The 144179-nt window shown below is 43.4% G+C and overlaps 1 protein-coding gene across 3 annotated transcripts; it reads left to right on the forward strand.

Moving 5' to 3' along the window:
- Positions 1-36647: 36647 nt before the first annotated feature.
- Malt1 (MALT1 paracaspase) lies at positions 36648-90024 on the forward strand. 3 transcript variants are annotated; one of them, XM_013019005.1, is made up of 17 exons: positions 36648-37023; positions 43063-43229; positions 50218-50339; positions 54465-54624; positions 55428-55606; positions 56395-56491; positions 57303-57335; positions 61379-61405; positions 63939-63971; positions 74391-74594; positions 78001-78178; positions 78975-79049; positions 80092-80219; positions 83343-83492; positions 85992-86149; positions 87782-87907; positions 89532-90024. In XM_013019005.1, the coding sequence occupies exons 1-17, from the start codon at positions 36797-36799 to the stop codon at positions 89952-89954; spliced, it is 2487 nt and encodes an 828-aa protein (XP_012874459.1). In that variant the 5' UTR covers positions 36648-36796; the 3' UTR covers positions 89955-90024. The 3 variants fall into 3 exon arrangements, with proteins under 3 accessions (XP_012874459.1, XP_012874460.1, XP_012874461.1); XM_013019006.1 differs by lacking the exon at positions 57303-57335; XM_013019007.1 differs by lacking the exons at positions 57303-57335; positions 61379-61405.
- Positions 90025-144179: the final 54155 nt, after the last annotated feature.

The following is a 144179-nucleotide window of genomic DNA, read 5'->3' on the forward strand; positions in this document are numbered from 1 at the left end:
AGGCGGGTAGAAACTATAACATGAATGTGGGGATGCTGGGGGGCCCCCAAAAGAAGCTTGAACTAAGCTAATTGCAGGAGAAGCTGATCTAAAGGACACAAGTGTGCTGCAGGAGGGGAAGGCCCATTCCATGTGGCTTTGGCAACACCTGCTTAACATTTACACCCATCCCTACCTCTTTCCGCTTACTTCTCCAGGTTGTCTGATACTCAGAGAGACTGTAGCCAAGGGCAGTTAGGTTTCACCAACACCGAAACGTCTTCTGATGAGGATGCTGGTGGCTCATGCGTTCAATCCCAGCTACTCAGGGGGTGGAGAGTGGGAGGCCTGAAGTCCAAAGCCTGCTGAGGAAGAAAAGTGTGTAAATTCCATCTCAATCAACAGCCGGCACAGTGGCACTTTCCTGTCATCCCATTTACAATGGAAAGCACAGATAGGAAGATAATGGTCCCACCTGGCCCAGACAGAACACAAGACCCCATCTCAAACACAACCAGAGCAATCATTTCAACCGTAGAGTACCTGCCCAGCAAAACAGTAGAGTTTTAACAGTAGAGTACCTGTCTAGCAAAAATATAAAGTGCTGACTTCAACTCCTGGTTCTAAACACAAACAAACAACTATGATGATCATGAATGCGTAGTGGTAGAGGGGTGGACGATGTTTAAGGCCCTTCACCTTAGCAGCTGGCTTCAGCCACCTGATTTACTGGGCCTACTTCAAGAGGAAAAGGAATTATTCCTTGTTCAAGTAGGGTGAGGAATTTTATGATGGTGACAACAAAAGTACAGGGTCAGGTCCTTCTAGACTGGGTGCAAAGACCCTGACCTGGAGTCCTAGGCCAGCTCTTACTAGTGGACACTACACTTGGAACATTCTGCTCACAAATACTAGAACATTCTGCCAATAATGAACGCCGGACAGTGCCCCTTGAAGGCCTCCTATATTGCTGCTAAAGTTCAAAATGATTCCTTCCTCTTACCATCAGGTTTAGCACAAGGTAAGGTCTTGGAAACAAAATGCATTCCCAAATCACCTCCCTCAGCATGGCATCCCCACCCTCTCTGATAAGGTCGTACTAGATTTAAGAGAACTCACTACCTTCCCTCCTCAGGGCATGCGCAAAAAGAACCCTGTGCTTAGACCCGGGGCTTAACTGACTCACCTGATGGGTAACCAAGACTGCAAAGTTCAAGAATTTACAGGTTAGCATGAAAAAGCAACAAAAGTGCTGGGGTATGCATGGACTCTTGGGCTGGAAGAGAAATTAGATGAGAGAAGTTTGAAGACAAGATTGACAAGCCCAAGGGGGGGGGGAGAGGGAGGGAGGGAAGGAGAGAGAGAGACAGAGACAGAGAGAAGGTTTCACAGAATTTTGTTTTATAGTTGTGAACTGGGGCCTTTTGATATTCATTAAGAAAGGCTTGAATTGGATTTCCAATTATTTATTGTTCCCGAATTTCTATAGAGCCTGGATCACATGGGGCCTCTGATTAAAGCATACCCATTCTATTTAAGAGTTGGCTGAGCCGGGCGCAGTGGCTCATGACTATAATCCTAGCTACTCTGGAGGCTGAGATTCTGAGGATCATTGTTCAAAGCCAGCCCCAGGCAGGGAAGTCCGTGAGACTCTTATCTCCAATAAAACCACCAGAAAACCAAAAGTGGTCCTGTGGCTCAAGTGGTAGAGCGCTTGCCTTGAGCTGAAGAGCTGAAGGACAGTACCCAGGCCCAGAGTTCAAGTCCCACAACAGCAACAACAAAAGGAGTTGGCTGAGCTCTTTGTAATGTGGATGGCAAATTAGTTACACAGAATTGGAAGCAAATTCTTCTATGACATCAAGGATAGGTGCCTCCATTCCCGATTATCTTACAAACATGTTTGGTAGCTGAGGAATTTGTTTCAATTGATATAAAAGCCTGGATTTAGTAACTATTACAAGTGTTCCTCTGTATCAAAAGGGTATGCTGCTCCAGTCATTCACACGAAATAACATCATACCTATGCACATCCTCTGTCATGCTTTAAATCATTTCTAGATTACTTTTTTAATAACATTTGGCAGAATGCAAAGTAACGTAAACAGTTGTTAGACAATTTTCTGAGTGAAGTGCATGAGGCTCATTGCGATACTTGTGGGAAATGTCAACTCCTATAGTTTGTTGACTCCGCTGGTATCTTTCTCATGTCTCTTTTTAAAAAAAACAGCTCTTGGGGCTGGGAAGGTGGCTCAGTGATAGAGCGCTTGCCTTGCATGCCTGAGGCCCTGGGTTCGATTCCTCAGCACCACATAAGCAAAAAGAAAAAAGCCGGAAGTGGTGCTGTGGCTCAAGTGGTAGAATGCTAGCCTTGAGCTGAAGAGCTGAGAGACAGCGCCCAGGCCCAGAGTTCAGGCCCCACAACCAGACCCCCCCAAAAAAATAATAAATAAATAAAAATAAAAAACACCTCTACAGAGACAATTCATATACCATACAATTCGTCTGCTTAGGAAAGTCTACAGCACAATGGCTTCCATTGTAATTGGGGTCTGCAACCATCACTGTAGTAAATTTTAGAATTTCTCACTATTTTTGTGTGCTAACCCTGGGGTTTGAACTCAGGGCCTGGGTGCTGACCTTGAGCTTTTTTGCTCAAAGCTACTGCTCTACCACTAGAGCCACAACTCCACTTCTGACTTGTTGCTTAATTAGAGATAAGAGTCTCAGGGACTTTCCTGCCCATGCTGGCTTCAAACAATGATTCTCAGGTCTCTGTCTTCTGAGTAGTAGGATTACAGATGTGAGCCACTGAGGTCTGGCTTCTCATTACTTTTTTTAAAAAGCAGCCCTGTATCTCCCTAGTTCCCCATTTCCATACCCTATCCCAACACATACACAACCCTAGGTTACCACTAGTCTGTTTTCTGTGTCTGTAGATTTGTCTCTTCTGGACATTTCATATGAATAGTCTCTTTTACTTGGCATAATGCTGTTAAGGGTCATCCATGAACCGTATAACTGCCCCTAGTGCCACCCTGGGTAGCGTATGGAGGAGGGGAAGGTACAGACTTCCTTCCAGTGATTAGCAGGGAGAAGGGGTGAGAGAGGGAACAGACAACTCCTATTTGGAACCTAGGACAGTAGCAGTGCCCTTCACCAAAAATGCAGAGTCAGTGGGGAAAAAGGTCAATTGTCTTCAAAATGCACTGGTGGTTTATGCCTTTAATCCTATTAACTCAGGAGGTCAAGGTCTGAATTAAAGTTCAAAGCCAGCCCAGGCAGGAAATTCATCTCCAGAAAAGTCAGAATTAGAGCTGTAGCTTACATGGTAGAGTGTTAATCTTAAACCAAAAAAAAAGCTCAGGAGCTGGATGACAGTGACTCATTTACGTAATCCTAGCTACTCAGGAGGCTGAGATCTGAGGATTGCAGTTGGAAGCCAGCCCAGGCAGAAAAGTCCATGAAACTCTTATCTCAAAAAACTACTCAGAAAAAGCCAGAAGTGGCACTGTGGCTCAAGTAGTAGAGCAATAGCCTTGAGCAAAAAGAGGCTGGGGGGGAGGGGGGCTAGGAAGGTGGCTCAGTGGTAGAGTGCTTGCCTTGCATGCATGAGGCCCTGGGTTCCATTCCTTAGCACCACATAAGCAAAAAGAAAAAAGCTGGAAGTGGCGCTGTGACTCAAGTGGTAGAACACTAGCCTTGAGCTGAAGAACTGAGGGACAGCGCCCAGGCCCAGAGTTCAGGCCCTACGACCTGACCCCCCCCCAAAAAAAAAGAGGCTCAGGGACAGTGCCCAGGCCCTGAGTTCAAACCCCAGGATGGGTGCATGCGTACACACACACACACATACACACACACACTCCAAAGTATATTCCCCATACTGCCCTGGAAAAAAAGAAGCATGTTTCCCTGTGAGGGAAACGGGTGTGTGTGTAGAGAAAATAAATGTGATTTTTTTTTCCTTTGAGATCAAGTGTACTGATGTATTTCAATCTCCTTTTTGACCAGCCCACAGTTCTTCCTGGGAGCAACTTCTGGGCAGAAGGAGAACTCTCCACATTTCTAGAGACTTACCCAACAATTGTTGGGGGGGGGGAGGGGGGAGTACCAGCATGGAAGGAAAACACTCTCCTGAGCTGAGGCAGTGCATAACTGTGGACCAAGAGTAGGGACAACTCTAAATCTGGCTCTGCCACTAACCTGGGCAACTTGTTGAGCCTACTTCCTCATCTGTAAGAATACTCCAAACATTAGAAGAATGTATGTCAATTGCCTTTTAAGAATCTGTTACATAATCAGTTTGCATACTAGTGATCAGGAGACTTGAAGGAAAGATTTTGCTTGTTGTATGAGTTTCCTTCCTGCTGTGGGTTACCGCAGTGATTTCTTTATCAAAAATGAGGTACAATTAAGAGGTAAACATGTCTCCTGGAGTCATGCTCCTTCTTGAGAGCCTTCTTTTCCAGGGAGTGCCTCCTGGGACCACTGCTCCGGATGGACAGGAAAGAGAAGGCACACCGAGCTGTCATGGGGCTGGTAGGTGGTGAGGACCCTGGGTGTCTGCTCTCGTGCGATGCCTGCCCGGGTGAGCACTTCCTCATGGGTGTCCCACGTGTGAAACACTGACACACACACACACACACCGTTTGACTCACAGTCTGTTTAGTCACCACGTGTCCCCACTTCAGGGCACTGTCTGTTCTCTGGAAAGGAAAGAACAGTTAAGACAGGCTGTGGTTCATATTTCATGGCTTCTCTGAAGGTGAGACTGCTTGATGGCAAATTTATCATTCTGGGCTAGAGATGACAAATCAATACTGAATTATTGGTATTAGCCGAGGGGCCCAGGGAGAGCTCCACAGACAACTTCAGGAATGATGTGTGAACTGGAAAGCACACAAGACCTGTCTTTTTTTGTTTTTTTTTTGGGGGGGGGGCTATTTTTAGGGTAAGTTGCTTTCTTTTAAAAAAATGTATATACCTTTAATTGTACAGATCATTTACATTTGTGTTCTTAAATTTTTGCCAGCTGCCAGTAGTTCTTGCCTGTATCCTAGGTGTTCAGGCAGCTGATAGCTGAGGATCACAGTTCAGAGTCAGCCTGGGCAGAAACCTTCAGCGAACCAGCAAAATACCAGACTGGATGTATGGCTCACATGGTAGAATATGAGCAAAAGTCATGGTAGAATATGAGCAAAAGTCATGGTAGAATATGAGCAAAAGTAAAAAGTAAAAGCACAAGACGACCATAAGTTCAAGTGCTTAGTCCCAGCACAAAAACAAAGCAAAAGACAAAGTAATAATAAGTAAATAAATAGAATGTTTCTCCTCCCCCAGAGTACCATCCTTATATCTTAGTGAACTCTTTTTTTTTTTTTTTTTTTAGTCAGTGGTGGGGACTGAACTCTGGGCACTCTGGGCGCTGTCCCTCAGCTCTTCAGCTCAAGGCTAGCACCCTACCACTTGAGCCACAATGCCACTTCTGGCTTTTTTCTGCTTATGTGGTGCTGAGGAATCAAACCCAGGGCCTCCTGCATGCGGGGCAAGCACTCTACCGCTGAGCCACATTCCCAGCCCTATCTCAGTGAACTCTTAACAGGAAAGGATTTGATACTCTTTCAGGCATTTTTCTATTCATTACATAGGTAGTCATATATGCATATATACATAAATTTTATCTAATAAATTCATATTTTATAATTTTAATAGTTTATAATAAGTTGTATATGCTCACCTTAGCTTGTTTTACTTTATAATAAAGTATGGGAGTTTTTGGGTATCAATACAATCCCTAAAGGGTATTTTTTAACTTTTTTTTTATGTTTTTGTCAGTCATGGGGCTTGAACTTTGAGCCCGGGCTCTGTCCCTGAGCTCTTCAGCTCAAGGCTAGTGCTCTCCCACTTGAGCCACAGTGCCACTTGCCCGTTTCCTAGTGATTAATTGAAGAGTCTCAAAGAAGCCAGGCGCTGGTGGCTCATGCCTGTAATCCTAGCTACTCAGGAGGCTGAGATCTGAGGATCATGGTTCAAAGCCAGCCCGGGCAGGAAAATCTGTGAGACTCTTATCTCCAATAAATACTAGAAAACCAAAAGTGGTGCTATGGCCCAACTGGTAGAACGCTCACCCTGAGCTGAAGAGTGCAGGGACAGAGCCCAAGCCCAGAGTTCAAGTCCCACTGCCGACCAAAAAAAAAAAAAGTCTCTAAGACTTTCCTGCCCTGGCTGGCTTTGAACTGCAATTCTCAGATCTCAGCCTCCTGAATAGCTAGGATTACAGGCGTGAGACACCGGCACCTGGCCACTTATTTATTTTTTTTATTCTAGTAGTTTTGAATCTACTTTTTAAAAAATTAGTCTTATTTATTTTTTGTTTATATGGGACCAAGGAATCAAATGTAGGGCTTCATGCATGCTAGCCAAGCACTCTACCAGTAAGACACATTCCTAGCCCAGGCTCCATCCTTTTAAAAGCAGCCAAGTGATATACACATCTCCAATATGGCAACCTTATGTTCATCATCCATCTATTCTTGTTAATAATGATGTCGGGTTTGGCTGTAGTTTTTCAGATATATGCGTGTAGATGTATATCAATGAGCATCCTAATTTCCTTGTACCATGTATATGGTTCTCTTTAGTACATACCTAGAAACAGCACTGTTAGAAGGAAGCGTTTTCCTATGCTACCTTTAGAGGCAACTTTAGTGAACTAGAGTGATGTCGTGACAGAGGGCACAGATGCTTGCGCCATGTGCTTGGCTTCAAATCTTAGCTCTGCCATTCCTGCCTATTTTCCACTGCCTCGGTTTCATCTATGAAAAGAAGATAACACTAGTATCTACTGATTTGGCTGCTGTGAAAATTAAGTGGGTCTGTCTGTGTCATGGTCTTCTGGATAATCATAGTGAGCATTACGTCAGTGTGGGCTGTTATCAGTGGCTTTAGGTTTCGTATCAGCAAAGTTACAAAAACAATGCCTTTCAGATTGGTGGGGAGCAAGTAAGAGGAGATTGGTAATTTTTTGGAACACTTCAAACACTCAAGTATGCCAAGTTTTGATTTTGGCTACTCTGTCCCCATACGGATAGTAGCATATAGTATGGCTGTTGTCAGGAGGGGATATGGGAAGAGGGCTCACCTGCAGGCAGAGCATGTAGAACCAGCCTTCGCACAGCTGGCCTGAGAGCCAGCCATCACAGCGCCTTCTCTTGCGGGACAGGCAGGTTTAATTCTGATTATCCAGTCTGATCTGATAGCAACTGTGTTCCTGAGTTCACCTTCTGAGTTGCTGTACATTTTGACACCATACCCACTGTCACTTAATACTCAGTTCCATGTTAAGTTAGGGTAAGTACCCTCCCCAAAGTGGGTGGAGAGGGTAGAGAGAGGCCACACAGGGAATGAGCACTTCACAAACATGACCACATTTAATACTCACAGACCTTTCAAGTTGTTTTATCCTACATCACAGGTAAGGACTTGCGAGTTTATATAACTATCATTTTTCTAATTGTTTTTAAGAACAGGGTCTCCTGATGTGGTCCAGACTCTCTTCAAACTCTCAATCTTTCTGTCTCAGCCACCCAAGTGCTAGAATTACAGATGTGTGCCACTATAGCTGGCGTAAATAACTTCAAAGGCTTGCTGTAACAAGTCTAATTTCTCATGGTCCACAAGTGGCAGAGGTATGAACTTAGGCTTGTTGGAACTCAAATAGGCCTTTTCTTTCCTTTTTTGGGTGAGGAAGTGGTAGTAGGGTTTGAACTTGGGGCCTCATGCTTGAAAGGTTTGCTTATCCTGCTAGTGCTCTACCACTGGAGCCATACCTCCAACTCTGCTTTTTGCTAGTTTATTTTGGAGATGGAGTCTAATAGGACTTTCTGCCCCAGCAGGCTTCAAACTAAAAGCCTGGACATCTCAGCCTGCTGGATAGCTATGATTACAGGCATGAGATACTGGCCCCCAGCTCAAGTGTCCTTTTCCTTGGATATGAGGTTAAGGTTGTATATGAGAAACAGGCACAAGACAATAAGTTCACAAAAAGATGCTCAACATCATGAGTCATTATGGAAATGCAAACTCAAACCACAGTGGATCCTACTACATACCCACTACAATGGCTACAAAAAGTAGACAAACAAGTGAGGATGTGGAAAAGAACAGCAACCCCATATATCCCTGGTGGAGATATACAAATAGTATAGACATTTTGCAAAACAGTTTAGAAGTTTCCTAAAAAAGTTCAATGTAACTTTACCAACTGACCTGGCACTCCCACTCCTAGATGGAAAAAACCATGAAAACATTTACTTTACCAAAGACTTCACATATTCTTTGCAGGATTATTCAGAACAGTCACCATTTAGAAACAATCTGAGTATCCACTGGAAATAACCAAAATTTTCAACTAGGGAATGGACAGACTAAATTTTCAACTAGCGAACAGACAAACTGAGGCCTAGTCATACAACTGAGCAATAATATGCAAAGGATATATATGTCGTATGACCCGGATAAATTCTCAGTATACTCACTCTCAGTATACTCAGTGAAAGAAGCCAGATACAAGTGATTGACATCCTCTAAGAGTCCATTCATATGAACTGTCCAAAAGAAATACTGGAGACACAGTAACAATAAATGTGCTGGAGGAGTCTTTTGCTAGGGACAAAAATGTTTTTCAATCTGATCGATGATGATGGCTGTACACTGGTAAGTTTACTTTAAAAAAAAATCACTGCACTGAATACTTGAATGTATTGTGTGAGATGCAAAATGTGTTCAAATGAAGTTAAAATTTTTCTAAATGACAAGGAGACAAACACTTAATGAGCACTACTATATTCATTACAGCCCTGCTTGCTGTAGTAAAAGATTATAAGCAACTGGATGCCTACTAGTGAGAAAGTGGCTACAGCATATCTAAATATCTAAATAATGGAGTGCTTTTAAGAGCAATGGGCATTAAGAAATAAGGTGGTACTGTATGCACAGATACAGAACAATCCCAGAGGTATGTTATTAACTGGAATAAAAATACAGAAGTACAGACAATGCTATCACCTGTGTAGAAAAAAAGTATGAGAATATGCTTATTTATAAATATAATGATTAGAATTGCACAAGAAAGTGGTAGGCTGGTTGCCCTTAGGAGGGGGCCTGAGTGTCTGCAGGGAAATGAGAATATCACTTAAGGACAGATTATTTGCATCTTACCTAGTCAACAAAATTTAATTTTTAAATATTAATAGTGAGCTCCTCCAGGTACCCAGCTGTCTGGGGGCACATGTGTCACATAGGCAGGGTAAACACAGAGCTGTAATTACTGCTTGCTCTGGATTTGTTTGGAAGTTTCTTTAAATTAAAAAAAAAAATCAGCCGGGCGCTGGTGGCTCACGCCTGTAAATCCTAGTTACTCAGGAGGCTGAGATCTGAGGATCGCGGTTCAAAGCCAGCCCGGGCAAGAGAGACTGTGAGACTCCTATCTCCAATAAACCACCAGAAAACCGGAAGTGGCGCTGTAGCTCAAGTGGTAGAGCACTCGCCTTGAGCTGAAGAGCTGAGGGACAGCGCCCAGGCCCAGAGTTCAAGCCCCACGACCGACCAAAAAAAAAAAAAAAATCAAGAGCCAGGTGCTGAGGTTCACAGTTCAAAGTCAACTGGGCCAAGGAAGTCTATGACAATTTTATCTCTAATTAACCACTGAAACGGCCAGAAGTAGACCTGTGGCTCAAGTGATAGAGCACTAGCCTTGAGCAAAAAACCTACAAACCTCAGGGAACACCTGAGTTCAAGCCCCAGGACTGGCACATGAGTATGTGCACACGTGCACATATGCACATGCACACACACACACACACACACACACACACACACACACACACATGATCTATCTATCTATCTATCTCATGGAATAGAGTTTTCCTTTATTCTCCTGTCCTCTGTTATTTAAAACTGGTACCAACCAACTTCCAATTCTTAAGGAAAAAGCAAAAGAAAGAAAGAAAGAAAGAAAGAAAGAAAGAAAGAAGAAAGAAAGAAAGAAAGAAGAAAGAAGAAAGAAAGAAAGAAAGAAAGGAAGGAGGATGAAGGATGAGACGGATGGACGGAAAGAAAGAAAGAAAGAAGAAAAAAAAAGCTCAAGGTTAAGTGAAACCTGTGTGGGAGCTTAGTACTGTCCCTAATTTTAAAATTGAAAAATGCACCTGAAACACAGACAAGTTTGGTGACTTTTCCATGCTCATACAGCTTGTTAGTGGGAGTTCAGGTTTCTTGATTCAGATTTTTGGTGCACTGTATTCAAACAATATACATAGCTACATATTTCCTCCTCAGAGTGAAAACATGGAAGTGTGGACAGTGAAAGATGCTATAGAGGTGTTGCACAGCAATACTGCAATGAAACCAACTTTCCTGGTTAGTGTTGTTTGACTTGGAAGCTGAAAGCCATGGGCTGCCAGTTGTGAACATCTGGGAACATGCCATAGAAAGAACTGTACAGTAGAGAAACGCTGCCCCCGGTCCTCCACACTCAGCCAGCTTCCCTGTGTCCTTTAGCCAATCCTGCTACAACAGACACCCAAGGCAACTCAGAGTTTCTCTTCTTTGGAGAAAGTTTATTTTAATGGGACCAAGAAGTGAAATACTGTGGAATCTCAGCCATCAGACAATTTAGGAGAGAAATTTAGGAGGGAAATCTTATGTCTTTTCTCACTCTCTGTCCCGTGCACAAGAATCATCTAGACTCCAGGGGTGATGCACTCAGCCCAGATCTATTATGCAGAACTAACCATCTCTCAGTAGCTGGATTCAAAGCACATCATCTGGGGCTGGGAATGTAGCTTAGTGGTAGAGCACTTGCCTAGCATGCATGAAGCCCTGGGTTCAGTTCCTCACTATCACATAAACATAAACTAAATAAAAGAAAAAAATACATTAAAATTAGTTTTTACAAAAAGAACAAAGTACATCATCTGCTATGAATGAAGGGAAGAAGGAACGGGAAACAATAGAGTAACACATTGGTATACCTCTTCTAATACACTCCTTCAGCCCCCCTGTTAGAGTGTTAGGGAGAAAACTATTCCACTTGCCTTGTTTTTTGAATGTTTTTAATAACCATTTTTTATTGTTTTCATAAATTAAATGTGCCCTAGGGATTAGGAGATGACACTCAATTTTAAAAAAGAAGAGCCAAGTACCCATGGCTCAAGTCTTTAATCCTAGCTACTCAGGAGGCTGAGATCTGAGAATCACAGTTCAAAGCCAAGCCAGGCAGGAAAGTCTGGGAGATTCTTATCTTCAATAAACTACTAAGGCTGGAAATGGTGCTGTGGCTCTAGTGGTAGAGCACTAGCCTTAAGCAAAAGAAGGTCAGAGACTGTACCCAGAGTTAAAGCCCCAGGACTGGCAAAAAATAAAAAGTAAAAGAGGTAGAGTTATTCACTGGAAAAACACTATTTTCTGGGCTGAAATTTAAGCCATTCTAAAGCTTTAAAAAAATGAATGCTGTCCATGATTTACCTCATTATGACTTTAGAGACCTTTCTCCAAAATATTTAAAAATTCCTAAAGTAACTGTTCACGCGTCCTCCTAAGTCTTCCATGTCTTCTGTCACTCAGCTGCCTTCTGTCACTTGAGTTATCAGGGTATTCAATAACCAAAGTCTAAGCCAATGTCTATGGCATTGTCCATAAAGCAGTTCAGGAGATGAGCCAATCAGTGCAAAGCTCAGGTCTTTCACTTAATCTCAACAGGAATAATAAAGTGCACAGGACACGAGAGAGAGAGAGAGACCTGTCATGAAACTGTGTGAAAACTGACTTGAGGTTGAAACCAAAAACACAGAGAAGCTGAGTCTCCAGAAATGCAGAGAAACAGAGCCAGGTCCTAACTAACCTCTTGGACTTTTCCACTGTGTGAGCAATAAATTCCCATGTTACTTAATTTAGTTTGAGTTGAATTTTCAGTTACTTCTAGATGACACCCTTCTGTGCATGGTTCCTGACATTTCTGTTTGCTCTCTTTTTTTGTCAGGTGTGAGACCAGGACGCAACTTTACTACCTGATGCTTTGGCTTATTGGCTAGCGCTCTACCGACTGAGCCACGCCTCCGACCCCATGAAATTTCTACCATTGGCTCTGCACTACAGGTCTCTATGTTGAACACCATGTTAGGGCCATGTGACTGACAGGAGTAATGGATTTTAAATTACATGGCTTAATTACAGACTGCTTCCCCAGGACAGTTCTGAGGAGAACTGCGGAAAGCCTAGCTCAACCAAACTATTCTGATTTCCATGTTATTCCATCTCTTTCTGCACCTGTTTAGATTTTCTTGCTTCCTATATACAGAGAACATTCAAATCCCACCAGTTTTCCAATGCCTAAGCTCAAATACTTGCTTCCTTTGAAGGCTCACCTGATATTCACAGCTATATCACACACACACACACACACACACACACACACACACACAGAGCTACCCCAAATGATGGACCGCTTTACTCACTATGCGCTCCCCAAGCGCAGGATCCCCCAGATTGAACTGCCTGCCTGCATGTGGGCACGGCTGAGCAGTTTATCTTCTGTGTCCTCCTCAATACTCAGTACTCTCTCTCTGTGGCCCTGGCCTGGCTATCCTCAGTACTCTCCCACTGTGGCCCTGGCCTGGCTATCTCTGAGAAGGTAAGATCAGTGACTGAAAACAAATGCAAATGAGTTTTCTTCAGTGATGATAGCTCCCTACCTCATACCATCAGCATGGCTGAAGCACAGAAGAAATGCAAATGACCAGAACCCTCAGAATCAGCGTCCCTAGGGATGGAGCTCAGTAACTGGTGTTTTTACAAGTTCTCTAGATTCTGGTACACTTGTAAGTTTGAGAACAACTTGTAACACTTCCATGCCAATGGGTTCCCAAATGCTCATATTTATGTGCTATTCATGGGTACTTAAAGTATTCTGAGTAACTCACACCTATAATCCTAGCTACTCAGGAGGCTGAGATCTGAGGATCACAGTACAAACCCAGCCCAGGTAGGAAAGTACATGAGACTCTTATCTCCAATTAACCACCGAAAAAGCCAAAAGTGGAGCTGTGGCGCAGCTGTAGAGTACTACTTGAGTACAAAAGCTCAGGGACAGCATCCAGGCCCTGAGTTTAAGCCCCAGCACGGGTACACACACACACACACACACAAACTCACATAGTCTCACATAGTCTCACACACACACACATACAGTATTTTAAATGATGCTGATAAATCTTTACTTCTTTTTTTTTTTTTGGTCGGTCATGGGGCTTGAACTCTGGGCTTGGGTGCTGTCTCTGCACTCTTCAGCTTAAGGCGAGCACTCTACCGCTTGAGTCACAGCACCACTTCCAGTTTTCAAGTAGTTTATTGGAGATAAGAGTCTCATAGACTTTCCTGCCTAGGCTGGCTTTGAACTGTGATCCTCAGATCTCAGCCTCCTGAGTAGCTAGGACTAAAGGTGTGAGCTACCGATGCCTAGCTTACCTCCTTTTTTAAAAGAAACTAAACATACTAACAACTATTATCAGTTTTAAAAATTCATTTTTGATAAATTCCAAAATACAATTCTATTTTTAAGCTTTCCTTTCAAATCTATTGTTTCTAAGAACAGAATTTTCCTCAATCTAATTTTCTGGGGTTTTTTTTTAGTCATTACATTAATGTCAGTAAGGTATAGTTTTAGTTTCTGCTACTTTATATGGTTAATTTCATGATCATATCCTGAAGCCTGAGTGGGGGTGGGAGGAAAGAAAAAGAGAGAAGCTTTAAAATGAATGAAAGTGAATAACTTGGAAAAACTACAATGCAATAGATACTTTTAATATATATAACACAATCTATATAATATATAATTATACATAATGTGTTACATTTATATAATATATTATATACATAAAATATTATAGCTATACTCATCTGATCCTGCTTAAAGAGGACATTTATCAATGATAGAGGATGTTGTTATCTCTGTTTTACAGAAAAGAAAATTGGGATTCAGACCCTTCAAACAACTGGGCTGGAGTCTAGAGCAATTCCAAATCCCGCTTCACAGCCTGGGCTTTCTTCTTCAAGACCCCCTCCTTTCCCCAGTGCTATCTAGATCAGGAGGCTCACAAGTGAATTCTTGCTTAGGCTGATAGCTACAGAAATGTTCATGGGAGTGAAGAAACTTTCGCAGGTGATGTAAACAGGAATTCCACCTCCCCTAAAAACATCTCCAAATTATGGTACAATGTTTTGTAAAAACTTCAAAAGAGTAGGGTCCTTTGATTATTGGCCATCAGTACCTTTTAATTCAGCCTGTGTCGAGTTGTTGGTTCAGAAGGTAAGCTCATAACATCCTTGGTTTCAATTCAGAATGCTTACAACAAACAAGTTTGCTGCGTTTCCCCTTAGCTGGCATGCTGTTCCGGTCAGACCACAGATAACTTCAGAGCAATTGTCTCACCAATACTTGGTTAATTGATCTTAACCAGTCTTGTTTAAATGAAGGTTACTTTTCCACAAAGAAAAGTTGTGTAAATTATTCCAGCAGAAGTAGCTCTAAATGCTGTTCTTGCTTTTATCTATTTTTAAATGCTTGTCAGATGTCTGTAACTGACACCTTTAACCGTAGTTCTGAAGTTTAGATGTGCTCACTAAAATATAAGAATGTAAGAATCCTTAGTGTCTTAGTTTTGGCTGACTTTTTTATTTTTTTTCCCTTCTATTTATGGATTCAGTGAATGTTTTGTATGAGCAATTACTATATGCCTGATAACTTTTCAGTAACTCGCACTACCTGTATCAGACAAGATCTGTTGTGTCTGCAAGACAGGGGAGACTTTCAGTCAGAAGACAATGCAAGAGAAAGGACTTAACTTCTAATGAAAACACCCAAGTATTTCAGCAGAAATGTCTAAGGCTGAAGTTACCTGAATTCCCTGTCTTGAATTTTCATGTTTGCAATTGCTTTACAAAGCACTGCTTTCAGTCTTCCTCTATGTTTGTTTCTAGTTGTTAAAGCAGACATGATGTAAAAGACACTGTTTTCATTAGTGTCAAGATAACATAAACATTTAAAAATCATCGTCGTTTTCAAGAAAAGGTCAAAGTGAACTTAAACTATTTAAGACCATGAGCATTTGGCCATGTTAAACCCTGATTCTCCCCCAATATTCCAGGCAGCCTCCACTTGATCCTGTTGTTCTTCATTCTGCTTTGTTCTTTACTCTAGAAAACTGTAAATGGTACATATCTATAGCATAGCTATTCCTATATAAAAGTCACAAATCTCCAATACTTACTTTTCAGTACTGTCTGTCCAAGCGTCATTAGTGGAGGGTTGGTTTGATGGTGGGTTCAACAGGCTGTGTGTGAGGCATTGTTTGGGTGTCTCTGTCCCCAGGACAGGGATTCAAACACAGGTCGTTTCTACCAACAGGTCAAAGCGGAGTTGGGTCTGTTCCCAGCAAATTTCATGTCTTCCTAAGAGGGAAAAGTCCAGGCCCAGGCAAGTTCTAGAAGAGCATTTTTTCCCCTCTGCCCTTGGGTGTACTAGGTCATCTGCTGAAGCTGGAGAATATTTTTTAGCATCACTGTGATGAAATTTGAGGGCCGTTTCTGCAGGAGGTGCAACACTTGTTGATGTCGCCAGAGAGGCCCTGGCAAAGGGCAGCCCCAGCGAGCTGATGAAACCCAGACGAGCTGTCACTGACTGCAGCTGGGGAGACTGGACAGCTCTTTGCAAAGTCCATGAAACCCAGACGAGCTGTCACTGACTGCAGCTGGGGAGACTGGACAGCTCTTTGCAAAGTCCATGCAGAATCTCAGGCTTAATTGCTACCCTCTTAAGAAAGTAAAAGGGCTGGAGTAACATGACCGGTTTTTAGAGAGGCTGGAGGGATCAGGTATTTGAAGTTCACATTAGAAACTTTCAGGGAAGGTGAAGTGGAGGTGAAAAGAAGAGTCATGTGTTGTTCATTTAGACATGGCACTACAATTACCCTCTAAAGTTCACTGAGCAGAAGCCGTAGAAGCAAGGCAAAACACCAGCGCTCTAACCTCCTCTCTCTCTCTGTCTCTTTCTCCTGTCTCTCTCTTACACACACACACACACACACACACTCACACACACACACACACACACACACATACATACACACACACACACACCTTATTTTGACTGCAGTCAGAAGAAATAAGAGAATGAGCAAAGATAAAAGAAGTCCAGAGAATCCTCCAAATTGTCAAGAATTGTTCCTGTTGGCAAGGTAAATGTATAATGTGGGCATTTTTTTAATTGAATCTTTCCCAGATCCAAGAAAGAATATGGGTTATCCAGAGGCATCCTTACGTGGCTGCTTTGCCTCACTACAAAACTATTTTAATGCAAGATACCTGGAAACTGACAGCTTAGAAGGAAACCCCTAGCGGGACACAGAGATACTAAAATTAGCAGCTCCAAGTAGGCGACTTTGAGAAGGACATAAGGTAGGTTTTCACTCTGCGACATGCACTGCAATCCTCAAAAGCAAAATACTTTACAGAGCTCAGTGTGTCTGTATCACTATGCCTCGACAGAATGACATTTTCACAAGTCAAAAAAGAAAAAAAAAATCTAAAATGATTCAATCAAAAGTTGATTGGGTATTGTTTTCCAGTTTTATCTTCAAATGAGAAGAAAGCTATTGAATGCTGAGTGGCTTTAAAATAATAATGGCCTCTTTGGCAACACACCTAAGAAATGCACAAGAACTCAGAAATGATCATGACTTTGTGACTGTGGGGATTGGTTGGTTTTGCATAAAGTTGAAATCTTCTCAGATCATGGTGAAATAGCTTGAAGGTGGAAAAGGAGTGATGATAAACAAATATTGTCACACATAGCAGAAGTTAAAGCCAAGAGTACGCAAATGCCACAAAAGCAGTAGATGAATTGCCTGAGGTTTTTGTTGTTTTGTTGTTGTTCTTCAGTGCTGGTTGTAGGGATTGAACTCAAGGCCTGGGTGCTGTCTCTAAGTTTTTGTGCTCAGGCTAGTGCTCTACCACTTGAGCCACAGCTCCAACTACTGGCTTTTTGCAGGTTAACTGGACTTTCCTGCCTAAGCTAGCTTTGAACCACAATCCTCCAATCTCATCCTCCTGTGTGTACCTAGGACTACAAGTGTGAGCCACTGGCACCCAACAGCCTGGACATTCTTAAAGGGAAAAGTTAAAACTCACTCTAGGAAGCTCAATTTTGTTTTAGGACCGATTTCTTCAATCTCTAGCATTCATCTCCTAATAGATAGGCAGACAGATAGATATACAGATGGGATAGATACATATACATACAGATATAGATAGAGATATGTATAGCAGATATATAGACATATATGTTTGTACATGTATAATAGATTCGACTGTTTTATTATTCATCTCCTTAGCTTGCAGTTAATTTTATTTTAATTGTAGGTTGAGGGAGCAAGAATAGAAGAAAATCAGAAGCAGAATTAAATCCAAGCCAGGACACTTGCTCTGAATTTTTTGTGATTACTCAAAGGAGGGATGGAAGGGGTAATATGCTGAAGAGAAAAAGGAAGGAATATGCTGATGCACTTTTGTTGTGTTTAACTAAAACACATGAGTTTGTGATTAAAAACAAAGAGATGAAAATAGTTATCATTCCAAAGAAAAGTAGTATGGAGTGTGAGAATATATGTTTAGGGCTGGGGATGTGGCTCAAGTGGTGGAGTGCCTGCCTGGCAAGTGCCAAAGTCCTGAGTTCAAACTCCAGTATTGCAACAACAGTAAAAATTTAAATTATCTATTTTTCTAAAGCTACAGAAGGAGGGAAAACCCTCTATTTGGGGAGAAGATTTTCCTTCCAAGGATTAGAGGTAAAAGTGTATTTTTATAGCAGACTTTTAAAAAATTCTCTCTCTAAAAGCCCTTTGGGGCTTTCCAAAATCCCATGGGTTGTTTTCTTGGTTTCATGAATGAATGGATATCCCTCTGGTCATGGACCCCAGGGCTTGTTGAGGCAGGACAGAGATCTAGTCAATCCACCACGAGTCCAAATACTTAAAGTCAATTCATTAGATTTTTGGGCTGTTCTTTGCTGTCCTAACTTGGGTTAGGATGGGTACGTGAGGGGTTTATCTGCTCATTTTAGTCTTCCTGGCACTGAAAGACCGCGAATACTGGTGTAGAATGGCACAAGTGATGTCATTCCCTTCCCAGCTGGGCACATGCTTGGCTGAAGCTTAGTACCAATCACATGTCAGATCAGTTTCTGCCAGGGTTCCTCTGGCTAAGCTGGAAATGTGCAGGTCATTCCTGCAGCAGTGCTGACAATGTTTGTCTAGAAGGGCTCTCCTGGGGCTCTGCTCCCTCTCTTAACAATTCACCCAGACCGGGTCCACAGTGGACATGACCTGATACATGGGTTTACAACCTTCATCCAGCTTGCAAAAGAAAAACTTCTGGAGATCTGTTTCACAACAATGTGAATACACTTCACACCACAATGGTAAATTCTATGTTGTGTGTGTTCTTAATATAATAACTTTTAAAAACTGGAGCTCTTTTTGTAGTTTCTTTGTTTATAAAGTCCTTGTCCCTTTATGAACTTCTCCACTATTTCATCTTGCTATGAGGTACAGACAGTAAAGCTGGGCTCAAATCAAAACTTTCTCCCATTTACTAGTTTATGAACTCAGGTCCTTGAATGTGTTTTGTCATGCCTCCAGCCCTTTTTGCTTTAGGTTTTTCTTCATATAGGAGTTTTTTATTATGTCAGCCTGGACCCCAACCATCCTATTTATACTTGCCACATAGCTGGGATGACAAATCTACACATTACACTCAGCTTTCTTGATTGAGACGAGGGTCTCAAGAACTTTTTGCTTGGGCTGGCTTGGTCCTCCCAATTTCAACCCAGGAATAGCTGGGGTTAAAGGTGTGAGGTACCACATTAAGCCCATATCCCACTTTTTCATGGTACTTTGTCTGTTCTAAAATACTCAATTGAGAAGTGTGGCTTAGTGATAAGAGTACTTGCCTAGCATGCATGAAACCCTAGGTTTGACTCCTTAGTACCACATACATAGAAAAGGCCAGAAATGGCATTGTGGCTCAATTGGTAGAGTGCTGGCCTTGAGCAAAAGAAGCTCAAGGACAGTGCTCAGGCCCTGAGTTCAAGCCCCACAACTAGCAAAAAATAAAAAATAAAATAAAATACTCCATCTACTTTTGCCTTTCTCCTTAAACTAGATATGTAAGGCTCTCAAATATCCCTGCTATTATACAGACATATTCCTTGTTATCATACAGACCTTTTTTTGTCACTAAGAGCTTAACATGGGCATAATAGGACTTGTGATAACCTTGCATTTTCCCCCATTACAAGTAGAATTAAGCTGTACACTAATGACTTATGCCTATAATCTTAGCTACTTAGGAAGCTAAGAATGAAAAATCATGGTTCCAGGCCAGCCTAGGCAAAACTGTTAGACTCCATCTCAGTGGAAAAAAGCTGGATATGCTGATATGTGCTTGTCATCTCAGCCACTAAGGGAAGCCTAAAACAGTTGGATCATGATCCAGGCACATGCTTCCTAGTCAGAACATAAGAACCTATCTTAAAAATGACTAGAGCAGGGCTGGGAATGTGGCTTCATGGTAGAGTGCTTGCCTAGCATGCAGGAAGTCCTGTGTTTGATTCTCTGTACACATAAACAGAGAAAGCCAGACATAGTGCTATGGCTCAAGTAGAAGAGTGCTAACCTTGAGCAAAAGAGGCTCAGTGACAGTGCCCAGGCCCAGAGTTCAAGCCCCAGGACTAGAGTAAAACAAGTCTAGAGGTCTGGCTCAGTGGTATAGTGCCTGCCTAACAAGCACAAGGCCCTGAGTTCAAACTCCAGTTATTGTTTAAAAAAAATAAAGAACAAAATTGAATGGGAGTTAAGACTCAGTTATAACATAATGAGACTGCCTAAAACACACCAGTAGCTACATACTAATGGTTCATACCTTCAATCTTAGTTTCTCAGAAGCTGAGATCTAGAGTATCACAGTTTAAGAACAGCCTAGATAGTAAACTCTATGCAACTCTATCTCTGAAATAATCATCAAAGTATAGCTCAAGTGGTACAGGGCTAGCCAAGCAAGCAAGCTAAGCCAGCAAAAAGCTCTGAGTTTAAACCTCAATACACACACACACACACACACACACACACACACACACACACACACACACACACACATGAGAAAAGCAGCTAATAAAAGAACAAGATAGCACCCGGCATGATGCACGAGGGCACATGCCTGTAATACCACCACTCCAAAGGCTAAGGCAAGAGGATCCTGAATTTGAGGCCAGGTTAGGCTATGTAATGAGTTCCAGACCTCCCTGGACTACATACCATGATTCAGTCTCAAAGAAGAAAAGACAGACAAATAGTGCTGTGGAAATCAACGAAAGGTATCCAACAATTTGAGAAGAATTTATTGTTTAAAAGAAACAACAAAAAACAGTCTCAAGGGTGGGTTAAAACAATGAATCTCTGTGGAACTCTTGCCATTTACCACCTCACTCTGTACCACAGAGGTTCTTCTGTTGTAAGGAAACTCAATCACGAGAAAGAGAAGCCACCACTTAAAAGGCCAAATTATGTGTCTTAATTGGAGAGCTGGAGGACTGCTGGTAGACTCTTATCTCAAAGACTAGCAGCCCCAAATGTAGCTATCACAAAGCTTATATAGGCCAAAACCATAAAAGCTGTATGGAATCAAACCCAACAAAAGTGTTATATGTGAGCAAAGCAAACCAGATGAGGAATAGAAAAGCAAACCATCCAGGGAAACAATCAGGGGAAATAAAGGGTCAATTATCTAAGGGAAGCATAGATCTGGAATTCTTACTTGAATTCCAGGAAAGATGTTGCACATGGGAATGCTCACTGCTAATGTTGAAGAGCTCACTGGTTTGGAACAGCAGACAAGGCCTGTGGTCACCAGTGCTATTGATGGATATGATGTTGACAGTAGGTAAGTAGAAAAGGCCACCAGCTATACCTGCTAAAGCATGGGAATGGGATTGCAGCAAACATCAGAGTGGCTACAGCTATATACATGCACCATACAGACCACAGAGGACCCAACTGTGTACGTATCCTCAGTTTTCACAAAGGAGTCAAGGCAGAGGCCAGCAGAAATAAAACTTCAGGGTAAATTTGAAAATGGTAGGAACCTGGATGTACTCCCCTCTCTATATACTAATCCAAGGGCAGAAGAAGAAAGCTGTCATAGCTTAAAGTAGTAAGCCAGTCTTTGTCCCATCATTATTTGTCCATTAAACTATTTAGGCACAGGGGCAGGCAGTCATTCTTAAAAAAAAAAAAAAACAGAAAGAATTGAATCAGGTACAGTGGTACATGCCTATAGTCACAGCATTCAGGAAGCTGAGTCAAGAGTATCATTTGATTCAAGTAGTTCAAGACAATAAAGAAGTTGCATCTCACAGAACAAAACAAAACAAACAAAAAGAGTCATTTTAAATAAAAAACAAAAGCAAAATCTGAGCAGAAATATTCTTGTCTAAGTACTTTGAATAAGAAACATTTCATCGCTTTATCCCAATAAAGTTAATAAACAAACAAACTCAACAGCAACAACATTTGGGAAGAACAGAATAATCTGGAGTTACCACAATATATTATCTAAAAAGCCAAGTTTTTGACAACAAAATAGAAAGTATACTCATAGTAAGAAAAAAATACAGTTAGTAAAAACTGTTTCTCAATATTACTTGCTCTTCAAACCAAAGGTAATTGTAAGAAAATAATATTAAAGATTAATATGTTTCAGAAATATAAATGTAAAAATCCTTAACAAAACATTAACAAATTGAATCTAGTAACATATGAGAAAGATTATACCCCCGGTTTACTGGATTGATTCTAGGAATGCAAGGATGGTTTAATACCTGAAAGTTTATTGACATAATACATTATTACTAAAATAAAACGCAAAACTGCATGCTTAGCTCTGTAGAGGCAAAAAAAAAAAAGCATTGTAAAATCCAATGGCCATTCAGGATTAAACACTTCTTAACAATCTGGCAAAGTGCTAAATGCCTATCATCCAAGCTACTCAGGAAGTTGAAGTAGGAGGACCACAAGTTTGAGGTCAGCTTGGGAAACATAACAAGAATCTACCACAAAACAACAACAAGAAAACCACAGATAATATTCTACTCAATAGTGAAAGACCAAATTATTATTTCTCTAGTTTCTGGAACAAAGTAACCATGCCCCCTCTTGCTACATTCATTCACTATTGTACAGGAGATTTTTGTCATGAAAAGGGTGGGAAAAATTAAAGCTTCCAGATTGGAAAAAGAAAAATGTCTTCATTCACATATAACATCACCCTTTACGTAGTAAATCCCCACGAATGGAAAGACAAGCCATTAGAACTAATAAATAAAGACAGAAAGTCAGATTCTTATGTAAATCAATATACATGTATAAATCAATTATATTTTTAAATACTAGCATCTGTCACAATAATAATTAAGAAAACAATTTTATTTGCAATAGCATCAAAAAATAAATAGAAATAAATTTAACAATGAAGACTTGTGTACTAAAAACTATAAATATTGGGGGCTTTATTTTGGGTTTTTTTGTGCGAGTCCTGAGGCTGGCACTCAGGGCCTGGGTATTGTCCTTGAGCTTCCTTTGCTCAAGGTTAGCACTCTAGCACTTGAGCTACAGCTCCACTTCAGCTTTTTGGTGGTTCATTGGAAATAAGAGTCTCATAGGCTAGTTTCAAACCACAATCCTCAGATCTAACTTCCTGAGTAGCTAGGATTACAGGTATGAGCCACCAGTGACTGACTTAAAAGCTATCAATATTGAAAAGATTAAATAAATGTTTATATATTAGAGTATCTTCATGGTGGTAAGTTTTCCTCAAATTGATCTAGTATTCAATACAATCTCTATCAAAATCCATCATGATTTTTGGTAGTATTGATGAAATGCAGTGGAATTAGCCAAATAATTATGAAAAAGAACAAAGTTCTAATACTACACTTATAGTTATACTACCTTATTTTAAAAGGTATTACAAAGTAATAGTAACTAAGATAGTCTACTACTGTTGCTCTATCATATAGAGCTATCATCTATATAGGTACCAAGGTAATTTACAAGAAAAAGGATTGTCTTTTCAATAATTGGACATCCATATACAAAAGAAACCAAACAGAAACAAAAGACTCTACCTGGATCCTGGCCTCAAAATCCACTCAAAATAGATCATGAATCTAAATATGTTTGAATGATAAAACTGCAAGAATTAAATACAGGAGATGGAAATATATGGATTACGTGTGTGTGTGTGTGTGTGTGTGTGTGTGTGTGTGTGTGTGTGCGCGCGTGCCATCCTAACCTATATGTATACATATATATGTATACATACATATTTCTGTTGCAGATATGGTGAGATCTGAATGTCAGAAAGATCACTTTGGCTAGGTGCCAGTGACTTACGTCTGTAAACTTAACAGTCAAAAGGCTAGGACCTGAAGATTAAGGCTCAAAGCCTGACTAATTAGATAAGTCTTTGAGACTCCATCTCCAATTAGTGAGAAAAAAGTCAAACTGGAGGTGTGGTTCAAGTGGTGCAGCACCAGCTGTGAGAAGCCAGCCAAGCAAGAGAGCAGGGTTGCAAGTTCAAGGTTCTGGCACAATACATGCATACATACATGCATACATATATACAGTGTGGTGTATGTATGCATACCTGTATATAATGGGATATTATTCAGCCTTAAAAAGGAGGCTGCAACAAGGATGAACCTTTAATGCATTGTGCTAAGTGAAAAATATAGGCACAAAAGGTTAAATGTTCTACAACTTCATGTATGTGAGATACCTACTGTTATAAAATTCATAGAAAGAAGAAAGAGAATGATGGATGCCAAGAACTGGGCAAAGGAGTGATGAAGAGCTACTGATTAATGGTAGTACACAGTTGCTGAGAAAAAAAAGGTATTAGGAATGTGATGGTCATAGAACACTGTCAACTTAATGCCAGTGAATTATACAATTAAAATGGTAGATTTTATGTTATTTATACTTTACCACAATGTAAAACTGATTTTTAAAGTTGGGCATTTGACAATGACCATGTGGCTATGTTTATAGAGCATATCGGCTCTCTGAGATCTAGGTACCACAGGGTAGGCAATACCATTTCTTACCCTAAACAATGCAAAATATTTTGGGAAACAAACTGAAGAGTGAGCATCTCCGGAAATCCCCTCCCAGGTGGCTAACCACAAAGGGAGGAAACACAACAGGGTGAAACCAAAAGTTTTCAGCCAAAGATCAAAGTATACATTATTGTATTTTGTATAGATTAGCACAGTGCAAATCTGCTCATCTATACCTAATCACAGGATTAAGGCACTTAAGCTTTCTGTGGTTTGGTCTTTGCTCCTTATTCTAAGGACAGTTTTGTTTTCAACTAAATGTCTTTTTGAAGCAAACAGTTTTGGAGCATTTGATTTAGGAGAAGCCACTTAAAACTTAATATTAAGTCACCAGCATTAGGACATACCCATTATAGAGCTCACAGACAGATAACAATTAAACTGATTTACTGTTGTCAAACTGATGTTACAGATGACCGTGCAGCTGGGTATGGGTGGCTCATGCCTGTAATCCTAGCTACTCAGAAAGCTGAGATTGGAGCATTGCGGTTCAAAGCCATCCCAGGCAGGAAAGTCTGTGAGACTCTAATCTCCAGTTAATCATCAAAAAAAAAAAAAAGTTGGAAATGAAGCTATGACTCAAGTTTAGAGTTCTAGCTAACCTTGAGAACAAAAGTTTAGGGACAACACTCAAGCCCTGAGTTCAAGCCCTAGGACCAACACACACACACACACACACACACAATGACCATGCATTAGAGATTTGTATAGCATACAATACTATTTTCATTAAGAGAGAGAAAAAAAGAACAGAGCCAGATGCCAGTAGCTCAAGCCTGTAATCCTAGCTACTTGGAGGCTGAGATCTGAGGATGGTGGTTGGAAGCCAGCCTGGGAAGAAACATCTGTGATACTTTTATCTCCAATTAAGCACCCCAAAACTGTAATAGAGCTAATGGCTCAAGTGGTAGAGCACTAGCTCAGGGACAGTGCCCAGATCCTCAGTTCAAGCCCAAGGACTGGCACAAAAATAAATAAATAATCAGTTAGCTAATTAAATAGGTAAATAAATGTATTAGATATGGTTAATGAGGAACTTGAGTAAATGCTAAGTTATAAATAAAAGTAATAAGGCATTGTGTTGTCCATGATGGTGAGGCCTGTAATCTTTGCTACTCAGAGGGAAGGTTTGGGAGGATCATACTTAGAGGTCAGTAAAGCCAAATTCAGTGAGACTCCATTTCAATTGATAAGCTGAGCAAAGTGATATGTGCCTGTCATCCCCAGCTACTCAACAGGGATAAACAGGAACAAAATTAAAGACCCTATCTGAAAAATAGCTAAAGAAATAATGGGCTGGAAATGTGACTCAAGTGGCACAGGACTGCCTAGCAAGCATAAGGCCTTGAGAAACCCCAGGAATGAAAAAAAAATGAGTACAGAGAGGAAGGGAAGTAACAAGAGAATAGCATGAACTTGGCTAAATCCCTGAAATAAACATTGCATTCTATGTCACAATTGTCTGGGCCTATGTTTTTTCCTTGTCCACACATGTTCCTGGAGGCTTGTACCCTGCTCTGTATTTTTTCTGTTTTAGTCATACTACTTCTGGAATAATGCTGGCTATTCTATAAGACTTTCATTATGTCCACTCTATAGCCCCAAGCGTTTCCCTACCCCATAATCCTATGAGTCTGGTTATTAATCATAACAACCCAAGCCAAGTACCAGGCTCTATTGTACTGCTATTTGCAGTGGATCTTGGATCATCTGGACATCACATGATAGTTAAGGGAGAAAGGCAAAGATGGGCCTAGGCTTTCCCCAGCCCAGTACCAGCTCTGTCTATACCTTTCTCTTGCTGCTCTTTCCCCTGAGACACCCCCCTCCCCAGGGTTGCTTAAGCAGTGTCTATACTTCTGAAGACTGTGTGCTCCGCCCCTCTAAGCCTTGGGGGGATAAATATAGACATAAAGCAGGAAGTCATCTCTATGTGGCTGAGCACCATCTAAGAGAAGTTAGTGACCCAAGATGTTTTGAAACTGAAGCATGGAGGAGCCGCTCTCAATAGCATGGACTGAATCCACTGTGGGTCTGGCAAAACTACCTAGGATCAGACCCTTGCTCAGGTGTTCCTATTCAGTCTAAGTTCAGGCCTGAAAATATCTTTCTAACAAACTCTACCCATGATGCTGACATGTGGTCTAGGGCCATTCTTTGAAAACCATTGTGGTAGAGATTAAAGAAGAGGAAGAAAAACTCCTCTACAGATGCTGAGCTAGATGGACTAAGGTGTTCTTTTAGGGCTGACATTCTATGACTAGAGTTAAACACAAAAGTGACTAAACATGCAGTCATCCATTGTCATCTGGTGAGATTGTGTGCAGGTCCCCATTGTGGATATCAAATCCACCGATCGTCAAGTTCTTGTCACAAATCCAAAAACCTGTTGTGCGAATTAATGTGATGGTTACTCTGCTGAAAATCCCAACAGTGTCTCATTTCCATTAGAAAGAACACCTCAATTGTAACTCCTGCCTGCAGCTGAAATGTGTCTCCCAAAGTAATTTATGTGTGAGTTTCTGCACGATTTCCTTTCAAAGTAATAAATTACATGTGACTCAAGACATTTCTTATCATAATGCCACTTGTATCGTAAAGCCTGGTATTAGTCTTGTCATAATACTCACACTCAAATAAATTTCCTTAAATAGACAGGATAAGTTGGTGCTATCTCTAGGCATGTGTTCTGTGTGTCAATGTCTTCTCTTGAAAGCATTACTCAACTCTCCTTTTCTACTGCTTGAAAACTTTCACTAGAAAATTAACAGCAAGTGGCTGAGAATGCGGCTTAATGGTAAAGTGCTTGACTAGCATGCATGAAGCCCTGGGTTCGATTCCTCAGTACCACATAAACTGAAAAAGCCGGAAGTGACAGTGTGGCTCAAGTGGTAGAGTGCTAGCCTTGAGCAAAAGAAACTCAGGGACAGTGCCCAGGCCCTGAGTTCCAACCCCAAGACTAGCAAAAAAAAAAAAAAAATAATAAGAAAATTAGCAGCAAGGATTCTCTACTACATGGTAACAAACCTCCTCCCCAAGGGGTATCTACTCTGAGACAACTTTTGGAATGAACAACTTTCAGAATACTGTCACCCAGATTGGGCAACTTTTCCACACTTACCAGTTTCTACACAGGAACCAACTGGGCCTGTGAATGAGACGGGGACAGTGAGTGATGGGAAGGCTTGTCCCTTCACAAGCCCTTCAATCTGTGCTTCAAAGTATTCAAGTCTGTAAAAATGTACACATGTGGGCTGGGAAGGTGGCTCAGTGGTAGAGCGCTTGCCTTGCATGCATGAGGCCCTGGGTTCGATTCCTCAGCACCACATAAGCAAAAAGAAAAAAAGCCGGAAGTGGCGCTGTGGCTCAAGTGGTAGAGCGCTAGCCTTGAGCTGAAGAGCTGAGGGACAGCGCCCAGGCCCAGAGTTCAGGCCCCACGACCGGACCCAAAAAAAAAAAAATGTACACATGTACATCATAGATAAAATACAGAAATTCTAGAGCAAAGATTGAAAAAGAAAATGTTAGTAGGCCAGGCATTGTGGCTTATGCCCATAATTGCAGCTACTTGGAAAACAAGAGCTTGGCAGGATTGTGGGTCAAGGCCAGCCCAGGTGAAAAGTAAGGAAGACTCCATCTCAACCAACAAAGCCTGACATGGTAACACATGGTTGTGATCCTAACTACATAAGAGGGTATAAATAGGAGGATCTTGCTGGGCGCCAGTGGCTCATGCCCATTATCCTAGCTACTAAGGAGGCTGAGATCTAAAGATCACAGTTCAAATCCAACCTGGGCAGAAAAGTCCCCTTGAGACTTATCTCTAATTAACCACTCAAAAACCAGAAGTGGTATGGTGGCTCAAGTGGTAGAGCACTAGCCTTGAACATAAAGAGGTTCAGGAACAGTGCCAAGGTCCTGAGCTCAAGCCCCACAAATGACAAAAGGAAAAAAAAAAAGGATCTTGGCCTAAGACCAAATCAAAGCAAAAATGCAAGGCCCTGTTCAAAAAAAAAATCACTAAAGTATAAAAGGGTTGGGAGTTGGGGATATGGGTCAAGTTGAGTATCTCTCTAGCAAACAGGAGGCCCTGAGTTCAAATCCTAGTATCACACACACACACAAAAGACAAACTGACAACAGGTCCAAGCAATAGGAAGTAAAGGCCCCAAGATTTGCCATTCTCTGTTATCTCAAAAGGAAGAATCCTTTTGTCTGTGACTTTGTCACTTTAAAAAATGTGTCTGCAGCTAGGAATCGGTGACTCATGCCTGTAATCCTAGATACTCAGGAGGCTGAGATCTGAGAATTCAGGTTTGAAGCCAGCCCAGGCAAGAAAGTCCTTGAGACTCTTGTCTCCAATTAACTATCAAAATACCCAGAAGTCAGGGCTAGGAGTTTAGCTCAGGGGAAGGGCGCCCACCTGGCAAGCGCAAGGCCCCTGGGTTCCATCCTCAGCCCTGGAAAAAAAAAAAAATACCCAGAAGTGGAGCTGTGGCTCAAGTGATAGAGTGCTACCCTTTACTCTTTAGCAAAACATCTCAGGAAAAGCACCCAAAGTCCTGAGTTCAAGCCTCAGGAGCGGCACAAAAAAGAAAACAAAAAACAAAAGTGTCTGTAGTAGACGCTATGTGGAATACAAACTATGTAACTTGTGGGTGAGGACAGGAGGGAAACTTAGGGAAAGCGAAGGAAGGGGTGACATTGTCCAAAAAGAAATACACTCATAATCCAGCACTGGTGGCTCACATTGGTAATCCTAGCTATTCAGGAGGCTGAGATCTGAGGAGTATGGTTCAGTAACAGCCCAGGCAGGGTCCATGAGACTTTTATCTCCAATTAACCACCAGAAAACAAGAAGTGGAACTATGGCTCAAAATGGTAGAGCACCGGTCTTGAGCACAAAAGCTCAGGAACAGCACACCCAGGCCCTGAGTTCAAGCCCCACAACCCGCCACCAACAACAGAAGAAACCAAAAGAAATGTACTCAGTACTTGACTTATGAAATAGTAACCCCTCTATATAACACCTCAATAATAACAATAAAATTATGTTTTTTAAACAAATGTGTAGTTTGACAATCATTCCTGGAATGAGGGGAAGGCTGGTATTTGGAGCATGCACAGTTGTGGGCAAAGACAGGTGGAGCTGTGGCAAGTTACTATCCAGCTGCCAAGACAGTAGATGGTTTCAGAGGAGGGGTGGCAACAGCTGCTAGTCTTGAGATGGAGATAAATCCTAAGGTACCATTTTCTCTGGATAGCCCACAGAACACTAGTTCTGGGAGTACACTTAGCAAAACAAGGCCCAGTAAGCACTTAAATCTGGAGAAACGTAAATCAGTCTTCCTTATCCACCAGTTCTTTACTCACAGATTCAACCAATGGGAAATTTTAAAAGAAGTAGCTTCTGGGGCTGGAGAAGGATGGTGTAGCTCAGGGGCAGAGGGCATGTCTAGCAAGTACCAGGCCCTGGGCTCAATCCTCAGCACCAAACATATACCAGTACTAAACACCTTCAGACTTTTTTGAGGGGGGTTGTGGGGGGAAGTTATGATTCCCTAAACTATATAGTATAATGAATGTATAAATAGCATTCACAGTGTAATAGCCATTAGAGGTGCCCTAGAGAGGATTTAGAGCATCCAGGTGGGTGTGCATATGCAAATATGACAGCATTTTATGTAAATGACTTCGCCTCCAAGGACTATGCTGCTGGAGGTGGGGGTGGAGCTGACCCTCTAAGGAAACCCAGGGATGAGTGCACTTATGAAGTCTTAGCATACTTCCAAGTAGTAAAGGCTCTTAACGGATCCTATATAACTTTAATATCGAGCTTACCAAATGGTGTACCTAGTACACCCTTATTTCAAGGCACTAATGCTTCCATGGCACCCCTTGGGGGTTTTTGTACTAGAGCCAGAGAGGTGTATGGTGCTGCCAGATTGCTCTATTGCACACCTGGCTGACAAATCCTACCCATCCTTCCCAGTGTGCAGTCACTCACAGCTCTGTGCAGCTCATTTCCCTCCATTCAGTACATTCATTCCCTTGCTGCCACAGCCCACCCCCTGCACATTTGGTCTTTCTTTGCCCTCATAAAGCCATCTCTTGCTTCAGGATCCAGCTCTAAACTGGCCTAGGAAGCCTTTGCTGAAGGGTTCATTCCTCCAAATGATCAGCTATTTAAGCCCTGCTTTGCTGAATCCTGTTATTATCATGAAGAACACACAGATCTATTTACACAATTCTTCTCTTGGGAATAATTTGTCATCCCTACCTTTCCAGCTTCCTCATTTAACTAGAGGATCAGGCTGGGGATGTAGCTTAGTGGTAAAATGCTTTGGGTTGCATCTGCAGCAACACACACACACACACACAAATGCTTGTTTCACTTCCTCCTAAGTAAACAAGTTATGAATTAGGCATGCAAAAGCTTAAACAACATTCTTTAATGCCTAGTTATTTGTGTGACCTGACATTACCAGGACTGATAAAAGCACTCCAAATATTTCTTTCAACTGTCCCTCCTTTCTATGTCCAAAATCTTGGCCCTTGGCCAAGATCTATACTATACTATAATTCTTTTTTATTGTTATTTTGGTTTTGTAGAGTGTCTCACTATGTACTCCAGGTTGTCCTTGGTGCTTGATCCTCCTGTCTCAGCCTCCCAAGTGCTGGGATTATACTTTGTGCCATCCCCTCTGGCTGAGATATATCTTTCAGTTTGCCCCTCCTTACACTGCTTCCCAAGTGAGTTTTCAAAAACCCAGACATGAAGTAACTGTTCTCTTTAAGGTTTTTCCATTGTTCTCCCTCCCTCACTTAAGGCATGAGTTCTCAAACTCACACATTCACCAGCTTTAGCAGTTTTGACCTTGTCACTGTACTCTTGGATGTTTAATGGATCCCTTTAGCAAATTAATTTACCTTGTAAATTAAGACATAGCAATGAAGATAAAACTATCCATGACATCTTTCCTTCCTGCTTGCTTGCTTGTTTGCTTCCTCTCTCTCTCTCGTCTTTCTTTCCTTTTTCTTAAATCAGTCACAGGGCTTGAACTCAGGGCCTGAGCACTGTCCTAGAGTTTTTTTGTTTTTTTTTTTGCTTAAGGCTAGTACTCTACCACTTTGAGCCCTTACTTCTGGCTTTCTGGTGGTTAATTGGAAATAAGCATCTCATAGACTTTCCTGCCTGGCCTGGTGATCCTCAAATTCTCAAATCTCAGCCTCCTGAGTAGCTAGGATTTCAGGCATAAGCCACCAGTGCCCAGCATCCATATATATAAACCAACGAGGCATAGACAATCTCATGGTAGACACAGAATTAACAAGGTAACAACTCAGTCTTTGGTGTGACATAATCTGGTCTTTACCATCAGATCATAATCTGATCTTTTTTTTCAGTCTCTGTCCTGTTGTCGTCTGTAGCCTCAGCTCTACTGATCTAAGCATGAGTCGTCCACAGTATTGAGTTTTGTGCTTTTACCTTAGTCTTCTTTCTTCCCCAAGTCTCCAGGCATTGTTCCATCTCTCCAAGTGGCAGAGGCCTTCTCCTGGGGTCTTTACACTTCCTTTTTTCCATGAAGCCAGTACTCACCACTCACTTTCCTTGCCTTAAACAGGCATTGGATTCTGTCAACACAGCACTCAAAGAAGCCCAAGGAAAAACTAATAAAGACAATTGGTTCCAAGGAAAAACCAATAAAGACTGATGATATCCTGGGCTAGCTCTCTGGTTGTCTTCTTCTCCCATTGTCTGAGCTAGCCTATTTCACAGATCTGAGAAATAGAAGCCAACTTGAAGAAAAGCAATGCAAATAATACTTATTACTGAATTCTGTTGAGGGAGGAGAAGGTAGTTCAATGGTAGTTCAGCTGCTTTAGAAAAGGCTAACTTTGCATCTGTGAAGCAAAATTCATTTCAGCACTTCTGATGCAGGTCTGTGGAATCTCCTCTGAAGTAGCTGTGAACCTTTCTGGTTCCTTCGTTAATCAGTAAGTTGAATAAAGTCATTGACAAGTGTTCATTGGGTATTTGTTGAGTCATGATTTGACTGTCCTTAAAAAATTACTCTTTAGAAGTACAAGTTGTCATGTCGAAAACGAACTTTACAACTTTGGTGGGGAGGGGGAGGATTGGGGGGGTGGGAGGAGGCTGGGAAGGGATGGGAAGGGGAAACAAAGGAGGAGGCTACAATGCTTGATAAGAAATGTACTCATTGCCGGGCGCTGGTGGCTCACACCTGTAATCCTAGCTACTCAGGAAGCTGAGATCTGAGGATCGCGGTTCAAAGCCAGCCCGGGTTCAAAGCCAGCCCGGGCAGGAGAGACCGTGAGACTCCTATCTCCAATAAACCACCAGAAAACCGGAAGTGGCGCTGTAGCTCAAGTGGTAGAGCACTCGCTTTGAGCTGAAGAGCTGAGGGACAGCACCCAGGCCCAGAGTTCAAGCCCCACGACTGACAAAAAAAAAAAAGAAATGTACTCATTATCTTGCCCATGTAATTGTAACCCCTCTGTACAGTGTTTTCACAATAAAAAAAAAATTACTCTTTAGGGCCAGACATGGTGGTTCATGCCTATAATCTCAACAACTCAGGAGGCAGAGATTAGTAGGATACTAGTTTGAGACCAGCCATAAGGAAAAAAAAGCTATCCAGAATCCAGTCTCAACAAACAAGCTAGGCACGGGAACACACACCTGTAATACTGATAGCACAGGAGACATACATAGAAAGATCATAGTCCAGGCTGGTCTGGGAAAAAAAAAAACGTTGAGATCCTATCTGAAAAATAACTATAACAGAAAAGTTGGGGTTAGGGGTGGGGGAGTAATGGTTCAAGAAGGAGAGTATTTACTTAGCATGAGTTCAAATCCCAGTACCATCAAAACAAAAACATTCTCTAGTAGTAACCTGGCACTGGAGTCTAGCACAAGGTAGGCAAGGTACCCAATGAAAATGTTATTAATTAGGTAGATGAATTTAAACAAGTAGTCTTTGCCATGATTAGTATCAAGTACTGAGGTCTGGACTAGTGTGATAATTAGTGACCACTCCAGAGTTGAAATTCAAATGAAAAAAAAAGTCCCCCAATCATTTAGGAAATGTCAGCAAGAATAGCTGCAGGGATGTGAGTAGTCCTGTATTTGCAGGGTGGCCTAACTGGCCACACCCCAGGGCTGTCTGTATGGAATCCAGGAAAATGAAAGCCATGTGACACATAACATCATGTAAACATTAATGTTTACAGATCCAAGGACTGTTTGCAGGTAAACTCCTGGATCAGGTCTTTTCAAACCTGTTCATGAATTGTATCAGCATTTTTATTGGGTATCTACAATTAAGTTGTGTGAAAGATAAAAACAAACCTATGAGTCAGTTTCCACATCTGTGAGTGTTTTGAGGATGACATCAGCAGGGTTTTGAAGAATGAAACCACCAATTTCCTGCAGATTGTCTGGATTCAAAAAGATCCTTGATCATTTTCAACTAAACAGAAAAAAACCTCCCAAGGATATTACCCACATAATGTGCATGAAATTGAAGGGACATTTAAAGACAGGTCTCCACTCTCAATTTTTCTCCTATCTCTATGTAAAAAAAAAAAAAAAAAAGATTGTTGAGATAGAAAGAAAGCTTTGTTATCTATTTTATTGTTCTCAAAAATGAATATAGCACTTTTGAGAATGCTGTTACTCACACATCACATATTATGTTGATCAATGGCAGACTGTCTATACAATTGTGTGGCCATAAGATTTTATCACCTAGTAATTTCACAGCCATCTCACTTTGTATAAGTACACTTTTGCATTCATATAAAGAACAAAATGATCTAATAATTGTATTTCTCTGAGTGTATCTTTAAGCAATGAATGACTGTATGTTCACCTGCTTCCAGACATTATATCATTAGCTACTATTTGCTGATAACTTTTTTTTCTTTTGGTGGTACTGAGTTTTGAACTCAGGGGGTCTTAGGCTTGCTAGGCTGGTGCTCTACTGCATTCCAGCTGTTTTTCACTGGTTGTTTTTAAGGCAGGGTCTCACTTCAGGTCCAGGCATGCACCTAAGCCTTTCATCACCATCATGGGATCACAATTATGCACTACTACATCTACCTCCCAGGCTTTTCTGTCCAAGCTAGCCTCAAATCACAATCCACTCATTCTCAGCCTCCAGGTAGCTAGGATCATCAATATGAGGCACCAGTACCCAGATTTATCTTCTATTTTTCTACAGGCACAGAAATAGAAGCTCAGAGAAATTAAATAACTTACTTAAGGTGATACCACTAATATATGGCAACATCAAGATCCATATTCAGGGCCAACTTTAAAGGTCATGCTTTTTCTACTATGCCAGTATGTCCCAGAACAGAACTGAAAATCATAGAAATATTAACATTGGTTGGCAGAAGAAGTAGAGGGTGGTGGGGAGAACGAATGAGTAGGTTATAAAATAGCTAGGTAGAAAATAGGGCTGGGAGTAGGTTGAAAGGAGGTAGGCACTCACCCTTGGAAGTAAGAGTAACAAGAGGGAAGTCAATCCATTAATTCAGTGCCCAGCTAAGCTACATCAAGAAAGCATCAGATGAAACCAGTAAGGATATTCTCAAGGTAAATAACACAGACCTCCATTTTAACCCATTCTCAAATAAGTGGTAAGCAACACATAGAATCACATAGGCTTAGGGGATTAAAAAAAAAAGTCTTTTGAATATATATGAAAAGGTAAGATTCCAGTAATGACTAGGAGACTTAATTTCCATAATTAGCACACATAGGTAACAGACACTGCTCAAGGACAAAATAACAGGGTCACTAAATCTGATTGGGAAAGGCTGGCCAAGTTCAGCCAAGTGTGAAACCAGCATTTGTACTGGTAGTGTTTATTAACTACCCTGTGCCAGTCACTAAGTGTTCTTATGTACATCAAAGCTTTTCGTTCTGGCTACAACTCTATATAAACTACATTTTGGTAATTAAGTAACATACTCAAGATCATAAAAACTGAACCCAGAAGCACTTTCTGGATTCAAAGTTTGTGCTATCAGCCAGTAGACTGCATTCTGAACTCTGAACTTACACCAGAGAGAACAAGTTTTGACTGATTGTGCTATACCGTGCACCTACTTCACCAACCACCGTGAGAACCGGGGTGTCAAAATTATGGTAGCAGAAAATCCTGTTCTGGGGGGGTGTGAAAAATAAAAGGTACCTAATGGTGTCAGAAATTGGACCTGGAAGGCTTGCATCTTCAGGACTAGCAGCTGGCTTCTGTCCCAAAAGTATATGGTTTTCCTCGGAATGAATGGCCTTAGATATAGGTAGGGCTGGATGAAACTGTTGAAGTGTATCTTGATTGCTTTGCTTCTTCTGACGCAAAGGCTCATTCTGGAATGGGGAACCCGCATCCTCTCTACAATTACTGCGCTAATTACGGAGATTGTGGGTAGAAGTCTGATCTAGAGGAAACCAGATGATTCCTGTTAAAAACAATCATTTGCAAGATTAATTAGACACAATACACGAAAGCTATTTGGTTTATCTGATGGCTTGGGGGGGGGGGAGAGTTTGCCAGGGAGGAACCCAGGGCCTTGGGCATGCTAAACCTCCACTCGATCCCAGAGTTTTGCCGCTATACCCTCAGCCCAACAGCTTAGTTTTCAAAATAGGTTTGTGTGTGTGTGCGCACGCGCGCGCCAGAACTGGGACTTGAACTCGGGGCCTGGGCCTGGGTGATGGATGTCCTTAGCTTTTTCCACTCAAGGCTCTACCACTGCGCCACGACTCCACTTCCTGACTTGCGTCCCGGTTAACCGGATCTTGGCGTCTTACAGACTTTGCTGCTTGGGATGGCTTCACCCCGGGAGGCCTGGGCACGGGCTGCCGGCTCTAACCGAGGATCTTCGTTTTTAAATCCAGGCAGAGCTCTCGCGGCTCCTAGGTGAGGATCTGACCCTGCGGCTCTCCTACTTCCCTTTGGCACCGCCGAACACACCCAGGCCTACCACGAGGAAGCGCCCGGGAGCCAGTGCGCGGGAGGCGGGGGGGGGGGCGGCCCGGGAGCCCAGAGTGAGGCCAGCCTCCTCCCACGACCCCGGGAAGCCCTGACGCCCCACCCGGGCGTCGTTGCTCCACCGCTTCCTCCAGCAGAGGAACCACCCGTCTCTTCCTGCCTCACGGGGTTTGAAGCGCGCGCCACGCCGGGCGGAGGTGGCGGTGGGGAGTTAGGCCGAAGACACCGCTGCACGCATGCGCGCGCGGAGGCCCCACCTCCGGGCCTCGCCCCCGACATCCCTCTCCGTAGGCCCGCCCCCTCCTCGGCCACACCCCCAGGCCCCGCCCCTCGGCGCGGCGGGGCCGGCCGCTGCTCGGGTAAACCTGTCTCACCGGCGGGGAGCTTCCTCCTGGGAGGGCCGCCGAGTTTTCCTTCCGCCCCTGCAGCTCGGAGCTCCGCGAGGGGCGAGCGGAAGGTGCGCGGGAGCCCGGGCCCGCGGGAGTCGGGGTCATCGGCGCGAGCCATGTCTCTGTGGGGGGAGCCGCCGCAGGCCTCGTCGCCCCCGGCTTCACAGCCGCCCCTGGCCGGCGTCTCGGCGCCGCCTCCCGCCTGGCCGGCGAGTACGACCCTCAACCGTCTGCGGGAGCCCCTGCTGCGGAGGCTCAGCGAGAGCCTGGACCGGGCACCCGAGGGCCGGGGCTGGAGGCGACTGGCCGAGCTGGCGGGCAATCGGGGGCGACTCCGGCTCAGGTGAGCCCGGCCCGGGCGCGGGCTCGACGGGGCGGGCGCGCGGGACTGATGGGGCGGCGGGCGGGACGGTGGGGGGGGGCGTGGGACTGGACGCGGGACCCGGGGGCCACTGGAAGAAGGGGAGGGACCGTGCCAGGAAGACTCCGAACCCAGACCCGGGAAGGCAGGGGGTGCCAGCTGGGACCCTGCGATTGGGGAGGCAGAGGCTGGAACGGTCCACACACCCTCCATCCCTGGCGCGAGGATGACCTGGGAGCGCAGCAGTAATTTCGGGAGATTAAAAATGCCAGCCCTGGACGTGGACCCAAGCCAGGCCCTCCCAGGGAGCCCATGAAGAGGAGGGACGGGAAGGGGAGGATGGATGGGCCCCCTGCAGAGATTTAGGATGCAGTTTGAGCTGAGAGAAGGAAAGAGGGAAAGACTGACTCTGAACTCGCTGTTCTCCATCAGAGCAAGTCACCAAGCTCTCTCCTTCACTTTCCAACGAACAGTAAACTCTTAACACTTTTCCATATGAGAGAAGAACGGGAAGGTTAGGCACAGCTGTTAGCCATTCTTGCAATCTGGGGTCTTAATACTTCTTCACACTCTTAAGAATTATTGAAGGGCTGGGATGTCGCTCAGTGGCAGAGCACTTGGAGCACTTGCCTAGCAAGTGCAACGTCCCAATACCAAAAAAGAAAAAACAAACAAAATACGGTTTAAAAAAATTACTGAACATGACAGAACTTTGTGTGGGTGATATTATACACATAATGTGTACTGATACTATTTGAATTAAAACTAAGAATTTATAAAATAGTAATTGATCTTAAAAGAACCATTCTAACACAGTAACAGAATGATATTTTTGCAGGAAAAGAAAAACAAAACTAATGCTTTGCAGAAATAATTAGGAAAGTGTCACTAGCTTACAATTTGAAAAGCTCTTTTTGTTGTTGTTTGTTCTGTTGAGACAGAGCCCTACTCTGTAGGTTAGTCAGGCTGGGCTGCAAGTCCTGACCACTTGTTTCTCCTTTCTTGGGGTTGCAGACATGTGCCACCACACCTAACTTGAAAGTCTTACGTTTTGGCTTAATTGAAGAGTTGGATTCTTTTTATATGTATCTCTATTCCATCTGGTGTAGTCTTACAGGTCACAAATTTCCACTAATTACACCTCTGAGAGAATGGATTAAAAAGTAGGAAAGTTTTTTTAAAAAATAAAGTAAGAAGGAAAGTAAATAGGCAAAAAACCTTTAACCTTGTAGTTAAGCCCTTCTAAGTGTCCTACAAGAACTACTACTTCATAGCATTGTTGTGATTTCAGCCTGCTTTTGAACTACAGAGCATGTTTTCAACTTCTCAAATGACTCAGCTTTGTCTTTTTATTATAATTAGTTGTATACATGTGTATATATATTCCTTAAGAGCAGGTGCCATTTCTTATTTTGTGCATAGAACTCAGTACTTGTTGAATTGACATTGGAATTATTCATCTGGAACTTCTTGCTATTTAGAAGTTCCAGAAGACTAAAACTTTAATATGTCCACTCCTCTTCATAAGGGCTTCTGGGAATGGACTGGTACTTAGGTACATTGACAACAAAATTAAGTGGCATGCTGTACAGGAATCATAATAATAGAGCTGTAGCATACACTGAGCACATAATATAAGACAATGTATTGCTTATTGGAACCCTCCCAACTGTCCTGCGTTTGAGGTTAAAGCGAAGAGTAATGATTTGAACTTATTGCTCATATAGAGGCTCAGGTGTCTCCCTAGCACTTGGAGACAAAGGCAGGAGGATTTTAGGGCCAGCCTGAATAGTGACATACTGTCAATAAATAAATAAATAAGCAAGTAGTGTTGGGTTTAGTGGCTCTTTCCTGTAATCCCAGTTACTTGGAAAACAGTGATTGGGAGGATTGAGGTTGTTGAATGCCTGAGGTCTCAAGTTATTGAGACCTCATATCAGTAAGTTGGCTGACTACAAGCAACTCTCAGTTAAGCAGGAGGTTGAACGTAGAAGAATCTTGGTCTGAAGCAACTCCGGGGGAAAAAAGAAAAGGCGAGAGAAAGATCCTATCTGAAAAAATCACTATGCTTTGCAAAAAAGAGGGCTGGGGTGTGACTCAAGTGGTAGACCATTTGTCTAGCAGTCTGAATTCAAAACTTTGTACTACCAGGAAAGGAAAAAAAAAGTAGTAAGCCAGGTACTGATGGCTCACACCTGTAATCTTAGCTACTCAGGAGGCTGAGATCAGAGGATTGCAGTTCAAAGTCCACAGGGCTGGAAAGTCCGTGCAACTCTTATCTCCAGGTAACCAGAAAAATCTGGAAATGGAGCAGTAGGTCAAGTGATAGAGCACTAGCCTTGAGCACAAAAGCTCAGAGACTGAACCAGGGCCCAGAGTTCAAGCTCCAGGACCAGAACACACACACACACACATGATAAACTAGTGAAGTCATTCAAGCAGACAGAGTACAAAATAAATACTAGGGAAATATATTTAGGGTTTTAAGTATGTAAAGAAAGGAAGGTTCTGAGCTTTCTGGGGAAAAGCCAGTAGTAAGCAGTACTGCTTGGTGATAAAGTTATGTCTGTAAGGCTCTGCCAGGAAGAAGCATAGCTATTGGACTCCAAAAGGAATATATGTTTCCTCCCCGACTTTCAGTTAAGTTCAGCTAAATGGGCTGCAAAATGATGGTGCCTTTGATCAGGGAACCCAGGGAAAGTTTTGAAGCCACTTCTCTGTGGAGGACAACTGCCTGTCCCCATGTGGCGGACACCAAAATCCATGCCTCTGGAATCTGAGCACTCAGGGAGGTCTTACAAGAGTTTCACCACTCTGCCAGGATGTAGTTAGTTTCACATTGGGAATAGTATCAAGCTCATACCTAATGAGATCAGAAGAATTAAATAATCTGAGAATCTTTTGACCACCAAAGTAGAAGGAGTCAACTAGACTCTAAAAACAGAACTCTTTACAAAATGATTTCATACTGATAGCAGAATGACATCTGTGACTGTGAAAGACTATAAAAGTGGTTTTCTCTCATCAGATATAGGAATTGAAGCTTAAGAGTCTAGTCCAAGTGGATAACAGATTCTGGGGGGTGTAAAGTCCTTTCGTCTACCTACTGGATAGTAGTATTCAAGTTCATGGTCCCAATTCTGCAGAATTTTGTCTCTTCAGTTTCTTTTTGTTCTCATTACTTTTCCCCCCTTACTCTTTATATATTTCCTCAGACTAGGTAAGAGCTGTCCGAACTGTCCACTGGGGATACATTTTTCAGATGGTTATTGATGATTCAGAATGAATCCTTTCATGTGGTTAGTTTGTTAGAACCACTACCAATAGGTACAACTCCAGTCTAGATTCATTGTAAACTATCGGACACCACTGCTGTCAGTTTAGATAAGCACAGATTTTCTGTGTCTTGCCCAATCTGTGTAATTTCTGCCATGTCTGGATCATCGAAGCTCCAAGGATGTTAGAGCTTTCTGGGTTAGCTACCTGCCTGAGTTCTCTAAGCAAGGTGCTTAGAAGTGGAATTGTGGAATATGAACAACAACAAAAAAAAAAAAACAATAATTTCATGTCTGCTGTATAGGAGGTGCTGTTTTTAGCTGGAGAATCCTGTCCTCTAGCAGCTGAAAGTAGGAATGAGAATACATGCTAAAAATCTCAAAGGGTGAACAAATGAAGCAGTGGTACTCACTATATACTATGTTGAAAATGAACTATACATCTTGTAGATGGGGACAGGATGGAGACACAGGCAGAGAGTGAGGGAAAAAGAAATGTACTCATTACCTGACTTACATAACTGTAACCTCGCTCCACATCACCTTTTTTCTTAAAAATTCTGTAACAGAACATTCTGTCCTTATCTCCATCTCCTCTGTCTCTGAGCTTTGGAGTGCTTAGGCTTTGGTATCTCTTGATCTCTTGTGTTTTGCTTCAGTCTCCTGGCTTTACAGACACTTAGGTTCGATACTCCCCGTATTTCTTCTTGAACTCCAGAGTACAGGTAGATGTTTGTGTGTCAGCTCCTCTTGATTATAATATTTGTAGTTGCCCTCTGTATCTGTTTGGACATTACCTGCCCTGTGCTTTCTGTTAGTTTTCTCCAAAACACTTGGACAGGTGTGTGATATTCATCTCTCCTCTAAAATGAAAAATTCAGGAGACTTTTGCCTACTCCTGGATCCTTAAATACATGTTAGGAAAAATCCATACTTTAGATGATTAATAAATGGATTAAATTAATGAGTAAAGATTACAAAGAGTACGCTCTAGAGGAGAAACAAAACCTAGAAGTCCTGTGGTTTGTGCCCAAAAGGCATAGAATATGTTCCATTTGATTATGTATTTCTAAAAGTACAAATAAAAATACATTTTTAAAAGCAGAATCCTTTTACTTCAGTAATAAAGTGGGTTTTTTTTTTTTGGGGGGTCTGGTCATGGGGCCTGAACTCTGGGCCTGGGCGCTGTCCCTAAGCTCTTCAGCTTAAGGCTAGTGCTCTACCACTTGAGCCACAGCGCCACTTCCGGCTTTTTTCTTTTTGCTTATGTGGTGCTGAGGAATCGAACCCAGGACCTCGAGCATGCAAGGCAAGCGCTCTACCACTGAGCCACCTTCCCAGCCCATAAAGTGGGTTTTTTAAAATTCCAAATTAGAATTTACAGGAGCCTCTTCAAAGAATAGTCTTACAGGAATGTAGCCTAAAAAAGGATAGATAAAAGCTGAGTATGTATGTACATCACCTTAGCTGAAAGGCTGTGCCTTGTAGAAAATTAGTAAGATGAGAGGGAGATGCGGTACCTTGCTCTCCTGTATGCCTCTTGAGTTGGGAAAAAAAAATAATCTATTTAATTTGATCTTCAGTTAAAAGAACAGTAAAACTGGTTTTTCATTTCTCTGCATCAAGCAAAACATCAGTTATCACTTGGTTGCATTTGATGAGATGGCTTAATTTCATGTATCAAATCCTGGTAAACTTCTGAATTATAAAGTATATTCCAAATATAGCACTTTTTATTTGTAAATTTCATTTGCTAATTACTTGAAAATTTGAAATATTAAAATTACTTCTGATATGTGATTTTGAACTTGAGCATTTTTTTTCAGTTGCTAAATTTGTAAGGTTGACTTTTTTCTAGTGTCTTTTTTTTTTTTTAATTTTTTTTTTTTTTTCGGTCGTGGGGCTTGAACTCTGGGCCTGGGCGCTGTCCCTCAGCTCTTCAGCTCAAGGCAAGCGCTCTACCACTTGAGCTACAGCGCCACTTCCGTGTCTTTTTTTTTTTTTCTTTGTATTGGTCCATGGGCTTGAGCTTGGAACCTGGGCCCTGAGCTTATTTGCTCAATGCCAGCACTTTGCCACTTAAGCCACAGCTCCATTTCCAGCTTTTTTTTGGTAGCTAACTGGAGACCAGAGTCTCATGGACTGTCCTACTCGGGCTAGCTTCAAACCACCATCCTCAGCTTCCTGAATAGCTAGGATTACAGGCATGAGCCATCGGTGCCAGCTTCTACCATCACTTTTGAGAAATTCGCTTTTTCCCCTCCACTCAGAGAACTGGCACGCACACGTTTGTGTGTGTGTGTGTGTTCCTGTGTCATGATTTAAGATATTTTGACTCTCAATGAATTGCATGATATTATATTCCTTTTAGAGACAACAGAATCTAGCATTCTAGCACCTTCATTTTTGGTCATCTTTTCTTCCTCTTCAAGAGTAAAGAAATGTTTCTGTCTTTCTCTTCTTTATTTTCAAACTGAAAGCCAAAGTCTTGATCAGTACCAAGAGTGAATTTCTCTCACATCCTGTTTCAAGGTGTTGCTTCCATTGGGAGCTGAATGGGAGAAGTGAGTAAAAAGGAAGATGCAGGAGGAGGAGGAAAGTGCACTAGCATTTATAATGTAAATCGCTTCACACCAGTCCGCCAAGCTGTGGATTTTTCCCTATGAAACCTGCAGTGAACCAAATAACACAGAAGTCTTATCATTCTAAGTGTGTTGTTGACTTGAATTAAATCTGTCATTTTCAGTTGTCTGGATCTGGAGCAGTGTTCTCTTAAGGTACTGGAGCCTGAGGGAAGCCCCAGCCTATGCTTACTGAAACTAATGGGTGAAAAAGGATGTACGGTCGCGGAACTGAGCGACTTCCTGCAGGCTATGGAACACACTGAAGTTCTTCATCTTCTCAATCCGCCAGGTAGGTGTTTTCCCTCAGGAACAGTCTCCAAACGTTCATGGAGTCAGATTTAGAGATGAGTATTTCTTTTGACCAGGTAAATTGTGTTCAATATATTTTTGGAAAATATAAATGTGTGGAGCCACTTCACAGGAGGATTCACAAAGTTCTTACTTTGCGTGAAGTCAGGTGGTTTCCTACTGCCCTATAGAGAGATTTGGTTAGGAGTAGAGTAGTAAGGTGAGTTCTGTCAAAAATTAACCAGTGTCTTCATAGGACAGGATTTTCAGGTCCAAATGCATGAAGGGGAAACTAGATTTATTCTAACTAGAGGAGGAACTTCAGTTTTACTTTTCTGTATTCCATTCCAGTTCCTATAGAACAAATAGCAAGAAGTAATTCTAAGATATATACTGTGAAGTTTCTCTTGTAATGATTGACTAATTTTGGCAGTACTAGAGTTTCAGCTCAGGGCTTTACCCCTGCTAGGTGAGGACATATTTAAGCCATACATGCGTCATATGTCTAACCCTTTCTGCTCTGGTTGTTTTCTTGTTTTTGTTTTTTTTTGTTTTTTGGTCTTTGGTTTATTTTTTTGGTCCGGTCGTGGGGCCTGAACTCTGGGCCTGGACGTTGTCCCTCAGCTCTTCAGCTCAAGGCTAGTGCTCTACCACAGCGCCACTTCCTGCTTTTTTCTTTTTGCTTATGTGGTGCTGAGAATCGAACCCAGGGACTCATGCATGCAAGGCAAGCACTCTACCACTGAGCCACCTTCCCAGCCCCTCTGCTTTGGTTGTTTTTGAGATAGGGTTTAGCTTTTGTCCAGGCAAGCCTGGACTGTAATCTTAGAATGTTAAAATATTTATTACTTGCTGGTTTTTATGAAATCAAGTTCATTATATGGCCCAGGCATCCAACATTGTGTTTCTGGGTGAGGAGTGTTTAGTCTTGGGTAATGTAGGAGGAGAGAATGTGATGTGAGAGACTAGATTTAGCCACAGTAGAAGCAAATGTAAATTGACTTGGAAAAGGAACACTGTGGACATACATTAGTTGTGTAATTAGGGAGGTGGTTGAAGAAAGAGGTGTAGATTCTTTTCAGTGAGAGCTTAGAAAAGTTCAGAGCAACTGAGAGGAAACATTGTAGATGGAAGTAGAGGCACTTTAGAATACTCAGTAAATTTGTTCTGGAAAAAGTGTTTGTAAACTATACTAATATTTAAATAATAAATTATAAGCAAGAAGAACTTACAGGGAACCTGTGATGAATCCTTTTGTCAAGTCAATAAACATTCCAATTGCAAACTTTAGATTCTGAATTTTGTTTTATTGCTCAATATCAGTATTTGTGTGCACAATCCTTAATTCCATCATACCTAGTCACATTCTCCAAGGCTTACAGGAAATCAAGTTCTCTCTCTTGAATCTTTGTAGATCTTATCTGAAAATCTGCTTGTTTGCCAGGAAGTTATGCATTCACCATTTAAAATGGAACTTTCATTTGTATACCTATGTATACTGTACCAGATTCTTTCTTATCTTTGTTTAACATTCTCAATAGTGAACACTTCATAAGAGTGCTTAGGGGTTGACCATGGCTCCTATGATACAAGACTATATAGGAAGAACAAAAATGTGTGGTTAAAATGAGAAGCATTGTAACTGCTTTTCTTTACTACTTACCAGGAACGATTTCCAAATAAGAGTGTGCCTTTCAATTCTTAGTGTTTAAAACAGTGATACAGATGTAGATGTACATATACATACAGAGACAGATATAGACCAATAACTACCAAAGGTTGTTGGTTATAGGACCCATTTGTAAATAGGGAGTTGAAATCTAAAATGTAAAAGTATAAAAATCACTTAATCTGTTGTAATCCCAACTACTCAGGCAGGAAGATCTTGAGCTCCAGGCCAGCCCACACAAAAGTAACAGCAAAACCCTCTCTCAAAATCAAAGAAAAATGACCCTAGTTAGATGGGCCAACATTGTGAATTTGAACAACAACAAATGCTGGCAGAGATGTGGGGGAAAAGGAACCCTATTGCACTGTTGGTGGAAATGTAAATTAGTACAACTACTCTGGACAGCAGTCTGGAGGTTCCACAAAATAAACATGGACCTTCCCTTTGACCCAGGCATACCATTCCTGGGCATCAACCCAGAACATCACAAGGCAGGATACAGTAAAGACACTTGCATGTCCATGTTCATTGTTGTACCATTCACAATAGTCAAGTTGTGGAAACAGCCCACATGCCCTACAATAGATGAGTGGTTCAAAAAAAATGTTGCAACAATGAGATATACAAGACTCTATGTTGAAAGACGAACTTTACAATTTAGGCTGGGTGGGGAGGGGGAGAAGGGGTGATGTAGTTGTGGAGATGAGAGGGAAGGGAAAAACAAAGAAGGAGGCAACAATGCTTGATAAGAAATGTACTCATTACCTTGCTTATGTGATTGTAACTCCTCTGTATAGTATTTTCACAATAAAAAGCTTATTTTTAAAAATGTGGTACTGAAACACAATAGAATTTTACACATCCATTAGAATAATATTATGTCATTTGCAGAGAAATGGATGGACCTAGAACAAATCATGTTAAGTGAGGTATGCCAAGTTCAGAGAGACAAATGGCACATGTTTTCTCTCATATGCAGAAGCTAGATCCAAAATACATCAAGACATGATATATTATAGCAGACTCTAAACATTCACACACAGTGAAACCAAAGGAAAATATTCTTAGAAGAGAAACACAGAAGTGTAATGCCTCTGAGCACATAAAGTAATATTTTATTGAAATGAACTCTAGGAAATGGAAACAAGAGCGTTTCTTTCTTTTCTTGTTTGTTTATCCATCTTTTGGGAATAAGCAAGGTGGGGAGGACAAAGAGCAAACCAGTGCAGCAGTGGTACTCAGTAGAAGTGATGCTAAAAATTAACTATACAATTTGTAGGTGGGGATGTGAGGTAAAAAAAACAGGGAGAGTGGGTGCCAGTGGTTCACGCCTGTAATCCTAGCTACTCAGGAGGCTGAGATGTGAGGATCGAGGTTCAAAGCCAGCCGGGGCAGGAAAAGCTGTGAAACTCTTATCTCCAATAAACCACCAGAAAACCAGGAGTGGCGCTGTGGTTCAATGGTAGAGCGCTGGCCTTGAGCTGAAGAGCTGAGGGACAATGCTCAGGCCCAGAATTCAAACCCCATGACTGACCAAAAAAAAACCTGGGAGAGAGTGAATAATTTACCCAAATTACCTTGGATAAATTATTTAACCTCTTTGGGACTAATTTTTTTAATTAAAATTCCAAAGTGAGGTGGAATCTTAGTGTTGTTTGATTTGCCTTTATTGCCAGACATATTGAACATTTCTTTATGTGCCATTGGCCACTTTTACTTATTCTTCTCAGAAGCCTCTCTTCAAGTCCTTAGCCCATTTATTAATTAGGTCATTGTTTCTTTGAGGGCTTAATTTTTGAGAGTTTAATTTTTTGAGCTCTAAATATATTCTGGATAATTAGGCCCTTGTCTGATGTACAGCTGGTAAAAATCTCCCGTTATATGGACTTATATTTAGCTTATTAGCTATGTCCTTTGCCATGCAGAAATTTTTAAGTTTGATGTGATCCCATGTATCAAGTCTTTCTTTGACTTGTGTTTCTGGATCTTTACTTGAAAAGTTTTTTACCTGTGCCCAGAAGCCCTATGATCGATTTTGGATTGATCCTGGTACAAGGTTATATATGAGGATCAAGTTTCCGTTTTTGCATGGTGATAGCCAGTTTTACCAGCACCATTTGTTGAAGAAGCTGTCTTCCTTTCAGCCTATGTCATTGGCTCTCTTATGAAGATTAGATGGATATAAGTCTATAGGTTCATTTCTGGGTCTTCTCTTCTGTCCCATTGGTCTTCAGGCCTATTTTGTGCCAATACCAAGCCACTATCAAGAAAACAAATAAGCCGGGCACTGGTGGCTCACACCTGTAATCCTAGCTACTCAGGAGGCTGAGATCTAAGGATTTGGGTTCGAAGCCAGCCCAGGTAGAAAAGTCCATAAGACTCTTATCCTCAACACCTCAGAAAAAGCTGGAAGATGCTATGATTCAAGTAGTAGAGTGTTAGTCTTGAGCAAAAGAGGCTCAGGTTCAAGCCCCTGGACTAGCAGAAGAAAAGAAAAAGGAAAGAAAGAAAAACAAGAAAAAGAAAGAAAGTGAGAAAGCAAACAACAGATGCTCACCCATTAGAAAGAATGATATTGTACCATTCATAAGGAAATGGGGGGAAAATATATTAAGTGAAATAAGCCAGACCAGAGAAAAAAAGGTTGTATGGTTTTCCTCATTTGTGGTAGATAGAATGTGCCTCTAGATCTATAAGTAAACATGTTGAGTGATGTGCAAGTGGTTAGAAATGAAGTAATAACTGAAGTATAAAAGGCACCACAGAGAGCTCAAATAATATACATTTTTAGAAAGACTGGGTCAAAGCCTAACCAAATTAACACCAGAAAATGGGTACATGAAAGAGGTGTAATGGGGCCGATGGGAAGAGGGGTAGACAAATGAAGTGGGGGAGGAAGAGAGAATGCAGGCAAGAATTTACTGTATATACCACAAAATTAAGAAAAGTAATGGCACCTCCTTTGTACAACTACTTAAAGATAATTTAACAATAAAAGTAAGTAAACAAAAATAAAATGCCAGAAATGGTAACGTTTGAGATCATTGAGACAGTCAAATTTAAAGCCAGTTTAGGCAAACATATTTTTCAGATTCATACTTGTTTCTTTCATTGTTGTTGTGATGCTTTCTTTTTTTTATCACACCTAAACTTGGATAATCAGAATCTTTCTATCCTAAAGTTGTGCTGTAATGATTCTGAAGAGAAAAATGGCAATAATATCACAAGGCTGCAAATTTGATGGCTTCGTTTTCCAACTTTCTACCAACCCATATCACAGAACTTAGAAAAACCTGAACTTACTCCATTCTGGCTTCCCCTCTCCCTTGTCAGGAGATTTAAGTTCTTTTTTGAGGAGTTGTATTATAACTACCGACCATTTCCTAGTGTTTCTCCAGATCTTAAGATGTGATAAGTGTGCAATATATTCACTCACTTTTTGGGGATGGGGGGAGGGAGTGGGTCGTGGGGGCTGAACTCTGGGCTTGGGCGCTGTCCCTCAACTCTTCAGCTCAAGGCTGGAGCCCTACCACTTGAGCCACAGCACCACTTCTGGCTTTTTTCTGCTTATGTGGTGCTGAGGAATCAAACCCAGGACCTCATGCATGCGAGGCAACACTCTACCACTGAGCCAACTTCCCAGCCCTATTTACTCACTTTTAACATGGTTTTTATTTTATCTTTTTGGTATGTACTTTTATTTATTTTTTTTTTGCCAGTCCTGGAACTTGCACTTAAGGCTGGGCACTGTCCCTGAGCTTTTTTTTGCTCAAGATTAGCAGCATTCTACCACTTGAGTCACCAATGCTGGCTTTTTCTGCTTATGTGGTACTGAGGAATCAAACCCAGGGCTTCATACATGCTAGGTGAACACTCTGCCACTAAGACACATTCCCAGCCTTTATATACCTTTAGAACCTTTGCTATATTAAGATTGCTTTATATATATTTTTGGTGGTACTCAGGTGTTAACTCAGAGCCTCCTAGTTCCTAAGCAGGTGCAATAGCCCTTCCCAAGTAGCTGGATAGGATTACAGGCACAAACCACTGTGCTGAGCTGAACAGCTTTATTATAGCTGGAGTTCCAAGGATTGGAGTCTAGGTTACTGTCCCTCATGAGGGGGCTAACTGCTGGCCAAGGTTTTTGTCACCTGATGGTTTAAGGTTGGAAAGTCCTCTTCTCAGATCATTTACACAGCTGTCATCAGGAGACCCACAAACACATACTTCTTCACTGACTTGGTAGGAGGCCCAAGTTTCTTCACTAATTTGGGTTTCTTTGCAAAGCGGCTTGTGAGTCCCAGAGTCGGTGTTTGGAAGAGAGGTTGCAGAGAGGGAAGCGGGTAGGGGCCTACGTTCTGTAAAGGACGCTGGGATTGTCTTTCAGAGTCTTGCCAAGAGTGTTTTGAGTTACAATGTTGGTAATCATTCCTCAGATGAAAACTATTTGTATAACTATCCAATTTATATCTTGTTTCCATACTTTTCTGCTTCCAAAATAGCGTTAGTTTCAAATGTAAGTCAGAATACTGTCATTTCATGACTTTTTTATTTGATTTGAAGTCATGCCATGAAATTGCTTTAATGTTTTTTATAGTGCTATAACAGAATTCTACAGACTAGATAATTTTATCAAGAGCCAGTTTATTTCTCACAAGTCTAGAGGCTGAGAAGTCCGAGATAAAGCTCTGGTATGTGGTGAGACCTTGCAGCCTCCTCGGCAGGCACAGGTGGAAGGGCAAGAAGGGACAGACTTTGTGTCCTATACAGTATAAGAACAGAAGAGACAACAAACCCACTGGGCAAGCCTTTTTGTAGTGCCATTAATCCATTCATGAGGATGGAGTCCCTGTGTCCTAAACAGCTCCTCACTTCCAACACTGCTACATTCAGTACTGAGCTTCCACCATGAATTTGAGAGAACACATTAAGCCCATTAACAGTCATTTAGACATAATACTTGCATTACTAATAGACACATGAGCGTGTACAACCAGACGTTGCCTGAGCTGACTTCTGCATAACCAGATACCTGTTCGGAAGTGTTAGCATATAGAAAAAAGATTCTGTGAATTATATATAATTAATTTTCCCTCCCAATTGCAAGGAAGAAAAGTAGATCAAAGAACACTTCTGCAGGTAGGCTTTTTCCTTGAGGTTTGCAAAGCCTACAACTCATGAGCTCAAACTGATGGGAAAAAGCATAATGGGTGAGTATGACAAACATATATATGCAAGTTATTTCCAAATACTTCTGGGCTTGTTTTCAGATACGTAAACAAACCCTCTTAGTTTATTTAACTTTTCTTTCTTTTTTAAGGATTAAAGATCACTATAAATCCAGAATCAAAGGCAGTCTTGGCTGGGCAGTTTGTGAAACTGTGTTGCCGTGCAACTGGACATCCTTTTGTACAATATCAGTGGTTCAAAATGAATAAAGAGGTAATTTCTAATGTCTTTTATCATGTTGCAAGAAGAGAGAAGCAGAAAAGTAATCAGAATTCTTGTTCTGAATGTGATTTGGGGAATTTTATTAAAAAGTCTGGTCCAAAAAGACAAAACCAAAATGTAACCATGCAATCACTTGCCCATTGTAAAACAGGAGAGTAGAGGTTTCTTAGGTCATAATCCTAACAAACATGAGCTCCACTCTATTCTGATGTCATTCTCCAAAGCTCTTCACAGCAGACTGCTCCAACAAAAATTCTTAACAAGATTTTCGATGCTACACCGAAAGCTAAGGAATGTTATTTTAAGAGCTGCACAAAACTGAATTATATCAAAAGATTTAAGCCATTCTTTTTTTTGTTTTGATTTAGTTTTTTGCTCTTGTCCTGGGGCTTGAACTCAGGCCTAAGTTCTTATCTCTGAGCTTCTTTTGCTCAAAGCTAGCACTCTTATCACTTGAGCCACAGCTCCACTTCCAACTTTTTTAGTAGTTTATTGGAGATAAGAGTCTCATGGTAGCCTGTGCTGGTAGCTCATGCCTATCATCCTAGCTACTCAGGAGACTCAGATGTGAGGATCATGGTTCAAAGCCAATTAGACAGAAAAAGTCTATATGAGACTCTTATCTCTAATTAGCCACCAGAAAACTGGAAATGGAGCTTTGGCTCAAAGTGGTAAAGTGCTATTGAACAGAAAAGCTCAGAGATGGTATCCAGCCCGAGTTCAAGCCCCATGACTAAAAACAAAAAAGTCTCATGGACTTTCCTGACTCTGTCTGGCTTTGAACCATGATGCTCAGCTCTCAGCCTCCTGAGTACCTAGGATTACTGGTATGAGTGCAGCACCCAGCATAGGCTGTTCTTAAGTACAATTCAGATTACAAAGTAGGCATTTTTTTTCTAGTTGGGGAAGGATTAGATCAAATTAATAAATTTATATCAGAAATTGAAATTCATTTCTTCTCCCTCTCCCTCCTTCATCTTTGAGATTGAATACAAGCCCTTGTACATGCTTGCTATTTTTTTTTTGGGGGGGGGTCCATTCATGGGGCCTGAACTCTGGGCCTGAGTGCTGTCCCTCAGCTCTACAGCTCAAGGCTAGCGCTCTACCACTTGAGCAACAGCACCACTTCCAGCTTTTTTCTTTAACCCTTGTACATGCTACCTACATCCCTGACCCTTGGTCTTTTGAGACAGTATCTTACTATGTAGCTCAAGCTGAACTGAATTTTTCTTCTTCCATCTCCGAAGTGCTAGGATTATATAGGCATGCACCACCATGCTTAGCCATAGAATCTTCTTCTCTTTCAAGTTCTTTGAGCTGCTTTGATACTAGAGAGTTCTTACTCTTCTAGTTGCCTTATGTATGCCCCACTGTTGTAGACTTTTTTCTTTTATTTCATCCTTTACCCCTTCCTTTCTACTTTGTATATTAAAATTCTGTATTCTAAAAAAAAAAAAAAATTCTGTATTCTTTTCAACCTGTTAGTATTTCACCTTTCTTCCAAACTTGATAATCTGAAACCAAACAAGAGCCATTCTGAGATCATTATCTTTCGTTAAGTAAGATAATCTTAAATTATAGCAGAAATTTGTGGTTTATGCAAATGTTTTTATTTCTGTCCCTGAATACAGTTAAGGTAGAGCAACTGTGGCATGTAGCAAAGAGATGATATGTGGACTTTGGTTCTCATAACTCTGCACTGGATCCCTGTTACTGGCCATTTAAATTTCTATCATGTGTTGTGAGAAATTAATTGTGCCTAGCTTTCTTGAGATATAGTAGCTAATGTTATTCTTACTGTATCTCCTCTAATGCAAAGTTGCTTTTATGTTGATAAATGTCTTTTGAGGATAAGATAATGAAAAAAAATGCCGCGGTAAATATATCATTTGTAGAGTACATCCAGATGTGATAGGTAGGAATGTAGAGGATTTGGAGTATGTGTTGGATTTGAAAAGTTGGAATGAATTTAGCAAGCTAAATTTTATCAGACTACCCTAGTGTTCATATGTCTGATTTAAGAGACATTCACTTAATTAAAGTATTTCTTAACTGCATATTTTATTCCAGGTCTCATTCTAAGGCATGATAATAGATTTCCACGGTCCCTGTCCTCACAGAGCTTGCAACCCAAGCCAGAGATAGTTAACGAAGGCATTGTTTCTGTGAGCTAAAAACTAGTGAGGCGGTTAAAATAATCGGTGTGGCAATAGGAAGTGAGATGTCACTAAAGGTTTTAAGATAGGGAAGAAACCTGGTAAGATTTATGTTTTCAATACACAAACTTGCAGCTTGAAGGAGCTAAAGAACTACAAGAAGACCGAATATTTAATGTCCGTGCTTGACTTAGAAATAGCTGTAGTGTGGACTCACATTCAGCAGTAGAGGTAGATCCCAGGGCATATCTCAGAATGTATTTTAGAAATATCCAGACTACTAGATTGGGTATGAAGCACAGGGAAAAAGAAATCCAAGGTAACCCCTACATTTTCCACTTGAACAATTTGGACATGTTTGTACTGAGTTTTTGAGAAAACTGAATAGAAAGAGATTTAAGGAGAAAAATTAAGAGTTTTATATAAAACAAGTGAAGTTTGACATGTCTGTTACATATCCAAGGTGAAATCAGCTAGGCAGTTTGGCTTTCCAGGGAGACAGCGTTGAGAGGTATGTAGTGAAGGAAAATAAAGGAATGGTCAGTGAGGATTCTATGGGAGAAAAAATAAAGAGAGAAAATATTTCAAGAACAAATGGTGGTTAGCGTTTTCAGTGCTTGGGACAGGAAGGGTACAAGAGTATGTTTTTGAAAATGGTGTAGTGAAAAGAGAGAGGTAGATGTCAAAGCAGAGAACATTGCAGGAGCAAGATCAGAGAGGACGAGATTGTTGGAGAAGGAAAGCTTTTGCTCTACACCCTTTGGTTTAGTGTTAGAGATCTGCAAATAACAGACAAGATGGATTGGCAAGAGAAAAGCTCTATTCATATCCAAAGCCTGCCACTTACTAAGAGAATCTCAGAAGTTTATACATCTAACGTAGTAAGAAGGGGGTGGGGACCCTCATGGCCAACACCAGATTTCTTCAAAGGGGAGAAGAAGATAGTTTGTGATGTTTATTCATTCAGGTATCAGGTTCAGAAAGTTTCTCTTAACTCTGCAGAAGGGATTTATTTATCTAGTCAGGGAGTAAAAGCTACCTCAAAAGGAAACATGGCAGCCTCATTTCTTAGAAGTGCCTTCTTTTTGTCACAAAGGAAGCTGGCAAAAGCTTCTTTCTGCATCTGTTCAGCCCTATATGTCTTCAATTTAATACAATCTTCACACCAGCATTAGGGTTCTGAGTTGGTCCTCACAGACCTTTTAGCCCAAGTAGCCTTTATTGGGAAAACATATCTTCATTTTTTTTAGTATTGTGAAAATACAGAGGGGTATAATTACATGAGCAAGGTAATGAGTACATTTCTTATCAAGCATTGTTGCCTCCTCCTTTGTTTCCCCTTCCCATCCCTTCCCATCTCCCCCCCATCCCCCCACCCCCTCATCTCACCCCCCCCTCCATGCCAAAGTTGTAAAGTTCGTTTTTTAACATAACGACTTGTTGCAATGGGTCCACCTGTAACCCTATTTAAACAATTTGTTTTTTCCCTTCCCCTCCCCAAATTATACCAACATCAAATACAGTGAAAACAGGGTCTTCATCTTAACTGAAGCAAAAAAGGCAGTTGTGAATAACTCCAAGCATATGTGAGTTTGTGGTTCAGCAGCAGGAAGAGATGATTTCTATCTATAGACATATAGTACATGAGAGAAGTAGGATTGGACTGAGATGTGAGAAGAAAGCATGCATTACTCAGTCGTCTGGGATACATGGTAGGGTTGTAAGGCAGTGTTAAGTGCAGCCTGTGCAGCTGCTCTGCTTAAATGGATTTGTAAAAGCTATATGGATTTCCAGAACTTCAATTCTTAAGATGATATTGTTTATTTTATAACTAACAAACATTTTAGAAATTGAAAGAAAAAAATGTATACTTTCTGAGCTCCGTAGTGAAATCACTGTGTTTTGTAAGATGTGTTGTGATGGAATCATTCACTTAATATGCTCTAATTAATTTTCACAGATTCCATATGGAAATTCACCAGAACTTATTTTTAATGCAGTGCATGTGAAGGATGCAGGCTTTTATGTCTGTCGAGTTAATAATAATTTTACCTTTGAATTTAGCCAGTGGTCACAGTTGGATGTTTGTGATGTGACAGAAGTAACAGAAAGTTTCCGGGGTAAGTCACAAAGTTGAAGTTTGCTTGATGGGTTATCTTTATTTTAATATTTGTTTTTAAATGGACTTTAAAAATACCAAATAGTACCCAAGGTTATATGTATGTAGTATTTACCCAGTGGTGTCATTGGACAGTAAGATTTGACCCCATGTGGTTTGATTGTCCTTCTCATGTGTCTTGCCTCTTACATGTGCTTACAGAACTCACAAGATGTTATAGAAATTTCTCAGTTTGGTCCTTGCTGCTGAGATTTTCAAACATTCTAGCTTTTGACCTGGAGCTTTTGTGCATGACATCTATAACTCAAGTATAGTTTCTCTTCTTTGCTTCCATTTCTTGATTTATCCTGCCTAATACTTTGATTACCCCAGAATTTCCAAGTTTTTATTATCCACATCACATTGATCTCTTTTTTTTCTTTGGTCTCTTCAATGTTTGGGGGAATACTACAGTTTTATCAAACACCATTTAGGATATGTTTTTAAAGATTATAAAAACTAAGCTGGGCACTGGTGGCTCATGCCTGTAATTCTAGCTATCCAGGAAACTGAGATGTGAGGATCACAGTTAAAAGCCAGCCAGGGAAGGAAAGTCTTTGAGATTCTTATCTTCAATTCACCACTGGAAAACCAGAAGTGGAACTATGACTCAAAGTGGTAGAGTGCTCGCCTGGAATCAAGCCCTGCAATGGACAAAAAAAAAAAAAAACAGAAGAGTAAACTTGGGCACATATATTTATGTAAAGTGTAGAGGAATTTTGTTTTAATTTTTAACTTAGAGATTTTGTTTCCTTTTAATTCAAGGTAGTTTGGATGGCATCTCTGAATCCAAGTTGCAAATCTGTGTTGAACCAAAGTCTCAAAAACTGGTGCCAGGTAGCACATTGGTTTTACAGTGTGTTGCTGTTGGAAGCCCCATTCCTCACTACCAGTGGTTCAAAAACGAGTCACCATTAACACATGAGACAAAAAAGCTGTACATGGTAGGTAGTTGGTTTGTTGGGGTGTCTTGGGGGCTAATATATAAAACAAATAGTACAATTAATATGTAAAGTGAACACTAAAATAAAATATATTCTTTGAAGTGTTTTAGATCCCTTATGATTTAATATTAATTGATTCTTAATATTTGTGAAAGTGGTGTAATTCTACCTGGGCTTCTAAGTAAAATGATAAACATTGTACCAAATTCTCCACTATTAGAATAATTATATCATTTGCTTGCTAATATTTAACCTCATAAATGGAGATAGGAAATGTTGAAAGTCGGGCTGGGAAGGTGGCTCAGTGGTAGAGTGCTTGCCTTGCATGCATGAGGCCGTGGGTTTGATTCCTCAGCACCACATAAGCATAAAACAACAAAAAACAAAGAAATGTTGAAAGTCTTTTGGAAATTTTTTCAAACACAAAATGGCTTTTACTAAGCCATATTTTTTTTTCTTTTTGGGGGGTGGTGATATTAGTCTTTAAATTCAGGGCCTCACATTTGATGGGCGGGTGCTTTACCATTTGGTCCAGGCCCAGAGTCAGTCACAGCACAGACCTAATCCTCCTGCCTGTGGCACCTGAATAACTGGGATTATAAATGTGTACTACCACACCCTGCTTATTGAGATAGGATCTCACTTTTTGCCATGCTCCAAATTGGAATCCTCTAGATCTTGCCTCCCAAATCACTGGGATCATAAGCATGAGCCACCACACGTCTGGCCTGTTAAGCAAATTTAAATTAAAATTGAAGAGAAAATGTCTGTTTCTGATATGGATATAGGTACCGTATGTGGATTTGGAACATCAAGGAACCTACTGGTGTCGTGTATCTAATGATCAAGACAGTCAAGATAGTAGAAAGGTAGAAATCATCATAGGTAAGCAGTATTTCTCAGTGTTCTGACAAGTCAGATGTAAGCCATAAATAAATATTTAAGCAAAAGGAATTCTCCTTTTTTGCCTTATGTTTAATAGTATGTAAAGTGCTAGAAGTTGTTTCTTTTTTCTTTTTCCCTACCGAAGTTAGTTTTGTTTACATAAAAATGTTAAGAATGCAGGGGCTGGGAAGGTGGCTCAGTGGTAGAGCGCTTGCCTTGCATGCATGAGGCCCTGGGTTCGATTCCTCAGCACCACATAAGCAAAAAGAAAAAAGCCGGAAGTGGCGCTGTGGCTCAAGTGGTAGAACACTAGCCTTGAACTGAAGAGCTGAGGGACAGCGCCCAGGCCCAGAGTTCAGGTCTCGCGACCGGACCCCCCCAAAAAAAAAAAAAAGTTAAGAATGCATACTAAGGTCGTACTCTAGTTTCTTTATACAAAGAGCAAAAAGAAATGAAAATGACCTTATTGGCTCATTCTACTTATTTTTTAATGTTGTAGTTTATTTTAAACACTTGTGTCAAAATGTGTTCTTTAAAGCTTTGAGTCTAAAAAACTTGGTCTAGTGGAAGAGTTTTAATAAACAAAAACTATCACAGACATAAGAGTATTAGTCAAAATTCCAATTATGAGCTGTATAATTTGGTAGTTTGTTCTATTTAATATAATTATGGCTATGTCGTTAGTAGTAGGAGATGTTGGTTATGTGTTGGTTTGACAACATATATCTGTGATATTTCTTTCTCTCTACTTAATGGCTGCTTTTCTAAAAGAATGAGTTCAATATATTTAAATTTTTTTCTCTGGCACAAGGAAGAACAGATGGGGCGGTGGAGTGCACGGAAGGTAGTATAACCTTTGGTTTGAGACTGAGTCTCCTGCATGCCGGACACTCTTGGGGATTGGTGGAGGACTCTAAAGTGCTGTGATGGAAAAAATACTAGCTCTCAGAAACTACTTCGACTGAAGAATATTGTATCCTAGTTTTTGTAGTTTTATAAATTGCCTCAGACACTATGAAACTGACTCATAACTAACAGTGTTCAGTTGTTTTCTCTTGTGTGTAAGAACAAAGCTCCTCATAACATATTTTTAATAATGAACACTTAGGATTTTATGTTTTTGAGTCATGGTCCTACCATGTAGTCTAGGCTGGTCTGAAATTCTCAGTCCCTCTGAGTGCTGAAATTTCAGACATGTGCCATTTTCTGACTATTTACAATTAACTTGAATGTTAATTGTATCTTCAGACATTAAAAAATAGCTATTTTGTCATGAGTATTTGTTTAGATCATCTTATCCCTTAAGCATGATAAGATGCTCCTCAAATTCAAATGCAGTTTCTGTTGAAATTTCAGGACAGATTTATTGTCCAACACAGGTTTTATCAAATAGCAAATATTCTAGAAATAAAGTAGAAATTTTTGGGGCTACAAGTCTCTAAATTAATCCACCATTTCATCTCTGCCATTTACAGAACACTGAAAATCTATTTTGACATAAATTCCAAATTTGTTTTAATTAACTACAGTACTGTACTTAAATTGTAATGAGTAAATGCTAAAACTTGGATTATCTTAGTGTGATGCTACATTAGACTTCATATTTAGGTTTGTGGATAGCAAAGTATTTTTTCAATTGCCGCCTCTTCAGACTATTACATACTCTTGTTTCCTATTTGAATAAAGTAAAAAAATAATATTTAATCTTACATTTACTAGCTTTCCTGTCATTTGGATTTCTATAGTATCATTTTAAAATACTAATAACTGGGGCTGGGAAGGTGGCTCAGTGGTAGAGCACATGTCTAGTATGCACAAGGCCCTGGGTTCCATTCCTCAGCACCACATAAGGAAAAAGAAAAAAAGCCGGAAGTGGTGCTGTGGCTCAAGTGGTAGAGCGCTAGCCTTGAGCTGAAGAGCTGAGGGACAGCGCCCAGGCCCAGAGTTCAGGCCCCACGACTGGAAAAAAAAAAAACAAAATACTAATAATTGCTGCTTTTATTCTAAATGTAACTGAACAAGAATCCTAGGAGATCTAATCCCTGATCTGTTAACCCTGAATGAAGGACATTATGTGATGAAATCCTATTGAAACTTTTCTCCCTCTCTCACTCCTTTTTGCTTAATTGCATTAGAGATGTCTGAGAATAAATACAAATGAGCACCACTGTTTGGCTTTAGATGCATGTGATTATCACATTCCCATGCTGCTTGTGTGCCTGCATGATTTACCACATAATTTTTTCCAATGGCAATAATAATTTTCAAATAACTGATTCAGAACACCTAGTCTGGGAATGTAGCTCAGTGGTAGAGCACATGTCTAGTATGCACAAGGTCCTAGGTTCAATCACCAGTGCCTCTAGGAAAACACACAGAAAAAAAATCACCTATGACAGTTGCTCTAAAAGTTTTAGATGGAAAAAGTAGATCCAACGTTTTTTCTCAGAAAGTCTACAAAACTGGAGACATTTTACAGTTGGCGAATTGATACATATTGACAACTTGACATTTTATTTTATATATTTTATTAAAGCTTTTGATTAAGACAAGAGGTAGAGTTGGATAACTGAAATCTGGGGTAGCTGTGGCAGTGAAATTGACATATAACTCAGATTGTCCCTGGTAAAGCTAAAGGCAAGGGGACCCCAAGACAAACACAGACTGTGACAAAACTATCTAACTGTATTACAAATGTATGAAACATCCTCACTAAAGTAGGTGGGACAAACAGATAAGAAAAATATCACCAGTAGCTGATACCTCTAATCCTAGCTACTCAGGCAGGATCTGAGGATCATGATTCAAAGCCAGCCCAGGCAGGAAAGTCCTCAAGATTCTCATCTCCAATTAATCACCACAAAAAAAAAAAAAAAAACCCAGGCCAGAAGCACTAGCCTTGCCTTGAGCAAAAAAAAGTTCAGGGATAGTGCCTACAATAGGCACCCCCCCCCAAAAAAAAAAACCCATCTTACAGACATAACAGTAAAATTACACATACCCTGTGCACTGGTAGATTCTACTTTTAGATGATTTTCTGTGCTGTAAGAATATCATTTTGAGGCAAGCCCTGGTTGCTCATACCTATAATCCTAGCTCGTCAGGAGGCTGAAATCTGAGGATCGTGGTTCACAACCAACCTGGGCAGGAAAGTCCCTGATACTCTCACATAAACTACTCAGAAAAAGCCAGAAGTGGTACTGTGGCTCAAGTGGTAGAATGCTCAGGCCTCAGGATTGGCAAAAAAAAAGGAATATCATTTCTCCGTATCACTTTAGGAATAGTGTAATACTTGTAAATTGTTGTGAATGTTAGTTTTTACCTTCTTTAAATGTGTAAAGAACAAAACAGGTGTTGGCTATAATGTTATGGATATTTGATTGAATTAGCCACATTGTGATTGTATAAGCCACATTTGATTGTGATTACCCACATCAGACCTTGAGAGACCATTAGTCTAACCATTAGAAAAGCATCAGAAAAATGTCAAGGGACATTCTACAAACTATCTGGCCAGTTACTCCTCAGAACTCAAAAATAAGAAATATTTGAGTACCTGTTATAATCAAGAAGAGCCGAAAGAGACACAGTAAATGTGTATGGTGTCCTAGATGGAGTCCTAAGACAAAACAAAACAAAAACATGACTAGTTCATTAACTTGTGACAATATAACATGTTAATAAGAGGAAAACAAAAAAGTTCATAAGACTCCAATCTCATCAGAAAAGGCTGGGCATACTGGTGGGCACCTGTTACTCTAGTGACAGCAGAAAACCTAAATAGGACTATAGTCAAGGATGGGCCAAGGAAAAATTGAGACTATCTCAAAAATAACCAGGGCAAAAGGAGTAAGAGGTATGGCTGAAGAAGTAGAGCCTGGGCTGGGAAGGTGGCTCAGTGGTAGAACGCTTGCCTTGCATGCAAGAGGCCCTGGGTTCGATTCCCCAGCACCATATAAGCAAAAAGGAAAAAAGCCAGAAGTGGCGCTGTGGCTCAAATGGTAGAGCGCTAGCCTTGAGCTGAAGAGCTGAGGGACAGCGCCCAGGCCCAGAGTTCAGGCCCACGACAGGAACCAAAAATATATGTATATATATGTATATATATATAAAAGAAGAAGTAGAGCCTCTCCTAGCAAATGCAAAGCCCTGAGTTTAATCTCCAGTTCTACCACAGAAACAAAACAAACAAACAAAAACCTTAAGTTTGGGGTATACAGGAACCTTCTATATTGTCCCTCAGTAATTCTATGGATCTTCTGCTGTTCTAAAATTCTTTTAAAAATCATTAGAGATTAATTTCAAGAAGCCACAGACTTACCTCTTGACTATGTTAGCCCTATAATTGGCCAAAATATCTCAAACTTTGAACAAACTATGAATGAGTCTATTTAGCTGTGTGTGTGTGTGTGTGTGTGTGTGTGTGTGTGTGTGTGTGTGTGTGTGTACTGGTACTTGATCTGGCACTATGAATGAGTCTATTTAGCTGTGTGTGTGTGTGTGTGTGTGTGTGTGTACTGGTACTTGATCTGGCATAAGAGTCTCTCGGACTCTACTGCCTAGGCTGGCTTCAAACTATAATCCTCAGATCTCAGCGTCCTGAGTAGCTAGGATTACAAGTTTGACCACACCCCAACCCCCTCTACCCCTGTTTATTTAGCTTTTTGTCATTTAATGAAAACAATAGCTTAGAAATCCTGAGTGATGTCCACAACAGTATTCTTTGCTATTTATTCCTATTTGCATGCCTTCTTCATTTGATTTGGAAAGTTTGAAACTGATAAAACCTAACACGACTCAAAAAATAGCTTTGTCATTACTCTTACAATTTGTGCTAAATAAGCTTTTAGATTATTTCAAATTAATCTATTTTATCTTATTTTGTTTTAGATGAATTAAATAATTTTGGACATCCTGGTGAGTAAGACAAACAGAATATTTTAGTTTTAGATTAGTAAATTGAGAACAACAAAGACACTAGACACTCTTTAGTAATCCTAGCAACTTTATTTGTTTTGTTGAAATAATAAAAACTACAGTTGAAATTACTACTTACTTGCAGTTCAGTTTCATACAAAGGAGAATCAATAATGTTCTTGATTACAAAAATATAAGGGTAGGAAAATACTTAATGTGACAGAAAATCAATGTATATTATTCCTTATATCAAGAAGGAAGTTAAAGAAGGAAATGTATGATCTTTAAATTGCATGATAAGCATATTTCAAAGAGTGATGAGTCACATTCCTGAGCTTATCAGACCCTTAGTATCTGTGGTTTACACATCGAACCTCTGAAGTCTGGTGTGTTAGTGAGGATAGTGAGTGAGCACTATGCAGACAAGCTGGGCAGTGACCTTGAAAAGACTGACAAGCGGAGGAATATGCAAACCTCGTCCAGCTTTAATCACAGATTACTGAACAAGCTAAGCCAAAGGGAAAATTTTTAACTAGGATAAAAGGTATACCAATAGTGAGAACTATGAAAAACATTGATAAAGGTTATGGACATTCTGAAAAGCAGTAAGGGAACCTGGCAGTAGATTTGAATAAAATTATAGAGAAGTACATTAAGAAGGCAGTTAGGTAATTTCATATTTAGAGAAACCTATGTCTCATTATTTTAGTGTGTAACTGGTTTCCTTGCCTACCTGCTTTTCTTCTCTTTCTTCTCTTCCTACTCTGCTCTGTCTCTCTCCTTCCTTCCTCTCTCTATTTCTTTCTATGTGTGGTACTGGAGACTGATCCCAGCACCTCATACATGCTAGACAAGTACTCTACCACTGAAGCCCGAGCAGTGTGTTTAGTTTCCTATTTCATAAACATCTATCATTGTACATGCATTTTGGGCTGTGCTGATTATATATAACCAAATTGGACAAAGCAGAAAGACACTTGCCGAACTGTAATGTGCTCAAATTCATGCAAAGCCTCCATGAGACATGCTCACACACCCAAACATCAGTACTTCTGGAAAAACACCCTAGCAATTGCTTCTGTTTGTCTGGATTGAATTCCTTTTCCTATATTTATTGTTTGTTGTTTCTTTCCCTTTAATGAACATGTTGAAATTATTTCATAAAATGTTTTGCTTACACATATCATTAAACTTCTAAATTTTCCTGGCCCCCTCTTCCCTTACTGTCCCAGGATTTGAGAGAAAATTTGAATGTAAAAGAAGTGTTGTGGAAGTGGCGCTGTGGCTCCAATGGTAGAGTGCTAGCCTTGAGCTGAAGAGCTGAGGGACAGCGCCCAGGCCCAGAGTTCAGGCCCCATGACCCGCAAAAAAAAAAAAGAAGTGTTGTGTTATATATCAGGAAAGCTTGGACGAGGCTCCCATAGCATTTCTATTACTAGCCATGCACACAGATATTTACCCTCTCCACAGTAGTGTACACATGGATTGAACTACATCTTGCTCTGCATCTCTAACCTGGTGGTACTCATGGGTGAGCAGGACTTTATGCTCTCTAGAGGAATGGCGAAAGTGTCGAATCTGGGATGAAACTCCTTCAGTTAGAGCCCAAATTTGCTATTAGTTTCACAGCTTCAGGCAAATGACCTAACTTCTCTCTCGTTCAGTTTCTTTATCTGTGCAGTGGCATATCACCTCACAAGGCAGACATCTGTAGATAAAGCATGCAAACAGTGGCGGCAGAGGTGCAGGTGTTAACAAAGACTGCTGCTCCTTGTTACATTCCCTCCACTGCCCTTCTCAGATTATCATTGTTACAAGCTGTCAGTTACCAAAGAAATTCTCCTGCCTTGACTCCAATTCTATCCATGCTGTTTTATTAACAATCTGAATATCTGCTGGGCGCTGGTGGCTTATGCCTGTAATCCTAGCTACTCAGGAGACTAAGATCTGAGAATTACAGTTCATAGCCAACCTGGGCGGGAAAGTCTGTGAGACTCTTATCTCCAATTAACCACCAGAAAACCAGAAGTAGCCCTATGGCTCAAGTGGTAGAGCACTAGCCTGAGCAGAAGAGCTCAGGGATAGTGCCCAAGCTGAGTTCAAACCCCAGGACCAAAATCAAAACAAAAAAAAAATCTGAACACCTTATAAATGTAAGTAATTAATTAGCAAGTCTATTCTGTATTTTTTCCTTTTAAATATTTTTCTCTAATTGACATAAAATATATGTATTTACTCAGTACAGTATTGTAACCAGTAATTGATTCTTCAAATTCTTCTTTAATTATTTTTAAAAGTACAGTTGTTGCTCTATTGTGCTATACAACATTAGAATATTTGACCTCTATTGTATTTAGGTACTCATTATCAACCCTTTCTGTTCCCCCACCTTTCCAGCCTCTAGAGACCTTTTCATTAACCTATTTTAATAATGCTGCTACTATTTTCCTTCATTGCTTTCCATTTAGCTTGAGTCCTAAAAATATCTGTATCTTGAATGGTGACATGTTTTTGCTTTCTTATCTTTGTATAGATAATAAAGAACAAACAATTGACCAGCCTTTAGGTGAGTAGAGCTTAATGTGCATGATCAAATATAAATGTTTAACTATTTTTGATGAACATGAAAGGATTTATTTTAACTATTTTTGTAACTATTTTATCATGGAAGCCAAATTTTTATTGTTGATATTTGAAGAAGAAATATAAAGAGGCTTTATAAAATTACAGATTCGGTTTCTGGTGTCTTCAAATTCTATGGAGTAATTTCTGTGTTTCTTGCAACATGCAAACAAAAAAAGTGTGTGCATGATTTGCAGAGAGAAAGAGGTGAAGGTTAACTCTTTGTGGGGTAGAACTTAGGAGAGAGCTCTACAGAAATTGGATTTGGAGTTTGCATGGAAAGAGGAGGATTTAGATGCAATATAAATGGATGTTTTGAATGGATGTTAATACCTTGGAAGAGAAAATACAAGAGAGAAAAAGAAAAACAGGAAATACAAGAAGATATACGTGAGATGATGCCGTGAAAGTTTAGCAGATTAACACTTAAAGAGGATAGCTGGAATATATCTAAGGTCATAGGTTCAATCTCTAGTACCATAATTAGTAAGTGAATAATAAAATAGAAAAGAAAAATAGTTAAAAGAGTCAACATTCTCATCCTGGGAGGTCAGGGGAAAGAATGTCTAATATTTGTCCTTTGGATTAAATGATTGAAGAAAAGGTTGCTGACAGTGAAATTCTAGAAGCCCCTACCTATTTATGAATCAGGTACATAGTTTTACTGTGGATTCAAGTGAGGATAAATTGTGTAATAAAGTGGATAAAGAATGACTCAAAAGGAAGTATGTGAAGACAATATAATTTGTTGGGGGAAAAAAGTGGTGACCTGATAGAGGGGACATACAATTCAGATTTCTTTGTAAAGTGAGAAAATATGAGAATGTTTACATTAGAGAAGCAGAATCTCCTAAGGCTGTGCAGATTACAGGTTAGAGCATCCATCAAAGAGTAGGCAGATTTTATACCCATTTCCTAGAGAGGATGTCTGGGATTTGGGGCCAACTAAAGAGAAATGGCTTTGATCAGAATCTTGAACAGTTTTTAAAATTAGAAGAGAAGATAGTGAACATATTGAAAGATATCTTAAGTTGACATTTTCAATTGATGGTTTTCCTTTTTAGGTAAATCTATTTAAAGGACTGAAGAAAAGAGGAGTAAAGTCTGAATGTAGAACTTGTGTACTGGGAGAGGTTTAGTTGCTTGGAAAATAAAAGCTACCATCTACAAGGGAAAGAATATTGACAGAGTCAAACTACAGATTTTAAAAATTATGAATTTCACAGTGGTACAGATCTGAGATGTGAATTCTCTGTAGCAGAAATCAGCAAATGAAAAGACAAAACTTATTAACTGGTCCTTCTGTTCACATCTACACGTCAGGCCCTGTGGTAGTCAGTTTTATCGAGGTCATATCCAGAGAGAAACGAGAGAGTTGGGATTTTAAGGAATTAGCCAAAACTGCATAGGGAAAGAAAGTCTTGAAAAGATTAGTATATAGGAGAAATAAAGATTCAGGGGATTTAAAGAGGATGCTAACGTGGAAGACCAAGTGCCACCAAGGAAATGTATTACTTGAGATTTCACAGTTGCAGTAGCTCAGGTGATAGCCAGGTCCAGGGTTTGATCCTGGAATTGATCAACCATGAAAGTGAAGGCACTGGATGCTGAAAGAGACAAGGAACCATAAATTGCTGCATTTAAAAAAGAAATGTAGGCCAGGCACCGTTGGTTCACACCTGTAATCCTAGCTACTCAGGAAGCTGAGATCTGAGGATCGTAGTTCAAAGCTAGCCCTGGCAGGAAAGTTTGTGAGATTCTCACCTCCAATAAACCACCAGAAAACTGAAAGTGGCACTGTGGCTCAAGTGGTAGAGTACTAGCCTTGAGCTGAATAGCTGTGGGACAGCACCCCAGCCCAGAGTTTAAGCCCCACGACCGGCAAAAAGAAAATAAAAATCTGCCAGATGACCAATGCCTACAATGCTAGCTATTCAGGAAGCTGAGATCTGAGAATCTCAGTTCAAAGCCAGCCCAGGCAGAAAAGTCTGTGAGATTCTATCTTCAGTTAACCAGCCAAGTTCTCACTGCAAGAAAGCCAAGCAAGAGTACTAAATCCCTGATTTCAAACCTCAGGAAAGGCACCAAAATGAATAAATATTTGTTATAGCTGGGCACCAGTGGCAGGAGCCTGGGATTAAGAAGCTCGGGGTTCAAGGGCAACTTGGGCAAAAGGTTGTGAGATGCCATTTGAACTATAGCTGGGCACAGCGTTACATGCCTGTCAGCCCAGCAACTCAAGCTGCAGGATGAGAAGCAAATGAGGAGGATCACCATTTTAGACTAGCTAAGGTTCATAAGACTCATCACAACAAAAAAAGCTGGGCATAGTGGTGTGTCCCTGTCATCCCAGCGACAAGAAGCACAACAAAGGATTGTGGTCCAGGCCAGCTTAGTGAGATGAGACCCTCTCTGAAAATAATCAGAACAGAAACGGGCTGGAGGCATGCCCAGCAAGCATGAACGCCTGAGTTCAAAGCCCAGGACTACCAAAATTTAAAAGAAAGAAAAAAGAAAACGTTCAGTCATAGTGCTGTTTTATTGCTGCTGTGATTTCATGTGTATATCTGTGGGAGAGGGTGGGGAGCGTCATAAGGCTAGAGCCTAGGCACTGTCCCTCAGTTCTTTTGCTCAAGGTAGTATTCTACCACGTTGAGCCACATATCCACTTTCAGTATTCTGGAGGTTAGTTGGAGGTAAGAGTCTCACAGACTCTGGCTGGGCTGGCTTTGAACTGCAATCCTCACATCTCAGCCTCCTGAACAGCTAGGATTATAGTCATGAATCACCAGTGCCCAGCATAGTGCTAAGTTTTCATGTATTTCAGCTCCATTATCTTTCACCCAGATCTCTAAATATCCCTGTTAAAAAAATACCTAATAAAAAAGTATTCTGATGGATGCTGGTGACTCACACCTGTAATCCTTGCTACTTAGGAAACTGAGGTTTTAGGATTGTAGTTCAAAGCCAGCCCCAGCAGGAAAGTCCATGAGACTCTTTCTCTCCAATTAACCACCAAAAAGCAGGAAATGGAACTGTGGCTCAAATGATAGAACACTAGCCTTGAGCAAAAAAAACTCAGGGATAGAACCCAGGCCCCTGAGTTCAAGCCCCTGGACACACACACACACACACACACACAAAGTATTTTCTGTAGTGAGAAGCCATGTGTTATGTATGCACATAACAAGGTCCAAGTATGAATTTGTCACTGAAGAGTTTAATAATGATACTAATTACTTAGTTTTTCATGCACTTAGTTATAATACTAATAATGAAATGTATAATTTGCCCCTTAGATGCAGACATTTCCTTCATTTTTATAGATGAAAACTTGAAACTGTATTTAATATAACTTGCTCGGGATTACATAATGAATAGTTAAATTAGGATTGATGCCCAGATATCAATAGATGCAATACATGATGCATGCCATATAATAGAAATCATTACATCATTTAATCATGGGGATACACTTTGAGAAATATGTTATTAGACCGTATAGATCCATTACTTAGTGTAGCCTCTGCTATCAAGAAATAAATAAATGTGAATATGAGACAAACACGGCCGTGGCTGGTATCACACAGCATGCATAGTAGAAATCTTTGTCTAGGAGAGTCAGGAAAGGCAAAGACCAGGTAGGATTTTTAAAGTTAAATTGGAGGTCCCCGTTACAGAATGTGAGAAAGTGTTTTTGAGGCAGAAGAGCAGAGGCCTAAGTGGTACGGTGGGGTACAAGCGGGTCAGTATTCCTGGCAGGTAGGGTCCTAAAGTATTGTTGTCCAGACAGAGGCTGGACAGGTGGAGTGAGGCTGTGCCAGCTGCAGCTTAAATATGAAACGGAGGCTCAAGTGAGGACAGACCAGTCTTCTCCGAAGTCCCATGTGCTCCTGCTGTGTCTGCCATGCTGGTCCTCTGCCCCCTTTTTGAGTGTTGGCATGAAAGCAATACAGTGGAAAGATGTGGTTTTTTTAGTCAAGAAGCTCCCATTTTACCTTCTACTTGCTGTGTGACTTACTGTGTAATAGATGGGTAACAGAGAAGACCACTTCCCTTTCTTGCCAGGGTGCCAACTGGGCACTTCCTGCCCCCACCAGCAGCCCCAGTGAACACTGAAGCATGACAGCAGGCTGATCTGGACCCCATCTCTGGAGAAATGAACTCTACAAAGTTTCCCATTCTGTAAAGCCTGCATGAGCCTCCTTCCCACAACACCCTCCACAAACCTCTGCTATAGTGTCCAATGATGAGAAAAACCGAGGGAAGTGAAAGGGAAATTTAAGAAATGGGGGCAGTAGGGGGGGGGGGGAGGGGAGATGACTGATGGCCATCCTGTCCGCCAGGAAGATAGCTTGGGAGGTAAGGCCAGAAGTCCTTCAAGATGAAGAGATCCAAGAGAACCATGTGCTTAAGAAGCCTAGCTTCTCATTTAAGAGAGAGAGAAAAAAGATTTTAAAATAAAAAAAAAACAGAGAAGAAACGTATGAATTTAAAAAATAATAATAGAAGTTAAAGGCTTGATATGAACTAGGCTCTGGTGGCTCAAGCCTGTAATCATAGCTACTCAGGAGGCTAAGATCTGAGAATTGCAGTTCGAAGCCATCCCAGGCAAAAGAGTCCCCATGAGACTTCTATTTCCAATTAACCACCAGAAAACTGGAAATGGCGCTGTGGCTCAAAGTGGTAGGGCCATGAGCGAAAGAACTCAGGGACAGCACCCAGGCTGTGTCTAGTCTGTTCAATGACCGACAGGGAGGGAGGGGGAGGGGAAGTGACCTCAGTTGAAGAAAAATCCCTATCAGGAGCTGGATGTGCCTCAGTTTGATGTTTCAAGTCTCAGATCTATTTTTGGAGTTTCTTTGCCTGGTACAGTATAGAGAACAATGATGCAGATGTTCCCAGTCAGATGTCTTGCATGAAGGTGTAGTTTGCATGGAGAAGACCAGCATGAAGTATGAAGGTATCTACACAATTTTAGGAATCAAAAAGGTGGATGAAATGGAAGTGGCCTTAACCAAGAGGCTCTGAGCTTAGAAGCCTAAAGCTGTAGCCAGTTTCAAATACTGCTGGAGCAGTATTTGTGAGACCTTCCAGAACACTTGCTTACCGAAGAGCTTATGTCCCCATTGGAAGTCTTGTAGGAGGACCAGAGACCTCAAGAATTCCAGCGTTTGCTCAGGATGTTCCTGGAATGTACCTTCTTATACCTTGAGCTGCCTTCTGATTTCCTGCCTTGTAAACATAAACCGTGTTATCACCAAGGAAGCAGAAACAAAAATGAAAACAAACAGAACACCTCTACAGTACCCAGCCCTGCCATCCAGATCAGCAGTCATGTCCTGTAGGTGCTTTCATACCCGCAAAGAGCAAGTGATGAGACTTCTGCACTGCTCCATCATGGCCACGGTGCCCACACTGCCAGAGACCCAGGCTGGCCTTAAAGAGAGCAGAAGGCTGGAGCTTCTTTTGGATTGTTTACATTGGGACCTGTAGAGTAGGATAAAGGATTTATCTAAAGAAGAAAACGTATGGGGAGTACAAAGAATTTTGACAGATCTCAAGAGAAAACAGAGACTTTAAAAGACAAGTGTAAAACCAAGATCACAAAGGAGATAAACCATTCTTTCAGAAGAAGGTATTTCGAAAGAAATGAATGAGAAATAGTCATTGCCTTTGCCCGCAGCCGTTTCTGCACTGGCAGATTGCCTCACCAAAAGAAGAGGTGGAAGGCCTCAGAGCTGAGATTGCTGCGATGCAGTTGCCAGCGGCACAGTCCGTACTCTGGAAGTGAGAGTGAGAGCTAGGGCCAGCAGGCACTCGCAGGTCACTCTGGATGATGTGCAGACAGAGGATGAACAACTAGAAATAAAGAGCCAGTAGAGTGTGAGGCCAGCAGGGAGCTGCAAGCTCAGGTTGCTCCAGATGCAGTGAGCCAAAGGAGGAGAAAGAGGCTCTTGAAGACAAGGCTCCTGAGCGGCTCCTTGCTAGGCCTGCTAGCCCATAATGACATGTTTGAAGCAAGAGCAGCCAGACAGGCAAGGAACAGGCAAAACTCCACCCAGTAAAGGCTGAGAGGAAAATGTCCATGTGGGCAGTTTGGTAGGCCTGTGCTTTCAAAACAGCTCGCCTACTACACATTCTGTAAAGGTTCTGCTTATATATCTGATTTCTCAGCAGGATCAGATTCTGGAGGCTTGCAGGGGATACTTGAGTTTTCCAGATTATTTGAAAATGAGTTTTCTTTGCTAGCATAGCTTTTAACCCATAAAAAAAAATACCAGTTTTATTGCCTTGTGATTCCTGAGTTGACTGTTTTCTGCCAGTGGGTCTTCTGCTCTTCTACCCGTCTCTCCTGGGGTCTCTCTGATGGTTGCAGTCAGTTGGTGCCAGAACATACCTGGCACCTTAGAGAGGATAGGTAGAAGACTCCCCGCACCCTGCCTCCTCCCTGACCAGACTGCTGCTTTCTTTACATATGGTGGCTGGACTTCTTAATGCTTAGACCCAGGACTAGCAATGTCACACATTATTTTGGTTGGAAAAAAATCACAGGTTCCCCCTGTTCAGGGTTGGAACTAACTACACTGGGGGCCATTTGCTACTCAGCAGCTAAGCATTGACTACAGAGCCATTCGGCTCTGTATGCCTGAGGAACTGGGACCTAATTTTATTAGAATGTGGAGAGTAATTAAATGATTCAATGCATCAGAATAACAAGGACTATATAGTCACCAATCAGGTTTGATACTAATCTGTGTGTGTGTGTGTATACATGTGCCAGTCCTAGTGCTTCGATTGATTGCCTATCCCTGGGCTTTTATGCTCAAGTCTGGTGCTCTACCACTTGGATCACACCTCTACTTTTGGCTTTTTTTGGTAGTTTATAAGAGACTCATGGGCTTTGAACCACAGTCCTCAGATCTCAGCCTCTTGAGTAACTAGAATTACAGGTGTGAGCGACTGGCACTCAGTCAATACTCAGTTTTTATGGATATCCAAAGACTGACAAACACTTTTTTAAAATAAGCATACTTTAATAATAGGAAAGGCCGGGCGCTGGTGGCTCACGCCTGTAATCCTAGCTACTCAGGAGGCTGAGATCTGAGGATCGCGGTTCAAAGCCAGCCCGGGCAAGAGAGACCGTGAGACTCCTATCTCCAATAAACCACCAGAAAACCGGAAGTGGCACTGTAGCTCAAGTGGTAGAGCGCTTGCCTTGAGCTGAAGAGCTGAGGGACAGCGCCCAAGCCCAGAGTTCAAGCCCCACGACCAACCAAAAAAAATAAATAATAGGAAAGGCTCTCATTGTGATAATTCCTCACATTCAGAGAGTATACAATATGTACCAAGTCCTTTTCCAGGTGCTTGGGAATATGAACTTATTTTGGATAATTATTAGTGTTACAATACAGAATCAATTTTGAAAAATATCCTGTATTAAGCTATGAAAGATACCTAGGATCCTGTAGTTTCTGTCTTTCTGCATAAGCAACTGGCATTTTTATTTCCTCCCTTTTTTTTTGGGGGGGGTGCTGGAATCAGACCCAGGACCCTCATCTGCTAAGCACAGGTTCTGCCACTAAGCTACACCCACAGCCTCATGTTTCTGTCTTCCAATAAATGGCTTGTGTTTAAGAACTTGTGGGTGGCTCTTACAGTAAATGTTTTTATAGAAAATTTCTTAGCATTTGTCACCTGAAAACATCATAAATTGCTTATTTAGTTGCTATCTTAAAGTTTTCTTTATTCTCCTCTCTTTATCTCTCACATACAAATTTGACTTTCGCTTTCTCTGTACTCTTTCTAATATCTGTCTTTCCTTTTCTACAACTAATTTCCTGGAATGGACCTTATGTCAGCCACAGCCTCTAATTTTCTATGTTCTAAATCCATCCCTGATCTGATAACCAGGAACTACTTCACCACTAGATTGGACAAGGTAAGATTTGCCTAACTACCATCTTATCATTAAATTTAAGAAAGTACTCCAAGACAGCTTAGGAACTAGCTATCATTAATTATCATTGCTAGATGATACCCATGGCACACACCTGTAATCTTAGCTACTCAGGAGGCTGAGATCAGAAATGGAGATTCAGAGCCAACTCAGGCAGAAAAGTCACTGAGATTCAGTCTCCAAAATACCCAGCAAAAAGCTGCACTGGAGTCATTGCCCAAGTGATAGAGTGCCAGCTGAGCAAACAAGCCAAGCAAGTGCAACATCAGAGTTCAAAGCCCCCAGAAATAGATCATTGAGGAAAAGTTTTACAAGAATTATAGGCAGTTGATACATACATTTTACCATAATATTTCTGGACCCTTGCACTCCATAAAGTTGCTATTCTTACCTGACTGGAGTAATGCAACATTCTATGGGGGCGTAGATTTTGAGAAACGACCACACAGACATCAAGCACACGGTGTAGCCCAATGCTATTTTTTTCATGCAGTAAGTACAATGGATGAGGCTACTGTTGGCTTACCACAGAGGGTTGAACGGTAAATTTATAAGCAGAAAGTACATATGTGCTTGTACAATAAAAGGACACTGAAAAGTATAATGTAGTAGATAGGTGAGCCAGTAGCAGTAATTTCTCATCATTAGCTACTGTGTGCCATGTGTCATATAATTGAATGCACTATATTTTATTTTTTTATTGTGAAAATACCGTACAGAGGGGTTACAATTACATGAGCAAGGTAATGAGTACATTTCTCATCAAGCATTGGTACTTCCTCCTTTGTTTCCCCTTCCCATCCCTTCCCATCCCTCACCCACCCACTCGCCACCCCCCCCCGCCATCCCCCTGCACCAAAGTTATAAAGTTCATTTTTCCACATAACATCTAGTACATCTCATTGTTGCAATGGGTCCATCTGTATCCCCATTTAAACAATTTGTTTTCTCCCTTCCCCTCCCCAAATTATGCCAACATCAAATACAGTGAAAACAGGAGTTATACCATGGGAGAGGGACATACAAAGCAACAAAGAAATCAACTTATAAATATGTTAGAAACAATAGCAAGAAAGAAAAACCGTTTGAGTCCTTATCTTGGGGTTCATTTCACCTAACATCAACTTATCTGACCGTTTCTGCTTGTCTCAGACATATGCTAGTTATTGCACTATATATTTTATACCAGTAGCAATGCAGTAGGTTTGTTTAAACCCCTTGACCCAACTCCAGAGCAGCAGAGGTGCAGCCATAAGTTGCATCCAGCTTTCAAGACTGTTCAGGACAGGCTACAGACCTGAGCTGGCTAGTACTTTTTAAGACAGAGGTACAGGTCTTTGGTCCACCTGTCAAACTTGTTTCCTGTAAGAACCCACAATCTTTGAGGAAAGTCTCAGTGCACTGTTGAGAACGTGAGCTGTTAAGTGACATTCACATAGTCATCACATACCCCCGCAGAGCCTTATCCCAAACAGGAAATGGTTGGTTTTTTGTTTTTTTTTTTAAGAAACACAGCTACTACAGAAATGAAGCATGTAATCCTTGTGAAGTTCCTGCCATTCTCTTCAAGTCTTCCCCTTTCTTGTGCTTATTTGAGCTTGCTCACATGACTTCTTCCTGTCCCTCTTTTCTCTGCAAAACAAAACCTAATTTTATAGAAATCCAATTTTAAACATTCCTTGTTTAAATTTGTTCGAAAAATCTAGTTGAATATTATGTTATGCTGTAGTTTAATGAAATTACATTTCTTTACTAGTTAATGTTATGCTTCTCATATAATTAATAAATACCTTTGCCTAGTTTTCAAAGGTCTCTATAAATTTTAATTGCAATTGTTTGATGCTTTTGCCTATATGTTCCTCTCAGTGTATTAGTCTCCTACATAAGTGATACTTCTACAATGAAATTTAATAGATGCCAGGTGCTATATGTCATGAATATAATCCTAGCTACTCAAGAGTCTGAGATCTGAGGATCATGCTTCAAAGGCAACTTGGGCAAGAAAGTCCATGAGACTCTTAACCTCCAGTTAACCACCAGAAAACCAGAAGTGGCGCTGTGGCTCAAAGTGGTAGAGTGCTAACCTTGAGCAAAAGTGCTCAGAGAGGGACTGGGAAGGTGGCTCAATGGTAGAGTGCTTGCTTTGCATGCATGAGGCCCTGGGTTCAATTCCTCAGCACCACATAAGCAAAAAAAAAAAAGAAAAAGTGCTCAGAGATAGCTCCTAGGCCCCAAGTTCAAGCCTTCCAACCAACAACAACAACAAAAAAAAAAGAAATCGAAATAAAAAAATAGAAATAAACCTTACTTGAAATAGTTCAGTCTTAAAATTGTTATTGTGATATAATTTCCACAAGTTTAGTCTTTATGTCCTCCATTAAATGCTCCCCCATTTTTTTACAGCAAAGGACAAGGTTGCTCTATTGATAGGAAATATGAATTACTGGGAACACCCCAAGCTTAAAGCTCCTCTGGTGGATGTGTATGAACTGACTAACTTACTGAGGCAGCTAGACTTCAAAGTGGTTTCACTGTTGGACCTCACCGAATATGAGATGTGTAATGCTGTGGACGAATTCCTGCTGCTTTTAGACAAAGGAGTATATGGTGAGATGTTTCTAATCTTCATTTTCATAATTATCTACTATTCTCATCATTCAAGCTAGGGTAAGAGTTGAAAATCCAATAAAAATAAGGTAAATACATTGTCAAACTGAATTTTTTCTTACAAAAGTTTGATCTTAATTTGATATAAATAATGAATTCTCTTAGTGTCTTCTTGGTTTTTTTTGTTTTGTCAAAATGTTCTTATTGGAATTCTTACCTGTCATTTGTAATTTTCCTTTTTTATTTTGTTTGACTATGAAAACTATAGTAAAGCTTGATGAACAAATAGTAAAATGTAGCCTGGTGCTAGTGGCTCACACCTATAATCCTGGGTACTCGGGAAGCTGAGATCTGAGGCTCAAGGTTCAAAGCCAGCCCAGGCAGGAAAACCTGTGAGACTCTTTATCTCCAATTAACTGCCAAAAAAAAAACTAGAAGTGGAGCTGTGGCTCAAGTAGTAGAGTACTAGCCTTAATCATAAAAGCTCAAGGATGGTGCCTAGGCCCTGAGTTCAAGCCCCAGAACCGGCACCGATAGATAGATAGATAGATAGATAGATAGATAGATAGATAGATAGATAGATAGATAGATAGATAGATAGATAGATAGTACAGTTATATATGCAAAATATGCTGTGTGGGGATTTTTAATATAAAAGTTAAATAGTATGTACATGTGGCCTTTTTCTAAATGTTTCATGCTATTTTCTATTTTTTTAGTGAAAATTAGAATTTAATGAGGAAGTCTTAATGAATCATATGAAAGCATTCTTTGTCTTTTCCAGTGCTCAAAACTGAACTCACCTTACACATGGTAGACAAGCTCTCTACCACTAAGCTATATACTCAACTCTTTCAATTTATAAATTTAAATTTTGTACATCTATGACTCAAGATGCATTTCCACAAAAGTTATAGTGGTACATTTTAAGTTTTTTCCCCATTTTTTAACTTACATGTTAGTAACACTGCATATCATAAAGGATTTTCAGAGATAGAATAGGCTTGTAGTAATTTAATTCCAAATATGGGAAGACAAAATGAGTGGGGCTCATTTGAACTGTATTTCACAGGATGTGCTTACCAGGATATTGTGCAATAATATGTGGCTGCCAGGAAAATGACTTTTCCAAGCTTGTTCTTAGGCCTACAAGTTATAAACAAAAGGTGTCAATTTGGCTTTTTGTTGTTGTTGGCCATGGTGCTTGAGCTCCAGGCTTGGGCACTGTCCCTGAGCTTTTTCACTCAAGGCTAGCACCCTACCACTTGAGCCACAGTGCCACTTCCAGTTTTTGAGTTGTTCATTGGAGATAAGAGTCTCACAGTGGGGCTGGGAAGGTGGCTCAGTGGTAGAGTACATGCCTTGCATGCCAGAGGCCCTGGGTTCGATTCCTCAGCACCACATAAGCAAAAAGAAAAAAAAAAGCCGGAAGTGGTGCTGTGGCTCAAGTGGTAGAGCGCTAGCCTTGAGCTGAAGAGCTGAGGGACAGTGCCCAGGCCCAGAGTTCAGGCCCCATGACTGGACCCAAAAAAAAAAAAAAGTGTCTCACAGAGATTTTTCTGCCCAGGCTGGCTTCAAACTGCAATCCTCAGATCTCAGCTTCTAAGGGATGAGGAAAAGGCTCAGAGTCTATGTGAATAAATTTTCTTTCCAAATACTACGAAGTAGTGACTAATGGGAATATCCCTTCACGTTTCTTAAAGAGTAGTCAAAAATGTACTATATAATAGACCTTTTGGCAACTTGTGTATGTTTTCATTCTAGAATCATGTGGATTGTTTGAATATATTCATATTATCTAACTCTCAGAGTTTAGGGTACCTGCATGGCTTAATTAGGAAAAGACTTTCAAAACTAGTTAACTAGAAGCAGTGAGAAACACACACATACACACACACACACACAGCCAGGTGTGATGGCTCATGCTTTTCGAGAAGTAGAGAACAGCTAGGGGAAAAACAGTAAGACTCCCATCACAACAAGATGGGCATTGTGCTGGCAGCTGTAATCCCAGCTACCTAGGGAAATGCAAGTAGGAAGGTAGCAGTCTGAGGTTGGTTCCCAGCAAAAATCACAAAACTCTATTAGAAAAATAGCTAAAGCAGAAAGGGGAGGGGATAAGGGCATGACTCAAATGGTAGAGTTCCTGCCTAGCAGTGAAAACCCTTGAGGTCAAATCCCTGTAGTGGCTGAGTGCCAGTGGCTCATGCCTGAACTCCTAGCTACTCAGGAGGCTGAGAGAGGATCATAGTTTGAAGCCAGCCCAGGCAGAGAATTCCCCATGAGACTCATTCCAATAAACTACCCAGAAAATAAAAAAGAAAGAAAGCTGAAGGTGGTGGTGTGGCTCAAGTGATAGAGTGCTGTTATATAGGTCTCACACACAGTGATACCAAACGAGGATATTCACAGGAGAAGAACATACAGGGTTTGATTTTTATTGTCATTATTGTGTTTTGAGACAGGGCCTCAAACAGGAACCTCCTGCCTCAGCCTCCCAAGTGCTGGGATTATAAATGTGCACCACACCTAGCTGAGAATTTTCCACGTATTTTCTCTATTTTCAGAAATAATAAATAGCCATGAAAAACTGGATTCTTACATCATGTTGCCAAGAAATAAAAGTCTCTAAAAGTTTAATTTTCAGAATCATATGTTAACTAAGTATTATTTGACATTTCCAAACATATCAGTTTTTGTCCTCGATCTTTGAACATTGTAATGAATTCAGTATTAGAGATAGATTTTTAGAAATACACTGATTTGACTTGATTGTTTTACATAAAACATAATTCCCATTGATATAACTGGTTGCATGCTTTGGTTCACGGTGCTTACATATTGCACAAGTCATTTGGGGAGAAGAAAATGTAGTTTGTTTTAAATGAGTTAACTTCAGTTGGCAAAAAATATATATACATATATATAAACCTGTATATATATATATACATTGTACTTTATATAGTGTGTGTATATATATAATCATTTGTGTACACACTTGAGCATCTTGAATTATGTTACTTTGGTCATCTATTAAATTTTTACCAGGTCCCTTCCCCATGCCAAGAATGCATGGATAAAAATTATACTCTTTCTACGCTGAAGAAGATAAAATTGTATATTATTAACTATATTACTTTTATGAAGTAGATTGTACATAAGACAGCATCTTGCTATTGTTTTAAAACAGAATTTAAGTAAAGAATGTTGCCAAAATAACTTAAAATGCAAATTAACATCATAATTGGTTATTTCTTAAATTTGCTTATATCAGACTGAAGAAAATAAGTGACTTTTCAAATGTGCTGTGTATATGTTCAAAGCACATATAGAGTTAACACTTACCTCTTCTCTCCCTTCTCTCCGTCTCTGCCCGTCTTGCCCTCTTCCTCCCTCCCGCCTCCAGGGTTATTATATTATGCAGGACATGGCTATGAAAACTTTGGGAACAGTTTTATGGTCCCTATTGATGCTCCAAATCCATATAGGTCTGAAAATTGTCTGTGTGTTCAGAGTATATTGAAATTAATGCAAGAAAAAGAAACTGGACTCAATGTATTCTTGCTGGACATGTGTAGGAAAAGGTAAAATATCTCATCTTGATTAAATAATTTTTGTATGTAAATTAACTGACACACCTCAGGCAAGCCCGGGAGAGACTAAGAACCATATGAGTTTATGACTTTCTGATTGTGAATTGAAACCAAAGGTAGATGAGGACAACATATTTTTGCTATGGATGCTTAGTTATTGTAACTCTTTACATCTTTGGTATGGAAGAAAATGAAGAACTCCAACACAAGAAGTCAGCTCTCTAGAATGCTGCTGCACGGCTCTTCCAGCCCCTGCAGCTATCCCTTCAATAAGTAACAGAACCACAACCCTAGAGTCAGGGCATGGCATATTCTTGCAAAGGTACAAAGTACAGCCGAAGTAGATGTTTGAAATCTTGGATCCCATTTGTCTGCCATTGCATCCCTAAGGAACAGAACCAATTCCTTACCAGTTTACTCATTTTTTGATTACTCATCAAAATCCAATGCCAAAATTCAAACACAACTTCAGTTTTAAAACTTAACAGATAAGCCAGACATGCAAGCCCGACATGCATCTATACAAGCATTTTGGAGGCTAAGGCAGTAAGATCCTAACTTTGAGGCTAGCCTGGGCTCCTTAATAAGAGCCTATCTCAAGAAAAGAAAACAATGATTAGGAATCTTGGATTCTTTTTGGTAGATATGGTGCTGACAGGATGAAAAGAATTTTGCACCTATAATTTTAAATTATGTATACTAATGTAGTATTGTATTTTCCATTGTTTTTGTGGAAGAATTCTGTTTTAACCTGTTTATTTTATCCGCCCTTATTTTTTCCAAACAGAAATGACTATGATGATACCATCCCAATCTTGGATGCACTAAAAGTCACTGCCAATATTGTGTTTGGATATGCCACGTAAGGAAACTGCACTGAGATTCCTGTTAATCATTTATGTCTTCTTGTTGTAGATTAGACACCTTTGAAATATCCACAGACATCTAGGCATACATTTGCCTTCTTTTTGTTCTTTGTAAAAACCTGTAAATAATTGACTTTAGCACTCCAGTCTTGGTATCTTTTTTTTTTTTTTTGCCGGTCATGGGGCCTGAACTCTGGGTCTGGGCACTGTCCCTCAGCTCTTAGGCTAGCGCTCTACCACTGGAGCCACAGCGCCACTTCCGGCTTTTTGTGTTTATGTGGTGCTGAGGAATCGAACCCAGCGCCTCATGCTTGCCAGACATGCACTCTACCGCTGAGCTACCTTCCCAGCCCCCAGTCTTGGTATCTTATCACTCAGCACCAAAGCATTTACTTCCTGCTGGAAGATGAACTTGTTTATTAGAGTGCCATTCGAATGGTAGTGTTCCTGGACATCCTACCGGCAAGTGTTTGCTTCTTTAAAAATTCCTTTTTTTAGCTGGGCACCAGTGGCTCATGCCTGTAACGAGGCTGAGATCTGTGAGGATCATGGTTCAATGCCAGGCTGGACAGGAAAATCCATGAGACTCTTACCGCCAATAACTTACCAAAAAAGCCAGAAACAGAGCTGTGGCTCAAATGATAGAGCGCTAGACTTGAGTCAAAGAAGCTCAGGGACAGTACTTGGGCTCTGAGTTCAAGCCCCAGGATGGAGGAAAATTTTTCCCTTTAAAAAAAAGTTTTGATTGAATATTGACAAATTATAAATACATATATTTATGGAGTACAAAGTGATGAAATGATTGAATCAAGCTAATTAACATATTCATCACGTTAGATACTAATTTATTTCTTCTGTCTCACAGAAGCATTTTGCCCTTCAGCTAACATCGCCACGCTCCCTCTTCTTCCTGACTTCGCTAACCAGTATTCTGCCTTTCCCCCTGTGTTCACCTTTTTACTTTCACTTGGAAGTAAAAAGACAGGATATTAATTTATCTGAATCCAACTGATTTCACTTTCTTTGGGTACTTTTAAGGTGTCAAGGAGCAGAAGCTTTTGAGATCCAGCATTCTGGATTGGCAAATGGAATCTTCATGAAATTTCTAAAAGATAGACTATTAGAAGACAAGAAAATTACTGTGTTACTGGATGAAGTTGCAGAGGGTAACTTTTTTTTGTTTTTGAAAAGAGAAATCACTAGGAAAAAGATAAAGGGGCTATAAACCAATTCAGGGTTCTCTGCTTAGTGATTGCTTTATTGTTACTGGTACTGTGAATCTGGAATTAGTCATTTTTGAGGAGGCAGTCCTAGTGTTTAAACTCAGAGCTTTGCACTTGCCAGCCGGCACTCTACTGCTTGAACCACACCCATAGCCCTTTTTTATTTGCTCGGACTATTTTGGAGATAGGGCTTCGATTTAAGCCCAGGACAATGTGTTTATCAGACGGGAGCAGCTAGAGTTAATGGCAACTTGGAGTTAACATTGCTCATCCCCTCCTGCTACAGTGACACTTAGCTTCTGCATATTGCGTACTAGACTCCTCTAAGCTTTTATTGGGAAGGGGGAGGAAGAAAGTATTCTACTGCTTTAAGATATAAATATAAATAAATGATTTTTGGATTATGGTAATTATTCTCAAACTGAGATTTTAAAAACATAAAGCACATGCTGTCTCATATATAGTTCCCAAGTTGCCACAGCAACTAGTATTGCTGTGCGTGCAACTGAGTTTCTTATAAACTTGTAGGAAGTTTTGCTTTTTACCAATTATCTCCAGACCTGCCTTGTCTTTTTAAAATTATAATAATAGACTATGTGTGCATACATGTGTGAATGCATGTGTGTTATGTATATGCATGTGTGTATGCATGTGTGTTGTATGTGCATGTATATTATATATGGATATGTGTGCTGTGTATGCGCATGTATGCCTATATGTACACGTGTGTGTTGTGTTAGTGCCATGAGCATTGTTCCCATCAGCAATAAGAGCTCACCAGCTTTACAAAACAATTAAAGGTACTGGGCACCGGTGACTCACACCTGTAATCCTAGCTACTCAGGAGGCTGAGATCTGAGGATCATGCTTCAAAGCCAGCCAGGGCAGGAAAGGCCGTAAGACTCTTATCTCCAATAAAACTACTCAGAAAACCAGAAGTGGCACTGGGACTCAAGTGGTAGAGTGCTAGGCTTGAGCTGAAGAACTGAGGGACAGCACCCAGGCCCAGAATTCAAGCCCCATGACCAACCAAAACAAAACAATTTAAAGCTTAATAGAATCATGATAATTATACAGTATAGTTAAGTACAGCACTTTGAATCTTGTGTGCTTTATATCTAACCCTTTCTGTTGGTTAGAGAAGAACAAAAGTAGTTGTCATAAATTGCTTACAAGTAAACTTTGAAGTAAAATATTCCTACTCTTCTCTTTGGATCTTCTGAATTAATTAATTTAAAAATATTAAAGGAAACTGATGTGATAGTGCATACCTGTAACTCCAGCACTCAGGACTCAGAGGTAGGGAGATTGCAGGTTCAAGGTCAGCTTGGCTGTCTAGCAAATATAGGACAGCCTGAGCTACATAGTGAGACCCAGAAAACAAAACAACACAACAGTTCAAGGGAAAAAAGTTTTCAGACAGAGATAGAGAAGCCAAGCAGTTGGAGGGAAAAACACATGAATTTCAACTGTGTACAAACAAACTAGGAAATACATTTCTTGCTGTAGTCAGTCTATATCTTCAGGGTTTTGTGTTTTTGTGTTTGGGATTTTCCTTTTTAAGTTGGTTGAAATGACAAAATGAGCATTTATTAATTTAGTTGGTCAGTATGGCTTTTAGGTATCTGTAAACCATGTTGCTGTATAAATTTTTAAGAACTGCTAGCAAAAAAAAAATACATAATTATTTTTGATAGTCTACATATCCATGAAAGTGCTTTTTGGAGTGTTTATGGATGGCTGTTTAAAATAAATCTGAGACCTTGACAGCAACCTGTATCTAAGTATGTATTTCCTCTGTCTCTTCCCTGCCTTCCTTCCATTCTAAATCTTGTTGATCATTCCCTTAATTTTCTTCTTACATTGTTTTATTGAGTTTGTATTATGTTCCTTAAATGGTTGTATATTTGTATTTAAGTTGTTTAAACTTTATAAGAAAGGTACTGTGCTCTATGTATATCTTAGACTACATTTTCTTTTAGTCAGTCATGGGACTTGAACTCAGAGCCTGAGCTATCCCTAAGCTTTTTGTTCAAGTCTAGCCCTCTATCACTTTGAGCCAGATTTTTATAGTACTGGATAGGGAGTTTTAAGCCCCACCCTTTTTTTTGTCAGTCATGGGCCTGAATTCTGGGCCTGGGCGCTGTCCCTCAGCTCTTCAGCTCAAGGCTAGTGCTCTACCACTTGAGCTACAGTGCCACTTCCGGCTTTTTTCTTTTTGCTTATGTAGTGCTGAGGAATCGAACTCAGGGCCTCAGGTATGCAAGGCAAGCGCTCTACCACTGAGCCACCTTCCCAGCCCTTGAGCCAGATTTTTTTTTTTTTGTCGGCCGTGGGGCTTGAACTCTGGGCCTGGGCGCTGTCCCTCAGCTCTTCAGGTCAAGGCGAGCGCTCTACCACTTGAGCTACAGCGCCACTTCCGGTTTTCTGGTGGTTTATTGGAGATAGGAGTCTCACGGTCTCTCCTGCCCGGGCTGGCTTTGAACCACGATCCTCAGATCTCAGCCTCCTGAGTAGCTAGGATTACAGGCGTGAGCCACCAGCGCCCGGCTTCTTGAGCCAGATTTTTAAGCAGGTATTATAGTGGTTAATTGGAGGTAAGAGTCTCACAGACTTTTCTGTCTGGGCTGGTTTTGAGATCCTCAGATCTTAGTCTCTAGGATTACAGGTATGAGTCACTGGCACCAAGCTAGACTAAAGAATTAAAACAGAGAAGAATTTATTGTCTTAAAGATAATATTTACTTGATGTGTGTGTTGGGGCGCTGGGGGGGGAGGGGGGGGAAGTAGGGGGGGTGGGCGGTAACGTGTGCACTGGTTCTGGTTCTGGGGCTTGAACTCAGGGCCTGAGCACCGTCCCTGAGCATTTTTAGCTCAAGGCTGGTGTTCTACCACTTGAGCCACAGCTCGACTTCCAGCTTTTTGGTGGTTAATTGAAGCTAAGAGTCTCATGGACTTTCAAACCTAAGCTGGCTTTGAACCACTATCCTTAGATCTCAGTCTCCTGAGTAGCTAGGATTACAGGCATGAACCACCAGCAGCTAATATTTACTTTTCTTTCTTTTAGATATGGGTAAATGTCACCTTACCAAAGGCAAACAGGCTCTAGAGATACGAAGCAGTTTATCTGAAAAGAGAGCACTCACGGATCCAATTCAGGGGACCGCTTGTTCTGCAGAATCTCTGGTGCGCAATCTGCAGTGGGCCAAGGCTCACGGTATGGTCAAATCCACGTCTTGTGAGATTATTACAAATTTATTGACATCATAAAGGCTTTTTCTTCTGACTAAATAGCTTTCTTCCCAATTTTATGGTGAAAATGTTTGACCTATCCAAACCTAGGCACATGTTTCTGTTGTAAATATCCCACAATTTCCTTGATGTTAGACCTGTCAAATTGTTTACTTCATTATTTATCCTGTTAGTAAAATTTAAATGACCATGTTCTTCTAATTTTAAAATGAGCTTATTTTTTGTCTTGGTCCATAGTCTTTAGCTTCTCCTGTGCTGTCACTGGGAGTAAGACACTATCGGGGGTCAGACAGGTCGGGCTCTGACCTGCTGTACCAGGATGCAAACTTGTCATTTATACAATGTGGTGAGCTGCAGCCCTGCTGCCGAGTGGAGCGTTTGAGGCTGAGGCAGAGCTCACCTGTGGAGACCAGTGTGGCTCATAAATATCACTATCTTCTCCCCATGTGTAGAATAATAAAGACAAGAGATGAAGTGAAAAGTCAGTCTCTAGCTTAGTTACTTTTGGCAATTCTGTGTGAGTTATTGAAAAGTAAGTTTAAATTATTGACTGAAGTAAAGATGTTTCTTTTTCTTTTAGTTCCCAGCTATCTACACTGTGAGTCTCTTATTAGAACTAATAGAAAAATAATTGTGTTTATTGAAATCCTATGAAATATCTTTCTTGAGTGGTAGAATGCCAGCATGTGAGCAAAAAAAAAAAAGCTCAGTCAGAATATGAGACCCTGAGTTTTAAGTCCCAGTACCAGCACACACACACGCGCACACATGCGTGCACACACACACACACACACACAAATTCTTCTTGTGTTTTTTTTTTTCTTTTGGTCAGTCGTGGGGCTTGAACTCTGGGTCCGGGCGCTGTCCCTGGGCACTTCAGCTGAAAACTAGCGCTCTACGACTTGAGCCACAGCACCACTTCTGGTTTTCTGGTGGTTGATTGAAATAAGAGTCTCACAGATGTTCCTGCTTGGGCTGGCTTTAAACCACTATCCTCAGATCTCAGCCTCCTGAGTAGCTAGGATTACAGGTGTGAGCCACCAGCACCTGGCACATTTTCTTTTTAAATTCTTTGTTTTTTAAGATATAATTTTGGTAAATATGTTAGTACACATTAAAAGGTAAAGTGCTATACCTATCTTAGCATCCCAGATAACTGCATAAATGGTTCAAATTCAGCTATGTGTTAGTGGCTTGCTATGTAGCCCAGGCTGGTGGATAATACAGGCTTATGCCCATGATCCTAGCTACTCAGGAAGCTGAGATGGGGGGATCACAGTTTGAAGCTAGCTTGGGCAGAAAATTCTTTCATCTCTAATCTGTAAAAATCCAGGCTGGAGGCATGTCTCAAGTGGTAGAGCACCAACTTAGCAAGCAAGAATGAAGCCCTGAGTTTAAAACACGATACTAGCTAAATAGTAATTGGATGGATTTCACAAAAGAAAATGTAAACAAAAACAAAACTATAGTAAAAGATCAACAGAGCTGGAGATGTAGTTCAATAATGGAGCACTTGTTTAGCATGGGTGAGTCCCTGGTTGGATTTCTAGTACTGTAAAATAATAGAATTTTTTGTTTTTTGGGTCCGGTTGTGGGGCCTGAACGCTGTCCCTCAGCTCTTCAGCTCAAGGCTAGCGTGTTTTACCACTTGATCCACAGCGCCACTTCCAAAATAATAGAATTTTTTTAAGGTGACTAGTAAACAAAATATTTTATAAGATGAAACTAAGCCAGGGGCAGTAGTGCATGCCTTCAGTTCTAAAACTCAGCAGGCTGGGGGAAGAAGACCTAGAAATCAAGGCCAGCCAGGGTCACCTAATAAGACCTTCCTCATTGGTGGAAAGGTGTGGATATACTTTAGTCTGTCTACCTTTAGGTTCAAGAGAAAGTAATTGAAACAAACTTAATGAGATGATTTTTCAGTGAAGAGCCCATGCAAAATAATAACTAGGATCTCTCCCTCACCAAATAAGGAAATTAGCTGGGCATGCTAGCACACACCTATGATCCCAGCTGCTCAGGAGGTGGAAGCAAGAGTATTGCACGTTTGAGGCCAATACAAGCATAGCTAATGAGACTGTCTCAAAAATGAAAATACAAAGGGGCTTGAGGCTTTTCCCAGTTGATGGCTAGAGCACTCACCTAACAGGTGCAGGGCCAAACGTCCAGTCCTCAACGCTACCAAAAAATGTTTAAGTAAACAGAAAATAAATATCGCAAGTCCAGCAATCTCCACAGGTAGAAATGTATCAATAATTAAGAAAGAAATATAGGAAATGGCAACTGTAAATAGTCAATAAAGAAAATTTTGAGTGGTATACTTCTTTTTTATCCCATCAGATCAAAATTTTAAATTTTTAATGAGATCTTCTTTTGGAAATGTTCAGGTAGAAGTAGTATTTATATTCCTTGTAAATGAAAACTCTCTAAATAATTTTTATAAGTTCTCCTTGTTCTCTTCCAGAACTTCCAGAAAGCATGTGCCTTAAATTTCAGTGTGGTGTTCAGATTCAATTAGGATTTGCAGCCGAGTTTTCCAATGTCATGATAATCTATACGAGTATAGTCCACAAACCACCTGAGATAATAATGTGTGATGCTTATGTTACCGATTTCCCACTTGTAAGTCTTTTTCTTGTTAATTTAAAGTACAATGATAAGTTCTTGCTTGTTAAAGGCTCTTTTGTGTGTGTGGCAATACAGAGGTTTGCACTCAGGGCCTTGCACTTGCTAGACAAGCACTTTACCACCTGAGCCATGCTACCAACCCAAGACTCCCCTTTTGCGTTGAGGATGTAGCTTAGTGGTACAGCACTTGCCTAGTGTATGGAAGGCCCTGCATTCCTTCCCCTAGCACTGTAAAAGAAAGAAAGAATAAATAAACAAAGAAAATAAATAAATGTGCAAGTTTATGTTTAGTTTAATAACACTGTAATTGCTAAAACACTTTAAGACCCTAAATTAGAATATCAAAAATAAAAGAATAAAATACTCTATAGGTATGTCAAGAGTATTTTTTTTTTTTGCTGGTCCTGAGGCATGAACACAGGGCCCGTATGCAGTCCCTGAGCCTCTTTATGCTCAAGACTAGTGGTCTACCACTTGAGCCACAGCACCACACTTAGCTTTTTCTGAGTGAATTATTGGAGATGAGTCTCGTGGACTTTCCTGCCCAAGTTGGTTTTAAACCATGATCCTCAGATCTCAGTCTCCTGAGTAGTTAGGATTACAAGTGTGAGCCACCAGCACCTGACTAAGGGTAAGTTTTTAAAGAAACTATTCTTTCCAATATAAGTTACTATAACAATGCAAGCCTCAAGTTTTGGTAGGATATAGAGAGAGTATCAATTTAGTTCTGTTTATGGTATTTATTTTATCTTGGTATAAAAAAGGCTAGATAGATAGATAGATAGATAGATAGATATCCCCCCTTTCCTGTATAGATTTCCCCTCTTTCCTGTATAGATTTCCCCTCTTTCCTGTATAGATTTCCCCTCTTTCCTGTATAGATTTGACAAATAGAGAAGTAAGCAAGAACTAAGTGAAAAATAAATCTGGCTTTCATTACTTAGAGAGACTTTGTGGAGGACATTGCTTCTTGTGAAAGCAAATGATGTAGCATGAAACCCCAAATAAGTCTATTGGGCTTCCAGAGATAGTAGCACTTCACAGGGTAGGTCAGAGCCACTGGCTTCTTTCTGGAGGAGCAGGCTACCTCTTCTTTTGCAGGCTGCAAAAGAAGAAAGGAATGGCTGGCTTTGTGTTGCCTATTTATTATTAAAATTTTTGGTAGGGCTAGGATTTGAACCTAGGACTTCCAGCTTGCTAGCAAACACTCTACCACTTGAGCCATGCAGCAGACCTATTCCTCTCAAACATTCTAAACATAAAAATCCTGTATCTTCCCAAAGTGATGCTAAAAGAGAGAGAGAGAGAATCCAGGAGTCAAACACCAATACGGCTCTCTACTGAAAAGAAACTTCAGTAGAATAGGAAGTGTTTCAAGGAACAGTTTGAAAGGACACTACCCTTTCAGAGTCAGCTCTGAAATGCATTTTAAATACATTAGGATTTTGAATGGCCAGAGAATGTCCATTTCCTGTTTCATTAGTCCTGAATAAGAGATTATGTACTCAAGCCAACACTTGTGAGAGACTTAAATACCTCCTAAGTGTCAAAATGTTTTGGTGTTATAGACAATGTTGAAACCTTCATCAATTTTGTTATAAACATTTCACTGTTTTTTTTTTACAGGACCTAGATATTGATCCAAAAGATGCAAATAAAGGAACTCCTGAAGAAACAGGCAGCTATTTAGTATCAAAGGAGCTTCCCAAGCATTGCCTATATACTAGACTCAGTTCACTGCAAAAATTAAAGGTAAGTACTTTCCTGTTTAGAGCTAATAAAAAACAATGTGAAACTGAACCTAGATTGTGGCATGGCCCATGGACAGGCTGCTTTCTTGGATATTCATTTGAAACAGAGTTAACTGATCTGTAGCAAGTCTTCACAGAGACCCTTTTTATATTAAATCCTCTACCTGATGGTAGCCTGAGGACTCTTTGTTTTAGGGTATTTTTTGTGTATATGCTGGTCCTGGGGTTTGAACTTAAGGCCTCACACTTACACTGACTGGTTTTCTACCACTGAAGCCACACTTCCAACCTAGCTTTTTTGCTAGTTAATTGAAGCTGGGAAGGAATTTTCTGCCTTGGCTAGCTTTGAACTGTGATCTTCTGGAACTGAGCTTCCTGAGGAGGTAGGATAAGAGGCATGAGCCACCCAGGCCCAGCCAGCCTGGGAGCATATTTGGCTATTGAAAATGTGGGACTTTTTAATCTTTTTTCTTGTAAATAAGCTAGCTCTACATGGTTAAGCTTTTTAATACAAGCACATCCTTGTAAGAGTGGAGTTTGTAGTTTACCCATAGCTACAGGATCATAGAATGCAGCCAAAAATTGGGGAATGGAAAGGGCACTCAGTGATTACATAGCAAGACATACACCTGTTGTCAGTTGTTTATAACCAGTCTACTGAAATTCTCTTCTTAGTATTATCTGGTTCAGTTATTATCTCAAATTTTTGTGTGCTTGTTCTGGTTCAGTTATTATCTCATATTTTTGTGTGCTTGTTCTGGGACTTAAAATCAGGACCTTACACGTGTGTGTGTGTGTGTGTGTGTGTGTTACACGTGTGTGTGTGTGTGTGTGTGTGTGTGTGGTTCGTGGGGCCTGATCTCTGGACCTGTGTGCTGTCTCTCAGATCTTCAGCTCAAGGCTAGTGCCCTACAACTTGAGCCACAGTGCCCCTTCCAGTTTTTTCTGTTTTTGTGGTGCTGAGGAATCGAACCTAGGGCCTCATGCATGCAAGGCAAGCACTCTACCACTGAGCCACTTTCCCAGCCCCACCATAGACTTTTATGTGGCTTTCTTGCATAAGGCTTGCCTTCTACCACTTGAGCTTGTCTTCCACTTCCAGCTTTTTGCTGGTTAATTGGGGGTAAGAATCCCTCAGATTTGGCTGCCTGAGCTGGCTTTGAACCTTAATCCTCAAATCTCAGCTTCCCTAATAACTAAGATGACAGATGTAAGCCACCAGCATCCAGCATCCTAACATTTTTATGGCATCTTACCTTAGGTGTAAAGCCAGATCGTTTTTACAGGAAAGGCCAGTTCTCCACCTCCGATAATAGGGAAGGGCAGGTCCAAACCCCAGTCTTGGAAATACCTCTCCACTCTTCATCTGGAAGAGGATAGAAGGGCTCTGATTTTGACTACTTACCTTCATAAGAACTCAGGCTCTACTAAACTCCTCTGTGTGGAATGAAGATTACTGCAGCTGAACCTTCTGGGGGAAGGGACATGGAGAGGAAGACTTTGGTATTTGGTCCAGGGAAAGGGGGCTGAGTATGTTTTTGTCGCTGTTGGGGGACGAGCGGTATTTTAAGACAGGTGCATTATCACAGCTGATAAGAAGTAACATGACTTCTTTTCCTTTCTAGGAACACCTAGTGTTCACCGTGTGTTTATCCTATCAGTACTCGGGGCTGGAAGACACTGTGGAGGAGAAGCAGGAAGTGAGCGTCGGCAAGCCGCTCATCGCCAGGCTGGACATGCACCGCGGCATGGGCAGGAGGGCCTGCTTTCAGATGTGCCTCGTGCCTGATGGGGCTGGCCCCGCCCCCTCGGGGGGCGCAGGGCATTACCAGGACTCGTTCGGTGGTGTTTACCACTCACACCTGGGTAATCCAGACAGCGGCGTGCCGCCAGACAGGTGTCACTGCAGCCGGACGCCCAGTGCCTTCATTTCAACGTACCCCACCCACCATTACTCCTGTCAGTTTGGTAGAAGTAATGTGCCGGTAGAGACGACTGATGAGATGCCATTCAGTTTCTCCGACAGGCTCAGGATTTCTGAACAGTGACCTTGTTTGTATTTATCATTATTCTAGTGTCAGATACCTCACCGGAAATAAAATGAGACATTGTGAAAAGCCAGCTGTGTATATAAATGTGTGTATATAAAGAGAAAGTTACTCGCTTCATCCATAGGGGCTCAGATGAATCATAGACTTCCTCCAACTTTTTTTTTTTGTCGGTAGTGGGGCTTGAACTCTAGGCCTGGGCGCTGTCCCTCAGCTCTTCAGCTCAAGGCAAGCACTCTACCACTTGGGCCACAGTGCCATTTCCAGTTTTCTGGTGGTTAATTGGAGATAAGTCTCATGAACTTTCCTGCCCGGGCTGCCCTTTTCATCTTAACCTGTGTGAGATACAAAACAGGATCATGGTCCAGTCTAGGCTGGACAAAAAAAAATACAGACCACAAGATCTAAAAAATAAGGCAGAAAGGGCTGGAAACATGGTTCAAGGGGTAGAGCACCTGCCTAGCAAGCTGAAAGACCAATAACCCAGCCCTGGCCACAAAAAAACTCAATTGGATGATTTGTTCTGTGAGGATGAAGTATAGGATTTGGAAATACCATTCTGTGGTAGAACATCTGTCTGGCATGTGTGAGGCCCTGGGTTTGATCCTGAACACTGAAACTAGGAAATGAAGTATGCGTGGGTAGGGGCTGGGAAGGTGGCTCAGTGGTAGAGTGCTTACCTTGCATGCCTGAGGCCCTGGGTTCGATTCCTCAGCACCACATAAGCAGAAAAAGCTGGAAGTGGTGCTGAGGCTCAAGTGGTAGAGCACTCTCGTTGAGTGAAGAACTGAGGAACAGCGCCCAGGCCCAGAGTTCAGGCCCCACGACCAACAAAAAAAAAAAGTATGCGTGGGTATATATGTGTACCTTGTCAAATACTTTCATGATTCTCTGTCACCACAAAATTCATTTTGACCAGAAGGAAAAGCCATGAGCCAGGTGCTAGTGGCTCAGACCTTGTAATCCTAGCTGCTCAGGAGGCTGAGATCTGAGGATCACAATTTGAATTCAGCCCAGGCAGGAAAAAGTCTGTGAGACACTTGTCTCCAATTAACCACTAGAAAACCAGAAAGGTTGCTGTGGCTCAAAGTGGTAGAGCACTAGCCTTGAACAAAAGAGCTCAAGAACAGCACCCAGGTCCTGAGTCCAAACCCGATAACCGAAAGAAAAAAAAAATAATAAAAGCTATGAGAATGGAATTTCTGTAAAAAATAAGTCTTTTTTTAATACCAGAAGAACTCTCTTAATCAACAGGCAGTGGGAGGAATTAGTAGAAGCATCTTGTCTGAATTGGAGCTGTCACCAGGACTGAGATCTTTAGAATCCCAGCCCAGTGGTTTTCTACTACATACTGCTGCCTTTCTGATGAGTTCTGTTGTAGGTAGGTGGATAGCTCACCTACGTTAGGCAGGTAGGTAGATAGGCAGGCATGTCCGTCTATATTGAGCAATGTGCGAATTTTCGTTTATAGGACTGGCTGCAAGTGTCAGGAAGGAGACGTGTGGCTTCCATAGAAAAGCCTGAAATTTCTTGCTTTTAAGTTCCTGAAACCACTGTAAAGTGATGAAATATTTGTTTAAAGTACAGAGATAGAAATGCTTTCAGTAGCTGCTTATCTGAATCTTGCAAACATTGATATGGTCTTCCATAATAGCATGCTGCGTGTTTTTCTTTTGGGATTTTATTAGCCTTAGGAGATAATTTCCTTATCACTTTTGGTCCGATCTAATAGAGCCTTAAAAGACAACTGATAATTTAAAAAAAAAATTGACAAACCGCAGAGCCTTGCAGTGCAGGCAGGCCTCTACCACTTAGCTATGCCCCTAGCCCTGATTCTAATTTTAACAGTCTCACACAGGCCATCCCAGACCCCCGGACTCCACTGCCAAATTCTACCAGACATAAAAATGAGCACCAGCTCTTCGCAAGCTCTTCCTAGAAAGAGAACACTTCCCAACCCATGCTAGGAAGTCAGTGTTACTGTGACATCAAAACCAAAGACATCACAAGAAAACTACACACCAGTATCCCTTAGGAATACAGACGTAAAAATCGCGAACAAAATATTAGCAGGCTGAACCCGGTGACCTATAAAGGAAGGACTATATACTATTCTCAAAAGAGATTTATCCGTGAAATGAAACTGGTTATATCTAAACCTCTACAGGGTGGATTGTCAAAGTTCAGTGAGGTTACTTTTGGTAAGACCACACAAACATTGAATGAGTGAATTCAGAACCATTGAAGATACAGCGCTGCCCTGTGCGCTCAGCTGGGAGCATGAGAATTGGGGGTCACTCAGATTTTCCTCTGGTCTGAACCTGTCCACCATGACCACAAAAGTTCCACGATGGGCTGGGAAGGTGGCTCAGTGGTAAAGTGCTTGCCTTGCATGCATGAGGCCCTGGGTTCGATTCCTCAGCACCACATAGCAGAAAAAGCTGGAAGTGGCACTGTGGCTCAAGTGGTAGAGCACTAGCCTTGAGCTGAAGAGCTGAGGGACAGTGCCCAGGCCCAGAGTTCAGACCCCACAACTGGCAAAAAAAAAAAAAAAAAAAAGTTCCACGATACTGGTTTGGAAGTCATGAATGAATTGTAGCAAGTGGCTAAGATTGTAAATTCATAATTATGAATCAGGATCCAACTATACAATGTTAAGAAAAGACAAAACACACATCTTAATAAATAAAGAAAAAGCACTGAATAAAATCTAACATCCCAACGGCATGCCGGTGGCTCAACTACAATCCTAGCTAATGAGGAGCTGAGATCTGACGATGCAGGTGCAAAGCCAGCCCAAGCAGAAAAGTCTGAGGGACTCTTATGTCAATTAACCAGCAAAAAGCTGTAAGTTGAAGTTGGACTCAAGTGGTAGAGTGCCAACCTTAAGCATCAAAGGCCAAGCAAGAGCTCTAGGCTCTGAGTTCAAGCCCCAGTACTAGTACCAAACAAATAAAACCTATTTTGGATTTCAGGGATCTATGAGAGAATAAATTTCTGCTATAAGACACCAAGTAGTGGTAATTGTTACAATAGCCCTGGATAGCAGTGGGTAAACTTCCTTTATAAAAATCCACCTTTTCAAGAGAGGAACCAATGCAACAGTGACATATAAGACACTGTTGGGGGGCGGGGGGGGAGGATGGGAAAGGATGGGAAGGGGAAACAAAGAGGAGGCAACAATGCTTGATAAGAAATGTACTCATTATCTTGTCCATGTAATTGTAACCCCTCTGTACAGTATTTTCACAATTAAAAAAAAAGACACTGTTAGAAATGATCTGTACAACTTGGGTGGGGGAGGGAAAGTAGGAGAAAAATGAGGGAAAGAGTAACAAGTTTGACAAGAAATGTACTTATTACCTTACTTATGTAACTGTAACCCCTCTATACATCACTTTGACAATAAAAAGGAAACAGCTAACAACAATAAAAATCCACCTTTTCTGTTTCCAAAAAGCTTTAGCTTGAGGAACTTCTGTCACAATCTCTGGCGCCCCCCTGCTAGCCTGACTTCTCAGATGACATGGGAGCTTGGAGAGAATCTGGGAACTCAGAACCACAGTTACACGAACAACAACCACAACCAAAAGCCACAGTTTTCTATCTTGAGGGAAAGATCAGGAGTCTTTAGCACTCTTCCTAAAGTCTTATGCCCCAGTGTCTCTCTTTTTATTCTTGGAAACTTCAATGTCATAATGGCAACCCACACAATAACTTCTCTTTGTGACTTTCTCATAAACAAAAACCTCTTCTCATAATCTAGCTATGTACCTCCCTGCAGATTGGACCTTGTCCTCACAGAACTCTTGCTCTCAAAACTTTAAGCCAACGATTGGTGGCTCACACCTCTAATCCTAGCTACTCAAGAGGCTGAGACCTGAGGCTCATGGTTCAAAGCCAGCCCAGGCAGGGAAGTACATGAGACTCTTATCTCCAATGAACAACCTGAAAATGAGAAGTGGGGCTGTGGCTCAAAGTGGTAGAGCACTAGCCTTGAGCACAAAAGCTCAGGGACAATGTCCAGGCCCTGAATTCGAGCCCCATGACAAAAAAAAAAAAAGCAACTATGACTTTAAATTGTCTTTTCTGAACAACTGAATGAGGACCTCTAACCCAATGCTCCCTCCAATTTCAGTCAATCTCTCCTGACTTCCCTAACTTTGATTCATTTTCCTTTCTTTTTTTTTTTTTTGGAGGGAGGGATGTCGGTCATGGGGCCTGAACGCTGGACCTGGGCGCTGTCCCTCAGCCCTTCAGCTCAAGGCTAGCGCTCTACCACTGGAGCCACAGTGCCACTTCCGGCTTTTTCTGTTTATGTGGAGCTGAGGAATTGAACCCAGGGCCTCATGCATGCAAGGCAAGCACTCTACCACTGAGCCACCTTCCCAGCCCAATTCATCTTCTCTACCTTGATTCATCTTACTATTACTCTCATGAATACCAACAACTCCTGCTGTTACTCGACAAGTGGTCTTGGTTAGGTATCATCCCAGGTCGTTGGCATCTCAAAGAACCAAGTGAAAAGTACATGCGTAATGAGAGAGCACAGGTTTGTTGAAGTGAGAGCAATGAGAAAATAAAGTGGAAGTTTGCCTCTCTGCATGGGAGCCACCTGAGTTAAGAGAGCGCTATGGCCCTGAGGAATGGAGTCTGGAGAGTTTAAGGTTAGTTGGGGCTGGGGATAGAGCCAGAGAGGTCCTTCCCACAGAAGGGGGCCTTCATAAGCAGAGTGTGGTGGCTCACGCCTGTAATCCTAGCTACTCAGGAGGCTGAGATCTGAGGATGGCAGTTCAAAGCCAGCCTGGGCAGAAAAAGCCGTGAGATTCTTATCTCCAATAAACCACACAGAAAACCAGAAGTGGCACTGTGGCTCAAGTGGTAGAGCACTAGCTTGAGCTGAAGAGCTGAGGGACAGCACCCAGGCCCAGAGTTCAAGACCCATGACTGACCAAAAAAAAAAGTGGGGAGGGGCCCTTCATGATGGACAGGTTTAAGTAGCAGGTGGTGGTTATATAACAGGTTTTAAATTGTGTGTGTGTGTGTGTCCATTCCCACAATGCATTCTGTTAGAATAGTATTCAGTGCATAAACATGAGGCCTTAGAGGAATCTCCTAAAAGTTCACTGAAGACCATGGTGTGCAATAGTAATGCATGTGCACCACTCAAGGGATTTTTTTTTTTGAGCAGGGGTATTTGTGATCAGGATGCAATGCTCATTTGTCTGGCCTGCAAGACACTTGGTACCTTTTGGTGGTCCTGCGGTGGGGAGGTGAGCAGGGTCTTGGGGCGGACCTCTGAGCAGGTCTTACAAGCAGCCATGGAAACCATGGGCCCTGTTTTATCTTCCTGCTTCACCCTGACTCACTCTTCTGTCTCCAACTCACCCATTTTCTTTTTTTCTTTCTTTTGTGCAGGTCCTGGGACTTGAACTTAGGGCCTGCACACTATCCCTGAACTTCTTTTGCTCAAGGCTAGCATTCTACCACTTGAGCCACAATTCCACTTCCAGTGTATTTTTGTTGGGGTGCGGAGGGGGGCCTAGTTAATTGGAGATAAGAGTCTCACAGACTTTTCTGCCCCAGCTGGCTTCAAACCATGATCCTCAGATCTAGCCTCTTAAGTAACTAGGATTACAGGTGTGAGCCACCAGTACTGGGCTTTATTTTCATTCCACAGGCCTGACCCTCTTCGCCACGTTTGTTTCTCTCTTCAAACCCATCATTCCACCTCCCCTCTGGCTCTTGATGGTCAGCCTTAACCCCACTCGGTCCTGGGAAAATGGAAACTATCTGCGGAGGAAGCAGATACCATCTACGCCTCATCACTAACCAGCTTGCATTTACAACCGTGCTGGCCTTTCTTCCTGCTACAAAGGCGGACGCATCCTCCTACCCAGCCCCTCCGCACACACTCTGGGTTCCAACTGCTTTTTGTCTTTCCCAAACTTCATCCTCATTATCAATAATCTCACGTTAGTAACAAATGCCACACAAACCCATCGGCGTTGCCCAGGGACACGGCTTCTGCAGTACCTTTCGGCTCGGGGCTCATTTTGAGGCTAGGCTGTCACTGCCTGTGAATGTGTGCACAGGGAGCCCGTCCTGCTGCTGAGAATCTTCCTTGATTCTGCTTCTGCTCTGTAAGCTACCAAAGAAGCATTGTCTCCACTTGCATTTGCCTCTCACTCCAACAACTCAATTCAGTTGTCTTCAGAAAGGGTCCCATCACAATGCTTTGCTCCTGAAAACATCCTCACCAGACTTTCCAGTGGCTTCCCATGACCACAAATGCTGTTCTAGCCGGGCGCTGGTGGCTCACGCCTGTAATCCTAGCTACTCAGGAGGCTGAGATCTGAGGATTGCGGTTCAAAGCCAGCCCGGGCAGGAGAGACTGTGAGACTCCTATCTCCAATAAACCACCAGAAAACCGGAAGTGGCGCTGTAGCTCAAGGGGTAGAGCGCTCGCCTTGAGCTGAAGAGCTGAGGGACAGCGCCCAGGCCCAGAGTTCAAGCCCCACGACCGACAAAAAAAAAAAAAAAAAATGCTGTTCTAGACTTAACATCTAGATGGTCTAGATGGAACAAATGCTTTTGTTCCATCTCCCTCTTTTGGATCTTCCCTACTCCCCATCCTGAACCCCACTGATGGCTTTCCTAACACTGTTCTCAGTTGTTTTGGAATTTGTGGGGAGGGGAGGGGGCTGCTGGTCCTGTTATTTTGTTTGGGCGTTTGTTGTTGCAGCTTTTTGGTAACCAGGCCGCCAGTCTCTAGACTAGGCCACAGGAATCAAGGGCCTAAAGTCTGCCTGGGCCTGGGGTAGTACCTGGCACGTAGAAGTCACTCAATGATGTGTATGGAGTGAAGGAATGAATATGCAAGACAAAAATCTTAATGAAAATTCAAGTCATCAAGAATGTGCACTGCTTGCTTTGGCAGCACATCTACTAAAACTGGAACAATACAGAGATGCGCATGGCCTCATCTGATGATAGCAAATTCGTGAAGCATTCCATTTTTTATACGTATAAATTAGCTGAGCTTCCATGGCCCCTCCTGTAGTCCTAGCTACTCGGGAGGCTGCGATCTGAGGATTGGGGTCCCAAGCCAGTTCAAGCAGAAAAGTCTATGAGATTCTTTATCTTCAATAGACTACCCAAAAGCTGAAAGTAGAGCTATGCCTCAAGTGGTAGAGCACTAGCCTTGAACAAAAGAAGCTCAAGGATGGTGCCTAGGCCCTGAGTTCAAGCCCTAGGACCAGTACTCACATGTGCACACACGCATGCATGCACGTACTTGCACACACATGCATATGCATGTGCACACGTGCACACACACAGTATAAATTAAGCAGGGAAAAATGTTTGTGGCTAGTAGGGAAATTTTTTAAGCTAGAAATAGCTGATGGGCTGAGAAAAGAGAAGGGACCAAAAAAAAAAAAAAAGCCAGGCAATGCGAGTGTGTAAACGGGGCACACTAGCATAGGAGCAGTGTGTGTCGGGCTGCCCAGGTGGGTGGAAAAGCTCAAGATTTCTAAGACAATGCTGAGAGTCCCAAGTGCTTACTGACTTGGGGGAGGGATGGTCCTAAGCCGTGGGTGTGGGTCACGGTGATTGGAAGAGAAGATGGAGGACCAGGCGCTGCTCTAACAGCTGGACCGACCGATGGACAAACATTCACGTAATCAGCCTGACAGCAGAAGCGGGGGTCAAGGAGAAGGCGTGGCCAACATTTTCCATGAACAATAATGACACTTAAAAAGTGCCAGGTGCTGTTCTAAGTGCCTTATCTATTATTCATTCGCTAACCACTTTAAAAGAAGCATGGTATGCCTGCCATTATCTTCATCTTAGAAATGAAGGCATTGAAGCCAGAGAGGTCAGTGAGGCCAAACAGAGAGCTGTAGGATAGAGCAAATCCGGGCTCCGAAGTCCTCGGACTCTTCGCATGACACGAAGGTGACAGCAGAGAGGGAATCGTGTAATTAAACGTGGAGAGGAAAGCAAAGAACTCCGCCTCAAGGGCTTTGGATTTCATGCTAAGCTTTATAATGAGTCTCTTGGCGATCGGCTGGCTTTTAAGGAGCTCAGGCAGTGGCAGTATGACAGGCTCGGCTGAAAGCTCTGGGTGGAGCCGTCTAGCTTCAGAGTCGACCTGGCCTGGAGACTGGGGGACTCTGCAGAGATTCTGTGATGACAGAAACTAATGGTCTAGGTCTAGGGACTTGGAACTTTGTTTATGGAAAGGAAGTTGGGGGTGGCATTGGCAGAGGAAGGCAGGACACACTAAACAGGCACAAAACTCCCCAGGAACGAAGCTCACCTGGCCTGCCAGGGAATGCTTCTGTCTTGAAAAGCTACCGAGGGCCTGCTGTTGATCAGCCTGGGCCACACAGCGGCGGGGTAACACCCTGGGGGTCCCAGCGGGAGTGGGCTGGCTGAGAACCTACATGGGGGTCTCCCAGGATCTGAGGTGCCCCTCCCCAGACGGCTGCCATGGTCCTATCCCTTGGCCTTGCTCCTAACTGGGAGAGGAGGAGGTGGGATCTGGCCTTGGGCTCCATTTCTCCCAGCTCTGGCAAGGCTGTGCGCCAGGATCCCCAGCAGGGGGCAGTGCAGGCTTGCCTTCCTCATTGGCTCTCCAGCCCTGTGCTCTTCTGCTTTCCTAATTTAACTCAGAGCAGTAGAGTGAGGAGAGGAAGGAAGGGCCCGGGACACTGAGGTTTGAAAGCCTGGGGAAAGCAGCCATGGCTGCAGGGCTGTGTTTGGACTGAGCCAGCCATGAATGAGCCTCCATAGAGGGCCGCTCCTCGCCCCTTCCTTCGCTCTCCCACCTCCTGCCAGCCACCAGGGCTCCCCGCGGGAGCTCCTGCTTTGAGAAATGCTCAAGAAGAGACCTGTGGGCCCCATCTGAGCGTGGAGACACAGAAGCAAAACAACCACCACCAAAGCTCCAGCTGAGCCTTGTAACCTACTGGACCTGCTGGGAAAGAAGGCTTGGGGGTCGTGTGCAGCAGGGTACAGAGCTACACCTGGGCAGAGCTGCTCTGAGGAGGCTCAGAAGCTGCAGGCAGAGTGAGCTCACGCCTCGGAACACAGCCCTCACCAGTCACTGGCAAGGCAGAAACACACTGAATCTGACCATTTGAACCCAAGTCTTCATATTGCTCCTGTAACAGGTCTGCAAACACAGGCGGATGGCGCACACACACACACACACACACACACACACACACGTTCACCAACTATCCCGCCCCATCTCCTCTGACTCTCTGTTTCCATCTTGGTACACAACACTTGTCTTTGTGTTTTGTTTTTGGTCCCAGGGCTTGAACTCTAGGCTCTGTCCCTGAACTTCTTTTGCTCAAGGCTAGTGCTCTACCATTTGAGCCACAGCACCACTTCTGGCTTTTTCTGCGTAGTTTGTTGGCAATAAGAACCTTGTGGACTTTCCTGCCCAGGCTGGTCTTGAACCAAGATCCTCAGATTTCAGCCTCCTGAGTAGAGAGAATTACAGGCATGAGCTACCGGTGCCCAACACACTTGTTTTGATGTCTCCATCGGATGTGAGTAAATCTAGACTGTCTTCATCCCCCAACTTTCCTGGGACTACGCGGTCTACCTGGGGAGAACTTCCTTTTGTCTGTTTTTCCTGCCATCCTAAATTTTGCTACCTCTCTTTAAGGGACTAAAGGCTATCTGAGGCCTGGTTAGGGACACAGCTATTGAAGGTGGTGCTATCTTTTGATCCAAAAGGGCAGAGAAGAAGAAAAACTAGAATCCAAAATAAAGAAAGATCGTCTATTTCCCTAGACTTCGTTTTTACACATGCATGTAAGCCAGGCAGTAGCTACTCAGGAGGCTGAGATCTGAGGACCATGATTCACAGCCGGCACAGGCAGGAAAGTCTCCAATTAGCCAGCAAAAAGGCAGAAATGAACATGTGACTCAAGTGGTAGTGCACCACTCTTGAAAGAAAAAGCTATGTAACAGCACTCAAGCTCTGAGTTCAAGCCCCAGTACTGGTGTAACACAGGTGACCAGAATAGGTCTTAAAAGGTTGGTATTTAACTGGCTGCTGGTGGTTCACACCTGTAAGCCTACCTCTCCGGAGGCTGAGATCTGAGGATCACTGTTTGAAGCCAGCCCAGGCAGGAAAGTCCCATGAGATGCTGATCTCCAATGAACCACTGAAAAACTGGAAGTGGGGCTGTGGCTCAAAGTGATAGAGTATAAGCTTTGAAGGAGGGCGGGGGCGGAGAGCTCAGGGATAGAGCCTAGGCCCTGAGTTCAAGTCCTGTTACAGACAGAAAAAAAAAAGCTAATATTTCAGTTGCCTCAGACAGTTGTGCACAGCATAGCTTTAATTACCCTCCCCTTTCTCTGCCTGAGTCTCACCTTCTCCAGTAACCCACACCCACTTGGAAAGCTCTGGATGCAGTGAGGCCAGCCGCCATTGTAACTGGTGCCGACTGACAGCTCTTTACTTGTCACTGCCTAGCTGTACTCATCACGGAACAAAAAGAACCTCCTCCAGTGCCCAAGGGCGTGAAGCAGCGCCTGCTTTCCTTTGTCTGCGTAAGGGTGCTCTCTGAGAGCATGGGGGATGGACGTGTCTCTGCAGATGCTGGGGATTCCGGTCGGGTCTTGGGAAGTGTTTGCATCTGAGGCTTTCTTCCAGGTCTCTGCCAGATGGCGATGCTTGCATCGGTCATCGACTGCATTGCCTGGCTGTGGAATTTCTAGGCGTTTTATAGTAGGTCATACTCCTGTCAAGTGCATGCACCTGCACCTGCCTACCTGCCTGTAGCTCCTGGATAGCGTCTCTTTCCCCAGGACTCTGGGAGCTCCTGACCCAGAAGTGCCCACAGCAGGCAACCTGGGCTCAGGAGTCCAGGTAAAAGCACAATTCACAGGGCCAGGTTTTACAGACAAAGGTATGCGATTTCTGGGCTGGGTGGACTCTGTTCTCTTGGGATTTTCTCCTGACATCCTATTGGATCCACTTAAATATCCATTTTAACATGGGGAGGATGGGGGGTAGGGCTTGAACTCAAGGCCTGGCCACTGTCCTTTAGCTCACTGTCCGTTTGCTCAAGGCTAGTGCCCTGCCACTTCATTTGCGGCTTTTTGGTGGTTAATTGGAACAAGAGTCTTGTGGACGTTTCCTGCCTGAGCTGGCTTCCAACCTTGATCTTCAGATCTTAGCCTCCTGAGTAGCCAGAATGGCAGGCCTGGTGAGAGGCATTCTTAAGTGTCTGAATGAAAAGCTACAAAAGAAGAAGAAAGTGATCACCTGTGCAAAGAGCTAGTAGAAGCCGGCCCACAAACAGAGCTTAGCGATCTGCCCCACGGAGGGGGCCGGGAGCAGCCCAGCCAGAAGAGCTGCGCTCTGCCTCACAGATCCGCCCCATCTTCATCCTTAGCTACAGACCCCAGGCCCAGCCGACCACCCTCCCCCAGGGCCTGCAGGCCCTTCTGATGGTCCCCACCCTCCAGCCACATCCCCTCCACGGGGTCAGGAGAGGAAGGAACAAGGGACACACTCCATGTCCCCCCTCTGCTCCCAGACGAACCCTGAATGGTGGGTCAGAGCTGTTCCTCCTTTGCCTTGAGACAAATAAGGAGCTTCTCCTCAGACACGCAGTGCTGATGCCTTACAGCACGCTTTTACTGCTCCAGACTCGGCTTCGAAGAACTGCCAGCACCCTGCCCCTCCTCTCCTGCCATGTCTCCCTCTCCCTCCCTCCCCCCTCTCTCTCTCCCCTTGCCCTCTCCCTGTCCCTCTTCTCCCCTTCCCTCTTTCCCCTCCCTCCCCCCCCCCTCTCTCATCTCACCAGAGCTCTCTTCTCTGGCCACACACTTCAAGGGCTGTAGCAAGGACTTACCAGGGGAGGGGTGGGGGTGGGGAGGGAGAGGGAAAGGAGAAGGTGGGAGAGAGAGAGAGCAAGTCTCCAAGCAAGAGCACAAAGCCCAGAGGTCAAGCCCCACTACTGGCACAAAAGCAAAGAAAGGAAGAGAGAGAAGATAAAGCTTAAAATAGAAATGAAACATTTAAAACACTGAAAGTTAAAATGCACAGTGACAGACAGTGGCTGGAATCAGGTTCTGACCTCTGGCCTGGCCTCTCCATTCCCTGCCTCTCGACTCCCTGCCTCTTCTTACTCCCAGTAAGCACCTGGTTGTGGGTACTGAGACCCCCCAGCTCAGGGAGTTCGTTGGGAAGACAGTTCTGATCATTGTCCCCCTCACCCGGAGTGCCCCGGGAATACTCTAAGCTGCTTCTCAGAAGTGCATCTCTGGTTTGGATCATTTCTGAGAAAAAGTCAGGGCCTCTAGACTGTGGGGAGCCAGAGTAAGTGTAGAACTCAATTTGTGTGACTTTGTCCATTAAGGGGTGGTGGTGTGTGTAAATTGCCACCAGGTGGCGCCACGATTCTCTTCAAACAAAGGCGTGTGAGTGGGACAGTGGTGTATATGGGCTGGTGTGCATGTCAGTGCATGTAGGGAGATGTTCGTGGCATACGTGGTGAATGCGTACATGGTGTAGTGTTTGCATGTATGATATATGTGTGTGATATAAATCTGCCATATGCAGCATGTGGTGTGAGCTTCATGTATAAACACACATGCATGGGGTGAAGAGACAATATCCCCCTCACCTACTCCCAGCTAAGCTAAGTACTCAGCCTTATCATGTACTATCACCCCCACACCTTCCTCTAGCCATTCATCCATCTCTTCCCTTTAGTCTTGGGCAGAAACTAGCAGCAGGGAACAGGGACTCATGGAACCAATAACAAGTTGGGGATGATTTCCCAGGATGCCTTGGGAAGAAGCGCGGTCCTCAGAAACCCAGCCTCCCACCTGGTAGCTTCCTCTGCTCCCTTCAACCTCAGCTGGGTGATGCCTTGAGACTCCCCGGGAACACAGCTCACCAGTGTGTAGATTTCCTTGTTGGAATATGCACTGGCAAGGAGAACTCCGGCCGGGGTGAAGATTCCAAGGGAAGGGTCATTGTCCAGGGGGTGCTCTGTGATGATCTAACTGCCCTTACCTCTAATATCACTCTGGGAGGGGGAACCCACATCCTGCCCTTGTGTGGATAGATGTCAGGAGCCTAGACTCTGCCCAGCCATCCCTGAGACACAGCAGGATGGATGCACAATTCCTGCCCACTGTTCTTGCTCTCCTCACCTGCTTAACAGACATTAAAAGCCATGCACCAAGGAATTGCCTGCACAGAATGCACTGCTCTGCAGAGCACACCTCCTGGGACTTAGAGTGGACAAACCATGTATAATACCAGCTCCAGGCAGGGGAGGCTAGGGATGGTCTGTAAAAGGCTTTGGGTTAATTCAGATGACTGCTTTGGATTCAAATCCAGAGGCTGAGATTTGAGGATCATGATTCACAGCCAACCCAGGGAGTCCGTGAGACTCTTTATCTCCAATGAACCACCCACAAGCCACAAGTGAAACTGTGGCTCAAGTAGTAAAGTGTCGTCATCCTTAAGTGAAAAAGCTAAAGCCCAGTGCCCAAGTCCTGAGTTCATGCCCCAGTACTGGCAGGAAACAAATCTAGTCTCTGCCATCCAAGTTGCCTCGGTGATCCTGGGTGAGTTACTGAACCTTCCTGTGCTTCCATTGGTGCGGCCACCAGAGGGCGCCAGCTCATTGGGCGTCCTGATAACACCCTGTGTTGCTGGGAGTCCTGATAATGCAGTGTCTCATTGGGAGTCTGGGTAAGAGAAGATGACACAGGCACCTTCACAAAACAGAAAGGTGAAACGCAGTTCCCTCGTGTACTGAGCCCCTAGCACTCTGCTTCATGCGTGTAAATTATCCTTCTTTAGTTTTGGCACTGGGGCTTGAACTCAGGGCCTTGCATATGCTGAGCACATGCTCTACCACAAGCTACACTCCTATCCGGGGACGAATGATCTGACCCTTCTCAATGGGCCTGTGGAGCCCAGGGAATGCTGGGAAAGCTGAGCTGGCCCAGGGGTCCAGGTCCTTCCTATAAGAAAGACACTGGGGCCGGGCGCTGGTGGCTCACGCCTGTAATCCTAGCTACTCAGGAGGCTGAGATCTGAGGATCACGGTTCAAAGCCAGCCCGGGCAGGAGAGACCGTGAGACTCCTATCTCCAATAAACCACCAGAAAACCGGAAGTGGCGCTACATGTAGCTCAAGTGGTAGAGCGCTCGCCTTGAGCTGAAGAGCTGAGGGACAGCGCCCAGGCCCAGAGTTCAAGCCCCACGACCGACAAAAAAAAAAAAGAAAGACACTGGGCATTTTTATCCAGGGTGGGGAAAAAAAGGTTCTGGGAAGGCTTAGATTTGGGCTTTCAGGCTTTGTGGCATTAACATTGGGTATTCAACATGGAGACGGCCACCTCAGCGTGCCACAGAGGATCATGACGTTGGCCAGGCAAATGGCACTGTGGCAGTTATTCAAAACAGCCATGGATCCCTTCAGAAGAGCTTCCTTCCTTCCTCCGCCCTTCCCTCCTGAGTCCTAACTCCCTCTCCCTCTTCCCCTGCCTCTTCTCCTCCTCCTCTCCCTCTCCAGCTCCTCCTTTGTTTCAGGTGGAATTTCACTGTAGTCCTCAAATTCAAAATCCTCCTGCCTCAATCCCCTGGGCGCTGTCCCTGAGCTGCTTTTGCTCAAGGCTCACACTCTACCACTTGAGCCACAGCGCCACTTCCAGTTTTTTTCTGTTATGTGGCACTGAAGAATCAAACCCAGGGCTTCATGCTTACAAGGCAAGCACTCTACCACTAAGCCATATTCCCAGCTGCAATTTTCTTTTAAAGTGACTTAATTATGCACATTTATAAGACCCATTAGCATCTTTTATTTTCACCCCTGGTCCTGGGGCTCAAACTCTGGGCCTGGGTGCTGTCCCTCAGCTCTTCAGCTCAAGGCGAGTCTCTACCACTTGAGCCACAGTGCCACTTCTGGTTTTCTGAGTGGTTTATTGGAGATAGGAGTCTCACGGACTTTCCTGCCCAGGCTGGCTTTGAACCTCGATCCTCATATCTCAGCCTCCTGAGCAGCTAGGATTACAGGCGCCCAGCTTCTATTAGCATCTTTTTCTCAGGGTGGGGGCTCAGAAGGGTGGTGCTTGTGAAGAGCTCAGCTCTTCAAGTACCGAGGCATGTGTGAAAGCCGGTGCACCGTGTGCTATCTAGTGTCTCTGAGTTCATGAAGTTTATTCACTTTTTTTTTTTTTTTAGCCTAGATGGTTTTACTGACCCCAGGGCACCATATACTTTTATTATCCTGGTGAAAACTGACACTGGAAAGAGATTTCTGTAGTTTTTGGAACAGGAGAGGAAAATGATAGGAAGAAGGAATGTGGGAGAGACTGGGCCAGGAGGAAAGGGAAGAGAAAAGGGGGAGAGGGAGAGAAGACCCCCTCCAGGTGGGGTAGAGACACAGAAGATGAAGAGTCTGAGTCACTACTGCAGAAGGAACTTAGGAAGCAGGCCTTTAAGAAGCTCAGAAAGGGGGCTGGGAAGGTGGCTCAATGGTAGAGTGCTTGCCTTGCATGCATGAGGCCCTGGGTTCGATTCCTCAGCACCACATAAGCAAAAACAAAAGAGCTGGAAGTGGCGCTGTAGCTCAAGTGGTAGAGCGCTAGCCTTGAGCTGAAGAGCTGAGGTTCAGCGCCCAGGCCCAGAGTTCAGGCCCCACGACTGAACAAAAAAAAAAAAAAGAAGAAGAAGAAGCTCAGAAAAAGCTGGGCCAGTGGCTCAGGCCTGTCATCCTAGCTACTCAGGAGGCTGAGATCTAAGGTTCAAAGCCAGCCCGGGCAGGAAAAGTCCATGAGACTCTTATTTCCAATAAACCACCAGAAAACCGGAAGTGGCGCTGTGGCTCAAGCAGTAGAGCACTGGCCGAGCCCCATGACTGACAAAAAAAAAGCAGCTCAGAAAACAAAGATGCTATGAAGACTGTATGGGTTTTTATTATTGTTGTTGTTGTTATTATTTTATCTGGTACAGGGGTTTGAACTCAGGACCTCCCACTTGCTCAGCTGGTGCTCTACCACTAGAGCCATACCTCCCTCATACCTTTTGCTGGGTGTTTTGGAAATGAGTCTATTAGTCATTTCTGCCCTGTCTGGCTTTGAACCTTCATCCTCGGGATCTTTGGTAGCTAGGATTACCGGTGTGAGCCACTGGCACCAGGCCTGTGGAGTGGCTTTGTTTTCGGGTTTTGGTTTTGTCTTCTTTTGTGTGGGTTTTTCTTTTGTTTCTTGTGGGTGCTGGTGCTGAAACTCAGGGCCAGCACCCTCTCTTTTCCACTCTAGGCTGGTGCTCTACCACTTAACCTACACTCCTACTTCCAGATTTTTGCTAGTTAGTTGGACATAACCGTTGCAGACTTGTCTGCTTGGGGTGGCTCGGAACCTGGATCCTCAGAGCTCAGCCTCCTGAGTGGTGAGGATTACAGGCATGAGCCACCGGCCTGGACAGCAGTCGCTGGCTGGGGCAAGCACATTGGCCCAGAAGACGGTGAGGGGGGCTGGAGGAGGAAGGAACAAGCTCTTTGCACACGGGCCCCTCTGGCCTGCTCCGCCCAGGGAGGAGATGAGGTCCCCAGAGGCACGGGACTCCGCCTCTGAGAAGGGAAGGCCTGGAAAAGCCATCTCCTCCTGCCCTTCCCCTGCGGCTCGGGGCAGGGCCTCGGCTCGGGGCGCTGGGAGGGGCTGCCTGGCCCGGTCGCCCACTGAGGCCCTGCGAGGGAGCAGCTGCCCATTGGCCCAGCGGAAGCGGAAGCCACAGGGCCCAGTTGTCTCTCTGCTGTCAATCAGAAGCCCCGGCTCAGCAGCCCGGCGCAGGACAGGGGCGCAAGGGCCAGGCCTGGGTGCTTCACTCCCTGGATGGCGTGCGCGCGCGCGCGCGCGCACACACACACACACACACACACACACACACTCCCCCCTGAGGCTCACAGAGGGGTGTCCCTCCCCAGCTCCCCTCTTCCCCTGCACCCCATGGCCATGTAAATGGCCCCACCTGCTTGCCCCACAGATATATGGATTCCGTGAGGGCAGAGTGGGACCCAGGGAAGGCCCTGATGATCTCACGGAGTCTCTGGTCTAAGGACACTGGTGGCTGGTTCTTAAATTAGCCCCAAGGCAAGGCATGGCAGTGCACATCTGTAACCCCAGCATCTGGAATGAGGGACGAGGGGAAGAGGAGAGGCAGGAGGACCTTGAGTTTGAGGCCAGCTTGAGCTAAGTGGGAAGACCCTGTCTTGAAAACCAAAACCAAGCCAAGCGGAGTGGCTCACTCCTGTAATCCTAGCTACTGCAGAGGCTGAGATCTGAGAATCATGGTTCAAGGCCAGCCTAGGCAGGAAAGTCCATGAGACTTTTTTTTTTCTTTTTTGCCAGTCCTGGGGCTTGGACTCAGGACCTGGGTACCATCTCTGAGATTCTTTTGCTCAAGGCTGGCACTCCACCACTTGAGCCAGAATGCCGCCAGCTTTTTCTGTGTATGTGGTACTAAAGAATTGAACCCAGGGCTGGGAAGGTGGCTCAGTGGTAGAGCGCTTGCCTTGCATGCCTGAGGCCCTGGGTTCGATTCCTCAGCACCACATAAGCAAAAATAAAAAAGCCGGAAGTGGTGCTGTGGCTCAAGTGGTAGAGCGCTAGCCTTGCACTGAAGAGCTGATGGACAGCGCCCAGGCCCAGAGTTCAGGCCCCACGACCGGACCCCAAAAAAAAAAAAGAATTGAACCCAGGGCTTTATGCATGCTAGGCAAGTGCTCTACCACTTGACCACATTCCTAGCCCCCACAGCTTCAGTTTCCTGTCAGGGCTGGCTTTGAATTGTGATCCTCAGATCTCAGCCTTCTGAGTAGCTGGTACTACAGGTGTGAGCCACCGGTGCTTCACCACTTTGAGACTCTGATGTCCAATTAATTACTAAAAAGGCAGAAATAGAGCTATAGTAGAATACTAACCCTGAGTGGGGTGGGAGGGAGAGAATGGGGAGGAGGGGGGAGAGCTCAGGGACAGCTCAGGCCCTGAGTTCAAGCCCCTGGAATGTCAAGAAAGGAAAAAAGCGGATGTAGTGATGCATTTTCCTCCCAGCACTTGAAGGAAAATGGAGAGTTCAAAACCAGCCTGGGTTCCATTATGAGAACCTGTCAAAAAAGCAAAAAAAAAAAAAGTTGTAATACTTATACTTGTTTTGGTGCAACTTTTGTTGTTGTTGTTGTTTTTAATGCAGCCTCATGCATGCTAGGAGCACTCTTCCACTAAGCCCCATTCATAGCCCTATACTTACTCTGGAAACATAAAGTGCAGAAATGTGTGCAGAACGAAAGCACCCATAACCCTCGACCCTGGAGCCAGCCACGCCAGCACTGGGGCTGTCTCGTCATTCACTGCACATACACGATGTAGAAAAATGGCTTCCACCACCAAGACAACAGGAACCTCTCTCGGCTTCCTTCAAACCCTGCGTGGGGAGCGGGATCCCTCACACTAGTGTCAGGAATATTTTAATTTTTTTAACCCTTCTGCCCACTGGTTCTGATTCTAGGAGTCATCTTCCACCATGACCAGATATATGCGAAACCTTGTTTCGATGAGCTTTTGTTTTCAAAATTGCCAAACTCATGTAAGATGAAAAAAGGAATCGGACAGTTACGTGAGTTGTGGTTACTCATGAAGTGGAATATTCTTTGGTCATTGAAAATGGTGCATTTCAAAGACGGTGACATGCTTATGATCATCTTTCTCTCCACCCTGGGATACTTGTCCGGTTCAGCACCTCTTACGGGAACTCTCCCCTGTGCTTTGATTCTACTGTAACCCTTTGCATGCTCCAGGACCCACGTGTGTCCCCCAGCTCACACAACACGTTTATTCTCAGGACCAAACACTTTATCAATGTATTCATTGTGTTGCTTTTTTAAAACTTCTTATAATATGGGGGGGGGCTTGAACTTAGGGCCTAGAGTTCCTGCTTAGCTGGAGCTCTACCACTTTGAACCACAGCACCACTTCCAGTTTTTGAGTGGCTCATTGGAGATAAGAATCTCATAGGGACTTTTCTGCTCAGGCTGGCTTCAAACCACAATCCTCAGATCTCAGCCTCCTGAGTAGCTAGGATTACAGGTGTCAGCCACGGGGTAGAGCAAAATATCAGCTTCTTGAGTAGCTGGGGTTATGGGAATGACTCATGTCTTTTTATGACATAGTAGGTGCAGCTTTCACTTGCTCTTTGGTTTGTACCTAGTTGGTGGGTGGGGCTGAATTGATATGCGCATGTGTGTCTGTGTCTGTTTGTTTAGGTTGGAGACAGTCTCCCTGTGGAGCCAGAAGATCCTCCCGTGGAATGACAGGCACACACTCAAGCCCAGCTGTGTGACAGTGCAGGTGTGTAAAACACAGGGCGCAGGACTACAAACTACCTGAGGACAGTCTGTGGTCTCAACACGTCTGAAATCCAATTCATTTTCCTCTTCTGTTCTGATTACATCACACACACACACACACACACACACACACACACACACACAAATGCATAATACTCTCCCAACTAGTTCTGCATTGCTAGTCCAATCAACTCTCCTTTGAGACACCAGACTCAAATGTGTTTGAGTTGCTGGCTATGGAACCCTCCCATGGGGGTTTCTTAAGGGCTGACCACACGTTCCCTTCTGCTCCCTTGGTCACCACTCCAAGCCACAAATCCCCCCTTGCTTGTCTCCCGGCCAGCTCTGGACATGCTGGGCCATCTGCCTCTAGAGCCCATCTTCTGTTAACCCTTCTTAGGTCTGTGGATACCGCCACCCTGCTAAAAAAAACCATCACTCTAAACTTTGCTTAAAAAACGGCCATTGTGAAGCCAGGCATTGGTGGTTACCTCCTGTCATCCTAGCTACTCAGGAGACTGAGATCTGAGAATCACCATGTGCAGCCAGCCCAGGCAGGAAAGTTTCTGTGAGACTCTTATCTCCAATGAACCACCAAAACCCCGGAAGTGGAGATATGACTCACGTGGTAGAATTCCAGCCTTGAGCAAAAAAAGTCAAGTCGAGAGGGCACGGCTCTGAGTTCAAACCCCAAAAGTTCAAACACATGCTCACAAAAAAAGGCCATGATGAAATAAAGCGCCATGGTCTTATCGCAGCACGGGGATCTGTCCTTAATTTGATCCCTACACAGCCATCTTGTTGTTTTGAGTCACAAAAACTCCCTCATGAATGTCCCTAACTCCTACTAGATCAGCAGGGTACACCCACCCCAGGACCCAGCCTGGATCTTGGAGATTTCTCCACCGGTGTGTCTTGGCTAGTTTCCATAACGTCTTCCATCTCAACCCTTTATCCATAGAATGGGGACGATGGTCGCAGAGCCTCTTTAGAGGAAGCAGACGTATGAATGGAGCAACTGCTGTTTATTTGCTTATGATGCTGGAACCTGAGTGGACATTGGCAAAGACAGCTCATCCTTGCCCCAGTAACATCAGCTGACATGGGCCAGAGGCTGTAGAAGAGGCGCATGAAGCAGGCTTTCCCACAGAGCTGGTAAGCCAGTGCCATGCCAGGTCACCAAGCTGGGGTCTCCGTCACAGGGAACGTTTCAGAGTTTCTCACAGCACATTAGCTGGGACCCTAAGAAATAAGACCTGGGCAAAGTGGTTCATCTCTGGCATCCTAGCTATTCAGGAAGCTAAAACCTGGAGGAGCTCAGTTCAAACCAGCCTGTGCAGAAAAGTCTGTGAAACTCTCTATCTCCAATTTATCAGCAAAACGCAAGGCTGGAGACATGGCTCAGGTGGTAGAGCACCAGCTGAATGAAAGTGCAAGAGACTGAGTTCATACCTTGGTATACTAGCACAAAAACAGATCAAAGAAATGAGCAGCAGAAACCACTGTGCTGTAAGGCCAGGCTTCTAAGGTTCTATTCTATTCTATTTGTCAAGACTATCACAGGCTTGATGGCAGCCTCTGTTGGGACAAGATGCCATCTCAGAGTCTCTGCCACTCCTGTCTTGTCTGGCAGAACACATATTTCACCCAGTGTCTGTAGATGTCATTTGTCACAAGATGGCTTGGACGGCTGCCACAGACCAGATTTGACTTTTCCCTCTTGCTGTGAGTTGTCATGTTCTTCCAACCCAACATTACGCTCTTTGAGGGCAGGGCTCCCGTCCACAATATACAGTATTTCATGCCCCTTCTCCTCCTCTCTTCCCCCTCCCCCATGGAGATTTACACATTGTAAACTCCTCATAAATATGCAACTCTTGATTTATTTTCTTCGGACAGCCCCAGGACCAGGAAGGGAGCATAAGAGTGGCTTTCACGGACTTTGTGTACAAGGCCAGGCGCTGCAGGCTCTGGGGAAGACAGAGAGACCAGCCTTTGTTCTCCAGCCCCGCCGCAGCGCGGAGCCCTCGGGCCCAGCAGAAGGGGAAGCTGGGGAGGGCGGCGAGGAAATTCCATGCAAGACCCCCATTTCCGAAAGTGCTCGGTGATTAGCCTGGCTCCGTGCCCGGCCAGCCCAGCGCCAGGGAGAGGCCAGCCTTGGGTCATAAAAAACACACAAAAACAAAAACAAAACCCACCGGGGAAATACAAATGCAGGCGCCTTTACAACCCTGAACAGGAGGTTAAAGGATTTGCTTTGCTGTTTGTTTTGCTCGGGATGAAGACAATGATCCCCAATTATTTAACAGAAAAAAAAAAAGTTTACTGGAGATTGTAGCTCAAGTTTGTGTCTTTTTCCCCCTAAGCAAGACACCAGGTTTTTGTCTTTTGGTTCCAAGCATGCACACTCAGTCTCTATGGTAAGGAAGGCCGCCCGGGGTCAAGTGTCAGAGGGCAGAGGGCAGGAGCTGACGAATGGTTGCCAAATGTGCCCTGCAGTAAATTTGAACTTTGCGTGGCGGCTCCGGGCCTGAGGCCCGCGCGGAGGGCACAGCTGGGATGCGAGGCTGAGTTCAAAGGCCGCCACTTTGGTTTCACTGGGCGTAAGGTCTCAGGCTTTAAGTGGGCCTTGTGTATCCCCCTGACCTCGAGTGCGCATGCGGGGCGGGGGGGGGCTGCGGACAGACACTGTCACTCAAAGCAGAATCATGGTGGCTTTGGAGCCAGGAGCCACTCAGGATCAACATCAAAGGCTGGAAAAAAAACTCCAAAGGCCTAGGAGTATTTATCCAGAGCCACCCAAGGCTGCCTGTAACACTCCCCCCCCCCCAATGTAAGACCAGCCAAGCGCTCTTAGCTCAGCCAACACTGTGAAGAGTCACTAATGTCATGTCACCATCATCCTGAAATGAACCTAGATTCTAGCCTCACCCAAGGGGAGAGGAGGTTTTTGCTAGAGTGTGAGTTGGAGAGGAAGTAAAAGGTCCCCAGGGATGCCCTCAAATAGTATCTCCACTGAGGCAAAAATCTACCCCAAGTGTGATGTCCGCTTTGCTTATTGGCATGGGAAAGTGTCGAGGATACACGGTTAATATACACAGACTTTTTTTGGGGGGGAGGCCTCAGGGGGTCAATCATGGGGCTTGAACTCTGGGCCTGGGTGCTGTCCCTCAGCTCTTCAGCTCAAGGCTACTGCTCTACAGCTTGAGCCACAACACCCCTTCTGGTTTTCTGGTTTGATGTTCTAATCACTCATTGGTGTATTGTGTTTAACACTTTGTATGTACTCGGTTGTTGAAATAGTGTTAATATTTTTATTCCCGTTGTTCACTTTAAAAATCCAAGAAGCCAGGCACCACCAGTGGCTCATGCCTGTAATCCTAGCTACTCAGGAGGCCAAGATCTGAGGATTGTGGTTTGAAGCCGTCCCAGGCAGAAAAGACTATAAGACTTGTATTACCAATTAATCACCAAAAACCCAGAAGTAAAGCTGTGGCTCACATAGTAAAGAGCTGGCCTTAAGCAAAAACACTCAAGGACAGTGCCCAGGCCCAGAGTTCAAGCTCTGGACCAACACAAAAAAGCCAGTGTAAGCTGGGAACCAGTGGTTCACACTTACAATCTTAGTTGTTCAGCAAGCTGAGATATGAGACTCAATGTTTGAAGCCAGCTCAGAAAGACAAATCTGAGACTCTTATTTCCAATTAACCAGGGGGAGAAATAGCAAGAAGTATGAAAGAGGAGCCCACACATCCATCCCAGGGGACCACACAGAAGCAGGCAGGCACAAGAGAAAGATTACTATAAGGTTTATTAGAGGAGCCATATTTCCCCCAAGAGGGAGCACATGGCCTCTCTCCCCATGCAGGTAGCAGGAAGGTCTGAGGGGCCAGAGGTGAGGTAGATGGAGTTCAGGTGGGTCTGGCCAGAGAGCGGGAGGGGCCAGCTGCATGGCGGGAACTCCGGGAATGGGAGTGGGCCCAGGTGTGGGTGGAGCTGAGGACCAAAGGTGAGCAGAATACTAACAAAGCAGAGGTACAACTCAAGTGGTAGAGTGTCAGCCAAGGGAAAAAATCAAAGCAAGAGGCCCTCAGTTCAAGTCCCCGAACCAAAGAGAGAAATCAGTGAAAAATAAGGGCTCAAGTGACAGAGCACTTGATATGCAAGCACAAGGTCCTGAGTTTAATCTCCAGGACAGACAGACAGTCAGTCAGATGTAGATAGCTCACACCTATAATCCTAGCTACTTCTGAGGTAGAGATGGGGGAAACTGAAGTTTGAAGCCAAAAAGGGCAAAGAGTTATTGATATCCCATCTAAGTCAATACGCAAGTGTGAGGGTACACACTTGGAATCCCAGCTACCTGAGAGGCAGAAGTAGAAGGATTGCAGTCTGAGGCCAACCATGGACAAAACCATAAGGACTATAATGAAAATAAAACAAAAAGAACTAGGGTATGGCCCAAGAGTAGAGTGCAGCCTAGCAAGTGAAAGGCCCTTAGTTTAAATCCTAGTACTGCCAGAAAAAGAAAACAAGTATGACAACATGGGTTAGGGGATCTCAGCAAGCTTTCTCGTCTCCTTTCTATTCTGCAGACATAGAGAAAAGACTCCACAAAGTAAAAGACATCCCTCAGCCGGGTGCCAGTGGCTCATGCCTGTAATCCTAGCTACACAGGAGGCTGAGTTCTGAGGATCTTGGTTCAAAGCCAGCCCAGGCAAGAAAGCCCATGAGGCTTTAATGTTCAATAAGCCACTCAGAAACGCAGAAGTGGTGCTGTGGTTCAAGCGGTAGAGCACTTGCCTTGAGCTGAAGAGCTGAGGGACAGAGCTCAGGTCCAGAGTTCAAACCCCACAACCGACAAAAAAAAAAAAAAAAAAACAGAAATTCCTCATCAAAACTCACCATACTGACATCCTGCCTTTGACTCTCAACCTCCATAGGACTGTGAGACATATGGACAAATAAATAAATTTCTTCCATTTATTTATTCACTTATTTATTTATTTATTTATTGGTATCAGCACTAGGGCTTGAATTCAAGAGCTGGGCACTGTCCCTTGGCTTTTTTTCTCAAGTCTGGCACTCTGCCACTTGAGCCCCGCCCCCACTTCTAGCTTTTTGGTGGTTAATTAGACATCAGAGTCTCAGAGACTCTTTAGCCTGGGCTGACTTCAAACCATAATCCTCTGAGTAGCTAGAATTACAGACCTAAGCCACTAGTGCTGGGAGAAAAATACATTTCTCGGGTTTTATGAGACTCACGGTTTATAGCATAAGTGTGCGTCCGGTGTCACATTCTTCCCAGGATATGTTCTGAAAATTTTGTCATTCATTTGTCTCAGTAGCTGCACAGGCCTCCTGACCTGTGCAATTAAGATGACAACAGCGTCAGTACATGATGCAATCTCATGGGACCACAGTGCCTGTCCTGTGTTACATTCTTCCCAGGATATGTCCTAAAGAATCTGTCATTCATTTGTCTCTGTAGCTGCACAGGGCTTATGAACTGTGCAATTAAGATGTGGCAGTATCAGTAGACAATGCAATCTTTTTTGTTTTTTTGCCAGTCCTAGGGCTTGAACTCAGAGCCTGGGCATCGTCCTTGAGCTTCTTTTGCTCAAGGCTAGCTCTCTACCACTTAAACCACAGCGCCACAGTGAACCCAGGACTTCGTGCATACTAGGCAAGCACTCGACCAGTAAGCCACATGCCCAGCCCAACAATGCAATCTTGCAGTCTGCTATATAGTTCGTGGCTCCCCAAAACCTGTTTTGGGTCTGTAGTTTGCTACTGCAGCCCACTCCTTTTTCAAAAGCTCTATGTCCAGTGTTAGACAGGGATGTGGGAAGTGACCACTGAGCCCTTCTGTCTTGGGTTTGCTTTCCAACTGACCCTTCCCTTCCCTCTCTCCTTTCCAAGGTCCCAGGAATTGAAAGTAGCCTACCAAGTCTCTCCCTGACCTGCACTTTGGAGGGAAGCTTCTAGAATTGCTACTTCCCACACTGGACTTCTGCTTAGCTTCACTAGATTCTTCTGATTAGGACTGACCACATGGGCTCATTTGCATAAACAAGAAAGAAACTGCTGGCCAAATCAAGGATGCCAGCAGAGAGGAGGCATCCAAGAATCACAAGGTGAGTCTCCCCTGCCCTTGCTAGTCACGTGACCCCAGGTAAGTTATTGAAACCCAGCTGTAAAATGGCGACGGTCCCACCTATCTGATTGTGATGTGACAAGAGTGAAACTAGAGACCAAGCATCTAGGCAAAGCCCCACCAGAGTAGCTACTACCCACTGGAACCAAGGAACTGGTAAAATGTCAGGGACAGGGGTCGGAGGGGGCTCAGTGAAAAAACATTTACCCAGCATGCCTTAGGTGCTGGGTTCCATCTCCTCCACTGGGGCTAGAAGCAATGTAACTACTCTGGAGGCTGATGTCTGAGAATTATGGTTTGAAGCCCGCCCAGGCAGGAAAGTCTGTGAGACTTTTATCTCCAAGTTACTAGCAAAAAGCTGAAAGTAGGCTGTGGCTCAAGTGATAGAGCACCAAGCTGGAGTCAAAAAGCTAAGGGATAGCTCTCAGGCCCTGAGTTCAAGACTCAGTAGTGCACTGAAAAAATTAATAAATAACAATGGACATTACTAACTTTTCTCCGTTGATATTCTACATCGGTCCCATAACTAGCAACCACCCAGGTGACTCTGAGCGCTCTCTGAGAGGGACTGACCACACTTTGAGAAATACTTATTTGAAATGTTTTTGAATGAAATAGAGCTGCAATTACAGTATTCGTCCTCCTTAGGCATTCTCCCATGCCTTTGATTTTGCTGTGCTGGAGATAAAAACCAGCACCTTGAGACTGCTGAGCATGCGCATGCGCACTGAGCTATTAACCCCCTGCCCCCCCACTGTTTGCTTTCAAGTAGTTAGTCTTATTGCATGACACCACAGGCTGCCTGAGGTTAGATCCGGCCAGGCTTGGATGGAAGTTGGAGTTTTCACTCCACCTGTCTGTCATCCTTCTTGGACCAGTGAGTACCCACGGCTTGTTCCTGGGTCACAGTTGCTGACTTTCTATTAGCCAAGCAAGCACATGGCCACACCCAACATCCTTTGGAGGATCAGGCTGCTATTAGACCATCTCAGAGGCAAACGCTTGTTTCTGTGAACCAGGAATCGGTAACACCTGGTATGCAGCCTGTTTTATATGTAGTCCACAAGCTATGAATGAATGAATGCCTTTTACATATTTACAGGTCATAAAGAAAATAAGATGAATATGTAACCAAGACCATAGCTGGCTCACAAAGCCTAAGAAAATGACTGCCTGGCCCTTTAAGACCAAAGATGTTGATCCTTGCTATATGTCACCAAAATGTGAATGTTTTTTTTTTTTGGTCAGTCATGGGGCTTGAACTCTGGGCCTGGGCGCTGTCCCTCAGCTCTTCAGCTCAAGGCGAGCACTCTACCACTTGAGCTACAGCGCCACTTCCGGTTTTCTGGTGGTTTATTAGAGATAGGAGTCTCACAGTCTCTCCTGCCCGGGCTGGCTTTGAACCCCGATCCTCAGATCTCAGCCTCCTGAGTAGCTAGGATTACAGGCGTGAGCCACCAGCGCCCGGCTATGTGAATGTTTTTGTACACAGCATTACTACACAAACAGAGGTGTATAGTTTCTTTCTTTCTTTAATCAAGGAGACTAAAGATGTTTCTCAGGGCTAGAGGAAGAATAATATGTGCTTAGCATGCTTCCCAGCTCTAGGTTCTGTTAGCCCAAAGAGCTCCCTTCCAATAGCTTAGTACACTCCTTCCCCTCTCCACAGCTTAGCATGCTCCCTTCTTAGGCAAATACTAGGCCCATGTAGTAAAGGCAGTAAATAATCACCCAGTAAATAATCAGCCTCCAACCCCCTTTACCTTGGGATGGCACTTCTCTGGGGCAGCTACCACCATATAAGGCAGCAAAAGCCCCTTAGAATGAGCTTCAGGTCTGGGCAGCTGCAGGACCCCTTATCTACTATTTGGCCAGCAGCCATCAATCCTAGTCTGCCATGATGAAGCCCTGGCCCACATTCCACACCAGGGTCTCTGTCTCCTAGCCTCCTGTAGCCCCTCTTAACCCTCCTAGGTTATATAGGTCACCCCAGACAATAGCCGGAGCTCACTCTTCCCTTGTGAGAAGGGGTCTTGCTGGCCCCTTTCTCAGCAATAAACCTTTCTTTGTTCTCTGTACCTGGACATTTGCATGATTTTCTGGCAAAGTCTAAAGTAATCTAACAGGTTCAATCCCAGGCACTAAAAAAAAAAAATATACCAGGCAACAGTGTCTCATTCCTGTAAACCTAGCTACTCAGCAGGCTAAGATATGAAGATTGTGGTTCCAAGCCAGCTCAGGCAAGAAAGTCTGAGATTCTTATCTCCAATTAACCACTGAAAAGCTGAAAATGGAGCTGTGGCTCAAGTGGTAGAGTACTAGCTTGGAGCAAAAAAGCCCAGGGACAGTGACTTGGCTCTGAATTCAAGCCCTAGGACCTGCACGCGCATACACACACACACACATACACATACACACACAATACATACATACATACATATGTGTGTATATATATATATATACATACATATATGTGTGCATATATATATATATATACCTACACACATATTTACCTATACCTATGTTTATAGGTATGTGTGTATACATATAGGAATATAGGTATAGGTATATATGTATGCATGTAACACACACATATATACCTATATATATATATATATATACCTATATATATATATATATATACCTATATATATATGTCAATATATGTCAGTGTAGAATAGGAACCAAGGAAAGAGGAGAGAAACTATTCTCCACATGTCTGTCATTCTCAAAAGAAGACTGTTAGTTAAAGATGAATGATCTGGGGTCGGTGGTATGACTCAGTGGTACATGCCTAGCAAGCAAGAGGCCCTGTGTTCAAGCCCCACCACCAGAAAAAGAAAGAAAGGTGTTTTCTCCTCTATACATCTTATGTTCAAGGGACTCCTAACAACAAACTGATTGACAAGAGAAAAGCATGTAAACTTTTTTCTAAAGTTCACAGGACATAGGTGTCAGCCTAAGGCACAAAAGCCCAAAGAAACAGATCAGTCAGAGAATCTCATGGTTTTAATGAAGAATGAGAAGTTGTGGCAAAATATGATTAAGTACCACAATGTGATCTCGTGGTAATAAATGGGAGGGGAGAGAGAGGGAGAATTAGCAAGGCCTTTTTGATTCTTCCCCGAGTCCCAGTGGACACTTCTCATGTGAAGGTCTGTGCCCCACTTCAAAGTCCAGAGCATCCTTCCTAGGTTTTACAACCCGTTTCAGAGGAGAAGAGCAGGAGAAGGTCAGAGAGACCTTCCTGACATTCTCTTTTTGAAATTCTTTCAATGCTGTACATTTTAGGAGAGCATGTTCTGAACCCCACCAAAGGAACACCTTTTTCTCGTGAAAATAAGTTGGGATCTTATCCACCTGAGAAGATGCTGAGGTGGGATTGTAACGGGTACTTAGGATCGATGTTTCCCAGCACTGATTACTTGCGTCCACAAATTAACGAAAAGCAGGAGAAAAGCCTGGCGTCTCTGCTTCCATTTTGTATCTGAGTTTTTGCTCTGAGTCATTCTCTTGGCAGCCATTCTGCAATCACTTTGGAATCCAGGAAGGATAGGACTCCGGATAACATCTTTACAAGGAGAAATGGAGGAAATGCACCAGGAAGAGCCAGAACTCCAATTCTGGTTTTCTTGTGGTTAACTAGAGATAAAAGCCTCATGGACTTTCCTGCTTGTCTGGCTTTGACCCATGATCCTCAGCCTCTTGAGCACCTAGGATTACAGGCTTGAGCCATCAGCATCTGGCAAGGACAGATATTTTTGTTCTTGTTGTTGCTGGTCATGGGCCTGAACTCTCAGCCTGGGCACTGTCCCTCAGCTCTTCAGCTCAAGGCTAGCACTCTACCACTTGAGCCACAGCACCACTTCCGGCTCTTTCTGTTTATGTGGTGCTGAGGAATGGAAGCTCATGCATGCAGAGCAAGCGCTCTACCACTGAGCCACCTTCCCAGCCCCAGATTTTTTTTTTACAACTAACTGCTGGGTGTCCCATGGACCAGCCTGTTTTATCTGTTTTATTTGTCATCTTTCTTTTCTTCCTTAAGAACATCACAATACCTTTATCTTACTCCTCCTTAAACCAATTTTTTTTTGGGGGGGAGGTCAGTTGTGGGGCTTGAACTCTGGGCTTGAGTGCTGTTCCTGCACTCTTCAGCTCAAGGTGAGCACTCTACCTCTTGAGCCACAGTGCCACTTCCAATTTTTTAGTGGTTTATTGGAGATAAGAGTCTCACAGACTTTCCTGCCTGGGCTGGCTTTGAACTGTGATCCTCAGATCTCAGCCTCCTGAGTAGCTAGGATTACAAGCGTGAGTGCTCGGCTTAAGCCAAATTTTTAAGCCACAGGCCTAGCTGGACCGGGATGGGCCAGCCCAACCCAGGCAACAATGACTGTCATTCTGACCAAAAGTTCTTCCTCAAGTGAAGACAGTGATAATAACTTCTCTAGACTCTGTCTATCATGATCAACCAGACCCCAGGACTACTAAATAATTATGCATACCTCTCCTGCTCCCAGTTCTTTTTCTATTTACTTATCTGTTTGTTTGTTTATTATTTTATCAGTTGTTGGTCTTGAACTCAGGGTCTGAATGCTGTCCCTGAGCTTTTTTTTTTTTTTTAATTTTGCCAGTCCTGGGGCTTGAACTCAGGGCCTTGCCTGGGCACTATCCTTGAGTTTCTTTTGCTCAAGCCTAACACTCTACCACTTGAGCCACAATATTCCACTTCTGGCTTTTTCTGTGTATGTGGTACTGAGGAATTGAACCCAGGGCTTCAAGCATGCTAGGCATGCTTTTTGGCTCAAGGACAGCAGCACTCTACTACTTTGAGCTGCAGTACCACTTCCTGTTTTGCTGGTGATTAATTGGAGATAAGTGTCTCCCTAACCTTCCTGCCACGGCTGGCCTTGAACTGCTATCTCTAGATCTCAGCCTCCTGAGTAGCTAGGATTACTGTATGAGCCACCAGCACCTGCTTTCTGTGTCTATTTAAACTAAAGCTCATGCTTATACCCCAACATTGGCTGAAGATGAGCTGAAGTGTTTACTTTGCCTCTTGCCATGATGGCCAATGTCAGGGGGCAAGTCTCCTTTCTGTTACCCCACCCCAACATTATGTGAGTCTTTGTTTGGCATATAGAGCCTAGTGACTGGACTTGACATGAAGAAGCCCAGGAGTTTGGGCCTAGGGCTTAAAACTCTGGTTTCAGGAAGGAGTAAGTTAAATGGGTTGTGATGTTCTGTGTGTGTATGTGTGTGTGTGTGTGTGTGTGTGTTTAATTGTAAAAATGCTGTGCAGAGGGGTTATGGTTACGTGAGCAAGGTAATAAGTGCATTTTCTATTGAGCATTGTTGCCTCCTCCTTTGTTTTTCCCCTACCATCCCTTCCCTCCCATTTCCACAACTACCCCCCCAACCCCATTGTGATGTTCTTAAGGAAGAAAAGAAAACTGACAAATAAAATGGGCTTGTCCTTGGGACACCCAACAATTAGGTATCTGAAAAAAAAAATCTGTCCTTGCTGGGTGCCAGTGGCTCATACCCATAATCCTAGCTACTCAGAGGCAGAGGATCATAGATCAAAGCCAGCCCAAGCAGGAAAGTCTGTGAGGCTCTTATCTCTAGTTAACCACCAGAAAACCAGAATTGGCGCTCTGGCTCAAAGTGATAGAGCACCAGCCTTAAGCAAAAAAGTCCAGGGACACGGGCTGGGAAGGTGGCTCAGTGGTAGAGCGCTTGCCTTGCATACATGAGGCCCTGGGTTCAATTCCTCAGCATCATATAAGCAAAAAGAAAAAAAATCTGGAAGTGGTGCTGTGGCTCAAATGGTAGAGCACTAGCCCTGAGCTGAAGAGTTGAGGGACAGCGCCCAGGCCCAGAGTTCAGGCCCCACAACCAGACCCCCCCCCAAAAAAAAAGTTTAGGGACAGCACCTAGGCCTTTGAGTTCAAGCCCCATGACTGACAAAAGAAAAAGAAAAAATTAAAATATTGTCAGTCAGGCGCTGGTGGCTCACCGTTCAGAGCCAGCTAGGAAAGTTCTTGAGACTCTTATCCCCCAGTAAACTACTCAGAAAAGCCAGACGCAACTCTGTGACTCAGTACAGTGTTAGCCTTGAGCAAAAGAAGCTCAGGGGCAGCACCCAGCCCAGAGTTCAAGCTTGTGCAATTCCTTTAGCTTTTTCTCTGAAGTCTATAACTCTACCACTTGAGCCACACCTCCACTTCCTGCTTTATATGGCTTAAGGGTGGGAGTGGAGATAAGAATCTCATGGACTTCCTGTCCAGGCTGGATTGGAACCAAAGTCCTCAGAACTCAGCCTCCTGAGTAGCTAGGAATAGAGCTAAGAGTCACTGGCACGCAGCTTGAGCGTACAATGTGTCTCACCCTTTGTCAGACAAACACACAAAAAGGAATGCCATGATTTACACACTGTTTTACTAGCTGTAAGAACTATTTTAAAACCCCATCTTTTTTTTTTTTTTTAGAATAGCAGTAATCTCATAGAAATGCAAATGAATTTTGTCAGGAACCTGTTACCCATCCACCCACACGCACCCTCCTGAGGCGGACAGTTCGAGGTCCCTTCATAAATCTACTCAGCATTTCTCAGTAACTACACAAGTCTGCTGTTTTGGCTTCTCTTTTCATTTTTAACATTTTACTGCCTGCAGTAATTAAAAAGTCAAATAAAAATCTTTAGCTACTTGGGAGGCGGAAATGGAGAGGATCACAGTTCAAAGTCAGCCTAGGCATTCACAAGATTCCATCTTAACAAATAGGCGAGTGCAGTGATTTAAGTCTGTCTGCTCAGTTACCTTGAGAGGCATAATAAGAAGGAGGAGCATGGTCTGAGGCTGATCGAAGCAAAAGTGAGGCTCTAAAAAGGACTGGTGACGCGGCTTAAATGGCAGAGGACTTATCTAGCAAGCACACAGGACCCCAGTTCCACTGCTACAAAAAATAAAAATACCCAGGCACCTGTGGCTCATACCTATAATCCTAGCTCTAGGATGGTGGTTCAAAGTCAGCTGGGGCAGGAAAGTCCATGAAACGCTTATCTCAAATTAACCACTAGAATTGATGCGATGGGTCAAAGAGGTAGAGCATTAGCCTTGAGAAAAAAAGTTCAGAGACAGTGCCTAGGGTCTGAGTTCAAGCCCTATGACCAATCAAAACCAACCAACCAGACTAAAAACAACTTTGACATGTGTCTATTTTATAGTTATATAAAAGTCATTTCTAATTTAAACATCATCTCGCATTTTACACACTCTTAAACAACATTGATATTGATAAAGACAGGCCATTCTAATTGTCCCTTTTTTTGGTCAGTCTTGGGGCTTGAACTCAAGGCCTGTGTGCTGTCCCTGAGCTCTTTTGCTCAAGGCCAGCGCTCTACCACTTTGAGCCAAAGCACCACTTCTGGTTTTCTGGTGGTTCATTGGAGGTTAAGAGTCTCATGGACTTCCCTTCCTGGGCTGGCTTTGAACCATGATAATCAGATCTCTGCCTCCTGAGTAGCTAAGATTACAGGCTTGAGCCACTAGCACCCAGCAAACAGTAGTTCTATTTATTTATTTTAGTACTAGTTTTTGTTTATGTGGTACTGAGGAATTGAAACCAGGGCTCCATGCGCGGTAGACAAGCCCTCGACCACTAAGCTACCAGCCTCCTCTTGTCATTTTTACCCTTGCACTTTTGTGTGTGCTGTGTGCCATCCATCACTGGAGCTTGAACTCAAGGCCATACCTCCACTTCCAGATTTTTGTTGGTTAATTGGAGATGAGAAGCTCACAGACTCTTCTTCCCTGGCTGGCTTTACACTGCAACCTTCGTTATCTCAGCCTCCTGAATGGCTAGGATTATGGGCCTGCATCTCCCAGGTCAACCTATCTCCTGTATGTTGAGGCTGTCAGAGTTGAGGACCACGTCCGAGTGACAGAATCAAGCCTGGGACTTAGGGAGTCTTCTAACTCCAGTCCTCTTGACCTTTCCCCTGTTAACAAAGGAGAGGCCCTCTTCGCACTGTTTACTTACTCTTCTCTGACCAGTGCAGGGCCTAGCATGGCTGAGGTGCCATCCTGGACCACGACAGGAGGGAACAGCAGTCTGCCCAGAGCCGACAGCACTTGAAATCAATAATCCTGCTGGGGCTAACCGAGCCAGCAGGAAACTGGTAGCTGATGATTTTATCTGATTACTCCTCTCATCAAAATTTTCACAGCTAAATGTCTCACCTGAATCCTCCAAAGCTTTTATTGCTCCCTGTGTGTGTGTGTGTGTGTGTGTGTGTGTGTGTGTGTGTGGTGGTTTTTCTGGTTGGTTTGGTTTGTGTTAGGCTATGGGCTTGAATTTAGAGCCTGGGCACTGTCCTTTAGCTTTTTTTTTTTTTTTTTTTTTGCTCAAGGCTGAATGTTCTCCCACTTGAGCCACACCTCTACTTCTGGCTTTTTGGTGGTTAATTGGAGATAAAAGTTTCAGGGACTTCACTGTCCAGGCTGGCTTGGAACTGTGATCCGATCAGAACTAATCCTTTCAGTGAGTTAGAGAATTCTGGAAAGTGAAACAGACTATTTACCTGGACATTGAAGAATATGTAAGCATATGCCTAGTAGAGAAAAAGGAGGTGCTCAGAAGTTTCCAGACAGAACTGAACACAGGGTCGCTACCAGGCTAAATACAGCTCAGAGAGATAGATGATGCTGTAGCAATCACTTGTACAGTGAACTATCCCAACTTTCCCAGGGCTGGTGGGACTTGAACCCACGATGGGTGAAAGGGGTCATCAACATTCAATCAAGCTAGGCAGCTGAGGCTGCCCCTCACTATACCAAGACAGTGAAGAACAGCAACCAAGCTCAGAATAGGGTAGGCTTTTATAGGAAAAAAGTGGCCAGGGGGCCAGCCATAGGTGGCCAGTGGTAGTTTCACAATTGGCAAAGAAGCAAGTTACAGAAGCAGAGCTAGCAGTCCGTGGTTACAAAATGGTGGTTACAATTCCAATCATTCCAGTATCCAAGGCAGTAAGTCACAAGGCAAAGTCCTCATCCCAACTTCCCTTTTTTTCAACTCCAGGTTTGGGTTTGATATTGACCAGAACACATTCCAAACTTACTTACCACACCCAAAAATCAAACCACCTTCTGGGTTTTCTGGTTCTTTCTGAGTTTCAAAGTTATTTACTGAATTCCTGAAACCCTGGGTTTAACTCACCAGTTTACTACAAGTCCTTATCTTTGGAATTTCTCCTTTTAATAACTAGCCTGGAGTTTTTGTATTTTCTACCAGGAGATCCTGCCTTTCCAGCCTGGCCTTATTCTTACTCACTTTGCAAATCTCAGTAAATACCAAGCTGCAGTTTATTCCCTTCCCAGGGTTCGTACTTCTTAGGTCTTGGGACTTATTTATCCCAGTTAAATTTCCTTCTCCCCTGGTCTAATCAATACTCTATCTGCTTAATTTTGACCTGGTCCTAACATTTCCAACCCCTCTTTTGCTAAGTGCTGAATCATGAGCACCTTTTCATCTCTTCCTGTTGGAGTAACTGCTGGTAAGGAGTTTGAGCATGCAACACCATTAGCTTGACTGCTTGAATTCTCTACTGCACATTGCGCTTGAGACCGTTTAATTAGATATGGACCAACAGTTATTGCTAGAAGCAAAAGAACTAGGCCACCAAAGGCAATGATCAGGATTGTCCATGAGGGCTGATACCAATTGTTACTTTCTTGCCTTTTTCTTTCTCTCTCATTTAAGTTATTTTTAACCAGGTCTAGGGTTTTTCTAATGACTCCTGAGTGGTTTGCATAAATGCAACAAGATTCTCCCAGGGCCTCACATAGAATTCCGTGTTTCATGCCTTGAAGGGCCACCTCTGCTGGCAGATCCACTTGTGTCTCCAGTCTAGTTGGGGAGTGTCCTAAGTGTCTTAAGTCCCTATCAGTCTGTTCACTCAGTTCTCTGAGGATTTGATCTCCCACAAGTAAATCAGATATTCTAACTGGACCTGATCCTGCTATTCCTGCTGTCCCTAGCGGGGGCACCAAGGCTTATACTGCTCTTTTTCCTCTTGGTAAAGCTGCCTCTAGGCCCAAATGGACTCTCCCCTCCTCCCTGCTATACATCATGATCTGAGGAAGAACATAGACTAGGATGCAAAGGTCATTTCCTGGTCCTAAGGAATCAGTTGGGAGGCATCGTTCTAAGCCTGTGGTACAAGCAAACCATGTATTATTTGGTGCCCTGAAATATTTTCTGCCCGTTTCATTGGGATCCCCTCTCCAACCAGAGTTCAGCTATCCCGGGAGGGAGAGCTTTTCATGTCCTAACTGGCAGACAAACGAAGCATGTGCCCTCCCCCTGGGAGTCCTCCAGAATAATCCCAGAAGGATGACTCCAGTCACAACCCTGCGGCCCAGCCTGTGGAGTAAGTGTCTGTCGCTACCGCCTCGACCAGCAAGGAAGACGCGACACCGAACTCTTCTCTCTGCAGTTTATTCAGGACCTTTGAGCAATCTTCTGACCCCAACCCCGGGGAGAATTCCCCACAGCCTTAAGTACCCGCTGGGTAGCCAACCCTGATACGCCACGTGGGAACCACCAATAGGTTCAGGTGCGTGGAAGCAAGCCAGATTCTATGCCTTAGCCATATAAGGAGTTGTTTACCACAGAGAGCACTCGCCATCGGGAAGGCGGAGGACGGAAGCCGGCGCCATCTTCCAGGTGCGGCTGCACGCAGCTCTCTACAAGTGTCAAGTGAACACGCAGGTCTATGTAGTAAGGGGGTCTCGGGATGAGGCAAAGCCAACCGTCCTGGCTCAGGTCAGGATGGGAATGATTGAGGACATTATACACTCTCTGTAACATGGTTATCACGGAAGCGTGACCCTCTGGGGTTGGAGCAGGCCAGGCTTTTTTAAGCTTGGCAGTAAAAGCAGAAGTGGCCTTTGGCATAGGAAAAGGGCCTTGTGTGCTCCTGGGGAACTTGAGTCCCGAGTCCTTGGGACCCTTAGGTATGGGCAGGAAAAGGCCTCAGTTTGGGCCTATAGGGTGGATGTTCTGCTGGGGGAGCCGCCTTTGTATGGTGAACCTGTTCCCTGGGTCTGTCCCAGTCACACACAACCAAATTCCAGAAGTTCTTCAGTTGCCCAGGAGGCGTAGCTGGTTAGAGTCCATGTTTTAACTCTTATCTCAAAAGGGTTACATCGGCCTACTCCACATCAGGGCTACTGTAAACGGCCATCAGCGGGAGTCCAGGAGGCTTCCGCTTCACATCCCCAGGCCGCGCAATGGAACTGACCGTTCCCTTGGCACGGGCATACATGGAATTGAAGGGCTTGTAATTTTTTCTCAGACCGTGGCTCACCACAGCCATACCCTGTCACCAGCCTAGCTGGATATGCCTGGCTGATGCCTCCAAGCATGCCCGGGAGCAATCCCAAGAATGCCAACCTGAAAAAGAGGTTGCTTATCCGTGGGCACTTGTGCCAAGGGCTGGCCATCCCCAGTCCTTCTGAGCTGCCAGTCCCGGACCTGGGTTTTTTTCTGGTTCCTAGACCACACCTAGGGGCGAGAACAAAACTATGAAGGCTAACACGAGGGAGTTCTTTGGTCCAGTCTTGTCTTTGTGGGGTTGTTCGGGTCCACTGTGCCATCCATTGCTCTCGCTGGTCTGAAGTGGTCTGGTGGTTGTAGGTTGCCTCTATTTGGAAATGGGGGATCCAAGGAGTCTTTCCAGCCACCTTCACTGCCGTGGGGGTCGTGAGGATGACGGTAGACAGTCCCGTCCACTTAGGCTCGAGTGCTGGGGTCTGGTGGCGGCAAATCCACACCTGGGTGCCTGGTAGCAGGGGACAAGTAGTCTCATCCTTTGGTGGCGACAGGAGGGTGCTGGTCCCTGGGGAACGCAAGCACCCCAAAGTAAGCTGAAGGGCCTGTAAAGACTGAGGCAAGCTGTGATTAGTAAAGCTCTGCAGTTCTGCTTCCTTCAGTTTTTTTTTTTTTTTTGGGTCTGGTTGTGGACCTGAACTCTGGGCCTGGGCGCTGTCCCTCAGCTCTTCAGCTCAAGGCTAGTGCTCTACCACTTGAGCCACAGCGCCACTTCTGGCTTTTTTCTTTTTGTTTATGTGGTGCTGAGGAATCGAACCCAGGGCCTCAGGCATGCAAGGCACGCGCTCTACCACTGAGCCACCTTCCCAGCCCAAGTGTCAGGTTCTTTAAGTAAGTCCTTGGTTGCCACCCCACACTCCTCCTCACTGGAGGTAGCTAACAGGAGATCATCTACATACTGTAAGAGGCTTCCCTCAGGATGCTCTGCTTGGAATGCTGCCAGGTCCTGACTTAGGGCTTCATCAGAAGGGTTGGGGAGTTTTTGAAGCCCTGAGATGCCCCGAAAATCCACTGTCCAGGTCTGTCCATTCAAAGGCAAAGATGGGCTGGCTGTCTTTTGCCAAAGGCAAGCTGAAAAAAGCATCTTTTAAATCCAAGACAGCATGCATGGTCTTTTCTGGAGGAGGCAGGCTCAAGAGAGTGTAGGGGTTGGGCACTGTGGAGTGTATACTCTCCACCTGTTTGCTTCCTTCCGTCAGATCCTGTACAGGGCAATCACCATCTGTCCCGGGCTTCTTTACAGAAAGGAGCAGTGTCTTCCAAGGGGAGTGGTGGTTAATGTGCACCACCATGCCTCTCGGCTTCGTGAGAATCAGATACTGCCTTCCCCGCACTGGCTGAGCTCTGCTTGTCAGCTGGACCACAATGGCAGCTTGGTGCTTTGCCAACCCTGTGGGGTGTTACATTTCTGCCCATACCCCCGGTACTTGTTCTCAAAGGGTGCGTAGGAGGGAGGATGTGTCCCTTGACTCTTTTGGAAGGAGGAGGAATTCTTCTCCCAAGGGACAAGTGGCCAAAAGTGTCACAGGGGGGTGCTCTCCTACCACCACACTCGTTTCAGGGCCCAGAAAGGCGATGGTGGCTTGCAATTTACGAAGCAGATCTTGTCCCGGGGATGACCAGGAAGGAATGCGGCACATTGTGCTGACCCATCTTAATGGCCCTGTCTGTGGTCCATGGGTGGGAATTAACCTTGCCAGTAGCCCCTTGCATCTAAGGTTTTACTTTAGTTATCTGTCCTCCTGGTTCCCTTAAAACCAAGTAAGTCACGCTGGTGTCAATTAAAAACTCAACGTCTTTCCCCCAACCTCCAGTTTTACCATGGGCTCCAAGGTGGGGTTTAGAGCCCTGACCACCTCAGGCTTCCAGGTTGAAGACTGACCCATTCCTTCTCTTTTTGGGACATTCCTGTTTCCAGTGCCCACGCTTCTTGCAAATCCCACATGGGTCCCTTCCCAGGGGGGTACTGGGAAGCTGCTGTCCCTGCCGTCTGTCTCAGGACTCGCATGGTGGGGGGGGGGGCATCCCTGCCTTTGGTCTGTTGCAAGGCCGCTATTACTGTTCTAGTAATCCTTCTGTCCCGGTCTCTTTCCCTCTTCTCTTTTTTCTGTTCAGCCTCTGCCTCCTCTCTATTCACAAACACTTTCTGAGCTACTACTTCCACCAACTCTGACAAGACTTTCCCTTCAAATCCTTCTAACTTCTGTGGCTTTGGCCTGATATTGGGAGTAGCTTGTGCAACAAATGCCATATTAATCATTCTTCTGTTTTCTGGCGCTTCAGGATCTCAGGGGGTATAAGTGTGGTATGTCTCTGTGAAGCACTCGAGAAAAGCTGCAGGAGACTCATCTCCTTCTGAAAAACCTCATTGCCTTTTGCCATGACGATGGGCTCCTTGCTGCTGCTCTTACCCCTGCCAACCGAGACTGGCAGTACCTGGTGACCACCTCCTCACCCGATCCTGATGAGTAGTCCCTCTTAGGGTGGAACACGGGAAACACTCTTCCTTGGTCTAGCTGAGTTGGTTGTTAAGGTCCCAGCTGGTCCCAAACTGTTTTTAGAGTTCCCTGGTGGACTGGATCACGCTCCTCGGAGGTAAAGAGGGGACTGTAGGAGTTGCTGGCAGGCCTCCCAAGTGGGCTACGTGTAAAGAAAATAGTCCCCAAAAGCTGGAGGACGGTCTGGGGTTTCTCTGAGAAAGGAGGGATCTGATGTTTCCAATTAAAGAGGTCAGTAGTGGAGAAAGGAACATGCATCATGTGACGTGTCCCCCACTGAACAGGAACCTGCCTTTGGGAAGAAGGCTTGGAGGGGCTGGCTGGTGATAAGCTGGCATGCTACAGGTATGGGAGGGACTAAGAAGGGCTGGGCTAGGGGCTGGGGGCTGGGTGGGCAGCATCGTGGGACTAGGGGAAGGGTGGCGGATGGTGGTAAGGGGGGGGTCATCCTCTGGGTCCCCTGGGTCAGAAAACCAGGTGCAGTGGAGTGTTATATTGTTGAGGAGGCAATGTTTCTTTTAGTCTCCCCGAATCTCGAGGTGTGGCCACTGCTATGAGCCAGGCTTCCCCTGTTTCAGATTCTTCTTAATCCAGGAAGGATTCTCTGTCACTATGTCAATCCAGGCCATTATATAGGGAATCTAGTCAGAATGACCAGGAGTCTCCAAAATGACCCTGCAAATGGCATAAAGAAGAGGTAAAGGCCTAGAAAGGTGGCTCAGTGGTAGAGTGCTTGCCTTGCATGCATGAGGACCTGGGTTTGATTTCTCAGCACCACATAATCAGAAAAAGCCAGAAGTGGCGCTGTGGCTCAAGTGGTAGAGTGCTAACCTTGAGCTGAAGAGCTGAGGGACAGTGCCCAGGCCAGAGTTCAAGCCCCATGGCAGACAAAACCAAACAAACAAATAAACAAAAAACAACCCTCAGATGGCCAGTGGACACCAAAATCCAGCCATCAAGCTCACACAGCTGGCCCTTGGTAACCGGGTAGCCATAACCACCTGCTTTGTTCTTGACATCAGAAAAATGTTGGAGCATTAGTTCCAATGAGCTCCCTTCCCATAGCTTAGTACACACCTTCACCTCTCCACAGCTTAGCATGCTCCTTTCCTAGGCAACACTAGGCCCATTTACCAAAGGTAGTAAATAATCAGCTCCCAGCCCTCTTTACCTTGGGAAGGCACTTCTCTGGGGCAGCCACCATCATAGAAGGCAACAAGAGCCCCTTAGGGTGACCTTCAGGTCTGGGCAGCTGCAGGACCCCTTATCTACTATTTGGACAGCAGCCATAAATCCTAGTCTGCCATAATGAAGCCCCTGGTCCTCACATCCACACCAGAGTCTCCGCCTCCTAGCCCCTTCTAGCCCCTCCTAAACCTCCTAGGTTATATAGGTCACCTCAGACAATAGCTGGTGCTTCTTCTCACTTCTCCCTTGTGAGAAGGGGTCTTGCTTCTTCCCTGGTCTAATGAATGCTCTGCTTAGTTTTGACCTGGTCCTAACATAAAGAAGAATCCAAGTATTAGAGGAGAAACATGGTCAGAACAAGTTGTGTCAGGCCACGAGGAGACAATGTCCCTTAGCCACCATTGAGGGAGACACTGTACCCAGAGCCTCAACAGTACCCAAAGACACCTTCCAGGGTAGGCAATCACCCCCTGGAGGACAGAGCTATGCCCTGGTGATCAAATCAACGACAAGGTCCATTCTCAATTTATCACCCATGAAATAGGTTCTCTAGTTCCCAAGATACACACTCAGTCAGGTACTAGTGGCTCACACCTGTAATCCTAGCTACTTAGGAGGCTGAGACTAAGAATCATGGTTTGAAGCCAGCCTGGGCAGAAAAATCCTGGAAACCCTCATCTCCAAAACTAACAGCGAAAAACTAGAAGTAGAGCTGTGGATCAAGTGGGAGAGCACTGGCCTTGAGTGAAAAAACTAAGTAAGTGTGTGAGGCCCTGAGTTTAAGCCCCAATAGAAGCACAAAAAGAAGGAAGGAGGGAAAGTAAGGAGGAAGGAAGGACAAAAAAGGAAAGGAAAAAAGGAAGAAGAAAAAAAAAAGATATACATGCTCCAGTGAAGGGAAGCTAAGGAAATTACTTCTGCCATTGGAAATACCTTTTGTCACTAGGTTATTTCTTCAAGATCTGAAGTCTCCATCCAGTGCTTTGCTGTTCTTCATATTTTAGTTTGGGGAAATAGAGCATCGTGGGTTTGGGGATGTGACAAGTTTTATCAATAGCAACACACTTAGACTTAATAGTTTCAGTTCGTTTATTTAAGCACTTCAAATACCATCCAAACCAGTAACTAACTCCAAGGCCTAATTCTACTAAACACGTCCCAGGGAAACTCACGTGTCAGGTCACTTGGTCCGGAGGTCGAAGTGTGGAGGGTGGGTCCGAAGTGGAGTCACTCGCTCAGGGAGGGCGTCACGCTGGGTCCCTGCTGCCCTGGGTTTTTATGTTTTAGGCTGGCCCTTCATATCTGGCTATGTCTGGTTGTCTGATTACCAGGGTTGTCTTGGTGACAGTTTCCCTTCTAGTCAGGTCTGGTTATCGATGAGGGCAGGGCTGGCTTGCCTCTGGCTGAGTCTGGTTATCCACCAGGGCTGGTTGCCTTGGTAACGACTCTGCAGGCTCCCTGGGTGTGTTCTGATCTACCCATGGCATAATTCTAGCTTCTAACGTCCAACTCCTAATTTAACATTGCAGGTTATTTCATAGCACACATACATCAATATTTCCCTTTAATAGTTCAATATTTAATATAATGTCAATATTCAATAAAACACTATGTCTGCACATAATGAAGTAAGGAGGTCAGGTCTGGCCGGCGCCATATTGGCCATAGGGTGGATGGTAGGGTCTGGTATCTTGTCTTCATGCTGGGGGAAGGCCCCCCCATCACCTGCCTCCCAGGTAACGGGTGTGCCTGGACCCCTGGAGGCAGGGGCAGGCACTTGGCTGATAGGTTATTGAATCTGTCAGTCTAGTGCCTGGGACTGGGAATTTCCTGAGGATCTGCCCCCTGTGCCCACCTATTTGGGCACAGACCAGCATAGCTGTGCGACACACCATGCTATGTGTGTCTTTGTGATCATGTCCTGTGTCCTGGTTCGTCTTCAGTCATCATGGCGTCCCAATTCAGCTCTCAAATGGAGCTGAATTGGCTTGTTGGTCTTGTTCTTGTTATTTCTTTCCTCTTTAGCATGTTTCCCAGCTGTGTTATTGTGTTTGTGTGCTGCAGACCTTTGTAACAACTGGCAGCCTGCAGCCTGTTGTAATAAAGACTCCAATATTCTATATTTTAAAATGTGGCTTCTGGGATTTTTCACCTTACAACAAAACTATGTCAGTATTTAATAAAACACACCATGTCAATATTTCTAATGTTTACTATGGGAGAATATGGCAAAGCAAATTTTGAGATTAGCGACATTATAAGACACAAAACAAGAAATGGATTCCTATAATTCTAGCTGCACAAGGGGCTGGGGCAGGAGGATTATAAATTCTAGGCCAGCCTGGATTACATAGTAAAACTCTGTGTCAAATAGATAAATAAATAAACAAACAAGCCAGCCAGGCATCAGTGGCTCATACCTGTAATCCTAGTTACTCAGAAAGCTGAGATCTGAAGATTGAGGTTTAAAACCAGCCCAGGAAGGCAAATCTAGGAGACTGTTATCTCTAATGAACCCGTGAGAGTTGGGGGGCAAAGTGGAGGTGTGGCCCAAGTGGCAGAGGGCCAGCCTTGAGCAAAAAGCTAAGGGAGAGCACTGTAGCTCCGAGTCTAAACCCTAGCACCAAAATACATACACACATACATACCTATGTACATACAAGCCAATGGGTTTCTTTGCCACCCATTCAGCCAAGACTTCGGTGATGCTATTGGCAGGATTCAAACAGCCATCTTAAAGGCCACAGTTCAGTGGACCTGGTTTCCTTCTCTATCCATCTGCATGGCCCACCTCCACTCTTCCCCTGTCCCTGCTTTGTAGGAGGTTGCAGACACATTTTCCTCACTGGCGTGCTCCTCCACCCAATTTCCAGGGAAGAGACTGCAAAGATAAAAAGAGAGGCAATTCATGTGTTCCTCCAAGAGAGCCTGCCTCAGCTGGCTGACAGCTTCATCTCCCTGGGGTTTCCAACATTGCTTTGTTAAATGTGCTGATTTTTTATGTTATAAAGTACTGTTGAAAAGAAACAGAATTTTGAACGATTAGGCAGTAGTGGTGTTTCTCACAGCTCAAGCAGTTCTACTTTATTAATGACTTTTGTGATAAACACCACTGGAGGGGCTAGGGGAGGGGCTAGGGGAGGGGCTAGGGGAGGGGCTAGGGGAGGGGCTAGGGGAGGGGCATAGGGGAGATTAGCTCATTAATTTTTAGCAACAAGGGTTATTTAGCCCTATCTCTTTTCCTTCATTTAACTTTTACTTCCTGATTTCTCCTCCATTGATGCTGATGTTGAGAAAACAAACATACCTGTCCCTTTATAGATATGTAGATCACCCTCAGGGCTCTCACACCAATTGAATGTTAGAGGTTATGTTATCATTGGACCCACCTAGCTCACCCCTGGCCCCAGTGTCACCACCATGGCCCATAGACTTGGATTGCCCATGCCTCCATTGCTGTCTTTAGTTCTATCTCTCTCTTCAGCAGCCTGCATCTCTTGTCCCAAAATCAAGCTTCTAGAAGGCTGCATCTCTGTTTCCATTCTGTCCAGCCTCATGGCTGACTCTTGGATGTTTGGTTCTGAAACAAATTCTATTGCTCTGAAACAAATTCCCACAGACATGGCTCTTACACAACCTCAACTCATACGCTTATAGTTCTTGATGTCAGAAACCCACACAGGCTCAACTGGGGTCTTCGCTCTGTGTCTCAGAAAGCTGAAACCAAGATAGTAGCCAGGCCAACCCAGGCCCTAGGGAAGTTGGAATCTCAAAGCTCCTTCACGTTGTCAGCAAATCTAGTTCTCAGCATCCATAAATAAGCTTGAGGTCTTGTCACCTGCAGGGTGGACACAGGTCACTTTCAGGACTGTTGTGTGGTCTTACATATAGCTCTCTCTGTCTGCAAGTAAGGACCCTGCACCCAGGCTTTCCCTTGCTTTCAATCACTCTAACTTCCCAGTTTGCTGCCAACTGGTAGCACTCTCTGTTTTTAATGGTCTTATGATTGAATTGGGCCCCTGGAGATATCTCCCATTGCTTCTCTCTTTTTTATAATTTTTTTTTTGGTCAGTGATGGGGCTTGAACTCTTGGCCTGGGCCCTGTCCCTGAGCTCTTCAACTCAGGGCGAGCGCTCTACCACTTGAGCCACAGCACCACTTCTAGTTTTCTGGTGGTTAATGGGAGATGAGTTTCACGGACTTTCTGCCCAGGCTGGCTTTGAATGGTGATCCTCAGATCTCCACCTCTTGAGTAGCTAGGATTACAGGCATGAACTGCTGGCACCTGGCTTTTATTTATTAAGGAGTTGTACAAAAAAATCTGTAAATCATTAATGAGTCCAGTGCTTCTTGGATAATGTCACCCCTTCCTTCACTTTCCCCCATTATTTTCCCTCCCATCCTTACCCATAAGTTACGTAGTTTCATAGTGTATATTGAATACAATGACTGTATTTGCTCACTCTTCTTTCTTCCATCCCTATGGCCCCACTATTTGTCCCTCTTAAAAATATATTTCTAGGGGCTAGGAATATGGCTTAGTGGTAGAGTGCTTGCCTTGTATGTACCCTGGGTGGTTTGATTCCTCAGCACCACATAAACAGAAAAACCAGAAGTGGAGCTGTGGCTCAAGTGGTAGAGAGCTAGCCTTGAGCAAAAGAAGCTTAGGGACAGTGCCCAGGCCCAGAGTTCAAGCCCCAGGACTGGCAATAAATAAATACACACACACACACACACACACACACACATTTCCAGCCAGGCACCGGTGACTCACGCCTGCAATCCTAGCTAGCCAAGAGACTGATATCTAAGGATCGTAGTTCAAAGCCAGCCTGGGCAGGAAAGTCTGTGAGACTCTTATTTCCAATTAACCACCAGAAAACCAGAAGTGGCGCTTCCATTTCCTGGAATGTATTTTGATAAATAGTCCCTTACATGGTCAGAGCAGTTACTCTGTGTTTAGGATTCTCCCCTGAGTATATCCTCCTTTTGCTTTTCTGTTTGTGTGTAAATGCATACAGCCCTGAATATGTTATCATGTGCAGTTGTGATTTTTTTTTGGTCAGTTGTAGGGCTTGAACTCTGGGCTTGGGCGCTGTCCCTGCATTCTTCTGCTCAAGATGAATGTTCTACCACTTGAGCCACAGCGCCACTTCTGGTTTTCTGGTGGTTAATTGGAGATCAGAGTCTCACAGACTTTCCTGCCTGGGCTGGCTTTGAACTGTGATTCTCAGATCTCAGCCTCCTGGGTAGCTAGGATGACAGGCATGAGCCACCAGCACCCAGCTGCAGTTGTATTTTAAATTTGTCTTCCACATATGAAAGAAAACATGCACTGTTGTCTCTATGAACTTGGCCTACCTCTTGTTTAACATGATTTGTTCTAGGTCCACCCATTATTCCCCACAAATAATATCTTATTTCTTTTCTGTGCTGGTCCTGGGGCTTGAACTCAGGGTCTGGTTTGTCCCTGAGCTTTTATGCTTAAGGTAGTGCTCTACCACTTTCAGCACCATTTTCAGCTTTTTGATAGTTAATTGGAGATAAGAATATCTCTGACTTTCTTGCCCAGGCTTGTTTTGAACTGCAATCCTCACAGACTTTCCGTGCCTGGGCTGGCTTAGAAACACAGTCCTCAGATCTCAGCCTCCTGAGCAGCTAGGATTACAGGCGTGAGCCATTGGCGCCCAGCCTAAATCATCTTTATACTAAGAATTTTTTAATTCTTTTTAAAATGCAGGACAAAAAAAAAACGGAAGGAAAATTATTTTAAAAAAAGCCAAATGCCAGTGGCTCATTCTGATCAACCTAGTTACTGATGAGGCTGAAATCTGAGGATTGTGGTTCAAAGCCAGCTCTGGTAGGGAAAGTCCATGAGACTCATATCTCCAATGAACCACCAGAAAACCAGAAGTAGAGCTGTGGCTCAAAGTGGTAGAGTGCTAGCCTTGAGCAAAAGAACTCAGAGCAGTACCCAAGTCCTGAATTCAAGCCCCATGACTGACAATTTTTTTTGGGGGGGGGTCCGGTCGTTGGGCCTGAACTCTGGGCCTGGGCGCTGTCCCTCAGCTCTTCAGCTCAAGGCTAGCGCTCTACCACTTGAGCCACAGCGCCACTTCCGGCTTTTTTCTTTTTGCTTATGTGGTGCTGAGGAATCGAACCCAGGGCCTTGAGCATGCAAGGCAAGCGCTCCACCACTGAGCCACCTTCCCAGCCCCTGACAATTTTTTTAAGAGAGAATTTGTGCTTAGTAATGAAATGGAAACATTCCCTTCCTTTGGGAGAAGGTTTCCCAGTCTAAAGACATCTTTAAAAAATCAACGTCTCACCGTACAAGCTACTGTCAAATTTAATTACTAAGATTCCAGTTCTGCCAACAGTGAGCGATAGAATTCCTTTCTTTTGTGAACTACAGCATTCTCATTGTTTCCCACTAAAAGAGACACTTAAATTTGCTTCCCACCAGCTTTGAGGCCGATGCCTAATGTGGCTGAAAATATTTTGAGCCTAGAGAGGAAACTCAATGGCCCAGGACCGGGACTGAATAGTGACCTTGTTTCATAGCACATTCTCCTTTGTCTGCCTGGGATCTCAAATGACATGTTTGGACACAAAGCCTCTTAGGTGGAAATTACTACATTGGCCAGCACTCCTAATTTAGACTTCGGTTTATTATTTCCAAGTCTTTTTTTTTTTTTGTTTCACAATTGGAGTACATCTGAGGAACGATCCTCATTTGAAAAGATGTTTTATTGTGATATTTATTTATATTCTTGCCCTTCCCCCAACCCCCACTCTCTCTAGGTTTTCTCTGATGGAGAGCCCTGTGCATTGAACTTTGCCAGTGAGGATTTCACTTCCCAGCTATCTAAGGTCGATTCCGTAACCTCTCTGAGCTATTCATCATGAGTTTCGTACTTTTCTGCGTGAAGAAAGCCTGCAGGGGCCTAGTGACGGGAATGAGGAAAGGCAGAGCCCTGGGGAAGCTGGGAGGAGACCAATTTCCTAATGACTCTTCTTCCAAGGCCAGTAGATTAAATAGTTCCTGAGCCATCTGAGCAGGTCAGAGCCAAAGGACGCAGGAGCCCAGGAGTCACAACCTCTGTATTGAGAGCTGCCGTCTGTATTTCCCACCTTCCAGGCTTTGTTTTTTGGTGTGTGTGTGTGTGTGTGTGTGCGCGCGCGCGCGTGTGTGTGTGCGTGTGTGTGTGCGCCCCTGTCCTGGTGCTTGAACTCAGGCTCTCGAACTTTCACTTGCTTTTTTCTGCAAGTCTGACATTCTACCACTCTACTACTCTGCTACTACCACAGCTCCACTTCAGCTTTTTACTGGTTGATTGGAGATAAGAGTCTCATGGTCTTTTCTACTTGGGCTGGCTTTGAACCTTGCTCCATCCTCAGATCTCAGCTTTATGAATAAGTAGGATGATCATTTGTGATCCTAGAGGCTGGCTTTGTGGTGTTCTTGATGCTCTGAAGATGTCCTCACACTGGGGCCGCACTGGCTGCTCCTCTTGGGGTGCCAGTTCTTGGAAATATCTAGACCCCACCCTGCAAAGCACTGGTTATCTTACATTCCCAGAGACTCCAGTCTTCTGCTATTCAGAAAAATAGTTCTTTAATGGCCATTGGTCCCGTATCTAAAAGGATTTGGGAATTAGTATGGGAAACAAATTCTTAGTTTAATCATTTGGATATACAGCATATTGAGCAAGACAGTTTAATTCCACCTTCATTATTATTATGTCATTGCTTAGTTCATTAAGGCAGATAAATCTGTTTCAAAAATTCATGCACTAATACATTCTCAGAATCTACCAGTAATAAACCTCAAATGGATTTGTAAGTCTTCTTTTGTTCCCCCATAGCTCCTCAAAGGAAGCTTCTAGCAAAATGACAAAAGGTCACAAGGTGGAAAGGAAGACCCACTGGCACATTGGTGACTCATTCCTACAATTATTTCTAGCTACTCAAGAGGCTGAGATCTGAGGATTGAAATTGGAGGCCAGCCTGGGAAGAAAACGCCTTGAGTCTCCCATTTTCAACTACTCAGCAAAAAGCCACAAGTGGCAGTATGGCTCAAGTGCTAGGGTGCCAGCCTTGAACAGAAAAAGCCAAGCAAGAACTTGAGGCAAGCCGGGCATTGGTGGCTCATGCCTATAATCCCAGCTACTCAGGAGCCTGAGATCTGAGGGTTTTGATTTGAAGCCAGCCCAGGCAGGAAAGTCTCCTAGACTCTTTTTTTATTTTTGGGTCCGGTCGTGGGGCCTGAACTCTGGGCCTGGGCGCTGTCCCTCAGCTCTTCAGCTCAAGGCTAGCGCTCTACCACTTGAGCTACAGTGCCACTTCCGGCTTTTTTCTTTTTGCTTATGTGGTGCTGAGGAATCGAACCCAGGGCCTCGAGCATGCAAGACAAGCGCTCTACCACTGAGCCACCTTCCCAGCCCCATCTCCTAGACTCTTATCTCCAATTAATCACAGAAAGAGCTAGATGTGGTGCTGTAGCCCGTGTAGTAGGGTGCTAGCCTTGAGCAAAAGGAGCATAGGGACAGCACCCAGGCCCAGAGTTCAAAGCCCAGGAACAGAAAAAACAAAAACCTTAGGCAATAAGTTCAAGCCCCAGTACTGGCAGAAAGAAGGAAGGAAGGAAGGAAGGAAGGAAGGAAGGAAGGAAGGAAGGAAGGAAGGAAGAAAGGAAGGAAGGAAGGACGACCCATTGCAGATAATAATTGTTTAAATTAACTAAGTTGCTTACAATAAATTTCATTCTAAAGATTCCCTAGTATCTTATTTGCATAAGATAAGACAAATAAGCATGCTGTTTGACGAAAGTCGCCTTGTTTTTTAGAATGTATCTATTTTGAACACAGCCAGTTGTACTTATAAGACATGGGTGTTCTTATTATAGCTTTTCTCTTGCTATAGCCCCTGCCAAAGCATCTTGAAATAATACACTCATTTGTCTGTTGGTCCTATTCGCAGACTCCACCCCAGGTAATCCAGGTTTCCTTTTACGCAAACATTCATTACTCATCACTTAGGTTGCTGTGGCTCAGCACTGCGGTTGGCAAGCATCAACTTTCATACACCACTTACACTCTGCCCTTCATTAGCCTAATCACGTGTCACCTTGCTTTGAGGAGGCGCCGTGTCTGAGCAGTGTCTGAAGGGATTATGGGGATGCCAGATCATGACAGATCTAACCTTTTTGTTGTTATTGTTTTAGCATTCTGTTTTGAGGTAAGATCTTGCTATGGAAGTAGCTCAGGCCCAGGCTGGTCTCACAATCCTCAAGCCTCAGTTTCCTTCCTGAATAACAGTGTGTGTGTGTGTGTGTGTTCTGGTCCTGAAGCTTGAACTCAGGGCCTTGTGCTCTTTATTTGTTGTGCTGGTCCTGGGGCTTGAACTCAGGGCCTGTATGCTGTCCCTAACCTTTTTGTATGTTTGGGGTTTTGGGGTTTTTGTGGCTTTTTGTTTTTTGCTCAAGGCTAGCATTCTACCGCTTGAACCACAGTTCTGTGTCAGACTTTTTTTGAGAAGTCATTGGAGATAGGAGTCTCTTGGACTTTGCTATTCAGACTGGCTTTTTTTTTTTTTAATTGTGAAAATACTGTACAGAGGGGTTACAATTACATGGGCAAGATAATGAGTACATTTCTTATCAAGCATTGTAGCCTCCTCCTTTGTTTCCCCTTCCCATCCCTTCCCATCCTCCCCCCCCCTTCAGACTGGCTATGAACTGTGGTTTGTTTTTTTTTGGGGGGGTCCAGTTGTGGGGCCTGAACTCTGGGCCTGGGTGCTGTCCCTCAGCTCTTCAGCTCAAGGCTAGCGCTCTACCACTTGAGCTACAGCGCCACTTCCGGCTTTTTTCATTTTGCTTATGTGGTGCTGAGGAATCAAACCCAGGGCCTCAGGCATGCAAGGCAAGCGCTCTACCACTGATCCATCTTCCCAGCCCTGGCTATGAACTGTGATCTTCAACTCTCAGCCTCCAGAGTAACTAGGATCACAGGTTTGAGCCACCAGTGATCGACCTTTGTATTTCGTTTCTTCTAATATCTGTCATTCTATCACTTGAGCCACACCTCCAGTCTAAGTTGTGTGTGTGTGGTGTGTGTGTGTAGTTAGTTGGAAGTAGAGTCTCAAAATTTTTTTTTTATCTGAAGCGGCTTCAAACCTTGATCTTCAGATCTCAGCCTCCTGAGATGCTAGAATACAGGTGCAAGCCACCTGCACCAGGCCCGAGCCAGGTTTTCATTGTGCCCTGCCCATGTGGTGGGGGATATCTTGCCAATCTTACATATGTTTGTCTGTTTGTTTGTTTGTTTATTTATTGCCAGTACTGGGGCTTAAACTCAGGGCACTCTCCCTTGTCTTTTTCATGAGACTCTTTTTTTTGGGGGGTGGGGTGGGCGGAGTCTGGTCATGGGGCCTGAACTCTGGGCCTGGGCTGTCCCTCAGCTCTTCAGCTCAAGGCTAGCGCTCTACCACTTGAGCCACAGCGCCACTTCCGGCTTTTTTCTTTTTGCTTATGTGGTGCTGAGGAATTGAACCCAGGGCCTCATGCATGCAAGGCAAGCGCTCTACCACTGAGCCACCTTCCCAGCCCCTCCCCAGTCCTTTTGGATTTTCATTTAAGGCAGGGTTTCATGCTTTTTCCTGGACCGGCTTCCCATGGGACTGGGATTACAGGTGAATTCCTTCACCCCAGGCTCCAGGTCCTGCTATCTTCGCCCCTCTCCACATCCCAGCTCTGGTTTAGACTCTCATTATTGCATTTCTATCACGGCTCCTTAACTGCTTATCTTACCTCTTTGTACCTCACAGGGGCAAAGTCTACTTTCTTGTCAATAACTTTTCTTTCACATATGTATGTGTAATGTCAGCCCTGTGCCTTCAAAGCACTGATGGCTCCCTGGTGCAATGGAGTTCAACCCCAATCACCTCATAATCGTACCCTGGACTACTTCATCTCTGCCCCCAACCACGTGGATGATACATGGAGTCGATCTCATGACTCCAACCCTTCATGCCATGCACAGTCTCACACCTACTTCTCCTTCTCTTAGCACAGCTTTCTCTGGCTAAGGATAACTATATGCTTCTCAAGTCCAAATTCCAATTCCAAACGATAGAGCGCAGCCTTGAATTCCACACTCAGCCTACCTGAACTCACACCAACCCCTACCACAAATGAAACACACCCTACCCTGGAAATCCAATGCATTTGTTCCTACCTTGGAGGAACTTTGCAATAGGAGCTTCTGGCTTTTTGCTTAGAAGGAGGCTGTGGCAGTATGGGTAGGTGGAATTACATTTGTCGCATCCAATGCAAGTTCATGACTTGGCTCTCTCTTCTCAGACAAAGGCCTGATCTTTCTTAGTTTTACTTCACAGTGCCTTGCATACATGTTGGCTAAATTGAAATGAATTGTTGAGGATGTATTAAAGATTGCACACCAGAATTTGGAGAGAATGAGAAAGAAGGAAATTGTGTTCGAGTCAATAATAAATTTAATCTACTTCATATTTGTAAACATAGAGATACTCTCAGTACTCAAAAGTTTAATGAATGAGTTGGGCTGATAGTTCAAGCCAGAAGTAACACCCCTGCATTTTGCCTATTCCGGAAGTTACATCCCTGTTCCTTGTCTACTGTTGGCATGGTCCTTCTCATGTGTACCAACCTCCTATTTCTTTCTGACAGACAATGTCAGTAAGGTTGGAATTCTCTGTTTTCCAACTATGCATCATCTTAGCACAATCAAGAAACCTACATGTATTTTTTCCCAAGAATTAAGAAATCTATTCCATTTTGGAGATAGGATCTCATCACGTAGCTCAGGCTGGCCTTGAATTTACAATCCTCCTACCTCAGCTTCCCAAGTGCTAGGATTACTGGTGTGAATTACCACACCAGCCAAGTAAACAAAGTAGTCTGTAGTAGGCATTTTTATTGTCTTTATCACCTGAGGTTATTGTTATTGTTGCCATTATGGTTAATGTTTAAAATTTCTTTTTCTCTAACCTAAGTTCCTTGAAAGCAGAGACACTGTATCTGTGGTATATTAAGTGTTCAGTACATGCTTTGTTGAAGTTTTAGAATGATGGATGGATACATGGATGGATAGATGCGTATGTGGATGGATGGGTAGACAGATAACATGCGTACGTTCATAGATGGGTGGACAGATGACAATTGAGGTGAATTGTTGCTGTCTCTCCTCCCTTATAGTCAGAATGACATAGTTATATTTCTAGGTAAATAAGAAAGAACAGGCACATAAATTGGCTGCACATTAAAGTAATTTGAAGGAGCTTTCCAGAAAATAGAAACCATAATTTGTGGAGGAAGATTCCAGATGTCAGTATTTTTAAAAGATTTTTCCCACGGGATTTTTTTTTTTTTTTTTTTTGTCGGTCGTGGGGCTTGAACTCTGGGCCTGGGTGCTGTCCCTCAGCTCTTCAGCTCAAGGCCAGCGCTCTACCACTTGAGCTACAGCGCCACTTCCGGTTTTCTGGTGGTTTATTGGAGATAGGAATCTCACGGTCTTTCCTGCCCGGGCTGGCTTTGAACCGCGATCCTCAGATCTCAGCCTCCTGAGTAGCTAGGATGAGCCACCAGCGCCCGGCATCCCACAGGATTTTTAAAATGCATTCATATTGTACTTATTGTACTTTATCTTGTTTGTTGGAATTTGCTTTATTTTATTATTTATTCATTTATTTATTTTTGGTGTGGGTATGAACACTGGTACTAGGGGATTGAACTTAGGTCCTAGAACTCTCACTTGGCTTATTATTATTATTATTATTATTAGTCTCTCATGGGCTTGAACTCATGTCCTGGATTATCCCTGAGCTCTTTTTGTCAAAGGTAGTGCTCTACTACTTTGAGCCACAGAGCTACTTCCAGCTTTCCAGAGGTTAATTGGAGATAAGAGTCTCATGGACTTTCCTGCCCAGACTGGCTTTGAACTGTGATCCTCAGCTCTTAGCCTCCTGAATAGCTAGGATTACAGGCATGAGGCACTGGTGCCTGGTTTCACTTTTTTTCTGCTCAAGGCTGGTGTGCTGCAACTCTACTTCCGGCATTTTGCTGGTTAACTGGAGATAAAAGTCTCATGAAGTTTTCTCCCTTGGGCTGGCTTTAAACTATGATCCTTAAATCCTAGCCTCCTGAATAGCTAGGATTACAACCATGAGCCATCTGCACCCAGCTAATTTTTCTAAATAGTTATGCTACATACTTGATAATCGTTACTACTAAACTGTCCAGTGGAGATTAACCCTGAATCCAAATTCCAGAATTCAAAGACTAGAATGTTATTATCGTGTGTTAGCTACATATATTAAGGCATGCTTACTGTATTCAGGTATAAAATTCAAAACAGGGTAGCAATGACAGAAGTGATTCATCTGTCATAATTCAGATTGGTGGTGACTTCTGGATAGGGTTGACTGCTCACTTTGTTGTTGTTGTTGTTGTTTTTCCCCCTTGCCATTAAAGAGTTTTGTTCTGAGACAGGAAACAATCTGGACTCTTTGATGTGGTTCAGAGGAAAGGAGGGCAGTACCACATTTTGAAA

Source organism: Dipodomys ordii, unplaced genomic scaffold (genome assembly GCF_000151885.1).
Source record: "Dipodomys ordii isolate 6190 unplaced genomic scaffold, Dord_2.0 Scaffold43, whole genome shotgun sequence".
Taxonomy (NCBI): Eukaryota; Metazoa; Chordata; class Mammalia; order Rodentia; family Heteromyidae; genus Dipodomys; species Dipodomys ordii.

Excerpts from the sequence above, each read along its gene's own strand:
- Malt1 (XM_013019005.1), top strand. The coding sequence starts at position 36,797 with ATGTCTCTGTGGGGGGAGCCGCCGCAGGCCTCGTCGCCCCCGGCTTCA. Across the intron at positions 54,625-55,427 it reads AGTAACAGAAAGTTTCCGGG|GTAGTTTGGATGGCATCTCT; the intron begins GTAAGTCACAAA and ends TTTTAATTCAAG. Across the intron at positions 56,492-57,302 it reads AAAGGTAGAAATCATCATAG|GAAGAACAGATGGGGCGGTG; the intron begins GTAAGCAGTATT and ends CTCTGGCACAAG.